This window comes from Schistocerca gregaria, chromosome 5 (genome assembly GCF_023897955.1).
Source record: "Schistocerca gregaria isolate iqSchGreg1 chromosome 5, iqSchGreg1.2, whole genome shotgun sequence".
NCBI classification, from domain to species: Eukaryota; Metazoa; Arthropoda; class Insecta; order Orthoptera; family Acrididae; genus Schistocerca; species Schistocerca gregaria.
Window position 1 is genome coordinate 135,700,402 of NC_064924.1, and position 144,179 is coordinate 135,844,580.

Consider the following 144,179-nt stretch of genomic DNA (forward strand, 5'->3'; position numbering starts at 1 on the left):
CTTTGAATATTAGTTTCGCTCTTTGGTCAGCAAATTAACTATGGATGGCCGAAGTAAAGTGAACATAAAGTGTAGACTGCCTATAGCACTAATTTCAGAAAAAGTGCAATTTCTTGTCACGTAACACAAATATTTGTGTTTTGACGTCTTTTACGAAGTTGTTTGTCTGGAGTGTAGCGTTATACCGTAGTGAAAAGTGGATCATAAACATCAGAGAAGGAGAGATTTTGAAATGTGCTGCTACAGAAAATACTTAATCACGGGTGGGTAGATTGAGTAGTAATCTCATCAGAAGATCAACTTAGGTTAGTTAGGTTTAAGTAGCGCTAAGTCTAGGGGACTGATGACCTCAGACGTTAAGTCCCATAGTTCTTAGAGCCATTAGAACCATTTTGAACATTGAAGATAAAGAAAACAAGCAGAGTGCACTTCTGCGTAAAGAGAGGAAACAACTGTGGTAGAGTAAACATAGACCACAAATTTAAAGATTTTGTAAAAAACACATAGATTTCATGGATGAATCTTGATTATAAGTTAACATGAAATAAACACACAACGATGTTGGGAAAAAGAAAGTCATCTGTATATTACGCTCTTAGGGTCCTATGATGAGTTTGTAACAGCCAGTGTGTTATCGTTACGTACTGTTCCAAAGTACACTCAGTCCTTACCTATGAAATTATTTTCTGGGGTTGGAAGAGCAATACATGTACACATTTAAAAAATGTGGAAAAGACCCAAGAATAGTAAACAGAGCTGTTTAAAACGACTGGGCATCCTTGGAATACCAAATGAGTGCATCTACGAAGCTATTGTATCTGGGAAAATATTCATCTACAGGGATAGTTTGCACATCAAATAAGTGCCTGGCAGAGGGTTCATCGAACCATCTTCACAATAATTCTCTATTATTTCAACTCGATCAGCGCGCGGAAAAACGCGAACATCTATACTTTTTCGTGCGACCTCGTATTTCCCATATTTTATTAACGTGATGGTTTCTTCCTGTGTAGGTCGGCGTCAACAACATATTTTCGCATTCGGAAGACATATTTGAAATTTTGTGAGAACATTGTGCCGAAACGTAGAGCACTTTTGTTTCAATTATGCCCACCCCTAATTCAGTATCCTGTCAATGACACTCTCCCTTTATTTCGCGATAGTAGAAAACTTGCTGCTCTTCTTTGAACTTTCTTGATGTACTCCGTTAATCTTTTATCTGGTAAGGAGTCCACACAGCGTAGCAGTATTCCAAAATAGGACGGACAAGGCTAGTATAGGCAGTCTCTTTAGTAGTTCCGTTATATATTCTAGATGTTCCGCCAATAAAACTCAGTCTTTGGTATGCCTTCCCCACAACGCTTTCTGTATGTTCTATCCAATTTAAGTTGTTCGTATTGCAATTCCTAGGTATTTAGCTATATTTACGGGTTTTGGATATGATTGTTTAGGGGATACCTTTTAGCACTCATGTCGATGACCCCTCACTTTTCGTTATTTAGGGTCAATTGTCAATTTTCACACCATAGAGATATCTTTTTTAAATCGTTTTGCTTTTCGTTTTGATCTTGTGATGACTCTAGTAGACGCTAAACGACAGCGTATCTGCAAATAAGTTAAGACGCTGCTCACATTGTCTCGTAAATGGTTTATATAGTTAAGGAACAGCACAAGGTCTATAACACTTCGCTGGGGAATGCCAGAATACACTTCTGTTTTACTCGATGACTTTTCGTCAGTTACTACTAACTGTGACCTCTCTGAACGGAAATCACGAGTCCAATCGCATAACTGAGAAGATATTCCAGAAGCACGCAATTTTCTGCAAGCAACTTCTGTGATACAGTATCAAAAGCCTTCTGGAAATCCAGAAATATAGAATCAATTTGAAATCCCCCGCCGATAGCACCCAGCACTTCGTGTAAGTAAAGAGCTAGTTGTGTAGCACAAGAATGGTGTTTTCTAAATCTGTGTTGATTGAGTGTCAGTAGGCAGTTCTCTTCGAAGTAATTCATTATGTTCGTACACAATATGTGCTCCAAAATGCTGCAGAAATTGACGTTAATGATACGGGTCTGTAATTTAGTACATAACTCATATTACCTTTCTTGAATATTGGTATGACCTGTGCAACTTTAGCGCCTTTGGGTACGGAACTTTCGTCGAGTAAGCGGTTGTATATGATTGGTAAGTACGGAACTATTGTATCAGCTTACTCTGAAAGGACCCTAATTAGCATACCGTCTAGACTGGAAAACTTGTTTTTATTAAGTGGCTTAAGTTGCTTTACTACTTGGTGCATATCTACTTCTAAGTTACTCATGTTGGCAGTTGCTCATGATTCGAATTCTGGAATATTTACTTCGTCTTCTTTATTGAAGGAATTTCGGAAGGCTGTATTCAGTAATTCTGCTTTGGCAGCTCTGTCGTCGATAGTATTTCCATTACTATCGCAATGAGAAGGCTTGGATTGTATCCTGCCGCTAGCATACTTTACATACAACTAGAATCTAATTGGATTTTCTGCCAGCTTTCGAGACAGCGCTTCCTTGTGGAAACTATTATAAACATCTCGCACAGAAGTCCGCGCTAAGTTCTGAGCTTCTGTAAAAGACCGCCAAATTCTGACATTTTACGTTAGTTTGAATTTGGCATGCTCTTTTCGTTGTTTCTACAACTGTGTTCTGACCCGTTTTGCCGTCGTAGGGTGAATCAGCTTCGCCGTTTGTTCGTTAACTTTGTATAAATCTGTCAACTGGAGTCGATATTATTTCTATTAATTCAAGTCACATCTGGTGTACACTTACACTGTTAATTTGGAAAGAGTTGAGATTATCGCTGAGTTTGGTGTCAGGTGATTTTTTTCTGCTGTTTTGAGTAGGTATCTTTGTATTTCATATTTGGAAGATTCGGGGGCTACAATTTTCAATCTCATTATGACAACCCTGTGTTCACTAATACCTGTATCCGTTTTGACGCACGTTATTAGCACAGGAATATTTGTTGATAACAAACACGAAAAAAAACTGAAAGCAGCGTTTCTATCAGAGAATAAAAGTACATAATAAATTCCTCATAATAATGAAAATGAGTGCTAAAACACATCTGTTTAAAAGGAAGGTAAAACATTATTCAAAATTAATGCATACTACACAGTTAAAAATTACTCAGCCAGAGCAGTAATTCGTCATCAAAGGGAATTTTTATAACACCACGTCACAAAACAATACATGATTACATTGCAAATCTCTTACAAGAGAATCATGTACCAATGTCTCTATTCCTCGGCAGCAACGTTTTGTCATTCTCCTGAGTTCAACATCTCACTCATTTAGGAGGGACGCAGACCCAGTTTTTCAGGTGTACGGAGAAGAGGACATGACTTGCATCTGGTATAGTTGCATGTTTGTGGGCCCAGAGTCAGTTTCCCGAACAGAGTGGTGTTACTTCAAGGAACATAGCACCATGTTCATGAATCAGGAATCATCAGCGTGTATGCACTGATGAAGAGCAAATCTACGATTTATAAAATAAATTACCTGGAGAAAATTATGTGTAAATCAGACAACACTGGACAAGAGAGAGCAGCAATATGTAGGAGTGCAGGAGTTAGAACCTTATATACGAGAGGTTGGAATTTGCGTTATATGGCCATCTTCATTTAGGTCTGCAGAGCTTTATCTAAATCGTTCCAGGGTATGGTTCCTTCATCAACATCACGACCGATCTCCTGTTCTAACCTCATAGAAGAACCAATGGTAAGTCAAAACATTATGACCACCGCGAAATTTGATGCCACATGGAGGTATTGTGGGTAAGAATAGAATGTAAGGGGAGCAGACAGGTACGGGGGTGACACTAGCGAAGATACGGGTTGGAACTAGACATATCCATTGAGATAAGCGACATTAAAAGTCATTATGCAGAGTATGTGAACGAGTATCTCAAAAGCGATGAAGCTCGTCGAAAGTTCACGTGCTGCAGCCCTGAGCGTCTACGAAAAGAGATAGGACAGTGAAACTGCCGCTAAGCGCTAAACGGTTGGACGTCCGAGACGCTTCACAGAACATAGAATTCAGGGGCTTGTCTGCTATGCATCGTAGGAGAGATGGTGATCTGTGGTATCTCTGCAGAAAGTCACTGGTGGTGCATGCACAAGTGTTTCGGAGCACACCGTTCATCGTACATTGCTGAACAAGGAGCTCCATAGCAGACCACCCAGACATCGTCAGTTACAAATGCAGTGGGCACGGGACCATCGAGATTTGAGCTTCGAGTAATGAAAACGTGTCGGGATGAGTCACATTTTAGCTACACTAGTTTGATAATCGTCTTCACAAACGCCGTCATCGAGATGGTTGGTTGGTTTTTGTTGGGGAAGGAGACCAGACGGCGAGGTCATCGATCTCATCGGATTAGGAAAGGACGGGGAAGGAAGTCGGCGGTGCCCTTTGAGAGGAACCATCCCGGCATTTGCCGGGCGCGATTTAGGGAAATCACGGAAAACCTAAATCAGGATGGCCGGACGCGGGGTTGAACCGTCGTCCTTCCGAATGAGAGTCCAGTGTCTAGCCACTGCGCCACCTCGCTCGGTCGTCATCGAGGTGAACGGCGGCTCGAAACGTGTAGCGCGCCACGGGCGCATGCTGGTGGTATGGGAGACACTCTCGTGCGCTTGCATCGGGTCTGTGGTAGTAATCGACGACACGCTGACGGCTGCAAACTACCTGCATACCTTCATGGTTGATGTCATCCCCGACGGTGATGTCATCTTTGAGCAGTGTAACTGTCCACGTCTCGGAGCTAGACCCGTGCTATAGTGGTTTGAGGAACGTTATAGTGAACTCGAGCTGATGCTCGGTGATCAGATTCGCCTTAAATAAATCCTATGGAATCCATTTGAGTCACTATCGGGAGCCATCACCAGGCACGCGAACCAGCGGTCTGTTATTTATGCGAATTATGTGATCTATGAGTAGACAACGAATGCTACATCCTCTAGAAACCTAGCAAGAAACTGTTGGATCCCTGAAACGCATAATGAGTGATGTGTTCGGTTCCATTGAGCGACAAACAATCAATTAAGCAGGTGGTCATATGTTTTGGCTTGTAAGTGTATATATTCTGTATCTATGTATGTTGTACAGATATTTTCACTGAAGAGCCAAAGAAACTGGTTTACATGCCTTATATTGTGTAGGGCCCTTGCGAGCACTCAGAAGTGCCGCAACACGACGCAGCGTGGACTGGACTAGTGTCTGAAGTGGTGCTGGAGGGATTTGACACCATAAATCCGTAGGAGTGCGAGGAGGTGGAGGTCTCTTCTGAACATCACGTTACAGTGCAACCCAGATATCCTCAATAATGTTCATGTCTGGGTAGTTTGGAAACAGCGGAAGTGTTTAAACTCAGAAGAGTGTTCCTGGAGGCACTCTGTAGCAATTCTGGACGGGTGGTGATTCGAAATGGTCCTTCTTGAATTGGCCAAGTCCGGCGGTATGCACTAGGACATGAATGAATGCAGCTGATCAGTCAGGGTGCTTACGTACGTGTCACCTCTCAGAGTCTCATCTACACGTATCAGGGGTCCCATATCACTCCAACTGCCCACGCCCAACACCATTACAGAACCTGCAGCAGCCTGAACAGTACCCTGCACACATACAGAGTCCATGGATTCATGAGGTTATCTCCATAGCCGTACATGTCCTTCAGTTCGATACAATTTGAAACGAGGCTCGTCCGACGAGCCAACATGTTTTTAGTCATCAACAGTGCATTGTCGGTGTTGACTGACCCAGGCGAGGCTTAAAGCTTTGTGTCGTGCAGTCATGAAGGTACACGAGTGTGCGTTCGGATCCGAAAGCGCATATGGCTGCTGTTTCGTTGAATGATTCGCACGCTGACACTTGTTGATGGCCCAGCATTGAAATCTGCAGCAGTTTTCCGAAGTCGTCGTTGGTGCCATTCTTGCAGGAACTTTTTCCAGCCGCAACGATGTCGCAGATTTGATGTTTTATAAAATTCCTGATATTCACGATACACTCGTGAAATGGTCGTACAGGAAAATCCCCACTTCATCGCTATGTCGGAGATGTTGTATCCTATCGCTCGTGCGCCGACTGTAACACCACTGTCAAACTCACTAAAATCTTGATAACCTGCAACTGTAGCAGCAGTAACCGATGTAACAATTGCGCCAGACACTTGTACTATTACATAGGCGTCGCAGAGCACAGCGCCGTATTCTGCCTGTTTACATATCTCTGTATGTGAATACGCATGCCTATACCAGTTTATTTGGTTCTTCGGTGTATTTTCATTGTATTGCAATGACAAATCGCGTAACATTCGAAGATTATCCTATTGTATTCACTATTCTCCCCGAGACACCAGATATAAGAGATGTAAGTTCGACCTCGACATTCCTCAGATTATAAAGTTGGTGCGAGCTTTTGAAAGCTAGAGTTTCTAATAAAATTATCTGTGACTCGAAGACCGAGAGCATTTTAGACAAGCATACAACAGCGAAAATTTTTTGCATATAACATAAATGTTTCTAGAAGCCTACCAACATTATTTTCAAGTTTTTTTTTTTTTCCAGCAGGAGCTATATTTATAGCACTGACCTCCTACTTCCCAAACATAATCTGAAATTTCTAAAGAAAATGTTCCGTCACCTAATCAAAGTATCGCCAGGACTAACGTTATTGTGTAGTGCAGAAACAATCTAAACATTTTCTGAGAAATAGTACAACTTTATGATATTTCCATATTTTCTCTAAGTTGTCCCAGAAAATACTGGGAATGGTGTAAAGGTATTCAACTGGAATCACGGTGAATCGAACTGTTGTTATCGGAGTCGTAGTGCAGCGCATTCCTTCAGCAAAAAACGAATCGAAGTGCGCGTCAGCACAATTTATCGAATAGCTTCAATACGCTTTGTATGGTAAAGAAGAACTGATAACATGGCTTTTATTGGGATTGGCCGCGGTAACTGCGAGGAATTGAGTGGGTAAACGTTGTTAGTGGTTATGTTGTGGAACTGGATAACGATGTGGACTAACCGGAATACACTGGTTGTGACGAAAGCTACCTCAGTGCTAGTGCGAAGATACAGATCCTGTAGAATGCGGTTGTAGTGAACGCATCGTAACTAGTAGTAGTTACCGTCTTATATCGACATTAACTGCTGACATTAGTATGTGGTATCGCTAATACGTTGAGCAAACAACATTTGTACAGGCACCTAGAGAGCATAGATACACTCCTGGAAACTGAAATAAGAACACCATGAATTCATTGTCCCAGGAAGGGGAAACTTTATTGACACATTCCTGGGGTCAGATACATCACATGATCACACTGACAGAACCACAGGCACATAGACACAGGCAACAGAGCATGCACAATGTCGGCACTAGTGCAGTGTATATCCACCTTTCGCAGCAATGCAGGCTGCTATTCTCCCGTGGAGACGATCGTAGAGATGCTGGATGTAGTCCTGTGGAACGGCTTGCCATGCCATTTCCACCTGGCGCCTCAGTTGGACCAGCGTTCGTGCTGGACGTGCAGACCGTGTGAGACGACGCTTCATCCAGTCCCAAACATGCTCAATGGGGGACAGATCCGGAGATCTTGCTGGCCAGGGTAGTTGACTTACACCTTCTAGAGCACGTTGGGTGGCACGGGATACATGCGGACGTGCATTGTCCTGTTGGAACAGCAAGTTCCCTTGCCGGTCTAGGAATGGTAGAACGATGGGTTCGATGATGGTTTGGATGTACCTTGCACTATTCAGTGTCCCCTCGACGATCACCAGAGGTCTACGGCCAGTGTAGGAGATCGCTCCCCACACCATGATGCCGGGCGTTGGCCCTGTGTGCCTCGGTCGTATGCAGTCCTGATTGTGGCGCTCACCTGCACGGCGCCGAGCACGCACACGATCATCATTGGCACCAAGGCAGAAGCGACTCCCATCGCTGAAGACGACACGTCTCCATTCGTCCCTCCATTCACGCCCGTCGCGACACCACTGGAGGCGGGCTGCACGATGTTGGGGCGTGAGCGGATGATGGCCTAACGGTGTGCGGGAACGTAGCCCAGCTTTATGCAGACGGTTGCGAATGGTCCTCGCCGATACCTCAGGAGCAACAGTGTCCCTAATTTGCTGGAAAGTGGCGGTGCGGTGCCATACGGCACTGCGTAGGATCCTACGGTCTTGGCGTGCATCCGTGCGTCGCTGCGGTCCGGTCCCAGGTCGACGGGCACGTGCACCTTCCGCCGACCACTGGCGACAACATCGATGTACTGTGGAGACCTCACGCCCCATGTGTTGAGCAATTCGGCGGTACGTCCATCCGGCCTCCCGCATGCCCACTATACGCCCTCGCTCAAAGTCCGTCAACTGCACATACGGTTCACGTCCACGCTGTCACGGCATGCTACCAGTGTTAAAGACTGCGATGGAGCTCCGTATGCCACGGCAAACTGGCTGACACTGACGGCGGCGGTACACAAATGCTGCGCAGCTAGCGCCTCTCGACGGCCAACACCGCGGTTCCTGGTGCGTCCGCTGTGCCGTGCGTGTGATCATTGCTTGTACAGCCCTCTCGCAGTGTCCGGAGCAAGTATGGTGGGTCTGACACACCGGTGTCAATGTGTTCTTTTTTCCATTTCCAGGAGTGTATTATGCGTAGATCTAACGATTATGGCTCACCTGATATAAAAACTACTGTGGCAGGTGAATCTTGTCACTTGTTTTTGGGACTTTAAAAGTTTATAAGACGTAAGTATTGGTTGGCAGGGAATACTCATGAAGTGTGTGAGGTCAACATAAGTCTTGGACAAGGAGAGATTAGGAAATGTACGGTGAATGGCGTAAAGAAAATCCGTTCTCTTGCTATAATCGAAAAATGATATTGCAGAAATACTGGATATGCCATAATGGGAACAGAAATGTGGCACAACAAATCACGGGAAACAAATGGGAATTTTTAGGATGAAATTCATATGCATGGTTAGTTCAGACAGACATGGGGAACCATGAAGATAACATTAGTAAAAGTTTGCGTATAGGCATATAAAAATACAACCGTCGTAATTACAACGTGAGGTGTGTGTAGTAACACGTTTTTTGCCCAAATACGGAATTTCGTGAGTAAGGCTATCGAGGGAACCACATGGACTTTCTTGTAGCGTCTCTCACTGCGGTGTGTTGAACGTTTCCATTGGAGTGTGCCTGAACTAAATAAACGTTTGATGTACGATGGATATCTCCTTTGAACCTCTTCTACCTTTTCTGTTAATCTAGTTTCGTATGGTTCGCACAACACGACCAGTACTCTAGGATTGGTCTTCTAAGCGGCCTCATTCTGTGGTGACCATCTCAGGGTCCTTTCATCTGCCTTCCCCATTCCTAAACTCGAGAAAGAAGCTTTCTTTAAGCAGGAAACTGAGCGAGAAGAAATACCATGTAAAGACCGCGAAATTACTTCAAACTTTGAGTCACAGCTTGACGCGTGTTCAGGTGGATAAACGCTTTTCTATGTGTTTTCTTCTTTGTGCAACTGCCCAGCAAACACTATTCTCAAGTTTAATCATCGCTGAGACAGACGATTAAACTGGTCACAAACTTTTTTCAGTATTGGACTGCACTCTTGAACCGACGCCACTTTCTTGAGAAAGGGCGCTGATGACAACGCTGTTTACCATTCAACATTTTTAAATCAGTAAATCATGCATAAGCGTGGATGACATAGTGAATCGTTCAACAGCAAGCTGTACAACCGGAAAAGAGGTAGGAGCGATGAATCGCCAACAAAACGAGTGTCAGAAAGTGAACGGTATCTACATCTACATGGATACTCTGCAAATCACATTTAAGAGCCTGGCAGAGGGTTCATCGAACCACCTTCACAATTCTCTATTATTCCAATCTCATATAGCGCGTGGAAAGACTGAATACCTATATCTTTCCGTACGAGCTCTTATTTCCCTTCTTTTATCGGTGTGATCGTTCTTACCTATGTAGGTCGGTGCCAAAAAAATATTTTCGCACTCGCAGGAGAAAGTTGATGACTGGAATTTCGTGAGAAGATTCAGTCGCAACGAAAAACGCCTTTCTTTTAATGATTTCCAGCCCAAATCCTGTATCATTTCTGTGACACCCTCTCCCATATTTCGCGATAATACAAAACGTGCTGCCTTTCTTTGAACTTTTTACATGTACTCCGTCAGTCCTATCTGGTAAGGACCACACATCGCGCAGCAGATTTCTAAAAGGGGACGGACAAGCGTTGTGTAGGTAGTGTCTTTAGTAGGTCTGTTACATTTTCTAAGTGTCCTGCCAATAAAACGCAGCCTTTGGTTAGCCTTCCCCATAACATTTTCTGTGTGTTCTTTCCAATTTAAGTTGTTCGTAATTGTAAGACCTATATATTTAGTTGAATTTATGGCTTTTAGATTAGAATGATTTATCGTGTAACCGAACTTTAACGAGTCCTTTTAGCACTTATGTGGATGACCTTCATTTTTCGTTATTTAGGGTCAACTGCCACTTTTAGCACTATTAATATATTTTTTCTAAATCGTTTTGCAGTTTGTTTTGATCTTATCATGACTTTATTAGTCTATAAACGACAGCTTCGTCTGCAAACAACCGAAGATGGCTGCTCAGATTGTCTCCCAAATAGTTTATATAAATAAGGAACAGCAAAGGGCCAAAAACACTAGCTTGAGGAACGCCTGAAATCACCTCTGTTTTACTCGATGACTTACCGTCAATTACTACAAACTGTGACCTCTCTGACAGGAAATAGCAAATCCAGTTACATAACTGAGACGATATTCCAGAAGCACGCAATTTCACTACGAGTCTCTCTTGAGGTACAGTGCCAAAAGCCGTCCGGAAATCCAGGATTACGGAATCGATCTGAAATCCCTTGTCAATATCACGCAGCACTTCATGTGAATAACGAGCTAGTTGTGTTTCGCAGGAACTATGTTTTCCAATCCCATGTTGACTGTGTGTCAATACACCGTTTTTCTAGAGGTAATTCATAATGTTCAAACACAATATATGTTCTAAAATCCTGCTGCATATCGACGTTAACGACATGGGCCTGTAATTAGTGGTTTATTCCTACTATCTTTCTTGAATATTGGTGTTACCTGTGCTACTTTCCAGTCTTTGGGTACGGATTTTTCGTCGAGCGAACGATTGTATATGATTGTTAAGTATGAAGCGCATCAGCATACTCGGAAAGGAACCTAATTGGTATACAGTCTGGACCAGAAGACTTGCTTTTATTAAGTGATTTGAGTTGTTAACTACTCCGAGGATATATAGTTCTACGTTACTCAAGTTGGCAGCTGTTCTCTATTCGAATTCTGGAATATTTACGTCGTCTTCTTTTGGGAAGGCATTTCGGAAGGCTTTGGCAGCACTTTCTTCGATAGTATCTCCATTGTTATCTCGCAGAGGAGGTACTAAAATGTGATACACTTCCTTCATAAGTAGATGTAAAATCGAGAAATAAAAGCGAAAGTGGAGACATATATCGTATCTCGTGACGTTCCCTTTCGAAATTGTCTTCACCCGATTGCGTCTGAGATATTGCACGCCCTTAGCCATTCGATATTTGCTGAATGTGTCTCCCTTTTTCACGACTTAAGGCATTCAGACCGAGGATATATGACGGAATATGCGACAGAATCTCAGACGTACTGTAGGTCATACGCTAAATACATTCCCGGAAAATGAGAAACGAACACCATGAATCCGTTGCCCAAGCAGGGGGAAATTTTATTGACACATTCTTGAGGACGTATACAACACATATACAGTGCCAAACGCACGAGAGTACAGTCAACACAGCGTGCACAATGTCAGCGCAAGTACCGTGTATACCCTAGTTTTGCACCAATGTAGGCTGCAATTCTCCCATGGAGACGATCGTAGAGGTGCCGAATGTCGTCTTGAGGAACGACCTGCGTGGAATTTCCACCTCGTGCCTCAGTTGGGCCAGAGATCGTGCTGGACGTGCAGACCACTCAGAATGACGTTTCATCCTATCCCAACATGCCCAATTGTGGCCAGATCCGGGGATCATGCTGGACTGGATACTTGATGTACACCTTTGTGAGCATGTTGGGTGCCACGGGATAAATGTGGACGTGCATTGTCCTGTTGGAAAAGCACTTCACCTTGCCGGTCCATGAACTGTAGCATGATGGGTTGGATGATGGCTTGAATGCACCATTCACTGTTCAATGTTCCCTCGATGATTACCAGAGATGTACGGCCAGATTCCGGGGGGACGTTGGACCTTTGTTCCTCTTTCGTATATACCGGGTGATCAAAAAGTCAGTATAAATTTGAAAACTTAATAAACCACGGAATAATGTAGATAGAGAGGTAAAAATTGTCACACATGCTAGGAATGACATGGGGTTTTATTAGAACCGAAAGAAAACGAAGTCCACAAAATGCCCGAGAGATGGCCCTCGACAGCAAAACGTCAGTGACTGCGAATGACAATCATGTATAAAAGGCGCTGTAATGAGAGAGAGAATCAGATGCGCCACCAGTTGCAGCGTGTTCACGCTACTTGAAAAGGCGCTTTTAGAGAAGCTGTATTATCAGAATGGGGAATGTGCTAATTCAACGTTACGATCCAATTGCCATAGGGATTCGAACGGGTAAAGGTCCGTTGACAAATGCAGCTGTGGCGAGAATGATTTCGAAGTTCGAAGCCACGGGTTATTTAGACGACAGACCCCGTAGTGTCCGACCGAGTGCAAAGGGTAATGCTGCTGAGACAGTTCAGGAAGAAATGGAGACTAGCGGGTTCGTCTATGCATGGGGAAGTCAGCGCTCGTGCAGTCGCACGTCGCACCGTCTTTACATACACTACTGTTTGGTTGGCACTTAGGCGTACCCTCCGATGCTATCCGTACAAAATCCATCGGCATTATGAACTGTTACCTGGCGATTTAGTGAAGCGGAGGGCATTTGTGGTGTGGGCGTTTCAAAAGATGGCGGAAGATGACGATTGGTTGAGTAACGTGTTGTGGACCGACGTAGCACATTTCACGCTCGGAGGGTCTGTCAACGCCCACAACCGCAGAATTTGGGCTACCAAAAATCCTAGAACTGTCGTGGAAACTACATTGCACGACGCGAAAGTCACGGTATGGGTTGGATTTACCACATCTACCGTTATCGGGCCTTGTTTTCTTCGTGCAAATGCGTGATTCTGGTTTTGTAACGGCTACGATGACGGGTGAGAAGTACGCCGATATGTTACGGAATCGCATCATCCCCAGCCTGGCTGATAAATATCTGCTGGATCGTACGATGTTTATGCAGGATGGCGCTCGACCCCATATTGCTAGACGCGTGAAAGACCTCTTGAGCTCGTCGTTTGGTGACGATCGTGTGCTCAGCCACCACATTCGTCATGCTTGGCCTCCCAGGTCCCCAGACCTCAGTCCGTGCGATTATTGGCTTTGGGGTATCGTGATCGATCGACATCTCTAGGGATCCGACGTCAATGCCTCACCATAACTCCGGACATGCTTTACAGTGCTGTTGACAACATTATCCCTCGACTACAGTTATTGTTGAGGAATGGCGGTGGACATAATGAGCATTTCCTGTACAGAACATCATCTGGGATTTGTCTTACTTTGTTATGCTTATTATTGCTATTCTGATAAGAGGAAGCGCCATCTGTCGGACATTTTTTTAACTTTTGCAATTTTTTGGTTCTTATAAAACTCCATGTCTTTCCAAGCATGTGTGTCAATTTGTACCTCTCTATCTAGATTATTACGTGATTTATTCAGTTTTCAAATTTACACTGACCTTTTGATCACCGGTATTTTGGCGCTCACCTGCACGACTCTGCACCCGTGTACGACCATCATTGGCATGAAAGCAGAAGCGACTCTCATCACTGAAGGTGATACGTCACCTTTCGTCCTTCCATAAGCCCGCTATCGTGACACCACTGGAGGCGGGCTGAACGATGTTGTGGCGTGAGCGGAAGACGCCCTAACGGCATGCAGGACTGCAGCCCTGCTTGTTGTAGACGGTTGTGAATGGTTCTCGGTGATATCCCTGGAGTAACGGTATCCCTACGTTGTTGTGAGGTGACGCTGGGATTATTTACGGCACTTCGCAGGATGCGACGGTCTCGGGGTGCATCTGTGCGTCGCCGCTGTACAGGTCCAGGCCAACGGGCACGTGCACCTTTTGTTGGCCACTGCCGACAACGTCGACCTCACAATCCACGTGTTCCGCATTTCTGCGGTACGTGCACCCGACCTCCCGCACGCTGTAGCGGCATGCTAACAATGTTGCAGACACAGACGGAGCTCCGTGTGCCACGGCAAACAGGCTGCCACTGGCTCTAGCAGAGAGGAACCTCACGCAGGTAGCAACATTCCACGACTGATAACGCGATTCCTGGCGTGTCCGCAGCGCGTTTGACCATCGCACGCACCACCCCCTCGTAGTACCCAGTGCAAGTATAGCAGGTCTTATTCATTTTCATCAATGTGTTCGTTTTTCATTTTCCAGGAGTGTAAGTGTGTCCCGAAGAATAATGTAAATGCTGAGTGAGTTCCAGCTTCTTCCAAAGATGACGTTAGGAGTTCTCTAACAAAAGTGTCCATGGCACCTTCAAACGCCACCGTATCTTTGGATACAACTAGAGCAAGGACATATTTGAAATACGCATAAAACTGCTTCGTGAGGGGCGTTCAGTCCAACAGATAGTTAAAATACTATGAAATCGTATTTTTTGTTTTCTTTTTGACACCGCCTTTATCCCGTATTGTGCGCAGGATCGGCAGAGGTAAGTACGGATTTGGCATGGTTAATTGTAAGCGGTGGCCGGATGCCCTTCCTGCCGCCACTCCAAACCCCTCCAAGTTTAAATTAGAGTACCCCGGCTGTCCATTGTCAATCGTGTAATAATGTGAATGCGTTTCAAATGTTTGCGAGCCGTGTAACTGAGGCGGGACGTGGGAATCAGCTAGATATTCACCTAGTAGGATGTGGAAAACCGCCTAAAAACCAAATCTAGGCTGGTCGGCACACCCGTCGTTGTCGTTAATCCGCCGGGCGTATTCGATCCGCGGGCGGCGCGCCTACCCGAGTCCAGGAAGCAGCGCGTTAGCGCTCTCGGCTATCCTGGCGGGTCAAAATACTATGAAATCGTATGATGGCATCAAAACAGCAGATTATAAAATGAAACCTTGAGTATTTATTCCTGTTTATTGAACTTACTTACCCTATAATCAAATAAATCACAGTTGTTTCTCCCACGGAGAAACAAATGACAAAATTACATCGATTCGATCTCTACATAAAAGATTGCTTTACCATGTGAGGTGAGAAAGAGAGAACGCGACTCAGTGTACAAGCGGGACTGCTGGACAGATGTACTGAACTACGGACTTGTGTCACTGGTGTCATTTTGTTGTTGAATTACCAGACTTACTGCATCCTTAACTATGATAACGTTTCTGAAAACGGAGCAGTTTCTCTTAGGTTGTCCGTGCAAACTCCCAAGCGTCAAATTTTTGAAATTCAGGATGCATCGTTATCTAGAGTCGGAAATTCAGTATTAGAGTTCGTCATAGGATTACACCACCTCCCACTCTCACCTATATTGCAAGGATGTAATGGAGCGGAAGTTTAATTCAGAGAATCACTATTAATTTAGACGGAAACAGGTAAAACGGGAAATTTAAGAGCCTAACACTGGCATCTCGTCCCGTCCCATATCAGCTGAAATACTGATGGCTGATTTGTTTTACTCGAATAATCAGTAATGATGTTGTAGTCGTCGTCGTCGTCGTCGTTGTTGTTGTTGTTGTTGTCTACAGTCAGTAGATTTGTTTCAGGCAGCTCTCCACGCTAGGGTAGTCAGTGAAATCCTTTCATTTTTTATTACATGTCAACATTTTAATACGTACACAAATAAGCACTGACTGAAAACACAGTTAACATTTAATAACAAATAGGTGCTAGATTCATAAAGCAAGTATTTTTATACTGTATCCAATAGATTACTGTGCAAACTGCATCTTTAAGTTTACTTTGTAAGAAAATTTTCTTTACATATGAACATATAAATATGCGCTGAATGCAGGTACAGCTAACACTTTAGAAGAATTAAGTGCAGGATTCAAGAAAGTTACTTTTGCACTGTCTCCAATAGTTGTATGTTCAACCAGTACATTAACTAAAAAATTCCTTTCCTTGTAGTAAACTGTTCCGACATTAATCACTTTTTTACAGTTTCATAAGATCCGTCTTTTAGAATCTTTAGTATTCCTCACGCCAATGGACTAGTAGACAACGGGCTGGTTAGTTTTCATATCATGAAAATATTGTTGTTGACGGTTATACAGTATTGCTGTTGCATACAAATATAGTATGTTGATACTTGTAATAGTAGAGACAGGAGATATTAAATTTAAAGAAATATTCTACTACTGTTCGCAAAATATTGTATTTTTCTTAATCTTTAGTATGGCAAGTGATATCTATCGTAAGGTAGATGAAAGTAATCTTCTGATGATTCAAATGTCTTGTTCTAGAAACTAAAATTGGCTTCTTGCCGAAATAAACGAATAAATAACAAATAACAATGATATTAACGTAGGACAGATCTGTAAGATTTGCTGGTTTTGCCCTGTTCTTACGATACGTTGTTTTGTACTAAATAGTGATTCACATCTGCAGCATAATTTTCAACATGTTACAATACGTGTCAACTTAATCTCATTGTCCTCTTATCTTCACATGTTCGTATTCCATATATGCACAATTCTCTCCGAGCGTTGTATGACGATGATTGGTAATATAACGACGGGTGTGACCTAAAATCCTAAAGGTGGCATTTTGCTTCCTGAGGGGGTATCGTATTCTTTCTGATCTGGTTAATCTCATGATGTCGACGTTGTATGGAACCGTGCGGTGAATTATTGTCAGTCTACTTGGCAAGTGTGCCGTGATCAGTCCCACTGTACTAGAGGTGAACCTGTGAATTAAAGTTTCCACGTGACTGCATATCGTACAGGAGGATGTGGGGCTCGGGTGGATATTGTGGAGTTTCTCACTGTTTGGAACTTTGTCGTTGATGGTTGGATACCATGTAGAGAGGAAGCATGATGGCAATACAGAGCTCTCTGCGAAACTTGTACACCGTACATCCAATTGAAACTGCTTACTTTATTCGAACATTGGTCTCCCTCCGAAATTTTTACCCTCAACATTTCCCTCCATTACTGAAGTGACGATGGCTTGATAACTGAGAACGTGTCCTACCAACCGGCCCTTGTTTTAGTCAGTCTGTGCCGTAAATTTGTTTCCTCCCCAGTCTGGATCTATCCCTCCTTATTGCTTACTCAATCTATCCACCTTATCTTCAGCATTTTGCTGCAGGAACATATTTTGAGAACTTCAACTCTCTTCTCGACTTAACTGTTTGTCGTCCATCTTTAACTTCAGTGAAAGGGTACACTGCAGAAGAATACTAATAGGAACGACCTTCTCATTATTTATATTTGATGTTAATAAATTCCTGTCTTGCAGAAATGTTTTCCTTCCTATTTTATATCATCTTCTCAACCTTCACCGGCACTAATTATTTTGCTGCCTAAATAACAGTAATCATCTGTTCACTCTAGTGTATTATGTTCTCTTCTACTCTGCGCAGAACAATTAAACGGCAACTTTTTTGAAACGCAGCTATTGTCTTCCATTACGACGCAGAGGTAAAAAATTTGGCTTTAACGTGTGTACAAACTTCATCCCTAACTCTTCAAAAGCGGGGTGCCGTGCGGCGTCATCTCCGGGCTCAGTGACGCTTGAGATAGTATGATGTCCAAACGAGAGAAATAAAGATCAGAACACAGAAGTTCATGTGAGGTGTAAGGCGAGTTAATGATGTCACATGACAACAAACTTCAGCACAACTCTGCCGAATAGCACTACGGACGTTACACACGATAGGAAGGTCCTGATACCCCTCTTACCTAGAAACACGAAGCCCAGCTTTGAAATCACTAAGTTTCCATGTGGGTGGACAAGAAAACTTTCAGACTCAGCGCCAAGGATCGACACGAAAAGACCTTAGAGGATGGCATAAAGGCCTTCAATGAAAACACGTCTTCCCTTGCGGCGTTGTTTCGTGGTCGAAAACGATAGTCCGCAATGTGATGAGCAACGGGACAACGTTCTTCACAACGTTTGACTCCGCTAACACTCCCTAGACAATTGAACTCTTCTCTGAGTACATGAATGGCACCCCTTGAGAGCGTAGCACAACTGCAATTTTTGCTGTAGTGTACAGAGTTGAACCACTATCGACAGTTAATAGTCGTACGTGCTGATGCTGTTTCAGCCCACTTGTTTTTCGCCTTCTTGTTTCGTGACCATGGGGTTGGGGGTGGGAGGACGTCCAACAAATTCGACACTCCCCAGATTTTGTATGCCGCAATCTTAGCGCTAGTTAACTCAAGGGTGCAAAGTAGTTGCGTGCAGAGGGCCTAAGAATCCGTCACAAGCTGTCTATGTACATGCTCGTTTTTCAAGTGTTCAATAAAGGTGCATTGGCGGCACCCAGGTTGTTGCAGTAGTCGTAGATGTTAGAGGGATCCGTCGCCATATTATTCACACATATGTCATTGTCACAGCCCTTTGTGATCACACCACAGGAGGGCTGTGAATGCGTAAACACCGTTTGATTTTTCAGATAACGTTCATATTACTCCAAGTGATTTTTAGCGGTCCCTAACAGAGCAAAAGTTGTGGTTGCACTAGACTCACCATGGGTTCGATCACGTTCATTGCGCTTACAGGCCCATGATGTCCTCCGAAAGGGTTCAATCGTCTGGCGACGGTCAGCAATGTCAAAGGTTATCGAGAACGTAGTGCCGTTTCTCATCACATTGAGGACTGCTGTTTCCAACCGCGATATGTTTAGCAATGAACGCACCAAGAAATGAGAACATGAGAACTACATCTCATTGTTTTAATTTAGTGGATGTTCTTCTTAAAACCTGTTTCCAAATTCAAACTTTTCATTCATATGGTATTTCGACTTCCTTACTGTTACTGACAGAATAAAAAACTTCAGTGTTTTTATATCATCCTGTCTACCTTCACCATCACTAATTATTTTCCTGCCTAAATAATAGTAATCATCTATTAACTCTAGTGTATTATGTTCTCATCTACTCTGCGCAATACAATTAAATGGTAGCGTTTTTGAAACGCAGCTATTGTCTCCCATGTCGATACAGAGGTTATAAATTTGGCTCAGAGGTGTGTACAAACTTGATCTCTACCGGTTCAAAAGCGGGGTATATGTGGCGTCATCTCCGCACTCAGTGACGCATTAGACAGCAAGGTGTCGAAACGCGAGAGGAAATGTTTCCTTCACAGCTTGTTCGGTGTACAGACGTCATAACGTCGAAGATGTGTCACTCATTTTTCAGCTACTGTTTCCCTTTCGTATCCACTCGTATAATTGCGTTGTTGGGCCAGTCCATGTTGTGAACAACTTTTTATTCCTTGTATCTCTGCTACCTTCAGACTTTCAAACAGTGTTGTCCAGTCAACAGTATCAAAGTTTTCTGTAAATCTGCAAATGCTTCAATCGTAGATTTATTTGTCGTAATCCTATCTAAGAGAAACCTTGGGGCGGGATTGCCTCTCGTTTTTCTACCCTTTCTATGAACCCTAACTGATCCTCCCCATGATCGGCTGCTTCCAGTTTTTCCATTCTTCCTTGCATAATCCCTGTCAGTATTTTCTACCCATTACTGATTACATTGGTAGCTTGGAATTTAAATTATTAATTCATCTTGAATTCTGTGAGTATTTCGCTTATCTCATAAGCTCGTATACTACACACCAGGTGGAACAGTTTTGTCAAAGTTGCGTCCACCAATGATCTCAATAATTCTGGGAACGATTACTACTCTGTTGGCCTTGTTTCGACTAACATCTTTCAGAGCTGTCTACTTCTCGTAAGATCTATTCAATGGTATGATGTAGACTCAGTAACTCACATTTTATAAAATACATAAATATGTTCCTTTATTTGACAAGTACCTGAATCCCAATGATTTCGCACTAGTAACGAACTATTGTTACAGTACAGTCTTCAACATACGTTCTGTCACTCAACACTGTTCCCAATATAAATGACAAATATTTTGTTAAAATACATCGCATATGACTATTACAGCAGATTATTATTTATATACGGATGTTAACTTTAGTCACTGTTAATCAGATCTCTGTCTCTCTAATAACTCCTAATGAAAGTGACTTCGCACATATTTCTGGTTAATACTCTCTCATCTCTCTTCATTGACTTTGTTCAGCCTCCGTGTGAATCTTCTGTTTCACACTGAATGCTGTTTGAGGTAAGGCGAAGCTTCTAACTCTATATTGTGATTGCCTCCGTTCGACTCGACTCACTCACTAACTGTATAAATTGATGAACATGAAAAATCGATAATCCAGTACTTTGATGCTGTGGAACATGTTAACTAAAACTGTATCCTTACATGATTTTCTTATAAGTATTCCTTGTACCGAAAAATTCCTTTGCTGAAGATGTAAAACAATACAATTAAGTAATTGCTTTTGTCATGTTGACGCCAAACAACTTTTCTTTGCGGTACAAGTAAGATCTTCCTCCACTTATGAATCACGTAGTAGCGCGTCTGTGTTCAGAAATGATCCCAAAATCTCAAAAAAACTTTACTTTACGTTATTCTCTTTACACAAAAAACACAATTTTCCTTCCAACGAATCCGCATCTTCAATTCCGCATGCCTACTACAGATTTTAAGATTTAAATACAGTTCATATTGCTTATTACTACTAAATACTTAAGCGATGTGACTTGCTACAGCCTACTTTTGTTATCTGATGCCTTTGGATTGTTTCGTTTCATTTTGGGAAGTGCTTTATATTCACAGACGTTTGAATATTACGGAAGTTATGTAGCTCAATCATGAGTATGCCTGCTATGGAACTGCCAGTCCGTGATTAATCAACCAAACAATATGTGTGACAGTCACCTCTAAGATATTGGATATAGACATAATTCATTCATTCTAGAAAATTAGGGGTAGACTGATATACGTTCCTGCGAGAGGCTGAATGAGGGAGCAAATGGACGAGGGTTTATTTGGAGGAATAATCCGCTGAAGCATGGCTGTACCCACGCCCTCTCTCGCTAACTCTCTCAGTCAGTCGATAGATCCACTACATCCATAATCTCTTGTGTAAAAAACGTGATAAGTAACTTATATATCAACATTAAATAGTGGGGCAAGCTTACTATCGATGGGCCGCCTGAAGAAAATATCAAGCAAAGTCCTCGGATATTGTGATAAATATTCTATTTGCAGTGCGAATTGAGACCATTGTTTACATTTGACTGCAGTAGACACAGAACCCTTGAATATTCACCGTTAACGGAGTATTTGAAAAATAAAAATATGTGTTGTCGGTCTTTCCTTCAATGGGTCAGGCAGTTTCCATGGATGGTCTACACTGACGTGACAAAAATCATGGGGCGTCTCCTAGTGTCCTGTCGGACCTCCTTTTGCCCGGCGTAGTGTATCAATTCGATGTGGCATTGACTCAACACGTCTATGAAAATCCCCTGGAGAAATATTGCGCTATGCTGCCTCTACAGCCGCCCATAATTTGGAAAGTGTTGCCAACAGCGGGATTTTGTGCACCAATTGACCTCTAAATTAGGTTCCATAAATATTCGATGGGATTCCTGTCGGGTCATCAGGCTGGCAAATCATTTGTTCAAATTGTCCAGAATGTTCTGTGTCCTGATGACGTGGCTCATTTTCATCCTTAAAAATTACATCGTTGTTTGGGGACATGAAGTACATGAATGGCTGCAAATGGTCTCCAACTAACCGAACATGCCAGTTTCAAGCCAACGATCGGTTCGGTTGGACCAGAGAACCCAATGCATTCCATGTAAACAAAGCCCACATCATTATGGAACCACCACTAGATTCGACAGTGCCTTGTTGACAACTTCCTTCCATGGCCTCGTGGGGTCTGCGGCAAACTCCAACTCTACCATCAGCTCTTACCAACTGAAGTCCTGACTCATGTGACGAGGCTACGGTTTTCCAGTTGTCTAGGGTTCAGCCGATATGTCACCAGCCCAGGAAAGGCACTGCAGGCGATGTCGTACTGTTAGCAAAGAACTCGCGTCCGTCGTCTGCTACCATAACAATTAATGCCAAATTTCACCGCATTGTCGTAACGGTTACGTTAGTCTTACGTCCGCATCGATTTCCGCTGTTATTTCGCGCGTTGTTGCTTGTCAGCTAGCACTGGCAACTCTACACAAACGCCGCTGTTCTCGGACGTTAAGAGAAGGACGTCGGCCACTGTGTGTCCGTGGTGAGAGATAATCCCTGAAATTTGGTATTCTCGGCACACTCGTGACTCTGTGGATCTAGGAATATTGAATTCCCTAACAGTTTCCGATATGGAATCTTCCATGCGTCTAGCTCCAACTAGCACTCGCGTTCAGCGTCTATTAATTTCCATCCTGCGGCCATAATAGCATTGAAAAATTGTTAACATGAATCATCTGAGTAAAAATGACAGCTCAGCTAATATACCACCCATTTATACCTTATGTACCCCATACTACCGCCGTCTGTGTTTGTGTATATCGGTGTACAGTGCAATAACTGTTACTTACTATACACATCTAAATAAGTGTCAGTACATTTCATACACAAAAAGGCACATAACGAAAATCATTACTTAAAATGTTAAATTTTATTCATAGTGGTCTACTTACGCATAAACAATCAAGGCTCATCGCTAAAAAACTTAACAACACATGGTTTCTGTGCACAGCAGTATTGTGAATATGGCAAAATGGTTTGAATTGGTCGTATTTTCGAATGATATTTAACCACTGCTACCATAAATTTGTTTTCAGGTGTACTTGCACGACCAGGAATAAAATGACAGTGATTTCATTAATGTTAAAATAATAAGTTATACAAATCCTGTAAATTGACTACTTCCACATCATTTCGATAAAAGGATCGACCAAATGATTTATGAAACACGTAACTGGTTCAAATGGCTCTGAGCACTATGGGACTTAACAGCTGAGGTCATCAGTCCCCTAGAACCTAGATCTACTTAAACCTAACTAACCTAAGGACAACACACACATCCATGCCCGAGGCAGGATTCGAACCTGCGACCGTAGCGGTCTCGCGGTTCCGCGGTTCCGCACCAGCCGGCAAACATGTAATTAACTAACTTACTATCACTCCGACGTTTCAACCATTAGTACTAGTCAATTACAAGAACATAGTGCAAATCGTAGCTTGTTTCACTGGCGCTTTGTGCCTGCGCGGAACAACTAACTCTAACATCTTAATGACCGCTATTATAGGCCCATTGTCCATATCCACAGAGAAGCAGAGCAAACCCAACTCTGATATGCAAAAGTCTGCTTCATCAGAATCGCATATGAATATGAAACTCAAGCCATAAAAACAAACTTATACAGACACAACAACTACTTATTCAGAAGAGAACCATTATAGCACCTCATTAGTTATGGCCCCAACACTGCCAATTTTTTTTCGACACTAACTACGTCCGAAGTATCTGACGCCCCAATGCAAGTGTTAGTTCTTCTTCAGAGCAAATAATAATTTCCAATACGCATAAAAATCTTTCAGTTCTCCCTTTGTTTGAAAACATCTACGTACGTATTCTGCAAACAACTCTAGAGTGCCAGGTCGAAGGTAGCTTGTAGTGACGCTAATCCATCTTTTTCCTGCTCCACTTGTATACAGAGTGACGAAAATCAATTTCATGTGTCCTTCTGAACGAGAACTGAATTCTTTACTGTCATTACTCGAGGTGTGCGTCGGAGACAGTACTAACGTTCTGCAGTCTGCCGCTAATGTCGTTTCTCTAAGCTTCCACCAACGCGTTTCGCGGAAATGTCGATTTATTCTCTCCAGAGTTTCCCATCTATGCTCACTAAACAACTCCGAAACACATTCGCACTGATGAAATCGACCGCTAACAAATCTAGTACGCGGTTCTCAATTACTTCGGTGTTTTCCTTTAATCAAACCTGTTGCTTATCCCAAACACTCAAGAAGCAGGGCTACTCGAGCTATCGGCTTTTGGAACACAAGCTCTTAATACTCTAAGAAGACCTCTCTAAATAATGCAGTGGTTCATTCGCGTTCATTAATACTGTCCACATGCGCATGTTCTGTTTCATATCGCTTCCTGGTATTACACCCTGGACAGATAATGCACATAATTGAGGTTGGCAGTATACACAATATTTCACGAAATTTTCGCCTGTCCAGGCGCATGAGCTTACCCAAGCTGCAACATAGAAGCGAATACAAACAGTGATCCAGTACTGCCAAATGTTTGATATTCCAGTTGTCGGCGGACTTTACATTGCCATAAAATACTGGAATAAAAACATTGCGTAACCTTACGTTCATTCGTATTTAAAGTAACCTGCCTATCATAGTGCCTAATGAATATCTGCACAAGTCATCCTGAACCCGATCATGGAGCCAATAACGGAACACTTTCCCGTTCGCAAAAGTGTCGCCAGCAAACAGTCTTAGATTCTGGTCAAGATCGCCAATGTGCATGGACAATAGAACTATCATGTCACACTTTCCTGAGGCACTTCACCTTTCATGAACACTCGACGCCTAAGACAATCTTCTAGGTTGTATTACCAAATAACTGCGTCGATCACGTAACACATTCCAGAACAAGTTCAGCATCTCCATCTGCCCGTTCATAAACTCTTCATGCATGGCTCCCCCTGCCACGTATTATTTTCCTTCCAAGACAACTGAATTCTTTAACTTCGACTACCTCGTGATATTCAGTTTTGATGTTAAGTTCTCCACTAAACTCGTTTCTTTTACTCTTCGTAACTTCCGTTTTTCTTTGGATTACTTTCAATCGATATTCTGTACTAATTACATTGTTAATTTCATTCAGCATGCCTTGGAATTCTCTTCACTTTGGTTGAGGATATGCTTGATTTGATTATCGCAGAGAGAGACGAAAAAATAGTCATCTTATCCCACCGTTGGCCGCACACGAAAATGAGTTTACTGGGAGGTTTCGAAACCTGTGGTTCTAGTAAAACGAACAGTTATCCTTATAGAACAATAGGAGACCCTTTACTAACTCCGTATTAGAGAAGGTTTCTTCAGGGCTGTTGAGTCATCAGTCCACTGACTGGTTTGATGCGGCCCCCCACGAATTTCTCTCCTGTGCCAATTACTGTCTTCCTCTACAGTTTTTGCCTGCCTTCCCCCCCCCCCCCCCCCCCCCCCACACACACACAGCTCCCTCTACTACCACGGAAGTCATTCCCCCATAACATAGGTCTTATCATCATGTGCTTTCTCCTTGTTGCGTTTTACTTATATTCCTTCCCTCTCCGATTCTGCGCATAACCCCCTCGTTCCTAACCTTATCAGTCCACTTAAATTTCAACATTCGTTTGTAGCACCACATCTCTTCTGTTCCGGTTTTCGAGCAGGCAATGTTTCACTACCATACAATGCTGAGTCCAAACGTACATTGCAGAAATTTATTCCCCAAATTACAGAAAATCTTTGATACTAACAGACTTCTCCTGGCCAGGAACTCCCTTTTCTCCAGTGCTAGTCCGCTTCTGATGTTCTCCTTGCCCCCTCCGTTATTGGCTATTTTGCTGTCTAGGTACAAGAATTCCTTCACTTCATTTATTTCGTGACCATCAATCGCGATGTTAAGTTTCTCGCTGATCTCATTACTTTCGCCCTTCTCTATTCGCTCTGAATCCATATTCTGTACTCATTGCCGGCCGCTGTTGCAGAGCGCTTTTAGGCGCATCATTCCGGAATCGCGCTGCTGCTACGGTCGCAAGTTCGAATCCTGCTTCGGGCATGTACGTGTGTGATGCCCTTAGGTCAGTTAGGTTTAAGTAGTTCTACGTCTAGGGGACTGATGACCTCAGACGTTAAGTCCCATAGTGCTTAGAGCCATTTCAACCATTTTCTTTTCTCATTAGACTGTTCGTCAAATTTACCAAAGCATTTAAGTCTCGTTCACTTTTACTCAAGATAGCAATGTCCGCAGTGAATCACATCACTGATATCCTTTCTCCTAAAATTTTGATTCGACTCCTGTACCTTCCTTTTATTTCCTTCATTGCCTCTATGTTGCACATACTAAGCGGTAGGGCGAAAGACAATATCCCTGTCTTACAGTCTTTTTAATCCGAGTGCTTTGTTCTTGGTCTTCCACTCTTATTACTTCCTCTTGGCTCTTGTACATATTTTATATTAACCGTGACTCCCTATAGTTTTCCCCTATTCTTCTCACAATTTGGAACATCATGCACCATTTTACATTTTCGAATGATTTTTCCAGGTCGGCAAATCCTATGAACGTGTTTTTATTTTTCCTTAGTCTTGCTTCCATTATCAACCGCAATGTAAAAATTGACTCTCTGGTGTCTTTAACTTTTCTAATGCCAAGCCGGCCAGTGTGGCCGAGAGGTTCTAGGCGCTGCAGTCGGGAACCGCGCGACCGCTACGGTCGCATGTTCGAATCCTGCCTCGGGCATGGATGTGTGTGATGTCCTTAGGTTAGTTAGGTTTAAGTAGTTCTAAGTTCTAGGAGAATGATGACCTCAGATGTTAAGTCCCATAGTTCTCAGAGCCATTTGAACCATTTTCTAATGCCAAACTGATCGTCATTAACACATCCTATTTTTTCCATTCTTCTGTATACTATTCTTGTCATCAACTTGGATTCATGGGATGTAATTGAGTGGATGATATTTTTCCTAAACTCAGATGGTGTGTCGCCAGACTCATACATTCTACACATCAACGTGAATAGTCGTTTTGTTACCTCTTTCTCCAATGTTTTTAGAAATTCTGATGGAATGTTACCTATCCCTTCTGCCTTATTTGATCTTAGGTCCACGGAAGCTCTATTGAATTCTGATTCTAATACTGGATCCCCTATCTCTTCTGAATCGACTACATTTTCTTGTTCTGCCCCATCACAGGGGCCTTCAGTGCACTCTTTCCACATATCCACTCTCTCCTCTGCATTTAACAATGGAATTTCCTTTGAACTCTCAGTGTTACCTCTCTTGCTTTTAATTTCATCGAAGCTGTTTTGACTTTACTATATATTTCCGACAATCACTTCTTTTTCGATTTTTTCTCGATGCTCAAGCAGCCATTTTGTCTTATATTCCCTGCAATTCCTACTCATTTCATTCCTAATCGACTTGTACATGTATATTCAGGGCGTAATGAGCCGAATATTGTGTGTCGCCTGCCTTCCACCCCTTCCAACAGGAAGGTGAGGCTGGTGCGATTTACCCTTGCTACGTAGTGCTACGTGCCTTCTTCTTCCACACTCTCCGTGTGTGAATGTTTCTTAAAGCTCCTGCTGTCAGTCGTAAGTCCTACCATGAGCTGAATCTGTCTCCTACTCCAGTCCAGGGTTGCTGACCTTCTCTTGAAACATGGCTTCGGTATCATTAGCTCGCCATGTTTCTGTTTTGTGTCATGGTCCAATATTCTGTGTGGTGGTTCCTGATCCAGTGACGTAGATTTAGTGAGGATACCAATCTTATCAGCGAATCTTATCATTGATATGTTTCACCATGAAATTGAATCATACGTTTGAACCTTTCTATCATTTCTCTGATTGCTTCTTCCACAAACACGTTGAAGATTAGAGAAGAAATTCTACGTCTCTGTCTTATACCCTTTTTAATCCGAGCACTTCGTTCTTAGTTTCCATTCTTATAGTTTTCCCTTGTACCTTGGTTATAGTGTGTATTATCTGTATTTCCCTATAACTTACTCGTTCTTTATATTCTCGAATGCTTTTTCCTGTTGGACAAATCTTATGTACGAGTCTCGACTTTTTTTAAAGATTTAGTGCCATTATGAATATGGACGTTTGAACTGCCTCTCTGGTGCTCTTACATTTCCAAAAACCATTTAGCATATCCTCAGTATTCGTTTATATCCATCTGTGTATTATTTTCAGCAAAATGGGTGCATAGGCCGTTACGTTGATTGTACGACAGGTCTCACACTCGTTTGCTAGTGCTGCCTTCCAGACTGAAGGTTGGTACTCTCAAGAAAGTCTCGTGGTATGTCTCTAGGCTCATATTTTTCAGTGTCGCTGTATCTACAGCCTCAGACAGCTTCAAACACGTCTGATTGTTCCTCAGTATTTCACTATCCGACTTCTTTGCACATTGCTTTTTTTTCGGACGAATTTCTTAAACTTCAACCTACTCTTAATTATTACTAAATTGTGGGCCATGTCTATATCTGCTCCCGGGTACGCCCTACAATCCAATATACGATTTCGGAATCTCTCTCTACCCAGGATGTAATCCAGATAGAATTTTTCTTTATCTGTAAGAATACCTTATCGCTGCGTGTACTTTCTAGACTAATGAACTGTCTCTAACAAAATTGCATTGTCATTGGCAAACCTCAAGGTTTTTATTTCTTTTCCAAGGAATTTAATTCCTACTACAAATTTTTCTTTTGTTTCCTTTACTGCTTGCTCAACATACAGATTGAATAACGTCGGGGTAGGCTACAGCCCTGTCTCACTCTCTTTTCAACCATTCCTTCCGTTTTGTGCCCCTCGTCTCTTATAACTGCCATCTGATTTCTGTACAAATTGTAGATAGATTTTCGCCCCCTGTCTTTTACCTGTGCCTTCTTTAGAATTTGAAAGATAATGTTTCAGTAAACATTGTCAATAACTTTCTCTAAGTCTAAAAAAGGTTATAAATTTAAGTTTGCCTTTCCTTAACCTATCTTCTATGAGTTATCGTAGGGCCAGTATTGGCTCACGACTTCTTACATTTCCCTGGAGTCCAAACTGATATTCCCCCGACGTCGGCTTCTACGAGTTTTTCCATCCTTCTGTAAAGAATTCGTGTTAGTATTTTACAGCGGTGACTTATTAAACTGATAGTTCGGTAATTTTCGCACCCGTCAGCACCTACCTTCTTTGGAATTGGGATTATTCTTCTTGTCACATGAATGGATGAATATAGAAAACATAAAATAATTATGAATTAGCGAACTCAAGGGAGATGATCAATACGTAGGCTAAGAAAGGGGTGGAGAGATGAAATCAAAAGTAATTACAGACAGCAGAGGCACTGAACGAAGCGACGAAAGAAGCAGATGCTTAGTGGTTTGAGAAAGAATAATAAGAACTGGAAAATTGCACTTTCTAGGGTTAGTTACCGCAAAATGCTTGCAGGTAGCAGTTGCAGCACAGTTTTAGCTTGCGGCCCTGCTGATGAGAGAATACGTGGCAGCTAGCGCTGATGGCCAATTTGTAACTCTGTAAGCGAGCACAGGGTGGCCGTTTGTTCAGCAGACGTCCCTCCCTCCGCGCCTCCCACGCTTCCGCCCCCCCCCCCCCCCCTGCCTCCCTCACAGACAAGCCATAGAGCCCACCCAACTCCTCTACACACACCGGCCGTAACTAATGTTTTTACCAGCCTAGCACGAGTTTCCCTTCTCGCTGCCGCTGGGGCATTCGTACGGACCACTTTCTGTGCGCGGAGCTTTTTGCCGTTCCCTCTCAGCCTCCGTTTAAATTGGAAGTGTGATGAGTGGCTGGTTGTTCCGCTCGAGAGGAGAAAACTGCACCATAACGTGCCGTTTTTTGATGCGCTCTTTCGGGAAAAATGTGGTGAAAACATTATACTTAGTTATGTAGAGGGACCGCTGGGTTGCGAAATATTTCTTTCTTTTTGTGGTGACTAATCGTTCAACATCATTCCTCCAACCCAGGATATCCTTCTGCCTGTATATATTACTAATACTTTTTAGTAGTATACATTAATCCATACAACATGTGTCCCATTTTTATTGCTTACATACACTGATCAGCCAAAACATTATGACCACCTACCTAATAAGTCAACCTATGGCACGCATACCAACGGTATCGAAGCTGTGAGGCCTTGGTAGGTCGCTGGAGGCAGCAAATGTACACGCATAAGTCATCTAACACTCGTAAATACCGGGGAGCGAGGCGATGAACTCTGACGCCAGGTTCAATCACGTCCCAGATGTGTTCGATCTGGTTGAAATCTGGCGAGTTGAGGGCCAGCACATCAATTACAATTTTCCATTGTCTTCATCGAATCACTCCATCACACTCCTGGCCTTGGGACATGGCGCGTTACCTTGTTGAAAAATGCCACAGACGTCTGGAATAATGATCGGATGGACAGGTGCAACCAGCGTAAGACACTCATTGGCCATGATGATGCCTTGCACGAGGTCCACTGGACCCATGAATGCGCTCGTGAATGTTCCCCAGAGTGTAATGGAGCCGCCGCCATCTTGTCTCTGTCCCGCAGTACATGCGTCAAGGAGCTGTTTTCCCGTAAGACGACTGGTTTGCGCCACTCCATCGACATGATGAAGAAGGTATCGGGGTTCGTCAGACCACGAAACGGCCTGCCACTGTGCCAACGTCAGATGGCCACTTGCCCATTTCAGTCGTAGTTGCCAATGTCGTGTTTACATTGGCATATGTGTTGTGGTTGGAAGGAGAGCCAACCGTGTTAGTAAAGGAGGCCGAAATGCACGCGTTTTAGCTCACGCACGCTGGCGGGAGGTCTGGAACATGACAAGGGAATCAGAATTGAGAAAAACGGACGTAGCTGGTGGAATACTTAACTTTAATGCATTAACGGAGAACGTCGCTCTTTATGGTACAATATCAATAGTACGGATACAGGCGCCTTGCTAGGTCGTAGCAAATAACGTAGCTGAAGGCTATGCTAACTATAGTCTCGGCAAATGAGAGCGTAGAAGTCAGTGAACCATCGCTAGCAAAGTCGGCTGTACAACTGGGGCGAGTGCTTCGAAGTCTCTCTAGACCTGCCGTGTGGCGGCGCTCGGTCTGCAATCACTGATAGTGGCGACACGCGGGTCCGACGTATACTACCGGACCGCGGCCGATTTAAAGGCTACCACCAAGCAAGTGTGGTGTCTGGCGGTGACACCACAATATGCACAGGTCGTCGGCTGCGGAGGCCCATCTTAGCAATGTGCGGTGTAGGGTGTGTCCAGATACACTCCGCCCAGCATTTAAGTCTGGTGTTAGTTCTTACACTTGTGACCTCCCTCTTACTAATCGGCCTATCCTGCTTGCTATATAAAATATTACCGTGGATCGCGTGTATGCGATTTTCTCTAATTGGATAAGTCTATCTTTCCCGAAGAAGTGGTACCGGTAAGAAGGAGGAAAATGTACTACCGACACTTCTGATGGTCTACTAAAAATAAAAATTAAAATTAAACCGAACAGGGCTATAATTTGGAAAATGAAAGTTATTTCTTGCATTCAGTCACGGACAACACTGGACAGAAAAGGGATAGCTCTGATCAAGAATCCAAAAGTAACTCTAATGAACGAAAAATAAATAATTAACGGTCGCCAGCCCACTAGGGCAATTTACATCCAAAATCCTGTACAAGATGATGAGATAGAAAAACATGAATTATTAAACACTGACGTGGCAACTGAAGGTTGTTACGTTTTTTGACACTAAATTTAAGTGAGTATGTGGTGATAAAGAAAACGTAGAAGTCACTCTTACGTTACGTTTGACATTAAATTCTGAAAAAGACAACCGAGTAATGATTTGAAAATATGCAATTAAACTGCATGTTAGTACTGAACTTCGTTACCTGAACAATGACTTTCAGTGACCTCAGCATAACGTCATCAAAGAAATTTTGAAAAAAGCAAGCACTTTTTACTTTGCCATACTTGTTTTGAAAATTGGGTTTCACATTTGTGTCTGAACAACTGAGCCTTTTTTACTGACTTGAACAAAATCAAATACTAGAATACATACCAAACCAAACAGCCATGTGCTCCAGGCTGTATGTAAAATAAATAAAACTTCCACAATATTAATTTGTGCATTTCTTTAGATTTGTAATTTTTCCAATGATTGATTCTTAAACTTGTAAATTGAAATTGCTTTACTTTAGTCATATACTGAAGCCTCTGTTGTACAGCAGTTAATTGAAAGTAGACTGAGGCTAAAATTATTAAAAGAGAATCCATTTATTAATAAACTGGCTGTAACTATTCAATTTGATTCTTATGACACTAAGTTAGTATATTAGGAAAAAAGGAAGAAGCATCCTGCTTGGTAACAACGTCTGGGGGCAATGAGGACACAATCGCCCTGAGTTTAACTGCTTATTATTTAAATACATCTTATCAATCAAATCACATTCAGTTGTACTGCTGTGTTAGCAGATAATAGTTTCTACCAATGAACAGTCTTACTTCAGTGCTGTGCATACGACGAAACTCGCAGCGACGACGAATCTATGTTGCTGGAACAGCTACTGTTGTTGAAGATGGTAGCATCTTGTGGAGCCACGGCTAATTACAGGAACGGGCAATCGTAATTAATACTGCCACTTCCGCCCGTCCTCTATCCGTGATACTGCTACTAGCTATCTTGCCGGCGCGCGTGCATGATTCCGCCAAAAGTGGTACTCTCTATTGTGAGAGCGTTAACACCACACTTCCGCACACTGCAAGCGGTGGAACCCATCTCCCGGTCTCTCCGCGCGCTCTGCGCAACAACCCCCGCACGAGCACTGCTATTATCGTTTCTAGTCGATACGAATAACAGTTCCTTTGGCTTTCTCCCAGAGCTTGTACGTTTCACAGTAAAACACAGATAAATGCAATGAAACCTCAACAGACTTCTACCTAAATGTACACATACAATGAAGCAATGTACTTACTTATTAAAAGGAAGCATTTAAATTCCACATATTTACATACAATTTCAAAAAAGTTATATATCGGTAGCAGGTGCCATGCATCCTGCATTTTCGGTGTTGCACACAGTCCGCCGCCTCTCCTGTTTTACCACTCTGCCCTATCTACGATGTCCGACATATATAATGAGTGATGGCTGTCCCACTCCACGACGTCTGGACGTCGTTTCGCCCGGTCTTTGGCACGTGTTGAAGACACTCACCACAGCATTCCTCGAACACATTCATCGAATACCGGACACCTCCTGCAATTTCCGAAATGCTAGTCCAGACCCTTAGGGCCATCAAAAACTGTTCTCGGTCAAACTCAGATAGATCAGGACCTTAAGCTTTCTACATATGGACAACACGCTCAGTGATACTATATGCATTGTGAATGTGTCTGTCCAGCAGTCATTATTCTCCAGGTGACGCTGCCATAACCTGGATGGGTTTATATTTATAGTAGATTGGCGGTCATAATGTTCTGGCTGATCAGTTGATACACAGCTTGTTAGAAGGATTTGTCATTTATGTTTTAAAAGGCAAGTTTTAAAGCTATGGTTGAAGTTGAATAATTCGATTTTTAAACTCGTGAAATGATTTATTGGCTGACCTTGTTGTAACATTTTTAGAAGTGACGAGTATGCCGATGTGACATTTGCAAACAGATATACTTATGGAAGCGCTGCTTGTACAGAATACAGTAGACAATATTGTCACAGAAGAAGCTGAGTAGAACCGTGGGGTAGCGATTATGATAAAAAACTGTTGCACAGAGTGTCGTTAGTTCAAAACTACGCTGGACTGTACAATTTTGATTTCTATATTCGGTTCGAGTACATTCTAGAAGTATCCACAAATTTCAATGAATCATTTTACTGGAATGTTCTGTACCTGTATATACAGGGTGTTACAAAAAGGTACGGCCAAACTCTCAGGAAACATTCCTCACACACAAAAAAGAAAAGATGTTGTGTGGACATGTGTCCGGAAACGCTTACTTTCCATGTTAGAGTTTATTTTATTACCTCTCTTCAAATCACATTAATCATGGAATGGAAACACACAGCAACAGAACGTACCAGCGTGACTTCAAACACTTTGTTACAGGAAATGTGCAAAATGTCCTCCGTTAGCGAGGATACGTGCATCCACCCTCCGTCGCATGGAATTCCTGATGCGCCGATGCAGCCCTGGAGAATGGCGTATTGTATCACAGCCGTCCACAATACGAGCACGAAGAGTCTCTAGATTTGGTACCGGGGTTGCGTAGACAAGAGCTTTCAAATGTCTGAGGTCAGGAGATCGTGGAGGCCATGGAATTGGTCCGCCTCTACCAATCCATCGGTCACCGAATCTGTTGTTGAGAAGCGTACGAACACTTTGACAGAAATGTGCAGGAGCTCCATCGTGCACGAACCACATGTTGTGTCGCACTTGTAAAGGCACATGTTATAGCAGCACAGGTAGAGTATCCCGTATGAAATCATGATAACGTGCTCCATTGAGCGTAGGTGCAAGAACATGGGGCCCAATCAAGACATCACCAACAATGCCTGCCCAAACTTTCACAGAAAATCTGTGTTGATGATGTAATTGCACAACTGCCAGCGGATTCTCGTCAGCCCACATATGATGATTGTGAAAATTTACAATTTCATGACGTTGGAGCACATACTGACGAAACTAAAATGATCTCTAACATGGAAATTAAGCGTTTCCGGACACATGTCCACATAACATCTTTTCTTTATTTGTGCCTGAGGAATGTTTCCTGACAGTTTGGCCGTACCTTTTTGTAACACCCTGTATACTTAACGTGTTCTGGACGGATGCAGTTCTCTCCGCGCACTTGTGTGTGCAAGTGCTGAATAAGCCTTCGAAGAGTAAAGTTAGTGTTCGTCATTCATCTAATTACACATTCGTCTACGTGACAATATTCTAACAGCGCTGTACCACATTCAAGACTAATGACTCGTATTCTCAATAAACTGTGTGAATCTGGTGCAGTTCCCAACAGAAATATCTCACTAGAACGTGCAGATGCACAGAGTGTGGATGAGGTACGGGGAAGTACTCAGTCGGCAGAACGTTGTCCTTCAACAAGCACACAAAGAATTTCTCCACTTATCGGTGTCACACAGCAGGAATATGACGTACATTATGTACCGCCATACGGCGAGAAGTGAAAACACATAATGCACCCAGAAACATTGTCTAACATAATCGTTTTATTCACCTCATTGCTGTTGTCTGGAGAGGCATAATGTTTGATTTGTAAGGTGGTCATGTCAATTGTGTTTCTGTATGTCATCGACGTGCACATAAGAAAGAGGGGAAGTTATATTACTGTTAAACAATTTTTGGTCTTTTTGTGCCCTAGTGCACAGTGGGGTACATTCTTGTTTGAAATGTGGTAGGTGATGGGTGTTGTCATTAGTGCTATGTTGACTTCTGATTGTATTTGTTAGATGAAGAAAGATTTATTGTAAAGGACAGCAAAGATGAATACGATGTATGTATTGAAAGATGAAAAGAGTATGTTACTATTCTTTTGAAGAGAAGAAGTTTGAGGTAAGACTGCAACACTTTGCAGCCAGTTTGTCAGAATCATTATTCTCAGGTAGTTAACTCTGTTCAGTTGCTCATAGCTGAGAATAAGAGCACCCCGATTCCATGAGTCGTGCATTAACATATCAACTGATTAAGCCGTTCATAGGAATCCTCTGTTAACATTGTATACCTTTTTCAATCATTGTTCACTTTGTTAAGTGCAGTCTTGTTCGAACAATGTTATGTGTAAAATCACTCGGAATTTTACTCCCCTTTCTTTTCAACACATACTTAAATCTAAGATCTTGGTCTTGGATTATAATTTCATAGGAATAGTTAGCCCCCATCCAACTGTTTAAAGAATGTTTATCATTACCTATTACCACACTAGACCATATGGTATGTAACAGTTTGAATACTGTTTGGAAATTTTATTTAAAAGTAGAAATATGGCATAGCTGCTGCTCGCTTGCTGTTTGATTTAGCGCTTTCGAGAAATCTGCAACAATGTTGTTAAAATGCGAGGTAAGTGGATATTTTGATCAGGGTCAGATAATTGCTTTACTTCAGTCAGGCATTTAATACAAAGACGGAGTGTACGCAGATCAGTTACAATTAATTCAAAAATGTTTAAGATGTGTGTGAAATCTTATGAGACTTAACTGCTAAGGTCATCAGTCCCTTATCTTACACAATACTTAACCTAAATTATCCCATGCTTGAGGGAGGACTCGAACCTCCGCCGGGACCAGCCGCACAGTCCATGTACATTTAATTCAAATTACGTTCTGTTTAGTCAGAGGTTAGAATATGGTGATTTTATTTTGAACCTCTTACTTCGGCTGGTGTTTGCATGCAAAAAGCAACATTATGGGACTGTGGCTCCGCATTGATGCAATACGCTTTTGTTATGTATTCACCTACACTAGTTTCAGTTTCAAATGTCGCCATCATCAGCAGGTTCTTTGATCCAAAAGCATGCAGAAATAGCATACTTATAAAACATTCGAAAACATTATTACATGTGTACTGTTTTGTTCTAAATATTGTTTCTATGAATAATGTTATAATACCTTATTTACTATATATCACAGCATGATTTTAGAACTGCTGCTGCTCTTTTCCGTCATATTTTTTGCATTTCTGTTGTTGCCGTCTTTTATCGGCATACATCATGTAATGAATGAGTGGCTGTTAGTAAACAAATACAAAAAGCATTAACTTATGTGTCTCACCGCTACAGAACTGGCACTGAGGCGTGTTGTGATACATTTTTGGTGTGTACTAGGTTGTTACGTAGTTTGTCATGCACTCACAATCGATGGATGACTTGCAGCTACTTTTGGCGCAGAGGAATACAACTTTAGCACGTGATTCGTGATCCAAAACATTATACAATCTTGCTGTTCGTGTGTGTCGCGACAAATGTATCGCGTATTGCGAGAGGTTGTGAAAATTGTACCGGGAGCTCTGCCATGTTCTGTTGTTGCGAGAGTAGCTTCAGGATTCTTTTGTGTAATTCTTATCGTCTGATTCTGTGTTAGGCTGTGGGTGATACTTTTTAAGAGTGTCTTTAGGTCCCTTTGATATCTTTGTGTTGGGTCACTGGTTAGCTTGGTAATTTTGTTCTCAGCCAGGATGTTTTCTGCTTTCTCAATGTAATCTGCCTTCGTTACTGAGAATACAGAGTTTCGCTTTGTCCGCATTGATGACGAGTGCATTATGTTGTTTCCGAACATGGTAAACGGAGCACATGAGAGCTCTGAAGAGTGACAGCACACATTCCAAATTCTAATGACCAAAAGTCACAAGCGCTCTAATATCGAAAGTGATCTACACATCCTGAAACACGGCAACAGTTTATACCGAAAACTAACAACAGAAGAAAATTATCACTTACACAGTGCTATAGTGGAAGGAAAACGCATAATAAACAATGATAATGAGCGTATGGCATTGGTGGTCGGGAGATCACTCGCGGGGCGGTTCGGCTGCCGCTCCACAAGTTCTACAACGCCACTACGGCGACTTGTGAGTAAATCAGGATGAAATGATGATAAAAGACACACAACACCCAGTCGTCTCGAGGCAGAGAAAATCCCTGACTCCACCAGGAATCGAATCCGGGACCCCGTGCGGGGGAAGCGATAACGCAAATGAAAACGCAACACACTCTTTACCACTCTAAGACAACAGAATAAGAAAACACACACACACACAATCGCTCCCCATCGCACAGAGACATGAAAAAGGAACACAACTCGTCAGGCCTACAGCTAAAATTGTCATAACCTCTCGAAATATGTGTCACACTTCACGAGGCAAACGCGAACAGCAAGATCGCGTAATGTTTTGGATCACTAACAAGGTGCGAAAGTTGTATTCCTCTGTATCAAAAAGTAGGTGTAAGTCGTCCAATGAACGTGAGTACATAACAAGCGACGTAACAACATAGTACGTATCAAAACTGTGTCCACAACACGCCGCAAAACTCAGTTACGCAGCGGTGAGATACTTAAGTTGACGTTTTTCGTATTTGTTTACTAATAGCCAGTCATACGGTCTAAGATGACATGATGTACATCGAAAAAATATGAACAATAAAAATGCAGAAAAGATGATAGAAACAGCTGCCGAAGTTTCAAAATCATAATGTAACATATCGTAGTAAATAAAGTATTATATAATTATTCATAGAAACAATACGTAAAACAATGCATTACGTATGTAATAATGTTTTATAGTTTTATAAGTATGCTATTTCAGAATGCTTTAGAATTAAAGAACCCACTTATGATGGCGATATTTGTTGCTGAAACTAGTGTAGAGGAATAAATAAATGCATAGAAAAGTGTTTTGCATCAAGGTGAAACAAGAATCCCTTGTTGTTACCATACGAGTTTAAACTGGTAATTTTGGCAGTATGTAGTCATTTTTAGGAGTCGGAAGTAAATTTGGGCTACATTTCATACACAGACACATAATGGGAAACATGCACATGTAATGACCTCCAAACCTCAGAACACGGTACTCTCAACATTCAACGTTGTTGTGACACTGTACTGCTTAACCATGTGAATCATTTCATCTCCGACTTATAACAATGGACCATCAGCTGGATTTGCGTAATTGGAACGAGACGATATTTGGCGAGTACACTGCCCCGACTCAATTCCCACCGCCCACGTGTAGTCTACTTTGAGGAGACGTCCATATTCAACATTTACCAACCGCCCTGGTGAAGGAATGGACCGTCCTGGCACAAAAACTCCCTGCCAATACTGTAGCCAGAGTGGGAGAGCGTTCCAGAGCTTGCATTGCCGTCCGTAATGATCACGATCCGTTTGCAGAATCATTCCTGCCTCCTGTAATGTCTAGAACCATCGTGAATCAAAGGGACCTCAATTGAGATTATTTTCTTTGAATGAAAGTGTCAGATCTGTTCGTCTTATTGCGTCTTTCTTTCAGTTACCTTCTGTTCTACACTGCAGCAGTTCTTTGTATGTATGGTCTGAGTTTCGTCGAGGTGTGTTAATTTGCTGTAATGCATCATGCGAAAGGTAGTTTCGTCTTTAGGTTTGGCACACCGTTATCGTTGAGTTCTGGTCAGGCACAAACATTTTCCTTATGTCATTTCAAGCTGTAGTATGCCCACACGTAACTGCTACCCGTCTCCGGTGACGAGATCGATAACGCATGACTGGGCAGCGTTGTTAGACCAAGCTGGTAGGAAGCTTGATGGTGAAGAGTACGGTGCCATTATTTTGTCCACCGGCAGGGCTGGCGTAAAGCTCTTGATCTCTAGATTTTGTGTCAATGCCCTGGGTAGAAAATCCACATCCCCTCTCATGGAGTGACGGCACGCGGCTCTATTGATGGCGAACCTTCTGTCGGATGGGAACGCCAAACCTAGCAGTTCTCAGTGGTGCTATTACGGAGGAATAGTTTCTGCCAGTACTGTGGATGAATACAGAATGAATTATTATCATCGTAATAAGAGAAAAATATCTGTAAATGAGTCTGTATTCATTCATATTCATTCATTATCATCAATTCATCATTATCATCAAACAACACGAACATAATACCACATTGTACACACTTCGATTATAGTCACCACCTATCATCAAATATGACTGTGTGATGGCTATTTTTTGGTGATGTTATTGGATATGTCAATATTTGGAAATGAAAATTATATATTTGTGGTCAGAGAATCAGTAGTTAGGCGACAGCTTATGTGTCTGCAATAGCAGCTCTGTGGAGTCTTAAAACCTTTGACAGTCAGTAGTGGATAGCTGCGGTGTGCATCAGTGGAGAGTAGGGTGCGGATTTCATTGAGTGCAGTGTGTAATGCATGCAAGGGCTTTTGGAATTATGTAAGTTGCAGTTTTTTTACGAGGAGGAACGATCACTCAGAACAATGACTGGATTGCATGCGGACACAAAAAAGATTTTGAAATGAAGAACAAGGTGTTATTTGATGAGGTAAAGAGTTCATTTTTATTTTTTAGACTTGTATTGTTGGTCAGTCAATTTTTTGATAATTATTCTACTAATTCATGTGCTGACTTAATTTACAATACCATGCAAGTTGTTAGATTAAACGAATTTTAGGTTTAGAGTCAACAGTTTTTTTTTTTTAAAGTTCCTTCACAACAGAAATTTCAGAATTTAAAGATTGAGTCATGTGTTTCATTGGCATTATATGTCAATATTATGAACCCAATGTCCCTGCACGAACTGTAGTTTCGTTTTGGCAGTACTTTTTTTTAGCTGTTGCAGAGTTTTGTTGTCTTGCAGTTTCTGCCAGTACTTCAGTTTGCAGGAGAAATTCATAACACGTGATTGTTTCGTTTCCTTTGCACAATGTAGGTTCTGTCAGTTTATATACTTTACAGGGCCATATGTGAGTGGAGAAATTTTGGTGTGTTATATTCTTATACAGGTCGACATTACAGTTTCTTTATACAGTTACTTTTCTCTTCTTCCTCTTTTTTTCAAACAGTTCCCACTCACCAAGTGTACTGAGCGTGAAATTATTGGTTCGCTTATTTATTTGCTCATGAATGAGATCAGTTTCCACACACACAGGATTCTTTTCAATTTAATGTAAGTGATGTGGCTTTGCGCGGGACTAGCCGAGCGGTCTCAGGCGCTGCAGTCGTGGACTGTGCGGCTGGTCCCGGCGGAGGTTTGAGTCCTCCCTCGGGCATGGGTGTGTCTGTTTGTCCTTAGGATAATTTAGGTTAAGTAGTATGTAAGCTTAGGGACTAATGACCTCCGTAGTTAAGTCCCATAAGATTTCATACACATTTGCACACATTTGATGTGACTTTGAGCTCAGTATCATATTTAGGTTATCATTTCACATATCCAGGGTTGTATTTTCGACAACACATACACTAGTAAAGGCTACTCACTTAGACGACATTACTCTTACATATCCACAAGGAAAGAGGCCATTGTGCGCAGCAGATGAAAATCCTCGGCTGCTGAACCTATCACTTTCGATCTCCCATCTAATCACGCTATACTATTTTACTTCACATACCAATCTGTTGGTGATAAATATTTTTGATTTTTAACTTGTGTTCATATGTTGTCAAAGTGCCAGTTTTGGCTCCCAGTTAGACGTATAACTTTAAATTCCATCATTTCATACTGAAACATGCCGCTTCTAAATAATGGTGGGAAAAGGATTATACAGCTAACGTCTGTCCGTGTACAGTCAGCAACGACGACAGTATTTAAGGCGTTAGACTCCCAGACAGCATGGAGTATGTCATAATACTATTTCTAGTTCAATGTCCTCCAGATCTCCATGGCTACAAAGCAACGGCTACAGGGGCCGAATTCGGATCCCAGCAACGCAAAAACATTTCGTCCCCTCAGTTAAGGTTCAAACAACACGCTATTGCTGAAAAAATTCGATACCTAAAATTTTATTTCTCTTTGTAAACAATACGATGAGTTTCTGGCTTCGAACCCTCGTCAAGCACTAAACATTCTGTCAAATGATGTAGAGTTTCAAGATGCGCACACATCGTTGCTTGTGAATTCAAGTACATTTATCGTTTTTCATGGAGAATAGATGCTGTATACGAGTGCTCATCCAATTCTGAAATGATCTTGTAATTTCACGTTCAAACATGATAACTATTACTAGAAAAAACTCTCTTCGTGTCATTTGAAGTTCAAACAGGAGCACAAGTAGCTGCTCATGTACAAGTTACCAATTTAATCTCACTCTGTGGTAGGCGTCATTCGAATTGCACAGAGATCCATGTACCATCAACATAACAGGGAGATCGCTATGATACGCTGTTGATGTTCCAGTAGAACGATTGACGCTGTCAGTCGCGTTTCTCTTAACTCGTTGGTTCACTAAGGAATTCATCCAAAACCTCTCGGTAAGCTGACGGCGGTTTAGGCGTTAAAGGAAATTCTGAATCCACCTCAGCTGTTTCTTCGCAAGTATTCAATGTATTACACCTTGCACGACAGGCCGTTTTTGGAGTTACAGGCCTTTTTCAAGTCCAGTAGGCGTAAGGTCGAAATTGGCTAATAGTGCGAGGCATAATGAAGTGAATACTTATGAAGAAACAGCGAAGGTGGAATACTTCAAAATGCCCTCTAACAATTATACAGCTGTGCTGTCACAAATGACGAAAATAATAGGTGGTTGTAAAACTTCTTACAGTGCAAGATTTCTTGAGTTATCATAGAGACCAGAAATTGTTCTAAAATTTCTTATTCCCAGAAAAATTTAGTTTTGAGAACCGATTGCTGAATGACTTATAAGATAAAGTTATGGTATTATTTGTCTCACATACTAACGAGGATGCTAACTTTTATGAAAAATAACTTATGGCAATAAACTCTAGTTTATAAGGGTTAAAGACTGTCTCATTATTAATATTTGCAGGTACTTGTAGTATCGTGATATTAATATACATCCGGACTAACTGCATACAGTGCAGTGTTCTCTAGTGGTCTCTTGTGGTCACCATACGTTACAATCAAACGAATGCACCCACAAGAGAGTAGAGGAAGTGCAAGTAATTTGTGAGACCTTCATAGAAAAGATGCGGAACACAGTTAAGGTCCTGACAACACGGAGCTGTTCAGCACTTCGCCAGGTCCGACAAATGGTGGAATCAATTTTAGTATTGCTTATTATATGTGCCGAAATCGATCATTTTAAGTAGATGATGGTTTGCTATAGTGACTGTTACTTCATAAATAAACAATTTAGGTAGTTTCCATACTTTTCAGTAAAACAAGGATTCTAAATACTTTTCATGTGAAAGTTGTTTTTCGTCCGCCTTCTAAGATTTCAGATTTGCTGGGTTCGGTGAAGGATGATCTGTTGCTGCGGAAGGCGGGAATTTACAAAATACCGTGCCAATGTGGTATGGCCTATATAGGACAGACAACACGTACTGTGGAAGAGCGTTGTACAGAACATCTACGTTGCACCCGTCTACTGCAACCCAGTAAATCTGTAGTTGCGGAACATTGTATTTCTAACGGACATTCAATGGAGTACGACAAAACTTCGATTTTGGCCACAGCAACAACTTTTTGGGACTCCATTATTAAAGAATCCGTTGAAATACGCAGTGCTGAAAATTTATTGAACCGGGACAGTGGTTACCAACTGAATAATGCATGGAATCCCGTCATCACAGAAATTATCTCGAGACGAAGACGCCAGAAGACATCGATACCTGCGGCCAGCGACAATACCGACGGCACCTGAGTTTCGCAGTTCCACCAGCGAGGGCGCTGTTGCTGGGCGGTGTGGTCCTTCTGTCTCCGTTACTGCAACGCATGCGCGGCAGTACTATCAGCGCACTATATAAGACGGAACGGAGAACGTCTTCGTCAGTCCTCGTTCGGCTCACCTGAAGATGGCTGGCAGTTGTCCAGCCGAAATATCGTGCGAAGAAGTTTACGACGACGGGCTGCAAGCCCGAAATCTATTTGAACAATTGATTCGCCGGGAAAATTTCAAATTTTACAACGTCAAATTTGGTGACCTGGTATTGGACGAAGTGAAGAAAGTCTGCTACACTGCAGTAAAATAATGCATGAAGAACTAAGCAAGTACTATAACTTACGTGAAGTAGGCTAGAACAGGAAAAGGCAGCACTTCGTACTAAAATAAATCTAGCAGGCTCAGATACAGCCCATAATTTTAAGAAGGAAGTTTTGAGAATGAACACCTGTAATACAGCTTTGTAAGGACATGAATAAGGACTGCGGGAGCAGAAAAAATCTGAAGGTATAAAATGCAACGTTACAAATGGATGCTCAAATGGTAACGAAACTAGGTTCTTTGCGGAATCGCCAAAGAAGGAGATTTGTGTAAAACATTGCCAAGAGGAAGGACTATGATAAAAGATCTCCTCAATTATTTGCTGAATGTGTTCCGATCTCTACCTTCCTCTATAGTTTTTACCGTGTACAGCAACCAGTACTACCATAGAAGCCATTCCCTGACGTCGTAACAGATGTCATATCAGGCCGTCCATTCTTCTTGTCAGTGTCGTCCACATATTCCCCTCCTCTCCGGTTCTGCACAGAACCTCCTCATTCCTTACCTTATCATTACATCTAATTTTCAAAATTCGTCTGCAGCAGCACATCTCAAATGGCTCGATTCTCTTCTGTACCGGTCTCCCCACAGTACATGTTTCACTACCACACAAAGCTGTACCCGAAACATACATTCTCAGAAATTTCTTCTCATGATTAAGACCTACCTGTGTTACTAATAGTCTCCTCTCGATGGGGAGTGCCATTTTGCCGGTGCTAGTCCGCATTGGTTATTTTGCTGCCTAGGCAGCAGAATTCCTTAACTTCATCTACTTCGTGGCCATCAACCCCGATGTTAAGTTTCTCGCTGTTCTCGTTTCTGACACTTATCATTACCTTCACCTCCCGTCGATTTACCCTCCGTCTGTATTCTATACTCATTAGGCTGTTCATTCCATTTAGCAGATCATGTAATTCATCCTCACTTTCACTCAGGACAGCAATTTCATCAGCGAATCTTATCACTAATATCCTTTCACCATCGTTTTTAATTCCACTCCTGACACTTTCTTTTATTTCCATTGTTGTTCCTTCGATGTGCAGATTGAATAGTAGGGGCGAATGACAACATCCCTATCTTACACCGTTTTTAGTCCGAGCACTTCGTTCTTGGTCGGTCAGTCTTAGTATTCCTTCTTGGTTCTTGTACCTATTATATACACTCCTGGAAATTGAAATAAGAACACCGTGAATTCATTGTCCCAGGAAGGGGAAACTTTATTGACACATTCCTGGGGTCAGATACATCACATGATCACACTGACAGAACCACAGGCACATAGACACAGGCAACAGAGCATGCACAATGTCGGCACTAGTACAGTGCATATCCACCTTTCACAGCAATGCAGGCTGCTATTCTCCCATGGAGACGATCGTAGAGATGCTGGATGTAGTCCTGTGGAACGGCTTGCCATGCCATTTCCACCTGGCGCCTCAGTTGGAGCAGCGTTCGTGCTGGACGTGCAGACCGCGTGAGACGACGCTTCATCCAGTCGTCTGGAGTGTTAGTATCTTTCGTTCGGATCAATCTTTAAAACCGGATAAATGAGTCCGCCATTAAGAGAACTCAGCGGATGGTCGCCCGGTCGGGGCTTAGTTCTTGCATCTGAGTCTGCGCGCTAGGCCGCCAGTCTGCTCGAGTTTGCTCAGGCAATGGTCATTGGCGGTTGGATCGATCGGTTGGTCGGTCGCGCTCTGAGACACAAGATGACTTGTCCGCCTTGAGCGTCGCCGCATGTGAGGTCGCCACAAGAGTCCAGTGGGCCGCACCGTATAGCGAAGGGTAGTGGCTTCGCGGCCGACACGAGAGCAACAGGAGTCAACCCACGACAGCTGTCTGGCCGGTGCGACCTGCGACGCCGTGGTGTAGCTAGTTCTCCGAGCGCTCCTGGGCCCCTTCAGTTATCATCCTGTGGAGCTTTGCTGAGTCCTTTCCTGGTGTTCGAATGTCGTTTTGCCAGTGGGCGTGTTTCCTCTGCATGGTTGGGTCCGAGCCAGTATTTCCGCCGTCTTGTGTCTGGAAGTGAGTGGGAGACGCACCAGCAAGGCAGTCGCGACGGAGCAGCGGGCAGTCGGTCGGTTGGTGCGCACCAGGAAAGACGGGAGATTGGCACGCCTTCCTGCGATCGTTGAAGCGGCTGGCAGCGGACGGTTCGGGAGAGGGATTTGGGGGTGCTGCGCCAGGTCTTCTCTAGAAATCGCAGTTATCGGAAGTTAAGTGATTGGTGATATGTTGTGTGATTTACTCGTGTTAAATTTTACTTGTTTTCTTGGTCAGTCTCTCGTCCCCAGCTTGCTCGTCTGTCTCTCGTCCGCATTTGTTATGCAGTTAGTGTCTGTCTGTCGTTCGGAACTGCCTCTGTCATGTATGTCGGATTCGGTGTGTTAACGAATTTATTGCTTGGAGTGTAAAGGCCTAATTCCTGAAATATGCTTTTACCTTGCCTATCATCTCGAGAGGCGGTGTATGTGTAGAGCAAGTTAACTCGTTTGGCCAACCTTGTATAATGTTATATAAGATTGCATTTCATGGGTATTTATTTAAATGGTCATTTTAGTACATAACGTTGACACCCTTCCACCGTAAAACTTATCTTAGAAGTTAAAATCATGTTGCTCCTTCGGTTGCAAGTTAATCTTTTAATTTTACTGTTTTGTACCATTTCCATCTCTCCTACAGGATACATAGTTTGTGTGCTTGTGTGAATTGTTAAAACTTTTAGTTTAAAGTAATCTGGTGTGTTGCATATATGAACCAGTGTAGTCTTTCTGAGGTTGCTGTGAGCGCTCGTGACTACAGCCGTCTCAAAAGGGAGCGGCAAGGTTCGCAGCCCGACAGCTGTTCACTCAAAAAATATGTTTCTGTCTGCCTCTGAATAAATAATTCTTTCTATTTAGGGGGTGCTTTCTGCTTATAATTTTAAATCTGTTTCTTTAAAAAAAAGTTTTTAGGAATAAAATTCTGATTTCTTAAAAACAATTTGATTATGATGTCATCAGCTACTCCCTGGCAACTGCTTCCACGCTCACATAGTGTGATTAAATGTGTTAATGTTCTTGATGAATCGTTAGTAAATAAAATAATTTTTTTAGAATGTTCTTTGAGAAGAAAACCACGTTTTAATCCTGAACTATGCTGAAGGTGGCAGGGGTAAAATACAGGGAGCGAAAGGCTATTTACAATTTGTACAGAAACCAGATGGCAGTCATAAGAGTCGAGGGGCATGAAAGGGAAGCAGTGGTTGGGAAAGGAGTGAGACAGGGTTGTAGCCTCTCCCCGATGTTATTCAATCTGTATATTGAGCAAGCAGTAAAGGAAACAAAAGAAAAATTTGGAGTAGGTATTAAAATTCATGGAGAAGAAATAAAAACTTTGAGGTTCGCCGATGACATTTTAATTCTGTCAGAGACGGCAAAGGACTTGGAAGAGCAGTTGAACGGAATTGACAGTGTCTTGAAAGAAGGATATAAGCTGAACATCAACAAAAGCAAAACGAGGATAATGGAATGTAGTCAAATTAAGTCGGGTGATGCTGAGGGAATTAGATTAGGAAATGAAACACTTAAAGTAGTAAAGGAGTTTTGCTATTTAGGAAGTAAAATAACTGATGATGGTCGAAGTAGAGAGGATATAAAATGTAGACTGGCAATGGCAAGGAAAGCGTTTCTGAAGAAGAGAAATTTGTTAACATCGAATATAGATTTATGTATCAGGAAGTCGTTTATGAAAGTATTTGTTTGGAGTGTAGCCATGTTATGGAAGTGAAACATGGACGATAACTAGTTTAGACAAGAAGAGAATAGAAGCTTTCGAAATGTAGTGCTACAGAAGAATGCTGAAGATTAGATGGTTAGATCACGTAACTAATGGGGAGGTATTGAATAGGATTGGGGAGAAGAGAAGTTTGTGGCACAACTTGACTAGAAGAAGGGATCGGTTGGTAGGACATGTTTTGAGGCATCAAGGGATCACAAATTTAGCATTGGAGGGCAGCGTGGAGGGTAAAAATCGTAGAGGGAGACCAAGAGATGAATACACTAAGCAGATTCCGAAGGATGTAGGTTGCAGTAGGTACTGGGAGATGAAGCAGATTGCACAGGATAGAGTAGCATGGAGAGCTGCATCAAACCAGTCTCAGGACTGAAGACAACAACAACAACATGTTTCGTATAATGACGTAATTTTGTAGGTACATTCAGTGGAATTGTGGACACTATCTGCAAAATGTGTCGTGAATACACATAATAGTATAGAAGTAATAAATTAAAACGTCTTGCCTGGTGCGGAAAAGGACGTTCATTTTCTTTTTGCCTAATTTGCAGGGCGACCATTATTGAACTACATGAAAAACCAAACGTAAATGACGTACAAACTACGGCGTGCACACACTTTATTCAGCATGTAAACGTCACTACAGATATCCGGATTTAGGTTCTGGCATCTTCGACATGCGTACCATCATTGGCAATGATGTGGCCCAGACTCCTAGCAAAATATTCTGCATGGCCCGGTGAAGTGTCGGAACATAGATGCTATCCATGACCTCCTGAATCGCAGTTTTCAGCTCCAATGGTTCTGCCGTTACTGCTGCACACCTTGTCTTTAACATAGCCACACAAAAAGGAGTCGCATACGTTCATATCCGGAGAATATGGCGGCCAATCTAGGCCCATGTCAGCGGCGTCTCGGTACCCAAGAGCCCCCAAATTGCCGCTTCAGAATATCAAACGCTCTCCTCTTTGTATGGGGTCCAGCTCCGTCTTTCATGAATCGTCTCTTTTCGAAATCAGGGTCAGTTTGAATAATGGGCATGGAATCAGCTTGCAGAACCTTCACGTACCGTTCAGTAGTTACCGTGTCATCAAGGAATATCGCACGCATTATCCGGTGACGGAATTGCACACTACACAGCCACCCGTTAAGGTGGCCAGTTGCCTGTACACCTGCATTTAAGTGGCGCTATGAGCTCCTCAGTCTAGGCAGTGTGTTGTCCGTCTGGGTCAGTCTCTCGTCCCCAGCATTGACGAAATCATCCAATTGAATTTGGGCTTCGTCGCCAAACAAACCATACAAGTGCGCATACTAATTATAATCATACGCCGCGGCCAACCGTGCAGTTGCAAGATCCTAAAGCAAACCGCTTAGAAGCTATGAGGATTTTAATTCATACAGTTCAATAATTCTCACCCTGGAATTGTTTTTATACGTCAAGATCCGATCACATATGAAGCCGGGTAAGAGATGGCTTAAGTTTTGTTTGTAAACACATCTTCGTCGCTACGCTATTACGTATCGTCTGCGAACTCAAATAACGAGCTTTTTATCTGGAACCCAAGTTGGGATAGACCTCTGTGTCAGCTGTGTAAAGTTTCTAATAGCTCGCGTCACAAAGTTTCCGGACACGTTAACTGACTCTTAGAAAATTGCGGAGCAGACACTTTCTTCCAAAGCACGTATGACCGCTACCCTCTGCGTGCTGAATGTTGTAAAGTTCACGGAAGATTTTGTGCCCGCCGCAGTTTCCACTAATACGATTACGGCAGAATAAAAACTCTGTGAGAATTTCTTTTGATTTCAGAATCACGACTAGAAGATCGTTAGTTTGATAGCCACTTGACAATAGCCACGTCGACCTTCGCATTACGTTGTAACTCAACCTCATTTCTATCATCATAATTATTACTTGTGGTAAAACTTTCATTCTAAGTATCCACTGATGTGATTTGGTGTGTTCAGATAGTGGCCACGCGCTGTGCTCAAGAAATTATTGTGTCAACCCCTTCCTTCTGAGAATGAAACACCTATCGAGTAGAAACCTTTCGACAAATTGTTGTAATGCTATATTATGAGTGGTATAGTTTCTGTACTGTATGCTTGTCCACACATAGACGTTACTGACAAATGTGTCTAAAGAAGCATGCACGTTAAACGTAAAGTTTAAATGGAGATACTTAACCACATATTGATTTTTCTAGTTTCCTTATCAGATTTGTTCTGAATTAATTTTTTTTTTCAGATTAAATTTATCTCACACTTGCTATCTAGTACTGGCCAACCACCTTGTAAAAGAAGTCGTAATCTCACTGCACAGCAGCATCATTTATTTCAACTGAAGATGTGGACAGTTTTATTTAACATACTGTTGCAGAACAGAGCAGATCTTCCGATTCAGGTTCATGAGCAGTAGTTTGTTTTGAATGTTGTAGGGAGAGGGAACATGCATTCAGCTATACAAAAGTTCGAATGTAGGAGCAGTAATCGGTATAGGTAAGGACTAACTCATTAAGACTGACAAAGAATTTTGCATTCCACCTTCCACCTTACTGGCGTTCCACCTCATTTTACGACTAGGTTTCAAGTCCACCGCAGCTGTCGTCATGGAATTATGCAGGGTGTCTTATTAGCTGACACTCTATGTTTATTTTGCCCAATAACAACCAACGGAAATGCATCCTGGAACTGTGCGCTCTCCGGACACGCAGCCAGATAAACACACACCCAGCCAGGCGCCAGTGCCGGCCCGTCTGCACAGACTGCGGACCCCCTCAACCATGACCGCGTCCTCCACCCCACCCCCATCGCCCTCCCCCTCCTGCGTCGCCAGTCACCACCATAATGCGAACAAAACAAAGCTGCAAAGCTGGGGACAGACACACAATACTGCGTGATCAGCGCTACGCGGTGTGAAAAGTCTCGTTAATCTGTATGTAGACTTTAATTGTCAGTTCACCACCCACCCTACAGCGTCGTGATGAACGAATTTAAGCTCGTGCTGTGCAAAAATTAGCAGTGCGTGTAATAAATTGACAGTATTAAACGTGACTGTGGCAAAATGAACAAACAATTATTACTGATTTTGTTGCTTGTGGATCCCCTGCCACTGTGCATTTTCGAAATGACATTTGGATTGCAGAACTGGCTGAATTTATCACCATTGTTTGTTTTACTGCAGCCTCGGAAGCCAGTTCCCTTGACTCACTGGCATATTTGTACTACACAACGTGAAAAATGAAGGTGATATTTTTATTGCGATTTTGAGAAAGAATGACTATGTAGAAGAATAATAAAATAGATAGAAATTGTTATAGCGACATAACAAGACGGTTAGGCGTTGGCCCATACTCGTAAAAAGATGAAATTAAACTTAACTATTTTGCCGTATTACTCTTAGACACACATACAGCATAACAACTACGTTTAACATTATCCATTTAATAATACTGGCCAACCCGTAAGTGTAGCTATCACAAATGTTTGTTGGAAAAGTGTTTTAGTTATATGATTGCCCCTCTGGGTATTCTCATATTCTGTATATGTATGAATTAAAAAATTGTCGCTTTGTAATTTGCACACACCTATGTGTTGACACAACTTAGTCCTAGAATCTGAAAATGGTCTAATAGTCGATACTGCAGCAGTACAAACAAAGGTTACAAATTCAGACAATTGTGGAACCATGTTACCATTCAGAAAAGTTTCAGAATTAATAATTATGAGTTAATGGTAAAATTCATTCAGCAATTAACGGTAATCAGTCTGTTGCCCATTGGAGCTTTGGCCCCTTTACATAAAATAAGTTACGTGGTTGTTTGAAAGTGTAAATTGTTCACATTCTCCTTTCATTAAGTTAATGTTTTACCATTTCCTACGCTGACGTTGTGCGCAGTTGACTAAGAAGACTTCACTGTAGTTGTAGAACAAGGAAAGAACCTTACACAACTGTAAATACATTCGACACCCAATAAAGAATGTACTTGCAGTTCAGTAACACATGACACATTTCAAATGTCTGGAAAAGTAAAATTTAATTTATGAATGTGGGAAAATAAGGGATCGTAACGTAACTTAAAGGATAGAATAAAGCTGACAGCCAGCTTAAGACCACGATAGTTTGAAACAAATTTTTGTATCCGACTGAAGTGCTTTCAATTTTTATTAACATGATGTTTTTCAGTTCATGTGAACCGCCTCAGACATGACTGTATTGGTTAGAAGACCAACCCGTTCAATTTACCTGCAGTAATTATTACGCAAATTCACGGGATGAAATAGAGGTCTGGTAGCACTGACGTCTTTCAAAATGGTACGAATGGCTCTAAGCACTATGGGACTTCAAATCTTAGGTCATCATTGCCCTACACTTAGAACTACTTAAACCTAACTAACCTAAGGACATCACACACATCCATTCGAACCTGCGACCGTAGCAGCTGCGTGGTTCCGGACTGAAACGCCTAGAACCGCTCGACCACAGCGGCCGGCTGACGTCGTTCACAAAGGCCTCAAACCAAATGCTAGCAGGTGTGAATACTGTACTTGGAAAATTCGTGGTTAAAACAAGTGGCTTGTAAGAGGTGGGATCGTTATTAAAATCGTCACACAAATGTACGCTAAACAGCCAGAACATTATGACCACCGACATATTATCGATATACATCCTTTCAGGCTGTAGCAGCGTCACTAGGCGAGGCTTTATTGCCAGTGAGACACACGCACGGAGCACGTAGGGTGAATGAGGGTGCTGTCCGTGTGTAGTGGAACGCTTGCGATCTATCTGCGTTTGGCCGAGGGCTGGTAATGATAGCCCGGAGACACGGAACGAGCGCTTCGGAAACTGCACGACTTGTCCGGTGTTCGAGGAGTGCTGTGGTGAGTGTTTTCAACATATGTCGAAACCAAGGTGAAACCACGTCCAGACGTCATGGGGTCGGGCGGCTAAAACTCGTTACAGATGTTGGTAGACGTAGATGAGTTGTAGACACTTGTGAGAAGCGACACTTGTGAGAAACTGGAATGTGGAGACACTGGTGAGAAATTCGGGATGCTGAGGGATCGGCACAGGGTGAGTCGCAAATGCTGCGCTACTACCTGCTCGGCCACTACCTGCTTCCGCTTGGTGTGACTGAGCGCTCGGCTTGCGCCGGCCCGGGCAGCTGCCGAGGGACGTCCACACTCCTCCAGTGCAGCCAGGCTACATTATTTCACAATTGTTTTGGGGCAAGGGAGAGTGGCCTTAGTCAAATTAGAAATCGCAGCTGATTTTGCCCCCACGATGTCATTTCAACCATTAGTTGCAGCACAATTATGCGTAAGACCATTTCATTGGAATTTTTGTTCTGTTGAATCTTAAATAGGGCATAATTTTCGCTCAATCTCATATTTAACGATGGATTTTACAGAAACTATAGAAACCGAAAATGATTTCCATCTTTCAAGCCCTCACCGAAAATTTGATATGATACGAGTGACAACCTTTTACCATATATTAAGAGGAGCAAACTAAAGAATTTAGTTCTTGGTAGAAAAATTTTTCTTTTATTAATTCGGTATTTCGAAATAAACCTGAATTTTCACGCACCACGCGGGGAAGTGTACTGAGGTCTAATGTGAATCCTACTAGCAGTTAGCGTTAGCAGTTCCGTATATCCCTTGGCATGTCTTCATTATCCAGCCATTGTTCAACAAAATAGTCGTAAGACTCCTGCAGTTTTTCATTATATAGCGTGCTCTCCTGAATGCACAGCCGCCAATCATCTAACATGTCCAGGAAAATTTGAGCCAAAGCGGAAAACAAATTTCTTCGTGTTCCTTCTAGGCAGCAACAAGGCCGCAGTTCTGCAGTTGCCTCCACAAGCACTGATTGAAATAGCAGTTGCAGCCATTAATCTTTACCTCAGGAAACAATTGTGTTACTTTGTTCAAATGGCTCTGAGCACTATGGGACTTAACTTCTGAGGTCATCAGCCCCTAGAACTTAGAACTACTTAAACCTAAGTAACCTAAGGACATCACAAACATCCATGCCCGAGGCAGGATTGGAACCTGCGACCGTAGCGGTCGCGCGGTTCCAGACTGTAGCGCCTAGAACCGCTCAGCCACCCCGTTGGCTCAAATGTGTTACTGATTGGATGACTGCAGCTTCAAAATCCATCACCATAGCTATAGGATTCCATCCAGGTTGCTCTTAACAGCTGTGAAAAAGCGATCGTACGTTTCTCTTTCTTTATTGGGTAGCAAAGCGTACACAGTTGGAACTGTGTTTGTTTCCTCCTCAGAACTAGTAATATCGGCATGAACAATAAATAACTGACCAAACTGTTTGCTGGACCTTTGGAACGTTCCATTGACAAAGAAGGAATTGCAGTCTGTTAAACAGGATTATCCCCTTTCCCTGTCGAACACCAATATTCTATCATTTAGTACTCTGTCGTCATCTGTCAGTAAAAATTTGCTCCCACCGTTCATTAGCAAAGAGTGTTCTTGCAGAAATATTTCTGCAGCATCGATAGTATCTTGTGTAGATCCCATGCTTTTTTGCATGATGCGTTGCAGCGATAGTTTTGCACTCCTGTGTAACGGCAGTGATGTGACGATGTACGGAATTGAACTGCGGTTTGGTATCCCTGTAGACCGTCAGCTACCTGTTCAGCCAGGTCTGCTCACAAATGTCGCTCCTCAGAACTGTCGCACCTCACAAGTTTCCCAAACCCTATGTACATTGGGGAGCCTGATAAAACAGAAAAGGCGGCGAAATGTGACGAGCAGGCCGCTGCAGCAAAGCGGTTGTAGGTGCTTCAGCCCGGAACCACGCGGCTGGTACGGTCGCAGGTTCGAATCCTGCCCTAACATGGAAGTGTGTTTTGGTCTTAGGTTAATTAGGTTTAAGTACTTCTAAGTCTAGGAGACTGATGACCTCAGATGTTAAGTCCCATAGCGCTTAGAGCCATTGGAATCATTTGCACTGTGACGAAACTAACAGCAGACTTTAAAGCTGGGCAGATTACAAATGTGTCTGAGCAGACAGTGCAGCGGACACTGCTAAAGATGGATCTCTGTTGCCGATGAGTTATGCATGTAATAATGTTAATGCCAGGCCACTGGCAACTACGACTGAAATGGGCACGTAGCATCACAACTGGACGTTGGCGCAGTGACAGAGCGTTGAATGGGCTGGTTAATCCCAATACCTTCTTCATCATGTCGACGCGAGGGCGCGAATCCGTCGTCTTGCAGGAGAGCAGCTCCTTGACGCCTGTACTGCGGGACGGACACAAGCTGGTGGCGGCTCCATTGTACTCTGGTGCGCATCCATGCATCCAGTGGAACTCGTGTAATGCCCTGTAATGGCCAGGGAGTATCGTACAATTGTTGCGGACCACGTACACACCTTCATGACGATAACTTTTTCCCGATGTCAGAAAGTGGTTCGGGGAACACAGTGGCGAGTTCCAATTGATGTGCTGCTCCCTACCCCCCCCCCCCCCCCCCCTTGCCTCCCTAATTCGCGAGATCTGAACCCGATAGAACACACCTGGGATGTGACTGAATGTGATGTCAGAGCTGACAACGCCCCCTCGCCGTAATTTACTTGTGTGTGCAGATGTGGTGCCGACCTGACAAAGACTCATAGACTCATTGCTTCCATGCCACCAAGCGTAATAGCAATTGTTCATGGACATATCGGCTATTAGGTATGCGGTCGTAATGTTCTTGCTCATCAGTTTAGATTTCACGTGGCAGACGGCGTCCGTCTCCACGTCCGTGTCACTGCAGCAGGTGTTTCTCGGTCGCAGTGTGCTGCCTCTCGTGATTGCTGACCTGGTGTTGCGGCCCGCGTCGATCTTCCGTCTGTGCTACCTGCCGCCGTGCCCAGAGGGTTGGTTTCACGCACGGCACACATGTTGCCGCTCTCCCACCACAAATTCTCTCTCTTGTGGCCTTGAGCAACAATCATCATCTGAGTAGCTCTTAATAAGTGTTAAAACGGACATTGTGTTAGAATTCAGTCTGCTCACACAAATTGAGGTAGAGATCTTGTTTTCTGTGAATGGAAAAACTGGTAGATGCAGACCTCGGGGAGGATCAATTTGGATTCCGTCGAAATGTTGGTACACGTGAGGCAATACTGACCTTACGACTTATCTTAGAAGAAAGATTAAGACAAGGCAAACCTACGTTTCTAGCATTTGTAGACTTAGAGAAAGCTTTTGACAATGTTGACTGGAAACTCTTTTTCAAATTCTAAAGGTGGCAGGGGTAAAATACAGGGAGCGAAAGGCTATTTATAATTTGTACAGAAACCAGATGGCAATCATAAGAGTCGAGGGGCATGAAAGGGAAGCAGTGGTTGGGAAAGGAGTGAGACAGGGTTGTAGCCTCTCCCCGATGTTATTCAATCTGTATATTAAGCAAGCAGTAAAGGAAACAAAAGAAAAATTTGGAGTAGGTATTAAAATTCATGGAGACGAAGTAAAAACTTTGAGGTTCGCCGATGACATTGTAATTCTGTCAGAGACGGCAAAGGACTTGGAAGAGCAGTAGAACGGAATGGACAGTGTCTTGAAAGGAGGATATAAGATGAACATTAACAAAAGCAAAACGAGGATAATGGAATGTAGTCAAATTAAATCGGGTGATGCTGAGGGAATTAGATTAGGAAATGAGACCCTTAAAGTAGTAATGGAGTTTTGCTATTTAGGAAGTAAAATAACTGATGATGGTCGAAGTAGAGAGGATATAAAATGTAGACTGGCAATGGCAAGGAAAGCGTTTCTGAAGAAGAGAAATTTGTTAACATCGAATATAGATTTATGTATCAGGAAGTCGTTTCTGAAAGTATTTGTTTGGAGTGTAGCCATGTATGGAAGTGAAACATGGACGATAACTAGTTTGGACAAGAAGAGAATAGAAGCTTTCGAAATGTGGTGCTACAGAAGAATACTGAAGATAAGGTGGATAGATCACGTTACTAATGAGGAGGTATTGAATAGGATTGGGGAGAAGAGAAGTTTGAGGCACAACTTGACTAGAAGAAGGGATCGGTTGGTAGGACATGTTTTGAGGCATCAAGGGATCACAAATTTAGCATTGGAGGGCAGCGTGGAGGGTAATAATCGTAGAGGGAGACCGAGAGATGAGTACACTAAGCAGATTCAGAAGGATGTAGGTTGCAGTAGGTACTGGGAGATGAAGCAGCTTGCACAGGATAGAGTAGCATGGAGAGCTGCATCAATCCAGTCTCAGGACTGAAGACAACAACAACAACAACATTAATAAATCATCCCTTTTGAGATCTATGTAAGATATCGAAGTTGTTATCAGTTTAAGTCAGTGTGCTGTGAAGTTCTCATATCTACTCCAAATGCTGTTTTGTTTTGCCAATATGTTTGCTCTGCTCATTCGGGTTTCGAACTGCTGTACCATGTACCACATGTATTCTTTACGACATTCACTGCCCTTAATCCTCTACGCTTCTGGATCCTGAAACTTATTCCTGCTACTGCAGACTCTATGGTGGAAACGCAATTTTAGCATGCTATTTTTTTTTTTTTTTTTGGAAAACAGACTGTTACATTTTCTTTGTGAAACATCTCTGGATTTTCCATTGTAGTTCATTGCAACAACTTTTATTTTTGTTATTCATGGATGTATTGTCACTCCCACTTACTTGTTTTTGTCATTTTCTTTATCTCATAAATTTTAATGACACACCTAACTTTGTACCCATCTGCAACAGCAACTTGGTTAAAAATTTCCAACTCTTTCTCGATTCATGCTGGCGGAGCGCCAATCTTAATAACCCGTGCACCATTGCATCTAAGTAAGCCCACTTGTCGAGTGTGGCACGTGAACTCATTGAAAGCTTCTCCCTTACACGTAGGTTTCCTAAAGATAGAAAATTCATAAGTTCCATCTTTTTTTGTTAGTTTTTTAATGAAAGAAGTCTTTAAAACAAGCGGCTGCGTAATTTTTCCAAAGACATTATACCAATTTTTGGAAACTATCATTTCAAGCAGAGATGTCCAAGATTTCGGCTTGCAGGCCCAAGTGCCAAAGTGCTCAGCCGCCCTTCACATTTCCGCAACATCCACGCCTCGCTGTCTGAGCGCGAGGATGGGGAAAAGGGGAAAAACAACCAACATATCTCATTTAAATGGCACTACAGTCGCACTGCCTCAGACCTAGTTTCATATTTCACGTTTCTCATCAACATAGACTACAAAGAAAAGAAGTTACAGGTATTAATTAATTCTTTTTGGCGCACTGAAGACACAATATAATTTTTATCTGGTGTAAACTGTCGGCGTATGGACAGATGCACACGATTTTAAGGCGTTTCGCAATGAAGGTGCCACATAATAATGACATATTTAGTTTCATAATCGAGAAAAGGTCTTTCGCGCAAATATGTCGATCGAAATATTGCAGCACTTTTGCAACCCCATTGCAGAGACTTGGAAAGTCAACCAAAGAAAAGCAATGTAGACATCCTGGACAGTTTTAACGCAAGAAGATTTGTAATTAGGAATGGAATTATCTTGCAAGTCATTCAGTTACATCTGCAGATGCTTAGGGACGGTTTCAAACGAAAACGACAAACGGTCTCCAAAACAGCTCGAAAGCAAATGTAAGACTGACAATATCGCCAAAACCTTTATAAAAATTCCATTGTGATATTTTCAAGGCCACAATGAATTCTTCAAACCTCTCGCTTTCTTTAATGCCAGTCATCTAAAGGAACTGGATTGCCTTTATGAGATTTTCTTGTCAAATACGTGTCCATTATATAAGGAAGAAATTAAATTTCAGTTTTTTAGTGTGCGCAGTATGCAGTCAAGTGCAAAATGAGATGTCTGCATCCATTCTGGATTTATAATGTTCGTTCCTGCCCTCCTCCTTCCTTCATAAATTTTACAATAGCGAGATCTAAATCGAAATAGCGTTCGAGGAATCTCCTTGACTTAACGAACGTTCTTTGCAGTAATAGGAAAACTCCATACTCTTCGTTCATTTGCACTGAAAACAGTTGCAACTGAAAATGGAATAATGGGTGCGACTACAGATATGTTACTATTCGTACCATCAACTTCCTCTAGTGCTCCATGCCTGTAAATTTAGTACAAAGTCCTTCTTGATGTACAGAACAATAAGTCACGTCTGCCGATAGTTGTAATTTTTTCTCTATCATTGTCATCAAAAAGTACTATAATGTAGTTACGTAGCAAATAAGCAGTACCCGTCGCTTATGCGCATTCAGAATTCTCATCCCTCTCTTGTCATTCCCATTCATTTTAAAGGATCCAGACTAAAGACCGCTAGACTGACTTTTTCGTGCTGCGAGGCACTGGACCTGTGATCCTCCTTCATACCACGAATAAATAGCAAAGGGTAAACCACCACGATTATGCCGAACTCAGGAAGTTGTGCTGAAGGCAAAATGTCGCACCGCAGTGCTAAATGAAAAGGGCTTGGAGATCTAATGTTTAAACTCATAAGAGTATTGCTGGAGCCACTCTGTCACTATTCTGCACGTGAGTGATGTTGCATTGTCCTGCTGGAATTGCCCGTCTGTCGAAATGCACAATGGACATGAATGGATGCAGGTGATCAGACAGGATGCTTATGTATGTGTCACCTATGTCGTACCTAGACGTATCAGGGGGCCCATATAACTCTACTGCACACGCTCCACACTATTACAGATCCTCCACCAGCTTCAACAGTCCCCTACGGACAAGCAGGATCCATTCATTCATGACGTTGTTTCCATACCCGTACACTTCCACCCGCTCGATACCTTTTGAACGAGGAAACATGTTTCCAGTCATCAACCGTCCAATGTCGGTGTAACAGGCCCAGGCGAAGCGTACTGTTTTGTGTCGTGCAGTCATCAAGGGTACATGAGTGGGCCTTCGGCTTCGAAAGCCCATATCGATGATGTTTCGTTGAATAGTTCGCATTCTGACACTTGTTGATGGCCCAGCACTGAGATCTGCAGCAATTTGCGGAAGGTCTGCACTTCTGTCCCGTTGAACGATTCCGTTCAGTCGACTTTGGTCCCGTTCTTACAGGATCTCTTTCCGGCAGCAGCGATGTCTGAGATTTGATGTTTTAGCAGATTCCTGATATTCAGGGTACACTCGCGACATGGCCGTGCGGGAGATGCTGTGTCCCATCCTTTGTGCACCTACTGTAACACCACGTTCAAACTCACTCGAACCTTGACAACGTGCCATTGTAGCAGCAGTAGCTGATCTAACATCTGCACCAGATACTTGTTGTCTTATATAGGCGTTCCCGACCGCAGAGTCGTTTTCTGCCTCTTTACATATCTCTGTACTAGAATACGCTTTCCTATACCAGTTTCTCTGACGGTTCAGTGTATGTCTTGATGTTGATGACGTCTGCAGTCCTGCTGTTTCCTCTTCCAACTTGTTTAAACCGCGATTTATGCACCACATTTGGTTCTTCCCGTTATGATGAATGTAACTCCTTCATACAGCAGGTGGTCACGACCGCGTCAACAGCTTTTTGTAGCACTACGATCGGTGTCTGATGAAGTGTCAGCATGTGACGGCGCCGAAACTGCCCTTGCTCTCGGAAAGAGCAGTGCAGTCTCCAGGAAACGGCGTCTTCGTCTTAACACCGTGCTGTAAGTTGTGACGTCACTGGTGCTCACTACTTTGCCAGATAAAGCACGACGCCCACGAGAAATAAAGGCCGTGGCGCGAATGTCACAGCACGTGATACTGCAGGTCTTACGAGAGCCTGCAATCGTCTCCGACCGGGAGCAAGTAACTACTTCAGGCAAGTTTAATAATTTTTGACTGAGTTTTTAAATGCACTCAACTCTCGCTAACATACGACAAACTTAAGACCTTTAATGGGTAACGTTTCAATTACAGTTGAATAAGAATAGGTAGCTTTCAGAGATGAAATAGTGAGGATAGCAGAGGGTCAAGTAGGTACAAGGACGAGGGCTAGTGGAAATCCTTCAGTAACACATGAGATACTGAATTTAACTGACGAAAGGAGAAAATTTAAAAATACTGTAAATGAAGCAGGCGAAAAGTAATACAAGGTTCGAATCCTGCCATACTTCCGTGGACTATCAGAACATCGATGTATATTTTCCTTAGAAACAAATATCGTGAGTGATCTGCTCATACGTGGGTGCTTCAAGGAATAAGTTTCACATTGTTGCGACAGGCAGAGTAACATTTACTGAATGATGCATTACATTTCAAAGTAACACAGATACATGACACTATTTTTCAACATATTCACCACGTCTCTATTGAGTACGGTCGGAACATAATACCTGTAGCTCCTTTCGTAGGGCGATATAAATCGGCTCTTTACCTTGCAGAGCCATTCGAGAACCGCTGTACGAACGTGCTTATGTTGGAAAATCTTTCCTCCGTATACGTTCTTTCATTTTGCCGGAAAGACGGAAATCGCAGGAAGAAAAATGATCTTCCCTACCTGATCTTCCTATCACTCATCTGTGCAGACTTGGCCAAATTTTTGTCACTGGACGCAACATCGCATTTGGTCGCCTTACCTTTATATTTGGCAGATATACCTCCACAATCGCACCGTTAATCTGTGTGCAATTTAGACTTACCAGAGTAGCATTTATCTACGTTCTTCAACTTTCGAGCATGATTCTAAGTACGGACAATTTCTTTCGGACATTATGAGGCCTTATCCGTACCGCAGCAGAACTGTTGTCTACAGGAAACGTGGAACACGTACTCTATTCTGACAATGCTCCACCGATGCTGTGTCATGGTCTTAACGAGGGACCTCATGCGTCGGTTACTCTCTGAAGTGTCTACTTATATACTGGAAGCCATTTTCGATATGTTTACTCTGTACAAGTACAATAAGATTGTCAGGATAGTCTTAACTGATTTGCACTTAAGCAACAAGCAGCGTTTGACGCATGTACAGTTTGTAACCTTGCGAGATCATTTTATTATACCTACGAGGGCGGATCAAATATAAATGGCATTTTATTTTTTATTTAAATTCATTTATTGAAAAACTCAAGGCAATTATATTTCATTTTTTCTACAAAGCCTCCTGCTTTGTAAATGCGTTCGGCCTAGCGTATGTGTAGTTCTTTGATGCCCTCATCGTGTCACCAGCCAGTTGCGCACGACGTCTTCCACACTCTCGTCATCTTCAAATCGTCGCTGTCCTAGAGCTTCATTAAGCGGTGCGAATAAATGGAAATCGCAGGGCGATACGTCTGCAGGGCGATACGTCTGCGCTGTAAGGAGGAAGATCAAGTGTAGTCCAGTGCATTTACTGTAGCTTGGAGGCAGATCTGTAGTATGGGGTCGCGCATTGTCGTGGAGAAAAATGACCTGTTGAATCGATTGGTCTCGTCTTTTGCGGCCATATGTAACAGTTCGCAGTAGTAAGAAGCATTGATTGTGCGACGCTGATGCAAAAATTCAGTCAGCAAACTGTCTCGCTCATCTAAAAAAAAAAAACGGTTGAAAGAACCTTGCCAGCTGACAGTCGAGTCTTGGCTTTCACTGGTGCTGCCTCCCCTTTTCTCCGCACTCCTTACTGGCTTGTTTGTATTCTGGAGTGTAGTGGTGAACCCATGTTTCGTCGCAGGTGACGATCCGACTAAAAAATGCATCAACTTCTTCCGCAAACATTGCTGTAAGCCTGTGGCATACCTCCGATACTCTCAACTTCAGATTTTCGGTCAAAACTTTAGGGACCCATCTGGAACACACTTTACAGAATTGTAGGTCGTTTATGATGATTGCTTGACAGCTCTCATAACTGATTCCGACTTTTTGTGCAATTTCTGACACTCTCGCCCGTCGATCGACGTCAATAATGTCTTTAACCGCACGAATCTTTTTGTCTGTAATGATGGTCCGAGGACGGCAATCGTGTTTCTGATTTTCCACACGTTCTTGTCCTTCCTTGAACTTTTTATGCCAGGTAGACTCACGCGTCGGTGATAATGTCTTATCACCGAACTGTGCAGTCAATATCTGGCAAATTTCCGCCGCTGTAACTCTTTCACGAAAAAGAAATTTGATAATCATGCGTTGCGCAATGTAAGGGCGCACCTGTTGCTCGGACATCGTGAGCGTTATTGACGAAACGGCGGGGAATGTCTAACAGCACACTCTCCTGCCATCTAACAGTCCCACCTAGGCACGTCTGAAACGCCTGTCCTACCAACTGTTGATGTTCAGCAACTAAAATTCCGCTTATATGTGATCTCCCGTCGTAGTTTTGTAATCCTAAGCGTGGTATTTCTGCCGAATGATAATTAATACGCATTTCAAACCGCTTTGGTGAACGGAAAATTTGAAACAATTCCTTGGACTTTGCGCCAGGCTGGTACTCGAATTAGTGACTTTTTCCAGTCGCGAGAAAACGGGCAGTGAGTTTTTCTTCGATACGACAGTTGGTAGAGCACTTGCCCGGAAGAAGGAAGGCTCCTAGGTTCAAATCGCGGTCCAGCACACGGTTTTAATCTGCCAGGAAATTTGCAGTTGGCGCACACTCTACTGTACAGCGAAAATTCTTTCTGAAATTCCTTGCACATCGCAAATGTGGCTGGAGGTGAACAAGTGTTGGGAGACCAGTCCAAGAAATGGACAGCGCACTGGCCACGGAATGTAGCTTAAGCATGAAAAGGGTGAAGACGAAGGTGGTGATGAGCAGAAAATGGTCTAAAGAAAAATGGCCTGAAAATTTCTCATGGACCTTAAAATAGGCAAGCCAGCGTACATAATCCGCCCTAGGTCTAATAAGGGACGCCTCTCTTACTGTGTACAGAATATTCTTGGGCTACTTTTATTTTTCCTACCCATCAGAAATGATAATGATGGCTTGCTTCACATCTGAATTGAGAACGTCATGGTACTGGTGGGAGGGTAAGAATTATTTTATCTAGGAAGCTAGATTACGTAGAACGGCAAAAGCATGGAAATTATCAGAAGTAGACTGGAACGAACGAAAGAAGCTCTCTTCAATAAAAGAGACTCCTAGCACAAGACATCGATATGCGCGTGTGAGATAACTGCCTGAAATGCGTACGTCTGGAGGACAGTAAGCTTTGACAGCGAAACGAAAGGTCTAAAGTAAGGAAACGAAGCATCCGAAACTCTATGCTATTGTAGAGTGTAAAAAATGAAGTGGTCTGAAAAAGTAGTAAATGAAGGTGTACTAAAATGAGCAGGTGATGAAACGAGACGGCTTCTTCATCTACATCTGCAATTACACAAGACACCGCACAGGGTTCAACGGATTGAACTTCGTATTAAAATTACCGATTTTCTTTGAATTTTTTGTTGCTACAAAATTCGCATGTAGAGTGACGCAAAAAATATCTCTCCCTTTACCTGTACACCCGTTCTAATTTCTCTTATCTTGTTGACATCTTCCGTACCCGAAATGTACATTGGTGGCAAAATAGCTACTGCAAAGTCATTTTCGAATAGCTGTTCTCAGAACCAGCTCCACAGGGCTTCGTGAAACTACGTCACCTTTATTCCAATGATTACCATTTAGGTTCTCCAGGTATTTAACTTAAATCCCATGAGGGTTATACTGTGCTAGTAAATACTTAACAGCAGTAGTTATGACTGCTTGATAAGGACTGCAAACATTAGGACACTATTACAGAACTGGTATCAGTGGGGTCTCGTACACGACTTTCTTTCCCAGAACAATTCCACCAAATCTGTTTTCGACTTCCTTCACGATACTGATTTCACGTGATCGTCCCATTTCATGTCGCTCCTTATTATTACACCTAACCACTTACACTATCTGATCAGAAGTGTTCGGATGTCTGCCAGTGGACATCAACATGGGGTATGGCCACCATTTGCCTTTACGACGCCCTGAACTCTACTAGGGCTACTTTCAGTGGGGTGCCTGGATGTCTGTGGACGACTGGCAACACATTTCTTCTGAATAACTGAAAACAGTGAAGGTAATGATGACCCTTAGGTCAGGATCGAAGTCGATATCCTCATTCCAAGGATGTTTAGTTGGGTTCAGACGGCACTATGAACTGACCGACCCAATGAAGGAATGATAGTCGTCGAACGATTCTCTCACAGATTCTGCTTCACGACTTGGTGGACTGTGATGCTGATTCAGGCAACCACCTCCTCCGAACTGGCCCTCTACTGGTAGCAGTACGCAATGCTGTAAAATGTGTTCATGTCCTTCCACATATACCGTTTTATTCAGCGCAATAACCAAGATAAAGGGCAATGTCTTTGAGGGCAATATTACAGAAATGGAAGACAGTGTATATGAATATGAAATAGGAGATATGATACTGCTTGAACAGTTTGACAGAGCACTGAAAGACCTAAGTCGAAACAAATCCCCGAGAGTAGACAATATTTAATTTGAACTACTGATAGCCTTGGGAGAACCAGGCCTAACAAAGCTCTACCATCTGGTGAGGAAGATGTATGAGACAGATTTCAAGAAAAATATAATAATTCCAATCCCAAAGAAAGCAGGTGTTGACAGATGTGATCATTACCGAATTTTCGATCTAATAAGCCACTGCTGCAAAATAGTAACACGATCGTTACTTACGAATGGAAAAACTGGTAGAATCCGACCTCGGAAAAGATCACTTTGGATTCCGTAGAAATGTTGAAACACATGAGGCAACACTGACCCTACGAATTATCTTAGACAATAGATTAAGGAGAGGCAAACCTAATTTCTAGCAAATTCTAAAGGTGGCAGGGGTAAAATACAGGGAGCGAAAGGTTATTTACAATTTGTAGAGAAACCAGATAGCAGTTATAAGAGTCGAGGTGCATAAAAGGGAAGCAGTAGTTAGGAAGGGAGTGAGACAGGGTTGTAGTCTCTCCCCGATGTTATTCAATCTGTATATTCAGCAAGCAGTAAAGGAAAAAAACGAAAAATTCGGAGCTGGAATTAAAATCCATGGAAGAGAAATAAAAACTTTGGGGTTCGCCGATGACAGTGAAATTCTGTCAGAGACAGCAAAGGACCTAGAAGAGCAGTTGAGCGGAATGGACAGTGTCTTGAAAGGAGGATATAAGGTGAACATCAACAAAAGCAAAACGAGGATAATGGAATGTAGTCGAAATAGTTCGGGTGATGCTGAGGGAATTAGATTAGGAAATGAGACGCTTAAAGTAGTAGATGAGTTTTGCTGTTTGTGGAGCAAATCTTCGAAGTAGAGAGGATATAAAATGTAGACTGGCAATGGCAAGGAAACCGTTTCTGAAGAAGAGAAATTTGTTAACATCGGGAATAGATTCAAGTATCAGTAAGTCGTTTCAAAAGGTATTTGTATGGAGTGTAGTCAAGTATGGAAGTGAAACGTGGACGATAAATAGTTTAGACAAGAAGAGAATAGAAGCTTTCGAAATGTGGAGCTACAAAATAATGCTGAATATAAGATGGGTAGATCATATAACTAATGACGAAGTGTTGAATAGAATTGGAGAGAAGGAAAATTTGTGGCACAACTTGACTAGAAGATGGGATCGGTTGGTAAGGCATATTCTGAGGCATCAAGGGATCACCAGTTTAGTATTTGTGGGCAGCGTGGAGGGTACAAATCGTAGAGGAAGACCAAGAGATGAATACACTAAACAGATTCAGAAGAATGTAGGTTGCAGTAGGTACTGGGAGATGAAGAAGCTTGCACAGAATAGAGTAGCATGGAGAGCTGCTTCAACCAGTCCCTGGACTGAAGACCCAAAAAACAACAACAACAACAACAACAGACAAGAACAACATTCCATAAAGGAAAAACAACGTCTTCCGTACTTTGCTGTTGGCATTAAATACAGTGGCAGGTACTCTTCCCTAATCATTCTCAAAAACAAACCGTTCCATCGTATCTGCACAAGTTATAGCGCGATTGATCACGACAAATCATCCGTTTTCAGTCATCCACTGTGAAGTGACGTCATTCTCTTCACACCCTCAAGTGTCGCTTGGAAATTAACTACCAAATTTTCTACCTTATGTCAAGCTGCTCGACCATTCTACAAGATTCCTTTTAATTCCTTACTTTCAGTCATTGTGCCACCTGGACTACTGGTCTCAGTTTGTAACTCACGAGCGATTCTTTCCGCTGAAGGTTTTCGGTGTTTTACAACCACTCTCACCAATGCTCCACCGCCCCTTTCCATCAGTACCTACAGACTGCGTGGACTTGGTTTATCTGCGGTTGTTCCTTTCCGTTTCCAGTTGACAATCAGCAGGAGACTTGCGCTCTGCCAAAACTATGGTTCGCTAGTTTAGATACACTACATTATTAAGATAGCAAATTGTAGGATTACCGGTGGTGCTGATAGCATTGGCAGGGAAAGAAACATACACAATTGTGTAGGTGGAAAAGTGGGACCCAACGACTTTTTTTTGCGTGGTTGTGTGTTTCGCACAAAATTAGAACGTAAATCATTCAGTATAAATCCACTGCTTATTTCATATCCTTTCAGTATATAAATTGCATTTTGTAGGTAATAGAAGTTATTGAAATAAATGGTTGTAGCTCCATCATAAGTTACACTGAAAAGTCGTTCTCAGTGCAATTTATGACGGAGCTACAACCATTTATTTCAATTATAAGACAAGTTGCGGACCTGTTTTTCACCTGCACCTTCCTGCATATTCATATTAACAGTTAGTTGATCGACTAACTTCTGCGCATTTATGTAAGCAAGGCAATTTATTTTTCTGAAAGTATAGTTTACAAGCACAAACATAAAAAATGTGTATTATTATTGTTTTATGCTCAATAGAACGTTCTTCGTCATGATCAAAAGCGAGAGTTTTCTGTATTAATTATAAATGAGAAAGAATTTGTGAATAAAAGAAACGTATTTTATATAAGTTCGACAAAGTATTGAAGCGATGTTTGTTATGAGTTTTTTCTTATTTTGTCTATGCTTACTCAGTTGCTGGATGGTTTTCCGCTTCAGGATTTTAAAGGAAACTAGTCAGACACCGATCACATAGGTAAGAAAAGTTATCGTTATTAGGTAACGCCCAACAGATATGCATCGAAGCCAACGTATACGTAACTCGGGTACGCCCTTAACTGACCAAAGCTACTAGGAAAACTAACGTAGTCTACGTTTACTTACAACAGTCTATAGTAGCCTTCAGTAGTTTTTCAGCGCTACGAACAGTCGACCAGGGCAGATTTAGAAGGTTCGAAAAGTCTGTGATGGATTTGTGATTATGATGTTTGGTTTGTGGGACCCTCAACTGCGCGGTTATCGGCGCCCGTACAAATTCCCAACCTTTGCTCACTCCAATCTCGCCACTTTCATGAATGATGATGAAATGATGAGGACAACACAAACACCCAGTCATCTCGGGGCAGGTAAGAATCCTGACTCTCCCGGGAATCGAACCCGCGACCCGTGCTCGGGAAGCGAGAACGCGAGCGTGAGACCACGAGCTGAAGACAGTAATGGATTTGTTTATAAAATGACTCCCAGTGACTGGGCCACGTTAGAAGCTTCTGAGATCGTCAAATAATCGTATAGGACTGCTGATGCCCTCTGATAAAATCCTTGGGTATATTCAAAAGTTATATGACGTTATAGTATGACTTTCTTTTTCTGAAGTACTTCCCGTCCAGTACATCACTGTTAGTCAAACACTCCTAGAGCCAATCACGTATTTGTACAGAGCCGAACTCCTTCGGTTAAGAAAACGGAATATACCTCTTTATCTGCATATATTTTTTTTCAAGATTTTGTGACTGCTTGGTGATAATTTCGAGAAGTTTTCTCTCTCCAGGAACGTTAATATGTTCGAACTTAGAACATGCTCCACAGTGTAGCAACCGACGAATGACACCAATGTTTCTGTAATTATTTTTGAAAATGGGAGTGGGCTATGCACTTGTCATGCGGACGTATTTGCTGCACAAGCGCATCTTCTTCTAACAGTGAGCACGAAAATCAGCTACTCCGCGGCGAGTTTACTGCAGTATCTAACTGTGATTGCGTAAAGGTCTGGAACATCGTTCCCTTTGTGTAAGTCTGTTTCTCAATACCGAGTGCGTTAATGCTGCTCTTTGACGAGTCGGCGCTGCGGACAAATATTCAAACAGTTGTATTCTCTTTCGTGAATACATTTTTAAATGGGGAGTTTAATATTCCTGCCCACTGTCTGCTGTTTTCAATTTCGACACCAGACACATCTACGAGATATTGAATGGAAGTTTTTGAGCCGTTTACTGACTTTACGTATGACCAAACGTTCCTTCAATTTACTGAATATTTTCGTCAGGATCTGATTCAATACATGACTGTAGATTTCATGCAAGGCGTTTCTTATTTCTCAACTATCTGCCAGTAACTTTGCTCAATCTGTATTCCTGTAATGCCGTTTGCAGCGAGGGTGTTGTAACCTGTGCTTTCGAAACATTCAACGATTTGTAACCAAGGTGAGTCATTGAAATACACTCCTGGAAATTGAAATCAGAATTCATTGTCCCAGGAAGGGGAAACTTTATTGACACGTTCCTGGGGTCAGATACATCACATGATCACACTGACAGAACCACAGGCACATAGACACAGGCAACAGAGCATGCACAATGTCGGCACTAGTACAGTGTATATCCACCTTTCGCAGCAATGCAGGCTGCTATGCTCCCATGGAGACGATCATAGAGATGCAGGATGTAGTCCTGTGGAACGGCTTGCCATGCCATTTCCACCTGGCGCCTCAGTTGGACCAGCGTTCGTGCTGGACGTGCAGACCGCGTGAGACGACGCTTCATCCAGTCCCAAACATGCTCAATGGGGGACAGATCCGGAGATCTTGCTGGCCAGGGTAGTTGACTTACACCTTCTAGAGCACGTTGGGTGGCACGGGATACAAGCGAACGTGCATTGTCCTGTTGGAACAGCAAGTTCACTTGCCGGTCTAGGAATGGTAGAACGATGGGTTCGATGACGGTTTGGATGTACCGTGCACTATTCAGTGTCCCCTCGACGATCACCAGAGGTGTACGGCCAGTGTAGGAGATCGCTCCCCACACCATGATGCCGGGTGTTGGCCCTGTGTGCCTCGGTCGTATGCAGTCCTGATTGTGGCGCTCACCTGCACGGCGCCAAACACGCATACGACCATCATTGGCACCAAGGCAGGAGCGACTCTCATCGCTGAAGACGACACGTCTCCATTCGTCCCTCCATTCACGCCTGTCGCGACACCACTAGAGGCGGGCTGCACGATGTTGGGGCGTGAGCGGAAGACAGCGTAACGGTGTGCGGGACCGTAGCCCAGCTTCATAGAGACGGTGGCGAATGGTCCTCGCCGATACCCCAGGAGCAACAGTGTCCCTAATTTGCTGGGAAGTGGCGGTGCGGTCCCCTACGGCACTGCGTAGGATCCTACGGTCTTGGCGTGCATCCGTGCGTCGCTGCGGTCCGGTCCCAGGTCGACGGGCACGTGCACCTTCCGCCGACCACTGGCGACAACATCGATGTACTGTGGAGTCCTCACGCGCCACGTGTTGAGCAATTCGGCGGTACGTCCACCCGGCCTCCAGCATGCCCACTATACGCCCTCGCTCAAAGTCCGTCAACTGCACATACGGTTCACGTCCACGCTGTCGCGGCATGCTACCAGTGTTAAAGACTGCGATGGAGCTCCGTATGCCACGGCAAACTGTCTGACACTGACGGCGGCGGTGCACAAATGCTGCGCAGCTAGCGCCATTCGACAGCCAACACCGCGGTTCCTGGTGTGTCCGCTGTGCCGTGCGTGTGATCATTGTTTGTACAGCCCTCTCGCAGTGTCCGGAGCAAGTATGGTGGGTCTGACACACCGGTGTCAATGTGTTCTTTTTTCCATTTCCAGGAGTGTATGTTGTTACATTACTTGTAATGCACTTGCACACCAACTTTAAGAGAAATTGTTCTGTTTTTGCCCAATCTAGACTAAATTTTCTCCTTTCGTCTTTTAAATAAGGTATTCATCACTCTACCAGTTCGACCGAACACAACATTCTCCTAGCTTTCTCGGTAGTTTTTGTAGTTGCTAGTTCTACTCTTATTTGTGACTTACTGAAATATATTGGGTTGTCACTACGTCTAGCGTCTCACGTCCGCGTGAGAGTCGTCGGAGTAGTTGCTCGAGGTAGTTTTCAGACGGAATTTCCAGTATTTTCTTACAAGACTGTTGATACTTGCAGCCGATAACAAACACGTACAGGTTACAATTATTGAACTATATGCAATAAAATCGTCATAACTTCTGAACGGTTTGGGTTAGGATGTTCAAACTGCACGGCCGACCGCGGTAGCGTCATGGAAATTACTATTAGCATGCATGGTTTGGCTTAGCGACGAAGTCCAATTTCATTTGGACGGGCAGGTCAATAAGCAAAATTGGCGCATTTGCGGGACTGAGAATCCGTATTTCGCGATGTAGAAGTCTCTTCGCCATCAACGGGTGACCGTGTGGTGTGCAGTGTCCAGCCACCGAGTAATCGGTGCGATATTCCTTGATGGCACGGTGACAACCAAACGCTGTGTGGAGGTTATGGGAGATGATTTCATCCCCAGTATACAAAGTGAGCCTGATTTCTATAAGATGTGGTGCATGCGAGACGGAGCTCAACCTCATCGAAGTAGGAGAGAGTATGATGTCCTGCAGGAGCACTTTAGGGACTGTATTTGGCACTGGCTTACTCAGAGGCCACTGGCATGGGCCTCGATTGGCTTCCATATTTTCCTGATCTGAATACATGCGACTCTCTTTTGTAGGGCTTTATTATAGACACGGTGTACAACAATAACCCCATTTCTGACCTGGAAACAGCCATTCAGGATGCCATCGACAACATCGATATTCCGAAGCATATACGGGTCATGCAGAATTTCGCTATTAGTGTGCACCACATCATCGCCAATAATGGGAGGCATATCGATCATGTCATGACTTAAGTCCGAATAACTTTTACAAGTTGAATAAAGTGTGTGCACACCCTTTTTTGTAACTAATTTTCGTTTCTTTCCATATAGTCACCCTGTATCTTTCCCATTTGATATTGGACGGAATAAAGTCAGCAGCTATCAATATTCTATGCTCGGGGTACTTTCGTGATAGGCTAACGTTTAATGAAGCTGCTTGTTTTTAGCAATACCCCGTTATTAACCCACCCTCTGACGCTCCTATGCGGCGCCACTTACATTGGCGACCCAAAACACTATTACCATCTGGTTAACAGGTTGTTGGTCCGTCTCAGTGCGCAATACTGCGGCAACTCAGCTTGCCATGGATTCAACTAGTTCTTTATAGTCTTCTGGTGGATATATGACAACAGATGTACATGGAGAGGTCACGCTACTGGACTCCACAAGTCTTTGTCTTCTGGGTGTAAGGGCTAACAGATGTACACGGATAGGTCACACTACTGTTCTAAATGAAGTTCCAGTGTATTAAGTATATGCTGGCAACAATCAGAGCAAAACGCCTCGGACCTTTGGAGGTGACGGAGTCCCACCTCTAACTGACAAACCAGGAACTCCTGAGATACGACTTGGGGAGCTATTAATATCAATGGGGGCTACTCTGGGAAGACGGTAGAGCTGGCAGAGGCTGCAAGTAAGATGGGGCTGGACGTTTTAGCTGTTAGTGACATTCGGATAAGGGGTGAGAAAGAAGAGGATGTGGGAGAATACAAGGTCTACCTGTCAGGAGTCAAATCAGGAATAGCGCAATGGGGTGTGGGGCTTTACATCAGGAAAGAAATGGAACCCAGCGTAGTTGCAATAAGGTATGTAAACGAACAATTGATGTGGATAGATTTGACAGTGTCTAGCAAGAAAATAAGATTGTATCAGTATATTCGCATTGTGAAGGGACAGATCAAGATAAGATGGATAGTTTTTATGAGGCACTCAGTGATGTAGTTGTTAGAGTAAAGGACAAGGGCAGTGTTCTGCTCATGGGTGATTTTAACGCCAGGATTGGAAATCGAACAGATGGGTATGAAAAGGTTATGGGTAAATTTGGAGAGGATATGGAGGCCAACAGCAACGGGAAGCATCTCTTGGATTTCTATGCCAGTATGGGCTTAGTAATCACAAACACCCTTTTTTAAACATAAGAACATTCACCGGTATACTTGGGAAGGCAGGGGAACCAGATCTGTCATTGACTATATAATAACAGATCAGGAATTCAGAAAGGCTGTGAGGGACACACGTGTATTCAGGGGGATTCTTTGATGACACTGATCATTATTTAATCTGCAGTGAAATTGGGATTGTGAGGCCGAAAGTGCAGGTGGTCAGGTCCATATGTAGGAGGATAAGAGTGGAGAAACTTCAGGATAAGGAAATCGGCCACAAGTACATAACAGCGATCTCAGAAAGGTACCAGTTAGTTGAAATTAGTCAATTACAGTCATTGGAAAAGGAATGGACAAGGTACAGGGACACAGTACTAAAAGTGGCTAAAGGATGTCTTGGAACAGTAGTGTGTAAAAGTAGGATGAAGCAAACAGCTTGGTGGAATGATACAGTCAAGGCAGTCTGTAAAAGGAAAAAGAAGGCCTATCAAAAATGGCTACATACTAGAACTTAGGTAGACAGAGAGAGTTATGTTGAAGAAAGAAACAAAGCCAAACAAATAATTGCAGCATCCAAGAAGAAATCTTGGGAAAGTTGGAGACTATGGGTCAAGCTGTTGGAAAACCAGTCTGGAGTGTAATTAGCAGTCTTCGAAAGGGAGGTAAGAAGGAAATGACAAGTATTTTGGACAGGTCAGGAAAACTGCTGGTGAATCCTGTGGATGCCTTCGGCAGATGGAGGGAATATTTTGAAGAGTTGCTCAATGTTTCAGATTTCGAGGTAGAATGGGATAGGAATGATGATGGAATTAGGATCACCATTGAGGAAGAGGAGAAAATGGTCAATAGATTGCAGTGCATTAAAGAAGCTGGAGTGGATGAAATTATTTCGGAACTCATCAAATACCGTATAATCTCATGTCTTAAATGGCTACACAGGATAATTGAAATGGTCTGGGAGTCGGGACAGGTTCCATCAGACTGGACAAAAGCAGTAATCACACCAATCTTTAAACATGGAAACAGAAAAAATTGTAACAACTACAGAGGTATCTCTTTAATCGGCGTTGTAGGTAAACTTTTCTCAGGTATTGTTGAAAGGAAAGTGCGAGTATTAGTTGAGGACCAATTGGATGAAAATCAGTGTGGGTTTAGGCCTCTTAGAGGTTGTCAGGACCAGATCTTTAGCTTACGGCAAATAATGGAGAAGTGTTATGAGTGGAACAGGGAATTGTATCTATGCTTTATAGATTTAGAAAAGGCATATGACCGGGTTCTTAGGAGGACGTTATTGTCAGTTCTACGAGATTATGGAATAGGAGGAAACTTTTGCAAGCAATTAAAGGTCTTTACATGGATAGTCAGGCAGCAGTTAGAGTTGACGGTAAATTGAGTTCATGGTTCAGAGTAGTTTCAGGGGTAACACAAGGCTGCAACCTGTCTCTACTGTTGTTCATATTATTTATGGATCATATGTTGAAAGCAATAGACTGGCTGGGTGAGATTAAGACATGTGAACACAAAATAAGCAGTCTTGCATATGTGGATGACTTAGTTGTGATGGCAGATTCGATTGAAAGTTTGCAAAGTAATATTTCAGAGCTTGGTCAGAAATGTAAGGACTATGCTATGAAAACTGTCATCTCCAAAACGAAAGTAAAGTCAGTGGGAAAGAAATATAAACGGATTGAGTGCCAAATAGGAGGAACAAAGTTAGAACTGGTGGACGGTTTCAATTACTTAGGATGCATATTCTCACAGGATGGCAACATAGTGAAAGAACTGGAAGCGAAGTGTAGCAAAGGTAATGCAGTGGGCGCTCAGCTACGATCTACTCTCTTCTGCAAGAAGGAAGTCAGTACCAAGACTAAGTTATATCTGCACCGTTCAATCTTTCGACCAACTTTGTTGTATGGGAGTGAAAGCTGGGTGGATTCCGGTTACCTTATCAACAAGGTTGAGGTTACGGATATGAAAGTAGCTAGGATGATTGCAGGTACTAGTAGATGGGAACAATGGCAGGAGGGTGTCCACAATGAGGAAATCAAAGAAAAACTGGGAATGAACTCTAAAGATGTAGGAGTCAGGGCGAACAGGCTTAGGTGGTGGGGTCATGCTACACGCATGGGAGAAGCAAGGTTACCCAAGAGACTCATGGGTTCAGCAGTGAGGGTAGGAGGAGTCGGGGCAGAGCAAGGAGAAGGTACCTGGATTCGGTTAAGAATGATTTTGAAGTAACAGGTTTAACATCAGAAGAGGCACCAATGTTAGCACTGAATAGGGGATCGTGGAGGAATTTTATAAGGGGGCTATACTCCAGACTGAACGCTGAAAGGCATAATCAGTATTAAATGATGTTGATGATGATGATGATGATGATGATGATGATGATGATGGTGAATTAAGAATGTGGAGTTGGCAGTAGATAGCGTTCAAGACGTTTTCCATCTGAGTAAAATAAGGTGACTGTGGCGTCCACGACATCAAAGTGATTTCAAAACCGTATAGCTCAAACCACTTCAGCACGATTCTTGCCTTCTGACACGGACAAATATCATGCTGACACCGCTCTTCTGGGAATACATGAAGCATGAAGGGATGTGAGTTGTCGGTAGCAATATTTCGCAGTCCACAGCCGTCACGGTGCCTTCAATTTGATTTCTTGGAGGAGTACTTTGGGGACTGAATTCTGGCTCTGGGTTACCCAGAGGCCACTGGCATGGGCCTCGATAGGCCGCCGTAGTACATCCCATGGAATCTCAAGTGAATCATCCGATCAGCCGACAATTTTAAGTGGTTTCAGGGTCCACTATCGACTATCCTTTCACCACAGCAAGCGTAACTGAAGTCGTCGGATCATCATCAGAACAACACGTAGGATCGTACCCTCCTGACTACCTGTTTCAACAATATGGCCAAAACGTTATGTTCTGAAATACTTAGCTACGTGCCAGCCGGAGTGGCCGTGCGGTTCTGGCGCTACAGTCTGGAACCGAGCAACCACTACGGTCGCAGGTTCGAATCCTGCCTCGGGCATGGATGTGTGTGATGTCCTTAGGCTAGTTAGGTTTAATTAGTTCTAAGTTCTAGGCGACTAATGACCTCAGAAGTTAAGTCGCATAGTGCTCAGAGCCATTTTGAACTTAGCTACGACAGTACTATACCCTGTCCCTATTTCGACTACGAATCACCGCCTACCCGCCCTTTACACAGTAGACAAGCTTCCAACCTGCACTATCTCTGATGAGAAGCGGACTACCTCACCTTGTCACACACTCGCAGTCTTACCGTACTGCAACCATTTTCCATTGACGATCCATTGACTCAGATAGAAAACCAACTTCACCGTTTACAGTATGCTCGTTCCTAGGAGGGTCGGACTACGAGGGTACATTGGAAAGTTGGCAGTATCACTGCCTGTTAGCACTAGCGCAACAAAGTTCTTGCGTAACAGTTGGTCATCCTATAGTAATTGAACACGTGACATCTCATTGCTGTGGGTGGCGATCTGTGATGTGGACGTCTCTCTGTTGGCCCGTGTCGTGATTTATGAAGATTAAAAATTTCTAGATTTCAACAGTGGTTAAATACATGAAAACAAAAGACATTCATTCCGATTTTCAGAACTTGATCAAGTACGCAGCTTCCTCATATTAAACTCTTGCCAACTGGACAAATGCGTTAAAGCTATTTTCGGGACAACTTGGATGAAGTTCAGAATGCAGAATTCCGAAGGATGCTTGACCCTTTTTTCAAAACAACCAAGATCTTTCGCGCCTGTTGTGATAACAGATGAACTTCGCGTCCACTACTACACACTAATCAAAGTAATAGAGCCATGTTGATTCACCACCACTAAAGGAAGTGTAGGCAGTTCGGTCCGCCGGAAAAGTCATTGCGTCTTTTTTCAAATGGTTCAGATGTCTCTGAGCACTGTGGAACTCATCATCTGAGGTTATCAGTCCCCTAGAACTTAGTACTTAAACCAAACTAAACTAAAGATATCACACACATCTATGCCCGAGGCAGGATTCGAACCTGCGACCTTAGCCGCGTCCTTTTTCTGGTTTGCGAAAGGGATTTTACCGATAGAGAAGCTTCCTGAAGATAAATCGCCTGAAAATATTACTCTAACATTCTGGGCCAACTACAGCAGAAGATATGAAAAGAAACGGTAAGTTTGACAAGGAAGGAGGTCGTCTTTAATCGAGGAAACGCGCTCCCAGGCACAAGTTGCGTTACCATAACAAAAATACGGGAGTTAAGAATTGTTTCCACGAGGGCCTTATTCGCCTGATTTGGTTCCATCAAGCTTCCATTTCTTCCCCTGGCTAAAGATTTATCTTGGTCGACGGAGGTTCTCTTCATGCAGAGAACTTGGAGTGTAAGTTGACGTGTGTTTTCCCGACCTGGAGGAACCTAATTTTCGAGATGTGATCAGGGCATTAGAACATCGCTGGTGCTATTGCATTAGTATACATGGAGGCTAGTATACATCGAAAAATAAAAATAAGCTACACTGAGGTACGTCGTTTCTTCCTATTATAGTCCGAGAACTTTTTAAACTACCATCATATTGAAAGTGTTGTTAATAGAAATTCTCTGTTTAAAGTAGACTGAACTGCATGTGACTGCTTTAGTCTTTAATAAAACTTGCATCTGACTGCATATTTAACTGAACTGAACTTTGACTGCATATAAATATTGTTGGAAAATTAATACTCAAAATACACATGTGACTGCATGAAATTTTAGTGGTAAAAATAAATAAAAGTCACCAACCTGCATCTGACTGCGTCTGTGGACTTAGCTCGTGCACTCTTTCCCGTTTAGCCGATAATGAAACATATATTCAACTCAGCCGTAGTGCAATGGCATATAATTGTCATTCTGGATAACTTTACTCCTTTTGGCCCTGTTTGTTACTTAATAAAAGTTCTGTCCTGATCTGAATAATTTGCCAACTGCGCAATGGCATATATACTATTTTCCTCTGATAAATTAAATTATTAGCTTTACTCATGGGAACTTTACTTTAATGTGCCTTTCGGTTCACTGCAAGCACACGATGCGGATCACGACATAAGGTGTGAGATGCAACTATAATTTTATCTAAAAATATTTATTGTTCAAACTTTTAAGGCACATGTGAAAAACTGAAAAAACTTCGATAGCATGGACTTACGAGAAAGTTTCACAAAACGCTTATTGCATCAACAATGGGATTAATATCTCGCTTTTAGACATTACTTAACCAAAGAAAACCTATTTTATTAACTATTCTTTCTAGTTTCCCCAGGTATGTGCCGAGTTTCGCTCAATATATAGCTTTTTATGTGCGTAGCGCCAATTCTTACTTTGATGCTGTCACGACCCGGCTGCCTCCTGCAGGCATCTAGCTCCGACTCGAAACACGTCTGCTGTCTCTGCGCATCTCCTCGCCACTACTCAAACTTTTACCGCGTGCACCTAGCTCTGTTAGCTGTCAAAGATCTTACTACTCGAAGATGTATTACTCGTCCAACCTTGCGGTTGGGAACTATCGACATTTTTCACTAGCTCTATCCTGATCGAATCTCAGAACATACCTTTTAATGTAAGAAGTTGTCACTTAACAAAGATGCTTCCGTCAGTGAACTTCCACAATCTCGCACGACATCGTCGTTCGAATGTTTCCTCATTGGTCTCTGCTCCTCTTGCATCCTTTCCTTACAGCGTCATATGCTACAAACACAGCAGGCGGCATTTAAATTCGCGTTGGGCAGTGATCACATGTTCTTCACTCATCAGGGTATACCGTGTTGGTGTACGACGTGCAAGTGACCAAACCTGAAGCTGAGGAAAAAGTGAAATGAGGGTGACGCTCACATTTTGCGTTGCTTCGTATTCCAACACCAGAAGAAACTGACGTGTGGGACTCAGTTAGTATTGGGGACGCCTATCTGGAGTTTTCCTGCTCACAGCCTTTGGTCTATCTGGTACTTGGAAATTAATGACGCGGTTGCTATAAATATCTGGTTCGCCCCTGCGTCACAGCGACCGGAGATCACCCTGTGTGGGAGCTGGTAGTAGGTCTGCGGTCGTACAGCTCATAGAAAATAGAACACCTGCACTGCGGGCGCTCTTACCTAATTGGAAACGTATACACGGAAATTGTAATTAATGGCTAAAAGGAAATCCAGTTTATTCTGCACCACATGCTGTATATTTCAGACTCTCTACACATCCATGTATTGTCGGCGAGGCACTGCACAGCGCAGGGTTGCGAGTAATTCGTACCAATACTCGTGCTCCAGTTGTAGCGCCCCATCACAGGTATCCAAAAACTTTTTTATAATACTTTGCCATCATTGATTCTAATATTTCATGGGGTAATCTTTGTAGGTATTACCATAATTTCCATATGTTTTTGATATCCTGTCGAAGCATATACATTTATCTATAAATTAATTCGCTGTGGGCTTGGTTTATTGTATTACTAGTAGAGTATCTTCAGAGCAATTGCTTTGGAAAACACACTGGCGGATTAAAAGGAATTTGGTGGAATATTGCCCCCTTTTACGAGGCGACGGTATCTCATCTACAACGTCATGGTTGTTCGCCTCTTCTGCGTATAATTAACGACTTGAATACCATAGAAGTAGTATAACATCCGCAGTGCCATTTTTTTTGTATAATATGAGAATGTGCTTCTGTCTAACTATAGTTTGATTGGAAATCATTAATATTGACATCTCGTGGAAATCGGGTTTTCTGCCGGATATCAGCGTCTTTCAAACACGACATTTCGACGTCATTACTTGACGTCTTCATTCTTCTGTAGCACCACATTTCGAAAGCTTCTATTCTCTTCTTATCCAAACTATTTATAGTCCACGTTTCACTTCCATACATGGCTACACTCTAAACAGATACTTTAAGAAACGACTTCCTGGCACATCTATACTCGATGTTAACAAATTTTTCTTCAGAAACGCATTCCTTGCCATTGCCAGTCTACATTTTATATCCTCTCTACTTCGAAATTCATCATCAGTTACTTTGCTCCCCAAATGGCAAAACTCCTTTAGTACTTTAAGTGTCTCATTCCCTAATCTAATTCCCTCAGCATCACCCGAGTTAACTCGACTACGTTCCATTATCCTCGGTTTGCTTTTGTTGATTTTCATCTTATATCTTCCTTTCAAGAAACTGACCATTCCGTTCAACTGCCCTACCAAGTCCTTTGCTGTCCCTGATATAATTACAGTGTCATTGGCGAACCTTCAATTTTTTATTTCTTCCGAATTTTTCTTTGGTTTCCTTTAGTGCTTGCTCAATATACAGATTGAATAACATCAGGGATAGGCTACAACCCTGTCTCACTCCCTTCCCAGCCACTACTTCCCGCTCATGTCCCTCGACTCTTATAACTGCCATCTGGTTTCTGTGCAAATTGTAAGTAAGCCTTTCGCTCCCTGTATTTTACCCCTGCCACGTTCAGAATTTGAACTTCTAACGCACAGTTATTATACCAGCTGGTCTGCTGGCAGCGCTTTGGAACTCATGAACTATTCTTTGAACTAATTTTATACGTACATCCTCCGAAATGCTCGACAATTCCTGTCCGTCAGTGCGTGAGGTCTCTGTGGTCTTGGTTTAGCTGTGACTGTTCCTTCACGTTTACACTGTGTGCAAAACAGCAGGCTTGAGCGGGTGCAAAAGAGATGAAATGCCTGTGATGTATTTGTTACTTAGATCATATCCAGTGACTACTCAACGTTCAAAGTCACTGAAATCTCCTGTCCGACTCTTCCTGCTGTTACTGCTTCTTTACACACAACAACATACTCCTCGCCTCCTTTTATAGTGGCCGTTCCGCCTCTTGTTTCGTCTAGTGGTCACTTCAGCATTACATACATGTGTATGGGCACTTTTTATTAGATGGTGTACATTCCCCGAGCATCACCGTTACAGTACTGTGTGGGCCATACGCATCGGCCTGTTATGTCCCGAGCAGCACGTTTCTTAACATGTTCGATGTCTTTTATAGTGCCTATTCGCTACGAATGCTGCAGAAAAACTAGACAAATGGTCGCACACATCTCTTGCATCCAATTTCCGTTATAGCCACACTGCACTTTTGCAGAACTATTCCAACCAATATATATCTTCTTTTCATCCTAATACGAGGGGCGTTTGAAAAGTCCGTGCAAAAATAAAAACTACTTACGTGTTTGGGGTAAACCTTCTTTATTTTTCGGCATAGTCTCCTTTTAGACTTATAATGGTATAAATGGCTCTGAGCACTATGGGATTTAACTTCTGAGGTCATCAGTCCCCTAGAACTCAGAACTACTTAAACCTAACTAACCTAAGGACATCACACACATCCATGCCCGAGGCAGGATTCGAACCTGCGACCGTAGCGGTCCCGCGGTTCCAGAATGAACCACTCGGCCACCCCGGCCGGCTTTAGAATTATACACCTCGTCCAACGCTGTTCTAATTTGTTGATCAGTTTCGAATAATTGGAATTGTCCAAGTCTGCAGAATATCTATTAGTTACTGCAATTACCTCCTCGTTTGAATAAAATCTTTGTCCCACCAGCCCTTTTTCAAATTGAGGAACAAATTGTAGTCAGATGGAGCCAAGTCTGGAAAATAGGGGAAATGTGAGACGAGTTGGAATCCTGTTTCCATTAATTTTGCGACCACAACTGCTGAGGTGTGGGCTAGTGCATTGTCGTGATGGAAAAGGACTTTTTTGAGATCCAATCGCCGGTGATTTTTTTTTTGCAGCTCCGTTTTCAAACGGTCCAATAACGATGAATAATATACACCGGTAATAGTTTTCCCTATTCCAGATAGTCGATGAGGATTATCCCTTGCGAATCCCAAAAGACATTCGCCATGACCTTTCCGGCCGAAGGAATGGTCTTCGCCTTTTTGGTGCAGATTCTCCCTTGGTAACTCACTGTTTAGGTTGTTGTTTGGTCTAAGGAGTATAGTAATGTATCGATGTCTCATCTACAGTGACGAATCGATGCTTTAAGTCCTGCGGATTCTTCCTGGACAGCTGTAAACCATCCTTGCAACACTTCACACGATTCCGTTCTTGGTCAAGCGTGAGCAATCGCAGAACCCATCCTGCGGACAGCTTTCTCATGTCCAAATGTTAATTCCAAATATTATGTAGCCGTTCATTAGAGATGTCCACAGCACTAGCAATCTCACGCACCTTAACTCTGGTGTCATCCATCATCATATCATTGATTTTATCAATGATTTCTGGAGTCGTAACCTCTGCAGGGCGTCCAGAACGTTCACATCACTTGTGCCCATATGGACACTCCGAAAATTTTGAAACCACTTGTAAACTGTTCTAGCCGAAGGTGCAGAGTCACCGTAATGCTTATCAAGCTTCTCTTTAGTCTCCTGATGCGTTTTGTCTTTCATAAAGTAATGTTTAATCAGCACACGCAATTCTTTTTCGGCCGTTTTTTGACAGTCGACTTCCTTGATTCACCCGAATGCCAAACAGAAAGAAATAGACCAATATGGCTGAAATCCTTCCCAAAGATGCTACTAACTAGACATGACATCGATACGCGCCCGTGGTGCCACATCACGTACTTTGCATGGAATTTTCAGACGCCGCTCGTACATATTTTTCGCGTTCGTCCCAGTTCATATTGCTTGATAGTATCGCCGCTAAATATGTTTGCGGCATTATGTGCTGTATATGTTCCCCTCTCATGTCGTAATCTGACACTAAGGGTGCCTTCCGTTCGTTCCACCTATTACATTTACCCACATTTGAATAACATATGTCATTCGTTACCACCGAACTGCGGAGTAACACATCAAACATCTCTTTCTCATCTTGCAACAAAATGTGGTGCCTTTCCTGTGTCCTAATTCATCGTTGAATTACTTGATTACTCATTAAATTAATTTTCATCGTCCGGAATGACCTCTCTACTGAATCATCACTTCATAATCTGAAAACCACTACTGATGTAACTGCCGCCAAACGACGTACATTTTGGAGAAAGTCTTGATGTTACCGCTCTCAAAAACTGGTCAGTGGTTAATAATGGCGACCAAGTCATTGCGACTAATAAAATAGATTAGAAATTCTACTCTTGCCTGAAAAATGTATGGTTTGGACAAAAGACCTGCAGGAGTTATTCAGAGATGTCGCCATTAGTTTTCCAGCTGGTGGCCTGCCTGTGTATTGGCGCTCCCAGAGTGACGTACAAAAGGTCGGCCGATTTGTGAATTACGCCGGAGTGGCACGTCAGAATAAAAGCTGCGCACCAATATTCTTCGCGAACTTCCGAGGAAAGAGCTACGTGACTGAACTAAATGTTCTATCCTTTCTGTGCACATTGTGTTATCGAACTCAATAGAATATAAAAAGCCCAAGTGCTCTGCTTACTAATGGAATACAGCGGTCTAGAGGAAATATGTTGAAATTCACAAGACGGAAGCCGTTAATACTTTATAGAAAGGAATGGTAGCGTGCCGAGTTACTGAATAATGGTAAAACTGTGCATTCACTAAACTGTTCCCGGTAATTTCACGAATGTAAATACACTCCTGGAAATTGAAATAAGAACACCGTGAATTCATTGTCCCAGGAAGGGGAAACTTTATTGACACATTTCTGGGGTCGGATACATCACATGATCACACTGACAGAACCACAGGCACATAGACACAGGCAACACAGCATGCACAATGTCAGCACTAGTACAGTGTATATCCACCTTTCGCAGCAATGCAGGCTGCTATTCTCCCATGGAGACGATCGTAGAGATGCTGGATGTAGTCCTGTGGAACGGCTTGCCATGCCATTTCCACCTGGCGTCTCAGTTGGACCAGCGTTCGTGCTGGACGTGCAGATCGCGTGAGACGACGCTTCATCCAGTCCCAAACATGCTCAATTGGGGACAGATCCGGAGGTCTTGCTGGCCAGGGTAGTTGACTTACACCTTCTAGAACACGTTGGGTGGCACGGGATACATGCGGACGTGCATTGTCCTGTTGGAACAGCAAGTTCCCTTGCCGGTCTAGGAATGGTAGAACGATGGGTTCGATGACGGTTTGGATGTACCATGCACTATTCAGTGTCCCCTCGACGATCACCAGAGGTGTACGGCCAGTGTAGGAGATCTCTCCCCACACCATGATGCCGGGTGTTGGCCCTGTGTGCCTCGGTTGTATTCAGTCCTGATTGTGGCACTCACCTGCACGGCGCCAAACACGCATACGACCATCATTGGCACCAAGGCAGAAGCGACTCTCATCGCTCAAGACGACACGTCTCCATTCGTCCCTCCATTCACGCCTGTCGCGACACCACTAGAGGCGGGCTGCACGATGTTGGGGCGTGAGCGGAAGACGGCCTAACGGTGTGCGGGACCGTAGCCCAGCTTCATGGAGACGGTTGCGAATGGTCCTCGCCGATACCCCAGGAGCAACAGTGTCCCTAATTTGCTGGGAAGTAGCGGTGCGGTCCCCTTCGGCACTGCACTGCGTGCATCCGTGCGTCGCTGCGGTCCGGTCCCAGGTCGACGGACACGTGCACCTTCCGCCGACCACTGGCGACAACATCGATGTACTGTGGAGATCTCACGCCACACGTGTTGAGCAATTCGGCGGTACATCCACCCGGCCTCCAGCATGCCCACTATACGCCCTCGCTCAAAGTCCGTCAACTGCACATACGGTTCACGTCCACGATGTCGCGGTATGCTACCAGTGTTAAAGACTGCGATGGAGCTCCGTAAGCCACGGCAAACTGGCTGACACTGACGGCGGCGGTGCACAAATGCTGCGCAGCTAGCGCCATTCGACGGCCAACACCGCGGTTCCTGGTGTGTCCGCTGTGCCGTGCGTGTGATCATTGCTTGTACAGCCCTCTCGCAGTTTCCGGAGCAAGTATGGTGGGTCTGACACACCGGTGTCAATGTGTTCTTTTTTCCATTTCCAGGAGTGTATTAATTATGTTTATGAATCATTTTTACACCCATTCAGGTAATAATTTGCCTAGATATTCGTTTATACCCTCAATATACTTGTATGTGAGTATACGAAGAGCGAGGAAAAAATCTTAATCAAACAGTATACATGATCTTTCAGACATTAGTGATAAAAAATGAATGATAAGAAAATCAATAACGAGGAGAGATACCTATGAAATTTACACTAAATGCCGTTTTAGTCATTCGAGTATGGATTTAAAATATACTCGTTTTTGACGACTCATCCAATAAGTCGTAGGAACAATATCTGTCTGGAACATCACATACTTAAAAATATTCTGAAAATTCCTACCACCATTTAAGAATTTATCAGATCAAAAGACTCCAGTGGACGGCTGACACAATATACTGAAGCAGTTAACTGAGTTCTCAGCACACGAAACGCAGCAGATTAGTCTTAATGAGGATTCCTCACATATGAAGTAGCTTCGGGTAAGTTCTGTGGGAGTGTTAAGCAGCAGTTGCTGTTCCGTAATAGTTAGCCTGCAAGTCAAAATTCATTGTAAAATAAACTGTGGTTAAATAAATATTTACTAACTATAAAGACGTAGGTTTCCAAGGAAAGTGCCAATTTGAATAAAATGTTTTTGTGTGTTAGGTCTCGTCAATATTGTAAGGTGTCAGGCAAATCCAACAGCTTCCACGAAAATCCTAACATGATAAGGAAATCCAGTAGTATGTCGCATAGCTCCGAATAAATCTTGACATTAAATTAACCAAAGTTATACGTAACGAGTGAGCAAATGGAATACCACAGACTAACACAAGAATGCCTAAATGCATGTCATACCTTCCCACCGTGAGACACACGCAGTTCCGAGGGGAGAAACGAGAACAGAAGCCGAGAGCAGTACCGTGTTAAGCTGGAAGGCCCTACGATAACGGACGGACACCCATGTCGCCAGATAACCGCTAGCACCACCGCCAGCCCATGTTAAAAGCTAGAGCCTTCCAGAAGAACAGTATAGATCTCACGATAACACAAAAAGGGCCACTCCAGTCGTAAGCTTTAGCGTGAGACTTTTTCGCGTCTCTGTTACGTCAGGACCACCCCCCAAACCATGTTAAAAGATAGAGCAATTCCAGAAGAACAGTATAGATCTTACGATAACACTAAAAGGATCACACCAGCTGCAGGTTTTAGCGTGTGACTTTTTCGCGTCTCTGTTACGTTGCAAACTTTAAAAACATTGCCCCACCACGAAAAGTATAACGTTTCTCATTGTATAGAAAGAATTTTTGTAAGGGGAGCTTAAGGTTAACATTGAGACCCTGATTGGTCAGATGAAAACACAGCCAGATAGTTTTTTTTTTTTAAACCAACTTCGGTAAATTGTAGTAAAGAGAAGTTAGGAGAGAGTTTCTCCGAGACGGCGAGATGAGCGGAGCTGTGCTGCCCGCCGCCCCACTGACGAACACCGACAAGCTAATGAACGCACGCGATGTCGCATAACAGCGCATAAAGCTTCACTCAGAACTGCAGAAGTCTCATCTGTTACATCCCCTTGTAGCGTAATACTAGTGTCGATTATCCATTAAAGCTCATGGTGTTCACATTTGCCACTTGAAGTAAAAATCTGAAACGCGATGATTTTTCTGTTATATAGTTATTGAGAAGCCACACCAGCCACTGTAATTTACGACAAGTTAGATAAGTAATGAAAAATAATTGAGGGTAACTGTAGACTATCTTGATAGTTTTCTCTCATGTGAAACTTAATTTAATCCTAGATTACAGATGTGATGTGGCATAGGTCATCCTTCGATCCATTGTAGAACTAGGAAAGTCACTCAGGGAATATTCGTTCACATTTTTGTTGAACGCAGTTCGTTTTTATCTTTGTAAACAATGTTTTGTGAGTAGAATAAAATATCCAATGGTAAACTTAACAGCTTTTTCGACGTTATTTTACCAGCTAACTAAACATAGGAAAGCCTTGAACCCCTTCCACTAAATTTAGTTAGTATTAAGATTCTTTTACAGGGAGTGCAGTGGAGCTCACGGTGAAATCATTAAGTATTTGGTTATATCATCGCTAGTCTCACTGAACTCTTCTGAGCTCTACCTGTCATGTGTGGTCTGGCGTCTCCTTACCAGCAACAGGTCCCAGGTTCAAACTAGTCAATTCCCTAAAAAACACACTCAGAGCGTCGTTGCGCGAAAGTGGTAGGGAGACACAATATAGAGCAAACAGACACCACGCAGAATGTTAGAATATGAAACTCTAGAATGACTATAGAACCGACGTTTCGATCACCTTAGAGGCGGACCTCTTCAGAGTTCAGGGTAATGTCTTCACTATTCAGTGGCGGAAAAGAATCCCAACAGGAAAAAATAATTAATGTAGAGTAATGAAATTTTCGGAATACATTTGCCTAGGTAACTAATGTAAGTGATTAACGTTGCAAGACCGCAGTTTAATGCAAGCGCGAGATAGGGCATTGTAAATGCGAAATGCTGGTACATTAACAACCAATCCAACCACTTGAATTTGTTATGCAATCATGCAAACGTACATGAATTGTGTCGAACAGGTGCAGGATGTTAATTTGTGGTATAGAGTTCCATGCTTGTTACACTTCGTCCGTCAATAGAGGGGCGTTTAATTCTGTTTGAGAGTGACACTGGAGTTGACATCCAACGATGTCCTATATGTGCGAGATTTGAGACAAAGCTGGTGATAGAGCAGGCCGAGACGATGTCGGCACTCTATAGAGGATGTTGGGTTACTTCACCGGTATGTGGTGTAGCGTTATCTGGTTGAAAACAACCTCCTGCATGCTGTTCATGAATGCCAGCACAATAGGTCGTATCACCAAACTGACGAACAAATTTGAAGTCAGGGTGCATGGGATAATCATGAGAGCACTCTTGATGACACCAGAACCCCTGGCGTAGGTCTAGTGTCTAGCCTGCAGACACGTTGATTGCAGGCATTCACCAGGACTCCTCCTAATTAACACAAAACCATCACTGGCAGCGAGGCAGAAGGAGATGTAATCGGAGAAGACGAGGTCTCGCTTGACATCTCTAAGTCACAACCGGTGATGGTTTGGAGTCAGTGGAATGAAGGCAATAGAAGATCTGGCTCGGAACTTCCCTTGAAGTTACCGATTTGTAACATTTCGTTGCGTCACTGTGGTGCTACCTGCTGATCGAATTGCTGCAGCAGACCCAGTACGACGCACCGGAACCATACATCGACCATGGTGGTCTTAGCTCTCAGTAGTGTCACGTGGCTGTCCAGAGACCGGTCATATTGCGACCGTCCGTTCCAGCGACCACTGCTGTTAGGAACCATGTGCAGAGGCAACATCTTGGTCATGTGTTTCTGCAACATCGAGGAAGGAACGTCCAGCTTCTTGTAGCTCCATTACACGACGTCATACGAACTCAGTGACTTGTTGGTAATGGCGCCTTCGTAGTCTTAAAGGCATTCTTGACTACCATCTCACTACCTTCTATCTCAAAGGTAACTAACGCCCATGACCGTTACAGAGCGTATTTAAAGTAAACTTGATTTGCATTGTAATAGTGGCGCTGCTTGCCCCAGTCTCATGCGACTGGGCGAGATTTGAATAGACGTCATCTTTCAGCTGTAGGACTACTCCTACGCGTATATAGTGTCTAATTTTGGTTTGCAGGTGACAATCGACGTCATATTCTGGTATATCATTGTACCGTTGGAGGCACAGATGCCTCTGAAGACTGGCCGCCAGTTGTGCTGCTGTTTGTAATTAAACCCTCCAAAAGCACGGAGGATCACTACTAGTAGCTGAAGATCATGCTGCCAGCGATCCCTGTCCAGCCTACTGCGTTTGTTCCCCATCTAGCAGTTCAACATGACTTAAGTTCATAAGCAGCCTAAACAAGCGGACGCAAGAGAACTACCGTGTGTCGTCAGACTTTCGCTTTAGGGAAACGCATCCCTTCAGTACAAGCTGGCGACTCGTTGTGGCCTGCCAGAATATCTCATACTATAGGCTACAGCACAGAAATAAAAGGACTGGGAGTGTTGTTTAAATAGAGGACTGCGTAATGCTGAAATGGCAAAAGGGAAGGAGGTAGATGGGTAAGCACTATGAGAAACGACAGATAAGGCCAGGAGGGTGAGGGGAACATGGGATATCCTCCTTGCCATAACCCTCGTTACTCATAGTCCTTACCCATGTAGCTCCTTCCCTGTTCCCATTCCAGCACTACACAGCCCTCTATTACACCAACCCTCACAGTCCTTTTACTTCTCTGCTTTCCTGCTATCCCCAGACCCTCCCTATCCCAACGTCCTTCTAACCTCCCGACTGCACCCAGCTGCCCTACCCTCTCTCCACCTCGTCTCTGTATGCTCCCGCAGAAGAGCTATCTCTCTCCCCCCCCCCCCCCCAGCCTCTTCCTTACCCCCGGCATGGTGCCTCTCCCATCATGCACTACTGCTCATAGTCTGGCTTCAGCTACCAGAGGTTGTGGTCATGTGTGCATGAGTTGCATTTGTGTCTGTGTGTGTGTCTGTTGTCTTTTTTTTTTTTTTTTTTTTGACAAAGGCTTTGTTGGTGAAAAGCTTATTGTTGTGCCTATCTTCGACTCAACATCTACGCTACATGGTGAGTAGCAACTATCCTTTTCATAATATTGTTCAATTTACCTAATATGTATCACAGTTGCAGATACAGCAGATTCATATGAACTTAAAACAGTTGTTCAAAATGGGGTCTCCTAGCGTTAGTGGCATTGTGGCACAAGGTTCGGTTTTACCAATTTTCAATATCACAGTTGTTGTTTCAGCAATGTCACAAGCAGCGAGAATTCTTGTCAGGAGATTCTATTCAGTCACGACATCTTCTCGTACACAATACATTCCACATGAATCCACAAGAAGAACCAAGTGCTTTGAAATCAGGTGAATGTGCTGGCCACGAAACGGGACCTCCGCTGTTTGTCAGCAGTGAATGTCTGATCTAGGTGTCCACGAAACTTTAGACAAAAGAATGGAGTCACCATTATGTTGGAGCAACGTTGTTGGATAACAAGTTGGATGTGTTCCAGAAACCTGTGTGGTACACCTGCGCATTTAGGCGAGGATGAAGGAGGAATTCACCTAGTGCGCAGTCACTGACTGTGCTTATCTACACGTTGACAGAATCTGTGTTGAGTGTTCATAACAGTAGCGTGAGGATTCCCGTCGGCCCAATCATGACTATTTGGGCTATGTAGAATTCCGTTTGTGGCGATAAAAGCTTTATCTGTCAAAGCGTGCACTTTTATGGATGGTAGGGTTGTAGCTGCATTTGACGTAATACTTGCAACACAGTACTTCGCGAACATTAAAAAAAAAAAAAAACCTAAGTTCAAAGGGCTCCAAGCATTATGGGACTTAACATCTGAGGTCATCAGTCTCCTAGACCGAGAACTACTTAAATCTAACTTAAGGACATAACACACATCTATGCCCGAGGCAGGATTCGAACCTGCGACTGTAGCAGCAGCGCGGTTCCGGACTGAAGCGCCTAGAACCACTCGGTCACAGCAGCCGGACGAAACATTCATTACACATGCATCTGATTAGTGCTGATGGCAGAAACTCATCCACTAGATCATGCACTGCATCCTCCAAGACGGGAGACCGTGTAGTTTGTCGTCCCCTTGCACCATTATACTGTGGTATCAATTGCCCTGTTTCACGTAATTGTAAGAAGTGTCTTGAAGACATGGGGTGATCCCGATATCATCTACGCGGGTTTTTCGCGCTGTACAACCGTTTCGCTCGACTGCTGCTTCCATTTGCTTACCCATACACGAAAATCATGTCTGCACGTTTCGTCACTACGTACAACTCCATATGGTTAGGACTGATCGACTTTAGTATTTGAATATGTTGAGGTTGCACACTAGGACATCTTATGTAATTACAGAGGACGCGCGCCTGCATTGGATTAGCTGGGTTCTTGTTCCAATATCTGCACCTAAGTGCTCGTCGGGATTGCATATCCAGTAATGTTAAGCCGCCGCCACACGGACTGTGCAGTCGAAAGTTCAGCGTTGGGCGTACCGAGTTTCTGATATCATAGCGTGGAAAAAGCACTTTCGGAGTGTTTCCGAAGGTATAGACCAACACATATCATGTCAGATATTTGAACGTGAGACCAATAAGGCAGAAGAACGGCGCCTACGTCACACGCACCCCATGTTTCTTCAGTACAGAGACGTCATGTTGACTTCCAGTTGAAGGCTATATGCATATATGCTGCTTCTAAGCGCTAGTAAATTGAGGATCGCTCGAAAACCTGTCGTTGATTTACTATTTGGTGTAATGAAATGATGGGAAACGTCTTATTGGTGCTGAAATAATTGCGTATTATGGAAGTCTGCCGTTTCAAGGCAACGCCAGATTGAGGGTCCATCATAACTCATTGTACCTCGTACAATGTGTTATAAGTAAATGTCAGTTAATAACATATGTACGATTAATGCTTTCGGAAGATGGTAAGAAACAAAGCATGGGTGTAATTGTTTCACATTCTGTGCAGTGTAATGAGTACGGACACAGAATTGTGATCTAACAGGTGATATGTTACATGTTTTGCATTTTACTGCACCCGAAAATATTTTTAGTGGCCTTCCTGTTTTATAACGCGTTCCCTTATTTTATTATTACTTTAATAGAAGCACATTCTATAATAAACGATGTTATGTAAACGTAAGTGCTCTCTTTCTGAGGAGTAGTTTGGCTTTGTCTACAATATAATTTGTATTACTTCCAGTAAGATATTTTGCACTTTTTTGTTTCAAATTTCGTATTTCACATGCTGTGACGATTCTGTTCGTTAATAGAACCCGTCATTAAGTGAGAATGACCTCACGGGTTTAGTAAAATGTGAAAATGATGAAAAGATTTATGTTACAAGGATATCTATGTTTTTGTTTATGTCGTACTAACGACACAACAACATGGCTACAACATGGACAAGGGAGAAAATGCACATTTTAATAGAGCTGATGTAGTAAGTATACTTAGGTCAATGTAGGAAAAGACACCTTGAATACCAACACGAATGCCGGAGTGGACGGTCGTGTGTGCGTGAGATTTACTTGCTTGTGAGTGTGTAAATGGTGTGTCTGTGACTATCACTGATACAGGCTGTGGCCGTAAGGGTTATGTAGCTCTCTTAATTGCTCCTGCCTGCAACTTGGCTTGTCTTCATTACGGTAAGTAGCAATTTTTACATTGTTGATATTTCTACATTGGGTTTCCATTGCTTAAATTTACTTCCGTCCATTTCTTATGCAGTGTGATTTGCGAGCCAGATACAATAGGCAACTTCCGGTGGAGCGTACTGCGATCGTATACACTGCGTTTAGGCACACTACCGTGTGCGCAGATCGCATCGTTTCTGATCGTTCAGTAGCACGTTGAACTCGGCACGCTCAAAGTTTACGCTCGAAAACACGGTCCGTGGGCTAACGGCTTCAGCGACAACAGCAACGCTACTTGGATTCCATTTTCAGAGCTTTTAGAACTACTTTCGCTTATCACCTCCAACTCGGTCGTTTCTGAACCAAGCTCTCGAACCACAAACTGACATTTTTAGCCCTCCTCATCATCGAAAAAAGTTTGTAACATCATCATATCACACCGTATAGTCTTTAATGGTGAGTCATGAGTTGCCTCAAGTTTCTAAGCTTAATCGTGGCTTACTGTGTTAAGTCTTTAACGTAATACTACAATCAAGCTCCAAAGAAACTGGCAAAGGCACACATATTCAAATACAGAGATATATTGACAGGCAGACAACAAGTATCTGTCGCAGTTGTTATATCGGCTACTGCTGCTACAATGGCAGGTTCAGGTTATCAAGGTTTAAGTGAGTTCGAACGTAGTATTGATGGCGCAGGAGCGATGAGACACAGCATCTCAGGGGTAGCGATGAAGTGGGGATCATCTCGCAGTTCACGAGTGTGCAGTGAATATCAGAAAGCCGGTAAAACATCAATCTCCGACAACGCCACGGCCGGAAAAATGATCCTGCAAGCACGGGACCAACAACGACTAAAGAGAATTGACCAACGTGACAAAAGTGTAACCCTTCTGCATACTTCTGCAGATTTCAGAGCAGGGCCATCAATAAGCGTCACCGTGCGATCGTTCAACGAAACATCATCGATATGGGGTTTCGGAGCTAAAGGCCCATTCGTGCACTCTTCATCACAGCACTACACAAAGCTTTACGCCTCGCCTGGGCCCGTCAACACCGACATTGGACTGTTGATGAAAGGAAACGTGTTGCCTGGTCGGACGAGTCTCGTTTCAAATTGTATCGAGTGGATGGACGTGTAATGATATGGAGAGAAATTCATGAATCCATGGCCTCTACATACCTCGGCAGTTGGGGAGATATGGGAGCCCTGATACATCTTGAAGTGGCTCTTCGAGAGGAGTATATTTAATATTTATTTATTTGTTTATATTTTTCTCATTTTTTCGGTGCCTTTAAAATGACGCATGAGTGTGTGGTCCAATATGCAAACACTGTTGAATGATTATTACTTCAAATTCATCATTAAAAGAGATTAAAATATACACTTCGGTTTTGGACTTCTGAGTTATTTAACTATTTCAGAAAATTATTGCTAAATTCTTTTTACTTTTACATAACTGACAACTGAGCAGTAAAATCCTCAAACGTAATGGTCTGATTTACTTCCAAGAGTATTACTTGCAAATGAAAATATACCAGTAGTATAATTAGTCGCGGCGTATTTGTACTTTAAGAGCATGGACTCAAATACTGAAATTGTTGTGAACCCACACGACACTCTAAGAATAATCGTCCTAAAACCATATCCAGGCTGCGGTAGTCGAATCCTGGCTCTTGGAATAAACTGGAAAGTAAAATCTGAAAACTAATTTTTCTCTCTGCTGTCAGGAAAAAAAAATTGTTAAATGTTAAAGTGGCCGATCTCTGCGCTTCATAAGTCGACGCGGAACGGCGTCCGTTGAATCAGCGGCCGCTAAAATTGTGGAGCTGTAAACGTCCTAAGAAAAATTAATTCAGTGCAGTGAAGATGGCAGAGGGCCCACTGTACATTTAAAAGCTCACATATAAACTTTAGCGCACTATATTAACAAGGTTAACAGCACACATGTTTACATTATTTTCGTGGTAAAATATGTGTGCTTCCTATTAATAGGAACAAGCGAAGAGAGAGTAAGAGAAAAACAATGTAGGAGCGTTATTCTCCGTTGTTAATAGCATATAAGTTATTATATTTAAGGAGTTAACTCCTTGATACTAAGATTAAATTTAATATTTCCTATAAAACAGGAAAATTTTATGCCGCCTATACTCTCGGTGAAACACATAAGGTTCGTTTCCATTTATTTCGTTATGAGATAAAGTTTTCGTTCCAAGTTTTTTGTTTTGTTTTGTTTTAAATGTATTCACGGCACAATTGTCGCTGGGACGGAGCAGTGTAGATACGAGTGTGGCAGGTGACACGTACTTAAGCACCCTGTCTGATCACCTGCATCCATTCATCACCATTGTGCATTCCGACGGAGTTCGCCAATTCCAGCAGGACAATGCGTCCAGAATTGCTAGAGAGTGGCTCCAGGAACACTGGTTCAAATGGCTCTGAGCACTATGGGACTTAACTTCTGAGGTCATAAGTCCCCTAGAACTTAGAACTACTTAAACCTAACTAACCTTAGGACATCACACACTTGCATGCCCGAGGCAGGATTCGAACCTGCGACCGTAGCGGTCGCGGTGTTCCACACTGTAGCGCCTAGAACCTATCGGCCACACCGGCCGGCACCAGGAACACTCTTCTGAGTTTAAACACTTCCGCTGGCTTCCACGCCCCCCAGACATGAGCATTATTGATGATATCTGGGATGCCTTGCAACGTGCTATTCAGAATATATATCCTCACCCTCGTACTCTTACGGATCTATGACAACCCTGTAGGATTCATGGTGTCAGCTCAGTCCAGCACCATTTCTGACATTGTTGGAGTCCATGCCACGTCGTGTTGTGGCACTGCTGCGTGCTCGATGAGGGCGTACACGATATTAGACAGGTTTACCAGCTTCTTTGGCTCTTCAGTGTGTACCACTGAGTGGGTGGATTCCGACAGCGTTTAAAATTTTCAAATTGGGCCAAAAATTGTGTTAAATACTGAAAAACATAATTTTGTTGCCCCTGGAAGCTGTTAGATAGGCAATCCTCGATTAGGACAGCGTGAAAATCTTTGCCGTTTGAAAATTAAATATGTAAAAAAGTTATAAATAATGCCTCATATGATCGGAGTGTTTTGATGATATTTCAGTAATTTTCATACTCATCTGTTTACGCTTGTCGACGTCAGCCAAATATCTCAGGAGATGTTAGACCCGTAGTGCTTATGCTCACTGGGTGAATGCCGCCTTACGTTTGTTTGCACGGTGTTAATCAAGCAGTGTTGCAACGACCATTGTCACAGAGAGCTGCTGCTATTGTCTCAGTATGAAGGGCGTATTATGGTCAGTGCACAGGAAACCCAGAGCGGACTATAATTAACATCCTATCATTGCGAGTATGAAAATGGCATCTGTTACCCACTTTTACATTTTAATAGGGAGTAGCAGCTTTAAATTGTAGGATGCAAATGAAGGCATTGTATGGGAAATATCCACGAGCCTGCAATGCAGTCTGCTGTAGGCAAAAGCAATAAGCTTCTAGCATTGTAAGTTACAACACTGCTCAGATAATACAAAGCAAATATTGGATTTGTGTAGGACTAGTAACAACTGTGGTGCCATAACTGTCAATTGGAACTTTCAATCGTCCTGGATTAATTTTTTTTCATTGCAGTAGAAGGCTTATCAGATTCAAATAATGTTTCAAAGACTATATTTTCTCTTCTGTATCAGTACTCAACACGACTGCTGCGACATTTTACTCCTGTAGCTGTCAACCCTTAACTTAGCGTGATTTCAAAAGAGAATACAGACAATATAGAGCATTAACACTGAGTGATGAAGCATAACAAAGACGAACAGTGTCGTATTGCGTACACTCTCATACTTCGAGAAGTTAACAGCAAGCTAAGCTAGAACTCTTTTTACTATTCTACTGTAAAAATATGGTCTAATGATCATTTCGAGTACTTTAGAAAAGCACAACCTCAACCTGAATGTCACCTCTGATGGAACATTTAAACCATTTGCATTGATTTCCTTGAAATGTGCGTAAGAAGTTACAACACCAATCGCCGAATGAAGTCCCAATTAAGTTTGGGTTCCCGAATAGAAAATCAGCTCTAGTGGAACGTTGTAATGGCCCCTTACAGCTGCCCACATGAGTGGTTTTCCATCAGTTTTAAATTTGTCAAGCAGAACGTATATTACATTCAGTTTTCTTAACGACTGTTTCTTCAGCTGCTGTAGCTGTCTCATGTATTACCAATGATATGACCACTATTCGCTCTGTTAAAAACCTGCGATTCGCAGACATGACAACTCTTCGGTAAATTAACGATTTGATGACTGGTGTTACCTAACGTTCAATGTTTTATGGAAAAGGCATCTATTCCGAAGAATAATGCCAACAGAGAGATTACAAGCAAAGATTCTAACCTAGACGCGATTGCACTGATAACTACCACCTGTACAAAGATCGGAAAGAAATTTAGTAAGTCATTCAATAATTCAGGGTAGTTAGCATTATTGTGGCCAAGATAGACACGAAGCCCACGCCTACTACAGTAGTACAAGTTTACATGCCAACTAGCTCTGCAGATGATGAAGAAATGGAAGAAAAGTATGATGAGATAAAAGAAATTATTCAGGTAGAGAAGGGAGACGAAAATTTAATAGTCATGGGTGACTGAAATTCGACAGTAGGAAAAGGGAGAGAAGGAAACATAGTAGGTGAATATGGATTGGGGCTAAGATATGAGAGAGGAAGCCGTCTGGTAAAATTTTGCAGAGAGCATAACTTAATCATAGCTAACACTCGGTTCAAGAATCATAAAAGAAGGTTGTATCCGTGGAAGAATCCTGGAGATACTGACAAGTTTCAGATAGATTATATAATGGTAAGACAGAGATTTAGGAACCAGGTTTTAAATTGTAGGACATTTCCAGGGGCAGATGTGGACTCTGACCACAATGTATTGGTTATGAACTGTAGATTAAAACTGAAGAAATTGCAAAAAGGTGGGAATTTAAGGAGATAGGACCTGGATAAACTGACTAAACCACAGGTTGTACAGAGTTTCAGGGAGAGCATAAGAGAACAATTAACAGGAATGTGGGAAAGAAATACAGTAGAAGACGAATGGGTAACTCTGAGGGATGAAGGAGTGAAGGCAGCAGAGAATCAAGCAGGTAAACAGACAAGGGCTAGTAAAAATCCTTGGGTAACAGAAGAAATATTTAATTTAATTGATGAAAGGAGAAAATATAAAAATGCAGTAAATGAAGCAGCCAAAAAGGAATACAAACGTCTCAAAAATGAGATTGACAGGAAGTGCAAAATGGCTAAGCAGGCATGGCTAGGGGACACATGTAAGGATGTAGTGCTTATCTCACTAGGGGTAAGATAGATACAGCCTACAGGAAAATTAAAGAGACCTTTGGAGATAAGAGAACCTCTTGTATGAATATCAAGAGCTCAGATGGAAACCCAGTTCTAAGCAAAGAGGGGAAAGCAGAAAGCTGGAAGGAGTATATAGAGGGTCTATACAAGGGCGATGTCCTTGAGGACAATAATATGGAAATGGAAGAGGATGTAGATGAAGATGAAATGGGAGATACGATACTGTGTGAAGAGTTTGACAGAGCACTGAAAGACCTGAGTCGAAACAAGGCCCCGGGAGTAGACAACATCCCATTAGAAGTACTGACTGCCTTGGGAGAGCCAGTCCTGACAAAACTCTACCATCTGGTGAGTAAGATGTACGAGACAGGCGAAATACCCTCAGTCACAGCTGCAAAATACTAACGAGAATTATTTACAGACGAATGGAAAAACTGGTAGAAGCCGACTTCGGTGAAGATCAGTAGAAATGTTGGAACACGTGAGGCAATACTGACCTTACGACTTATCTTAGAAGGAAAATTAAGGAAAGGCGAACCTACGTTTCTAGCATTTGTAGACATAGAGAAGGCTTTTGACAATGTTGACTGGAATACTCTCTTTCAAATTCTGTAGGTGGCAGGGCTAAAATGCAAGGAGCGAAAGGCTATTTGCAATTTGTACAAAAACCAGATGGCAGTTATAAGGGTCGAGGGGCATGAAAGGGAAGCAGTGGTTGGGAAGGGAGTGAGACTTGGTTGTAGCCTCTCCCCGATTTTATTCAATCTGTATATTGAGCAAGCAGTGAAGGAAACAATATAAATATTTGGAGTAGGTATTAAAATCCAGGGAGAAGAAATAAAAACTTTGAGGTTTGCCGACGACATTGTAATTCTATCAGAGGAAGCAACGGACTTGGAAGAGCAGTTGAACGGAATAGACAGTGTCTTGAAAGGAGGATATAAGAGGAACATCAACAAAAGCAAAAAGAAGATAATGGAATGTAGTCGAATTAAGTCGGGTGCTGCTGAGGGAATTAGACTAGGAAACGAGACACTTAAAGTAGTAGATGAGTTTTACTATCTGGGCGGCACTATCTGATGATGGCCGAAGTAGAAAGCATATAAACCCTGTACAGGAGGGGCAAGAAAATCTATAACGAAGAAGGGAAATTTGTTAACATTGAATATAGACTTAAGTGTTAAGAAGTCTTTACTGAAAGCAATTTTGTGGAGTGTACCTGTGTATGGAAGTGAAACATGGATGAGAAACGGTTTAGGCAAGAAGAGAAATGTGGGGCTAGAGAAGTATGCTAAAGATTAGATGGGTAGATTACGTAACTAATGAAGAGGTACTGAACAGAATTGGAAAGTCAAGAAATTTAGATGTGGTGAAGAGAAGTGAGATATCAAGACATTTGTCGCACAACTTGACTAAAAGAAGAGGTTGATAGGACACATTCTGAGACATCAGTGTTCACCAATTCATTACTGAAGGGAAGAGAGTGTTTGTGTGTGTGTGTGTGTTTGTGTGTGCGGTAAGCAGATTCAGAAGGATGTGGATTGAAGTAGTTAATACGGAGATGAAAAGGCTCGCACAGGATAGTGTAGCATGTAGAGCTGCATCAGACCGGTCCTCAGACTGCAGATCACAACGGTAACAATAACAGTTAAACCGAAACTCAAATTCCATAAATAACGACAAATGTGTAGTTAGGCAGCAGTGGAACAAAATGCGAATATGATAAATGAACTGGAAATCCACGAATAATAGAGTGCATTTATACAGGGTGTTTCAAAACTGACCGTTATATTTGAAACGGCAATAAAAACTAAACGAGCAGCGATAGAAATACACCGTTTGTTGCAATATGCTTGGGACAACAGTACATTTTCAGGCGGACAAACTTTCGATATTACAGTAGTTACAATTTTCAACAACAGATGCCGCTGCAAGTGATGTGAAAGATATAGAAGACAACGCAGTCTGTGGGTGCGCCATTCTGTACTTCGTCTTTCTGCTGTAAGCGTGTGCTGTTCACAACGTGCAAGTGTGCTGTGGACAACATGGTTTATGCCTTAGAACAAAGGATTTTTCTGGTGTTGGAATTCCACCGCCTAGAACACAGTGTTGTTGCAACAAGACGAAGTTTTCAACGGAGGTTTAATGTAACCAAAGGACCGAAAAGCAATACAATAAAGGATCTGTTTGAAAAATTTCAACGGATTGGGAACGCGTCAGATGAACGTGCTGGAAAGTGAGTGCGACCGCGTACGGCAACCACAGAGGGCAATGCGCAGCTAGTGCAGCAGGTGATCCAACAGCGGCCTCGGGTTTCCGTTCGCCATGTTGCAGCTGCGGTCCAAATGACGCCAACGTCCACGTATCGTCTCATGCGCCAGAGTTTACACCTCTATCCATACAAAATTCAAACGCGGCAACCCCTCAGCGCCGCTACCATTGCTGCATGAGAGACATTCGCTAACGATATAGTGCACAAGATTGATGACGGCGATATGCATGTAGGCAGGATTTGGTTTACTGACGAAGCTTATTTTTACCTGGACGGCTTCGTCAATAAACAGAACTGGCGCATATGGGGAACCGAAAAGCCCTATGTTGCAGTCCCATCGTCCCTGCATCCTCAAAAAGTACTGGTCTGGGCCGCCATTTCTTCCAAAGTAATCATTGGCCCATTTTTCAGATCCGAAACGATTACTGCATCACGATATCTGGACATTCTTCGTGATTCTGTGGCGGTACAAACTGCCTTAGACGACAATGCGAACACCTCGTGGTTTATGCAAGATGGTGCCTGGCCACATCGCACGGCCGACGTCTTTAATTTCCTGAATGAATATTTCGATGATCGTGTGATTGATTTGGCTATCCGAAACATACAGGAGGCGGCGTGGATTGGTCTCCCTATTCGCCAGACATGAACCCCTGTGACTTCTTTCTGTGGGGACACTTGAAAGACCTGGTGTACCACCAGAATCCAGAAACAATTGAGCAGCTGAAGCAGTACGTCTCATCTGCATGTGAAGCCATTCCGCCAGACACGTTGTCAAAGGTTTCTGGTAATTTCATTCAGAGATTACGCCATATTATTGCTACGCATGGTGGATATGTGGAAAATATCGTACTATAGTGTTTCCCAGACTGCAGCGCCATCTGTTGTTGACAATTGTAACTACTGTAATGTCGAAAGTTTGTCTGCCTGAAAATGTACTGTTGTCCCAAGCATATTGCAACAAACGGTGTATTTCTATCGCTGCTCGTTTAGTTTGTATTGCCGTTTCAAATATACCGGTCATTTTTGAAACACCCTGTATTAAATAGTAGTATGCGAATTCTTTGTAGTTAATAAAATCTAATACTGGTTACATGTCAGTAACACAAAATGTGAGACGTACCAAGAGATACCACTCACTGTAATGCTCCCTGTCGTTGGGTTTTGTGAATCATACACTCACGATTGATCACTGTTTCATAATAAATATTGCTTCAGAAAAGGCAGTCTCTCTCTCTCTCTCTCTCTCTCTCTCTCTCTCTCTCCATTTCTCTCTCTGCGCTCGCTCGCGTCCAGCGATATTATTGCCGTTCTTTAAAAGTAATTAGTGATTAATCTCAATCTCAAAAGCTTATAAAGGTTTTTCAGAGTGCTGAGGAATAAGTGTCAAGAAAATATAGACACATGCGGCGTTTCAGAGTTAATTAGCATTGAAATTAACTAATCATGTTGTTGCTCACGAAAAAACCAAGTTGACCGCCAGGGACAGTGACGCCAGAGATGTTCTTCCTTTGGTTCCCTAGAACCAAACAAGAAGGCGATACAAAAATTGGACATGGGACGGTGACAAGATTCGAACCCAAGGTAAGACTGAGCAGTGTCGAGCTCTATCAGCTACACTACGATAACAACTGATGCTAATAGTACCTGGAGAGCCACTTGAATTTGCGCACGCAACGAACAGCTTGGTTAACTCATATGCTAACTGATTCGAAAAAGAAGGAATGTTGCGATTCTTTTTTCAGCACAACCTAGCCTGTAACATCTTTACAAGCTTTTCAGACTGTTTCTGACCGCTTTGTGTGTCTGTTGTTGTTATTGTGTAATGGACTCATCTGTGTAGCTAGCTGTGGCAAGCACTAAATTTAATATTGCCGTATGTTGAGTGATGAAGCCAGTTAGTGTACACCACGGCATGCTACATGATTTTGGTATCAACGTTCATAAATTAAACTACGATAAGGAACTGTCAATACGCCCATATGGCTATTAAGCACCGACAAGCAAGATTAACGAAAATTCATGGAAGCCCTATGCCCCAGGCTATGACGTCATTCATTATTTACAAATTCATTCACATTTATTAAACAAATTTCATTAAAAAACAGCAATAGCAAAACACAAATAATATTTTATAAACGAGCAGTTCTTAGAAGAATGAAGTAAAATGATAGCAGGCTAACAAAGCGGGCTTAAATTACAGAGCCGATATTTAATACGATCATTTAGGAGACCTGACAAATTTAAAGCAAGATTTATGAAGGTAAAGTGTAACAACGACTAGCAAAAATGTAGTAACTGGTAAAAAATGTTTAAACAAATTGAAATCTCCATGCTAACAGAATGGTTTTAAATTACCTTCCAAAACTTTACGTTGTACTTTAAGAGAACTGACAAATTCAAGCCATATAAGGGTTAGCATATGGCCCGGCAGACAAGAGAAAATTTGATACAGAAAGGGCATGGCACCAAAAGGGTCAAAGCCAAAAGATAAAAATACGGAAACCCTGAATACAACAGAGGTACCTACACGCGAATTAACATAAATGGTTGAAAAACTGACTTAAATAACCAACACACGTTCGAAAAAGATAGAGAGTAATGCAGTAGTGCTTGCGTATTAACGAATGGGAAAATCTGAGAACTCGATTTTTTTCTTGTAACAGATGGTACGTATGATCAAAGCGAGCTTCATAATCATAGAAAATTCAAGATTAGATGTCGGACTACTTCAATAAAATAATTACTCGCATGGGAAGAAACAATAACACATGCATTCACACCAGGGAAGGAAACATTCTAACGCGAATTAAGCATCTCGAGGAGATCACTCTTCCACATATCAAGTTCCAGTGGAAAAACGCAAACCCCTGAATTAGTAAGGAAATCGTTAAACTCCTACCAGTCCCTACTCTATATCATTTTGCAAATGAAAATGTTTAACTGCTTCAGTTAGGTCGAAGACTTACACAGCCTCATCACGATTCTAAGTTATCAAGCTCACACTTAACCGATAATGATCGCAGATGAAATCATCTTTACTTTGATTGGTAATTAGTTTCGGCTAACAATACAGCTCGTATTTACGTCAACTACTTAGTTTTACTAACATTTCAATCTTTTTCTTCAAATTGTTACTAGAACATGTAGAGTTAATGCAAAATATATAGTCAGCTGCTAAAACCTCCTAACGGTCTTCTACTCAAGAAACATGTCAGAATCTACAGCTGTCCGTCTCGATTTCACGATCGTATCGGCCGCACATAGGTATTCTATGTATAAGCCGAACGTTTCGTTTCTTGTAGATTGTAACGGGAGTCAGCTGCCAAAATATTCACATGTACCACATCACATTAATATTATATGATGATTTCTGCTACGAAATAATGTAAGTACTAACTGTGTCAGTTAGTAAAATGTAACGTGATTACGCCTTTGGGAAGACTATATCTTTTACATTTTGTTACTTTAGCGGGTAGTTCCTAACGCAAGATTGTTTTACTTTCTATGCCTCTTCTTTGTATTAACATATGTTTTCAGTTTCATGAGCATCCTTCAATTAGGCCTACACTGGTCAGGAACGATGAAAAGCTGTTACAATTATGTCGTATACTTGAGCGTCATTTTTAGAAAAATTTTAAAGGTGTGTGAAGGCATAGGGCACCAACAGTAACCAAAAACATTTTACAGTGTGTGTTCTGAAATAAATTCGTTTATATAATCTTGAATCCTACTACAGCATTATATGCAGTTCTGTAAGCTGTTGCATGTTGCTAACAAGAGAACATTTTGTCATGTCTTACATCTAAAGATGGCTAGATTGTTAGCCGAAACTAGTAACCCATCCAGATAAAGACTACATCACGATCGATCTTGGCTCCATGGGTTTTCAATCCTTAACAAAACATAGCCTTAGGTTGGAGTCAAGAAACTACCCAAGATTTTAAAAGTTTTACCATACACGTCTCGTCATCAGCTAAAACAGAGGGCAGATAAGGTAGAAACTCAAGTTTGTGACTCAGGCCCATGACCGGACTGACAGCCGGACTCGTTTAGACCACCCTCTTAACCACTTCAGGTTATAAGTTCCATTGACCTGGGCTCAAAAGGTAAACTCGATAGCCCGGCCTTCGAGCCATTCTATGGTACAGCAAACAGATCCGACGTTGTACCAGACCTGCTAGACTCATAGAATGTGGGTAAGTGTATAGGATCCAACTGCTTTCGATTAATAAAATGTAAGTACAAATATAAGATCCAACTGCTTTCGTTTTGTCAAAAATCTTATAAGTAATTACAACACTTGTGTAAAAATGTCAAAAAATTTATTAATGACGAATAATGTAACTAAATAACATTTATCTCAAACTCCTGAACGTGTTCACTATTCACATAATTAGCACTTTTACGAAAAGTAAATAATTTTCATGGGCGTGGTAACCTTCGAAACATACGGGTGCATGTAATGGAACTTTGCGTCTCTTGCACTCTCACATTGTTTCACGACGTTTTATGCTTTTCGTGCAAACTTTACAGAGTTGTGATGGCCTTTATTTTGATCATGTTGTGTCAACACATTTAGGAAAATCGCCCCAAATTTTCATATGCAGTTTCTCTTGTAAACCTCTGTATTATACTCGTCTTCCATAGTCTGTTTGTTAGTGGAGCAAAGACGCTACGAGCCCAAATAATTTATTCAAAGTGGCGGTAGTCCTCCCATTTTTCCCATGACGTAACCACCCCCTCCACCACTCCCCCGTCCTCATTTCACTGCTACAACGACACCTGCCCCCTCCACCCACTTACCCACTTATGAATTGTCAGGAAAATATGCCGACTGTACTGAGCTGTAGAAGAGGAAGGATGTAGGATACTTATTTGGTGGGGCATTTATTCTTGGTGGTGTTATCCTGCTGGTGGATTGTCCTCCACACCCCGCCGCCACCAGAACCCAATTTCCACCGACTCCACCACCACATTTTCCGATCGTATATGTGTACGTTCGCCTCGAAGTATCAAGACCGGCTGCCCTAATCTACAATACCACCAGCAGAAGGAACACAAAACTATCCTACAAACACCCTCTACTTTCCGCTTCCCACCCTTTTCGCCCGATTTCGAATTACAGCTGTTCGTCTAGAAGCACTGCCAGAGAGAATAATACACTCCTGGAAATGGAAAAAAGAACACATTGACACCGGTGTGTCAGATCCACCATACGTGCTCCGGACACTGCGAGAGGGCTGTACAAGCAATGATCACACGCACGGCACAGCGAACACACCAGGAATCGCGGTGCTGGCCGCCGTCAGTGTCAGCCAGTTCGCCGTGGTATACGGAGCTCCATCGCAGTCTTTAACACTGGTAGCATGCCGCGACAGCGTGGACGTGAACCGTATGTGCAGTTGACGGACTTTGAGCGTGGGCGTAAAGTGGGCATGCGGGAGGCCGGGTGGACGTACCGCCGAGTTGCTCAACACGTGGGGCGTGAGGTCTCCACAGTACATCGATGTTGTCGCCAGTGGTCGGCGGAACGTGCACGTGCCCGTCGACCTGGGACCGGACCGCAGCGACGCATGGATGCACGCCAAGACCGTAGGATCCTACCCAGTGCCGTAGGGGACCGCACCGCCACTTCCCAGCAAATTAGGGACACTGTTGCTCCTGGAGTATCGGCGAGGACCATTGGCAACCGTCTCCATGAAGCTGGGCTACGGTCCCTCACACCGTTAGGCCGTCTTCCGCTCACGCCCCAACATCGTGCAGCCCGCCTGCAGTGGTGTCGCGACAGGCGTGAATGGAGGGACGAATGGAGACGTGTCGTCTTCAGCGATGAGAGTCGCTTCTGCCTTGGTGCCAATAATGGTCTTATGCGTGTTTGGCGCCGTGCAGGTGAGTGCCACAATCAGGACTGCATACGACCGAGGCACACAGGGCCAACACCCGGCATCATGGTGTGGGGAGCGACCTCCTACACTGGCCGTACACCTGTGGTGATCGTCGATGGGACACTGAATAGTGCACAGTACATCCAAATCGTCATCGAACCCATCGTTCTACCATTCCTAGACCGGCAAGGAAACTTGCTGTTCCAACAGGACAATGCACGTCCGCATGTATCCCGTGCCACCCAACGTGCTCTAGAAGGTGTAAGCCAACTACCATGGCCAGCAAGACCTCCGGATCTGTCCCCCATTGAGCATGTTTGGGACTGGATGAAGCGTCGTCTCACGCGGTCTGCACGTCCAGCACGAACGCTGGTCCAACTGAGGCGCCAGGTGGAAATGGCATGGCAAGCTGTTCCACAGGACTACATCCAGCATCTCTACGATCGTCTCCATGGGAGAATAGCAGCCTGCATTGCTGCAAAAGGTGGATATACACTGTACTAGTGCCGAAATTGTGCATGCTCTGTTGCCTGTGTCTATTTGCCTGTGGTTCTGTCAGTGTGATCATGTGATGTATCTGACCACAGGAATGTGTTAATAAAGTGTCCCCTTCCTGGGACAATGAATTCACGGTGTTCTTATTTCAATTTTCAGGATTGTATTTCAGTCCTTTTTTTTGTCATCAGTCTACCGACTGGTTTGATGCAGCCCGCCACGAATTCCTTTCCTGTGCTAACCTCTTCATCTCAGAGTAGCACTTGCAACCTACGTCCTCTATTACTTGGTTGACGTATTCCAATGTATGTCTTCCTCTACAGTTTTTGCCCTCTACAGTTTCTTCTAGTACCATGGAAGTCATTCCCTCATGTCTTAGAAGATGTCCTATCATCCTGTCCCTTCTTCTTATCAGTGTTATCCACATATTCCTTTCCTTTCCTCTCCGATTCTGCGTAGAACCTCCTCATTCCTTACCTTATCAGTCCACCTCATTTTCAACATTCGTCTGTAGCACCACATCTCAAATGCTTCGATTCTCTTCTGTTCCGGTTTTCCCACAGTCAATGTTTCACTACCATAGAATGCTGTACTCCAGACGTACATCCTCAGAAATTTCTTCCTCAAATTAAGGCCGGTATTTGATATTAGTAGACTTCTCTTGGCCAGAAATGCCTTTTTTGCCATAGCGAGTCAGCTTTTGATGTCCTCCTTGCTCCGTCCGTCATTGGTTATTTTACTGCCTAGGTAGCAGAATTCCTTAACTTCATTGACTTCGTGACCATCAATCCTGATGTTAAGTTTCTCGCTGTTCTCATTTCTACTACTTCTCATTACCTTCGTCTTTCTCCGATTTACTCTCAAACCATACTGTGTACTCATTAGACTGTTCATTCCGTTCAGCAGATCATTTAATTCTTCTTCACTTTCAGTCAGGATAGCAATGTCATCAGCGAATCGTATCATTGATATCCTTTCACGTTGTACTTTAATTCCACTCCTGAACCTTTCTTTTATTTCCATCATAGCTTCCTCGATGTACAGATTGAAGAGTAGGGGCGAAAGGCTACAGCCTTGCCTTACACCCTTTTTAATACGAGCACTTCGTTCTTGATCGTCCACTCTTATTATTCCCTCTTGGTTGTTGTACATATTGTGTCTGACCAGTCTCTCCCTATAGCATACCCCTACTTTTTTCAGTATCTGGAAGAGCTTGCACCATTTTATATTGTCGAACGTTTTTTCCAGGTCGACAAATCCTATGAACGTGTCTTGATTTTTCTTTAGCCTTGCTTCCTTCATTTGCCGTAACGTCAGAATTGCCTCTCTCGTGCCTTTACTTTTCCTAAAGCCAAACTGATCGTCACCTAGCGCATTGTCAATTTTCTTTTCCATTCTTCTGTATATTATTTTTGTAAGCAGCTTCGATGCATGAGCTGTTAAGCTGATTGTGCGATAATTCTCGCACTTGTCAGCTCTTGCCGTCTTCGGAATTGTTTGGATGATGCTTTTTCTGAAAGTCTTCTGGTATGTCGCCAGACTCATATATTCTACACACCAACGTGAATAGTCGTTTTGTTGCCACTTCCCCTAATGATTTTAGAAATTCTGATGGAATGTTATCTATCCCTTCTGCCTTATTTGACCTAAGTCCTCCAAAGCTCTTTTAAATTCCGATTCTAATACTGGATCCCCTATCTCTTCTAAATCGACTCCTGTTTCTTCTTCTATCACATCAGACAAATCTTCACCTTCATAGAGGCTTTCAATGTATTGTTTCCACCTATCTGCTCTCTCCTCTGCATTTAACAGTGGAATTCCCGTTTCACTCTTAATGTTACCACCGTTGCTTTTAATGTCACCAAAGGTTGTTTTGACTTTTCTGTATGCTGAGTCTGTCCTTCCGACAGTCATATCTTTTTCGATGTCTTCACATTTTGCCTGTAGCCATTTCGTCTTAGCTTCCCTGTACTTCCTATTTATTTCATTCCTCACCGACTTGTATTTCTGTATTTCTGATTTTCCCGGAACATGTTTGTACTTCCTCCTTTCATCAATCAACTGAAGTATTTCTTCTGTTACCCATGGTTTCTTCGCAGCTACCTTCTTTGTACCTATGTTTCCCTTCCCAACTTCTGTGATGGTCCTTTTTAGAGATGTCCATTCCTCTTCAACTGTACTGCTTACTGCGCTATTCCTTATTGCTGTATTTATAGAGTTAGAGAACTTCAAACGGATAGAGGTTCAGGGCACTCTCTTGTCCTAGGGGTGGGGAATTGCCCCTAAAGGCGGAAGAATCAGCAATGATCAACGACATGAGGATGCAGAAGGCAATGGAAACCACTGCATTAAAGACATGTAACGTGTATCCACAGGGCATGTGGCCTGTAGTTGAAGAAGTGTCATGATGATCTCTCCATTGGAAAAAGATTCCGGAATAGTCCCCCATTCGGATCTCCGGGAGGGGACTGCCAAGGGGGAGGGTACCATGAGAAAAGGATTGAATAAACAACGAAAGGATAACGTTCTACGAGTCGGGGCGTGGAATGTCAGAAGCCTGAACGTGGTAGGGAAACTAGAAAATCTGAAAAGGGAAATGCAAAGGCTCAGTCTAGATATAGTAGGGGTCAGTGAAGTGAAGTGGAAGGAAGACAAGGATTTCTGGTCAGATGAGTATCGGGTAATATCAACAGCAGCAGAAAATGGTATAAAAGGTGTAGGATTCGTTATGAATAGGAAGGTAGGGCAGAGGGTGTGTTACTGTGAACAGTTCAGTGACCGGAGTGTTCTAATCAGAATCGACAGCAGACCAACACCGACAACGATAGTTCAGGTATACATGCCGACGTGGCAAGCTGAAGATGAACAGATTTCAGTCCTACAGATACTGATGGGGAATCACTTTCTTGAACCGTTCACTAGTGTTAGTTTACTTTCGATGCATGAGTCAGGGATGTTAAGGCACTTACTTTATACAATCTTCACTTTTTGAAGCACAGTTCTACAGTTGGACACCTGCATCTCTGTCTAAGTACAGATTAGAAAATCTCGACAGTTAAATATCTAGAAGTTCATGACATATTTCGAAACCCATAACAGACTGCAAAAACAACAAAGGCACACAGCAGATCAGATATCTACAATTTTCTCCTAGAATTCGGAGCACTGTCTTACAAACGACAAAGATGGGTGCAATTATCAGTGAATTGTTTGTCCTACAACTCCTTCTTTGGATGCTCTAAAGCCACAATGGTGGGTGGAGAGTGACATCATCCCACCTATCTGAAACAGAGGAAGTTGGCCTGTCATGGACTCGTCTCTAAACACTCGAACAATGAAGACATCACGTGACTCTCAGACGTCATCGAACTTTCCGTAGATACCTCGCTCCTGTCTTGTTCGAACCAGTCAGTAGCGGCCCATAAATCCCACACGAAGGAAGTCTTGTAACTCTTATACGTCATGCAGTTTCTTGTGAATGGAGCATCCTGATTGTTTCTTAGTAAATATATCCTCTGAAATGCTGGTGGTGTTGTGGGAGCACAGTCCGCTATTTTCTACAGACGGACAAGTTCTGCGGAAAACTATTCTTTTATAGATCTAAAAATATAGATCAGTCATAACGAAATGACAGTTAAGCCCACAGGATTAGTCTACAGATCACGAAATACGTAAACTATCGCCAAAGGCAGGTCAATTATACTACTCTTTTACTGTCAAGGAAAGCTTGGATTTCTCGGCGTGAAAGCGAGTTCTCACCATGCTAAATCACCACAAACGCTTGTACCACCATACCATATCGCATCAATAAACAAAATTTGTATCCTGCACGATACAGAATAATAACTTCTTCACCTTGTGTGTAGACACTCACACATACACCGCAAAGACACAAAGATAAAAACAAAACAAAGAAAAGCAGAAGCAGCACTAGGCATCACCCGCGTAGTTGGTCGGTCACCCACCACGGGGCTCTAGACAACTGCTCCCGCACGCACTGGTCTTATGTGCAATAGTGGTGTCCTTTGCTGACAGCTCCAAATTAGTTCAGAGAGGCTGAGCTGGTTTCTATGGCACAAAGGCGTCCACTAACGTTACTGCTCCCGTCCATGCGTGCTTCCTTCCGTGGTTTCTTCAACGAGCTGCGACTAACTGCAGGACCTGGGATTACAAGAATGTTCACTATCTGAGCTCTGTCGATGAGAAATGCTTCCCAATCGAAGTTTAATTTACAGGTATCGACACCAACATATTCTGAAATACGAGCATTTATACACCAAAAGACGACGTTTGTGACATTTTCATGATGAAATAAGGAGAATACTCACAACACATGCGATTACAAAGGCTACCAAACACAAACTGAGTATTAGAGAGGGTGACACATTAAGGTCAACTGCTCACACGGAACCTACCTGACCAGTTCGGGAGGCTGAGTGTTGGCTGACACCTTAAGCCGGAAATGTCCATTCGTTCCATCGATCGGCTACTTCAGCCAAGCGCAGTCGTCCTAGAGAAACGCCCATATATGCATAATCAATGTAATTACAATTAAGTATTAAAAACACAGTACCGATCTGGTGACATTCGACAATGAAAGAAGAATCGGAAAAACCTCCTTACGACGACTGTGGCTCTGGAAATACCAATTTCCCACGTTTCTCTATATCCTTAGTATTCCTGGACATAATTTTCTGTATTAAACGTTTAATACACCTATTGCTGGGCATCTGTTGAAATCACAAGACTCCACATAAAAATCGGAGAACCTACACTCCTGGAAATTGAAATAAGAACACCGTGAATTCATTGTCCCAGGAAGGGGAAACTTTATTGACACATTCCTGGGGTCAGATACATCACATGATCACACTGACAGAACCACAGGCACATAGACACACGCAACAGAGCATGCACAATGTCGGCACTAGTACAGTGTATATCCACCTTTCGCACCAATGCAGGCTGCTATTCTCCCATGGAGACGATCGTAGGGATGCTGGTTGTAGTCCTGTGGAACGGCTTGCCATGCCATTTCCATCTGGCGCCTCAGTTGGACCAGCGTTCGTGCTGGACGTGCAGACCGCGTGAGACGACGCTTCATCCAGTCCCAAACATGCTCAATGGGGGACAGATCCGGAGATCTTGCTGGCCAGGGTAGTTGACTTACACCTTCTAGAGCACGTTGGGTGGCACGGGATACATGCGGACGTGCATTGTCCTGTTGGAACAGCAAGTTCCCTTGCCGGTCTAGGAATGGTAGGACGATGGGTTCGATGACGGTTTGGATGTACCGTGCACTATTCAGTGTCCCCTCGACGATCACCAGAGGTGTACGGCCAGTGTAGGAGATCGCTCCCCACACCATAATGCCGGGTGTTGGCCCTGTGTGCCTCAGTCGTATGCAGTCCTGATTGTGGCGCTCACCTGCACGGCGCCAAACACGCATACGACCATCATTGGCACCAAGGCAGAAGCGACTCTCATCGCTGAAGACGACACGTCTCCATTCGTCCCTCCATTCACGCCTGTCGCGACACCACTGCAGGCGGGCTGCACGATGTTGGGGCGTGAGCGGAAGACGGCCTAACGGTGTGAGGGACCGTAGCCCAGCTTCATGGAGACGGTTGCGAATGGTCCTCGCCGATACTCCAGGAGCAACAGTGTCCCTAATTTGCTGGGAAGTGGCGGTGCGGTCCCCTACGGCACTGCGTAGGATCCTACGGTCTTGGCGTGCATCCGTACGTCGCTGCGGTCCGGTCCCAGGTCGACGGGCACGTGCACCTTCCGCCGACCACTGGCGACAACATCGATGTACTGTGGAGACCTCACGCCCCACGTGTTGAGCAATTCGGCGGTACGTCCACCCGGCCTCCCGCATGCTCACTTTACGCCTTCGCTCAAAGTCCGTCAACTGCACATACGGTTCACGTCCACGCTGTCGCGGCATGCTACCAGTGTTAAAGACTGCGATGGAGCTCCGTATGCCACGGCAAACTGGCTGACACTGACGGCGGCGGTGCACAAAGGCTGCGCAGCTAGCGCCATTCGACGGCCAACACCGCGGTTCCTGGTGTGTCCGCTGTGCCGTGCGTGTGATCATTGCTTGTACAGCCCTCTCGCAGTGTCCGGAGCAAGTATGGTGGGTCTGACACACCGGTGTCAATGTGTTCTTTTTTCCATTTCCAGGAGTGTATAAGTCTCTTACGACAGGACGTTATCTGTTCGCTTCCAACCCACATCACTTTGTTTGCAAACATCAGGTCACTAACCATACTTTATACTTCAACATGTACAAATAGTCTAATTATCATTTATATGAATATAGCGTCCAAGAAAAAAAATCGTATGTCTACACTCACACCGGCTAGGTATCTCAATTCTAGGAAATTATTTGACATTTAGGTCTTCTGGCCCATCAGCTTGGGAACTTAACCACAGTACTGCTCATTTTTCATCCCCCATGCGCTATTCGATAGCGAACCATCATGATATGTATTCCGTCTATGATTGAGTATATCCACTTGGGTAGTACGTATATGCGTAGTGATATTTATTTATTTAGAAGCAAACACAGTACTTACTCGGTTATACAAGTATTTTATATCGACAGCCAATTAACAAACAAGTGTAAGAACGACAAAATCATTGTCAGTGTTTCCTCCAGCACCAGCAGTCGTCTTACTAATTCATACACTTCGATCCGAACTGCAGCACCACACTCTCTAGGTGAAATACCGACGAGATTCTCCCCTGCTACACCGTGACTTGTGGTGTCACCGCCAGACACCGCACTTGCTAGGTGGTAGCTTTTAAAGCGGCCGCGGTCCGTTAGTATACGTCGGACCCGCGTGTCGCCACTATCAGTGATTGCAGACCGAGCGCCGCCACACGGCAGGGTCTTGTCCAGAGAGACTCCCTAGCACTCGCCCCAGTTGTACAGCCGACGTTGCTAGCGATGGTTCACCGTCTACACACGCTCTCATTTACAGAGATGATAGTTTAGCATAGCCTTCAGCTACGTTATTTGCTACGACCTAGCAATGCGCCATATTCAGTTACTATAATTACTTCAAGAATGTATTCTGAACAGATAATATTGTGAATCATGTACCGTCAAGAGCGACGTTCATCATTAATGGATTAAAGTCAAGTATCAAAATAATTACATCCGCTTTCTGAATTTTCTTCCTTGTCATGTTCCAGAGCTCACGTCAGTATAGTTCTTCCCTCCTCACGCTAGCCTGCTTGAGCTAAAACGCGTGCATTTCGGCCTCCACTCGTATCACGGTGTTGGCTCTTCTGGTAACACAAAAGATCGCACCTCCTCTTAAAAATCTATGCAACAGAATTTCAGCCTGACATATTCTTCTTCAGCTCATAGACTTGTCAGTTCTTAGGGCTTAGGTTGCTTTCCTTAAGATTCTAGCGAATTAATCAGAACGTGAAAGATGCCTTCTACTTCAGCTTGCTCCCGATGCTTACTGCTAGTCCTATTAACGTACAATAGATTTAGTTACGTCAATAACCTACTTCACAGAAGGTCTTCCCACCTACTTGTAGACAGCTCCATCACTATCGTAAAACAAATACACTACACACAACTGTACAGTAAATGATGGAGACTACATCACAGCAGTATTATCTGTCATCCTTCTGTCCAAATCTCATACGGTGGTCGATTGAAACATTGTCAGCGCACTTCCATACAAACATTTATTCACCCCTATGTTTCCAGAAGTACATCGTCTTTCACAGAGATTTTTTCTCCGTCGCATATTCCAGTGGAGTATGCCAACCTATACAATCCAAGCAGCATCCATTCGATGCTTTTGCTTCACGGATCAGTGACGTAACACGTACAGATGTGGGCTCACAGGATTGGTAGTTTCTAGCTGTCGAATCGATGTTACTCTCGAGCAGTGTCCTTTCTTTAACCTCTAGAGGGTCTATACGCGTTAATGTCTTGACAGCAGCTTAAAATGACGTGAAAGCTGTAGTGGAAATTGAGGATGTATAGTGAGATACGAAGGTGAGGCTTGTTTGAATAGACTGGAGGAAGCTGTATCTCCAACTGATGTACAATATATATCGAGGGGCAGCTGACGGCTAAAAATGACACATTCTGTCTCTGCATTCACGTCTTAGACAGCACCAGTCTTACTGTAGAAATTACTCACAGCGCTTGCATTGCAGGACGAAATTCTAAAGCAACAAAGTGCCGCTTACACCCATGGTATGCAGGAAATGGTATGCGCTGCCTTGGAGCGAGAGTAGATCTGTGGTGTTGTTTTTCTTAAGGTATTGGGGGCGTTTAGATAGAGCAGTTCTGTTCGTGATTTCGGTCACTAATAATTCTAGGGTCAATGAAAGCTCATTGCAAGACCGTATACGTACTACAGCAGGTGTGGCAATAAATGTGGAATTCAAAGCATACAAAGTAAGACTTCCTGGCAGATTAAAACTGTGTGACGGACCGAGACTCGAACTTGGGATCCGAGTTCGAGTCTCGGTCGGGCACACAGTTTCAATCTGCCAGGAAGTTTCATATCAGCGCACACTCCGTCGCAGAGTGAAAATTTCAAAAAAATGGTTCAAATGGCTATGAGCACTATGGCACTTAACTTCTTAGGTCATCAGTCCCCTAGAACATAGAACTACTTAAACCTAACTAACCTAAAGACATCACACACAATCCCACGGTTCCGGACTGCACCGCCTAGAACCGCACCGCCACCGCGGCCGGCTGAAAATCTCATTCTGCATACAAAATAAGTAATTCGTGAAATACTGTTGGGCGGTTTCCAACCGTCAGTGAGTGCTATTTATGCACAGTGATCCTGTGTGTTGTTCTCCCTCCAACCATTAACAAATGTGCCATTAAAACTACGGTACTCCTTGCCATGTACATGCATATACTGTATATCTCCTTCTGATTTTGAAATGTAATTTTCTTAGCAAGCAAAAAATTGTATTCCAGATGTGGAATGAGATGTGTGTAACTTAATTTTCAAACCTCTGTCAGGGCTGTTTAAAGACACTGATACTATGTTTGGTACTCCCGCTATTAACAAATGGTTCATTGAAACTAATGTCTTACATGTCACATAGACATATAGACTCAATTCTAATTTCGAAATGTAGTTTGTATACGAAGAAAAAAATTCGCTACGGTGCATTTCAATCACTTGCGGGTAACAAAGGTCTCAAACGACTGTCAGGGCTATAAACATACAGTGACGCTGTGTAATGTACTCCCTTCCATAATCAGTAAATGTTTCATTAAAACTGCAGTCTTCTGCACCATATCATACAGATTTTTGAAATGTAGTTCTATTTCGCTAGCATTTACACAGACTCGAACATCCATTTCCATAGCTTAAAATCAGAGCAGAAAAGCCATATTACATTTAGGGGAGGGGTCTTCCTACCACATACCTCCAGAAGCGGGAAGAATCTCTGATACAGTCACTGCCTGGAAGGTAGATTGCCGATGCGGTGGTGAGTAGTTGTTTTAAATTCTAAGAAAATAATCATACGCTACGGGAAATAAGCATATGCTATAGGAAAAGAACTGGTAGCTGCTGCTATATTCCAGACAACTTCTCCACCAGAATAGCAGTTTCAATGCCAGCCATTTCCAGCCTATATGGTTTGATCGCGAGTCTTTAGATGCTTTCCTGCTACCAGATTTCAGATGATGAGGAATTTGACAGTTCACTTTTTACTTCGCCAGAGAGACTTATCACTTTTTCTATCGTCCTATTCACTTGCGACATTCAAACCACTTAGACGAAGCATGCTCTTTCTAACCTACATCAACCCCTATACGGCTAGCCCTGAAATGTCTGGGATATTTTCTGGTTTTGCTTCTCACAGTTTCTTCCAAAATAACATTCTAAGAAATTAAACGTAAGCTCTAGGGAGAAGAATTCTAACAACAGGCAGCTACCACGACGTTCCAAACATCTGTTCCATTAGAACAGGAATTTTGAATCGCAGCCATGCCCAACTTATATGGTTTAATCAAGGGCCTTGTTGTATTTGCCTAGTGTTCCTACCGCCATTATTGTCATCCCCACGTAGGAGACATGGTATCTCAGCCCAGACAGAAATTAACTTGAGACATTTACCACGTGGATACCTGCTAAACTTACTCGGCCATGGTGTGGGACTGGAATGGAAGTGTGATCGATATTACTGGTATCATGTACGTTTCACCATGCACTGTACAGCTGCGTGCAGTGTATTCGTTTAAGATGTGGGATGTTCGTAGATAGCGTAGTTGTGTACAAGCAGGAGGGGAAGACCTCTGGTGGAGTTCGTTATTGACCTGAATGTAACTAAATCTGTTGCACATTAGTTGTTGTTGTTGTGGTCTTCAGTCCTGAGACTGGTTTGATGCAGCTCTCCATGCTACTCTATCCTGTGCAAGCTTCTTCATCTCCCAGTACTTGCTGCAGACCTACATCCTTCTGAATCTGCTTACTGTATTCATCTCTTGGTCTCCCTCTACGATTTTTACCCTCCACGCTGCACTCCAATTCTAAATTTGTGATCCCTTGATGCCTCAAAACATGTCCTACCAACCGGTCCCTTCTTTTTGTCAAGTTGTGCCACAAACTCCTCTTCTCCCCAGTTCTATTCAATACCTCCTCATTAGTTATGTGATCTACCCATCTAATCTTCAGCGTTGTTCTGTAGCATGACATTTCGAAAACTTCTATTCTCTTCTTGTCCAAACTATTTATCGTCCATGTTTCACTTCCATACATGGCTACACTCCATACAAATACTTTCAGAAATGACTTTCTGACACATAAATCTATACTCGATGTTAACAGATTTCTCTTCTTCAGAAACGCTTTCCTTGCCATTGCCAGTCTACATTTTATATCCTCTCTACTTCGACCATCATAAGTTATTTTACTCCCTAAATAGCAAAACTCCTTTACTACTTTAAGTGTCTCATTTCCTAATCTAATTCTCTCAGCATCACCCGATTTAATTTGACTACATTCCATTATCCTCGTTTTGCTTTTGTTGATGTTCATCTTATATCCTCTTTTTAAGACACTGTCCACTCCGTTCAACTGCTCTTCCAAGTCCTTTGCTGTCTCTGACAGAATTACAATGTCATCGGCGAACCTCAAAGTTTTTATTTCTTCTCCTTGAATTTTAATATCTACTCCAAATTTTTCTTTTGTTTCCTTTACTGCTTGTTCAATATACAGATTGAATAACATCAGGGAGAGGCTACAACCCTGTCTCACTCCCTTCCCAACCACGGCTTCCGTTTCATGTCCCTCGAATCTTATAACTGCCATCTGGTTCCCGTACAAATTGTAAATAGCCTTACGCTCCCTGTATTTTACCCCTGCCACCTTTAGAATTTGAAAGAGAGTATTCCAGTCAACATTAGTAGGACTAGAATAACCGTACACCGTCATAGGAAGATGTAACAGTCGTAAAATGCCTAGCAGCAATCATCTGGAGAATGCTAGAACCTTAAGGAAAGCAATCCAAGCAGTAAGAACTGGCATCTGTGAGGTAAAGCACAAGAATATGTAAGGCTCAAATGATTTGCATAAATTTTTAAGAAAAGGGGGTGGGGTGGGATGGGTGTGATCCGGCCACAACGATGTGAGGGTGTAGGAGGGGAGTAACCATAAATCCCATCGGTATATTACGTAGAGACTGCGGTACTACAATTCAGTTCGAAGTGTAAGAACTAGTAAGAGGCCTGCTGTTGTTGGAGGAAACACTGACACTGATTTTGTCCGGCCTGTTGTTTGATAATGGGTTCTCGATGAAGAATAGTTGAATAAGCGTGTAAATAGGGGTTTGCTTCTAAATACTTAGCACTACTCACATGTGTAGTACTCATGTGGATATACTTGGATCTAGAGGGAATACTGTATCATGCTCGGTTCACTATCGAACAGCGACTGGGGCTAAAGTATGAGCAATGCTGTGGTTAACTCTCGAATCTCTCTCTAGTGGTATGGTAGCTTCGAATTATGCTTGGAGGTGTCATAATGTTACTCCAAAGTAATTGATTCAATGGACAGTCTGACATCATTACACTATCATGTTTCCAGTAATCATAGAAATACGATAAAGGAGATTAGGACTGGTACAGGGACATATTTATAGCCAATCATTCGATGTCGATGAATTTTAGATGTATGAGGTTGTCTTTGAGTAGTCATGCAGTAAATGTATAACAGTAAGGCTCCATTTGTAATTTAAAATCTGTATCTGGCGTAGCAACCATAAAGGGGATTAGGGTGTATTGCGAAGCATACAGTCATTTATTTTTACTCGATCATTACGTATATGACTGGAAAGGGAACAAAGAAATCAATAATAGTACATCGTGCAGTGGTTTGAATACGTACTCTCCTCTCTACAGCAGGGGCGTGACACCGATAAGTATAACGATCTGCAGAGGATTCAGTATCTGTGGGCGTTGCAGCTTAATGTAGATAAATCTATCTATTCAGTCTAAAATAGCTGAACAGAAATGCTAGGCTCATATTGTATCATCGACTACAAGTCACTATGAATATTACCATTCGTAAAATGATATTTGGACCCTAGATCCGTATGGTGGTGAATTTCTCCCTGAACGTTAGCATGCTATTTTTAGCCGTTATAATTCTGTCCACAAAACCAGTAAAGGTTTTGTAACAAATGGCACAATTCGTCGCAAAGTAATGGGATTTCGAGAGAATTAACAGGACTCTGTGATTTCGATAAGGGTATCAGTTGTTCCGTCTCACGTGCAAGAACTTACGTAACAAAAATGAAAGACGCGAGTGCTCTTTAATTGTAATTACGCCATTTTTTCCACCACAAATATGCGATAACAACAATGTGGCGGGAAGATTTTGCTACTGGGAAGCTATGGTAGACCGCGCGAAAGGACACCCAGCTGGTGTGCATGGGGACATACCATAATTTTTCGGGCGCTATACAAATATATAGGGTAATGACGCTACTTATCGCTAATGTTATGCTGTTGGAACGTAAAATTACATGGTTAGTGTTCAGACTATCACAAGTGTGTTGGTTCAAATGGCTCTGAGCGCTATGGGACTCAACATCTTAGGTCATAAGTCCCCTAGAACTTTGAACTACTTAAACCAAACTAACCTAAGGACATCACACACACCCATGCCCGAGGCAGGATTCAAACCTGCGACCGTAGCAGCCCCGCGGTTCCGGACTGCAAAAGCAGAACCGCACGACCACCGCGGCTGGCACAAGTGTGTTGGAAGTGATCATATTATTATTCCTGTAAAACATTATCTATCTCTATCCATAAGCGTAGCATAGATTTGGCCGGCCGGGGTGGCCGAGCGAATCTAGGCGCTTCAGTCTGGAACCGCGCGACCACTACGGTCGCAGGTTCGAATGCTGCCTCGGGCATGGATGTGTGTGATGTCCTTAGGTTAGTTAGGTTTAAGTAGTTCTACGTTCTAGGGGACTGATGACCTCAGAAGTTAAGTCCCATAGTGCTGAGAGCCATTTGAACTATTTGAGGATAGATATGATGTGTGGTACTGTATTAGGATTTCAACGCATTGACGAGTATATCCGACCATACGTGGTGACAGTTCATTTTGTAAAAGCCTGCACAATATACCACTGCGAGGATTCAACTGAACCTGCTGTTGTGAACAGACAGGGCGACCATAAGGCTGCAACATCACTGATATGCAGAATGTCCTCTCATCGGGTACCCTAAGCAGTTCCTCACATGTTGTTTTGCGTACTTTCGAGTGCATATAGGTGATATCTTTCCAACCCTTTATTCCGCAGGAGCGCTGTTGATTATCACATAGTGCCGGACGTCTGAGCTTTAAAACGTTTATGCGGAAATTTGAGAAGATTCAATATGGCGAGTGTTTTTGCGCTAGGCGATTATTCCCCAGAGAACAGCCGAATTACTGGTATGATATTTCGCCAAACCACATGAAAATACATGAAATACAGCTGGAATCTGGTGACATTCGACGATGAGAGGAGCGTCGGAAATACATCCTCATGTTGACAGCTGTTCTGGAACTTTCAGCTTCCCACGTAAATCTATATCCCCCTTATGAAAGGTACTCGATGTTTTCAGCATAAAAGTGTCACAAGTATCTTCATTTTGAGTGTAAAATCGAATGTTTGGGCTGGTGTTGATTTTGAGATCTGTAAATGAATTTGCGATTGACATAGATCAGACAGTAAATAATCTTGTAGTCCAAGAGCCTGGAGATGGTTGTACATCTTCAGAAATCACAGCAGGAAGCAGGCCCAGTGGACGGAAACAGTACTACTAGTGGGTATCTTTGTGCAGGAAGAGCCAGCCCATCCTTTGTACGCCAGTTTGGAGTGTCACCGGTGTCTGGGAAAGGCACCCTAATCGATCGTACCCCAATCGTCTAGGGCCACTTGCCTCGTGACCGTTTGCCGTGGTGGGTGAGCTACCACCCTTGTGGGAGATGTCTAGCGCTGTTTCTGTTTTTTTCTTTTTTTTTTGTCTATGTGTGTCGTGAAGTCTGTCTATATGCAGGATGAAGAAGTGCTTATTTTATATGATGCAGGATAAGAATCTTGCTTATTCCTGCAATATGGTATGGTGGTACAAGCGTTTGTGGTGATAAATCGTAATTGGAAATCGATTTCAAGTCAAAAAATTCTAGCAGTCTCCAACAGTAAACCAGCAACGTAATTGACTAAGTGTCTTTGGCGATAGTTTCCGTATTTTTTAATTGCAGACTACTTCTGCATTGTTCGACTGTCAGTGCAATATGATTGCTGTACGTTTTTCGATCTGTACAAAATAGTTTTCCGATGAATTTCTCAGAATTTATCCATCTGTAGAAAGTAGGGAACAGTGCTCCCGTACCTGCAGTAGCATTTTGGAGGGTACATTCAGAACCAATCAGGATGCTCCATTAACAGGAAGTTCCATGACGTATGAAAGCCACAAGACATCCTTTGTGGGAGCGTAGGAGCCTCTGCAGACTGGTTCCAACAAGACAGGGGCAAGGTAGCTACGGGAAGTTCCATGACGTGTGAGAGTCACGTGATGTCTTCTTAGTTGGAGTGTTCTGAGACAAGTCCCGGCAGGCTATATTCCTCTGTTTCAGCCAGGTGGGATGCTGCCACTCTCCAGCCACTATTGTGGCTTCGGGGCATCTCCAGAGCAGCAGCTGCAGGACATCGAAATTTCACTGTAAATTCCAGTCATTATTCTCGTCTCTATGATGGTGCTTCGAATTCTTGGAAACTCTTTTAGATATTCGATATTTTTTGTGCCTGTGTCATTTTCGCAATCTGTTATGGATTTCGGAATATGTCATGAACTTCTTGAAATTTAACTGTTCTAATTTTCCCACCCATGATTAGACACTAATATGTGTTTCTCATCGTAGAACTGTGCTTAGAAAGTGAGGAAAAAAATAAAATAATTGCCTTAATATCTCTGACTCCAGCTGCGAAAATAAACTAAGCCCAAACAGCGTTTCATAAAAATGATGAACACCTCAGTAGCTGTAGGACATTGAAATTTTATTCTCTCTGGCAGCGCCTCCAGACATGCAGTTGGAAAGTCGAGGAATGGGAGGGGCTGGGGGGGGGGGGGGCAGAAAGAAGTGGAAAGCGGGTGCAGGTGATGGTGGTCTGTGTAGGACACTTCACCAGCATGATAACAGCACCAGGAATATATTTAAAACCAACATAAATGAATAAATACCTTACATGCTCCCTCTCTTGCAGTTCAGCACATATTGAGTCTTTTCCTGCCAAAACACAAGTGGATGAGTGTGTAGAGGTTGGTGGTAGAGGAGTCGGGTGGGAGTGGGGGAGCTAGGTTAGTGGAGGCAGCCCAGGTGAGCTGCTTCTCAACAAAATTTCCCTTTATTTCCAAGGGTCGAAGGGGTGGGTGACGTCATGGGAGAGCAGGAGGGACCGCCATAATTATAAATATATTATTTGGTCTCGTACGTCTTTGCTCAACTACTCTGGTTTTGATTTATTGTTTGTAACTATTTCTCTATTTCAATCATATAATTAGTGTAACTCTGTTTTTCCCATTATTTGTTTTGTTGCACATAGTTTAGAAATTGAAAAGAGCAGTATCGAATAGATTTAAAAAATGTTTCGATATCATTTCGTATATTTTCTCATGATTGGAGCGCATGGTAATACCTGGTCTTGCCGATCAATTCCAGTAATTCCCTTGTTGTACCCAATTGCACAACTTGGTTTCCAAGTATGATTGGATCTGCGTGTAACATTTCTATTGCTTCTTTTCTCTTTCCATTTCATAGCGAGTATTCGACTGCAGCTCCTAATTCTGTATTGCCGCTTCTCTGATTTTAATTTACAGACATCTTTTGGCATATTGTATGTACGCACTGTTACAATGACATTTGTTTCATGATTGTGGAATAGTATTATAAATAAATTTGGTGAAGAGTACCAATTATGTAGCTATAAAGCGTGTATTCTGTGTAACATCAGCTGAGATAGGTCTTCGACAAAACGCTTGGAACCCTATCATAATTTATCTTAACGTAGCCTTTACTTATTTTAAAGTTACAGCGAAAACCTAAATTTCACTCTCATACTTCACAAAATTTAATACCGAATGGTGCCCTTTTTTAATGGAATAAATTGTTTGCAAGATATGCCTCCCTTATATATCATAGGCGATTCTTCGACAGTAATGTCTTGTTTCACTGTATTCTTCTCTTTAAATGTTTCATTTAGGTACTTCCATATAGACATTATTTTATTCAGTTTTCCTCTAACGGCAACAAGATAATTATTTGCAAAGTGCAAACATCATGTAGTTTGCTGATATCTCTTCAGTGGCATTGTTTATCTAAATATTGACGTACCTATAACAACGCTCTTCGATCAGTTCGGTTGGGTACTGGGTTTTCGACCTGCGCTCTTATTATGGTCGATGCAGAATACCTTTGAATTTCGTTACAAACTGAGTCTTATCGATTCTTCGTATTCTATTTGGACTCGTTCGTATTTGTTTTGCGCACAGATTGTTGTCGATTGCAAATTCTACTAGAATATGTTATCAGATACGAAATTAAATGTATGTCATTGTCTTTTATTTGCTCCTACCTTATTTAACGTTACGTCTTTCACACGGGGAGTGATACTGTAGTTCCAGATTTTCTGGACTATTTTGTATTTTTTATTTCTTTCCAAATCCAGAGTTTGATAGTTGATCTTCGCCAGCGGTATCATCCTCAACAACTAATCGCCTGCATTGTTATCGTATAGGTTATATATGATGTCACTGTTGGTAACACAGATATTAGCGTTACGCCCAGTGTTCTCATAGCAAAATTTACGTTTTGAAAACATTTTGTGAGGATATGTCTCTAATATTAAGAACATACAGTGTGTTTCAACGTGCGAATGTAACCAAGAATAACATGTAACTGCGTATGATACAAGGAGATAATAAGAATATATCACGACCCTGGCTTGTTCTGTGTATGAAGCGACAGATCACAAATCGCGGCAGTCGACCCGCAGGCCGGGCCCATGATGTTTGCATTTGGCCCGAACATAGTACCATGGGTCGGTTCGTCAATGTCACATCTGGTCCAGACGCCGGACCACGAATCTCACACGTGGTTCTAGGTTAAGGGGTTACCCCTGTGAACGTTCTACAGAGATTGTTCACACAGCTGGCTGAATAAATGTCTGACCGCCCTGAAAAGACTGGAATGAGTAAAAATCCCGTCTCCTACCAGAGAATGGACAAGCGACCTCCAGAACCCATTTCTCTACCCACTAGACCACCACTAACTACCCATAATAGAGGAGACGTACACACATCTGTTTTTGCCTCTGACCACTCATCGTAATAAAAAACTGACTCAGTTAAATGGTGACATATGGTAACGTCGTAGCATCGTGGTCATAAGGGTTGGTCCTGTCGCTGTAGTATGAATCCATACGTTAGGGAACAGCGCCCTATGCGAAGACAAGTCAACATTACTTCACTGGTATGAGACACACTACAGCTGGATAACTGGCTTCACTGACTCGATATTCAACTACTGGAACATAATAACTAGTATTATTTTTGTAAATAATTCTTGGTTTAATTTATTCCATCTACTTAATTCTACACACTTCTTGATTTTATCCTCAGATCATTATCTCTTCGCCAGTTACGAACTCTACGGCCACTCCAGTAATGTAACAAGTAGGCTCGACTTCAGCCACGTAGTAAAGGTGAGTGTTTTGCCTGCAGGCTGGCTGGCACAGCGGTGCTGGGGGCCCACCTCTGAGGGTCGCCGGTCGACGCCCAGCGTGACCCAGCTCTCCCTCTACCTGTGTGCGCTGCTCGCCCTCGCTGGAGATCTTCCCAAGACAGGTGAGCTCAAACCGCAGCACCGCTTTCACACAGCCGCACCGTAGCGCTTGAAGTTATTGGTGTTTCATTTGTAAATATTGGGTGACAAAAAAGTCAGTAAAAATTTGAAAAGTGAATAAATCACGTGATAATGTAGATACAGAGATACAAATTGACACACGTGCTTGGAATGACATGTTCTTTACAGGAAATGCTCAATATGTTCACCATCAACAATAGCTGTAGTCGAGGAATAATGTTGTGAACAACACTGTAAAGCATTTCCGGAGTTGTGGTGAGGCATTGGCGTCGGATGTTGTCTTTCAGCATCCCTAGAGATGTCGGTCGATCACGATACACTTGCGTCTTCAGGTAACCCCAAAGACAATAATCGCACGAACTGGGGACATGGGAGGCCGAGCATGACGAAAGTGGCGGCTGAGCACACGATCAACACCAAACGACGCGCGCAAGAGATCTTTCACGCATCTAGCAATATGGAGTGTTTCTTTTCGTTCTAATAAAAACGCACATCATTCCAAGCGTGTGTGTCAATTTTTACCTCTCTATCTATATTATTACGTGGTTTATTAAGTTATCAAGTTTGTACTGACTTTTTGATCACCCAGTACTATGAAATAGTGAGATAACTACGCTCTCTATCGACACACTCTGCCTGAAGATTTGTCCAACTGGGGCAAAACAATAGGCACAGTTTATTCATAGCTTTCACCGGGACACATAGACCGCTAGGTTCAATATATCTCACCACTCTCGTCGTGTATGTTCTTAGATGGGTCTTATATACTACTGATCGAAAGTATGCGGATACCTAATAGTGGACAATAACTAGGGAGTGTACATTCTCCACCTTTATGACAGCTCCAGCTGTGCTGGGGACAATTTCAATAAATGGCAGCCCGTTCTTAAGAGCTGAAGGAAGCAAAATTATTTATTTATTTGTTCTTCGCACTAAAACCTATCATATGGAAAGCTAACACTGGCCATGCAACGGCCTTGCCGCAGTGGATACACCGGTTCCCGTCAAACCACCGAAGTTAGGCGCTGTCGCCGTGGCCGGCACTTGGATGGGTGACCATGCAGGTCGCCATGCCATTTATCGGGGTGCAGTCAACCTCGTGATGCCAATTGAGGAGCTACTCGGCCGAATAGTGGCGGCACTAGTCGAGAGTGGTGTGCAGACCACACGCCCTCCCCCCCCCCCCCCCCATCCCCTCCTATCCGCGCTACACGTGGTAACCGAGCCGTCTTGTGCGTATTGTCATGGTTCACGCGGCTTCCCCCGTCGGGAGATCGAGTCCTCCTTCGGGGGCATGGCTGTATGTGCTCTCCTTAGCATAAGTTAGTTTCAGTTACATTATGCAGAGGGACTGATGACCTCAGCAGTTTGGTGCCATAAGATCTTACCACAAATATACAAACTTTCCTCCTATCTGTATCCTCAGCTGATGATGACAAGGCGGTCGGATGATCCCGATGGACCACTTGCGGCCTGAAGACGGAGTGCTTAACATTGGCCATGCAGTCACATTTTTGTGGACTGTAATATACAGGGCTATTCTAAATGATGGACCCATTTTCAAAACTTCGTATTTATTCAAGTACAAATCCACAATGAACAAGCTTTATACCAATGAAAACACGAAGTTTCGTAGTTTTTTTCATAATGCTTGACATAAATTTAATAAATTTAATTATTTGTAATTAATTAGTTTTTAATAATTATTTGTTAATTTGAAATGTGATAAATGTTATACATGTTCAATGTGGGCACCGTTGCCTGCACAGGAAATCGACCTGGTAGCCAAACTCGTCCCACACACGTGAAAGCGTATCTGCTGTTACTGAGTGCACGGCAGCAGTGATCCGGTTCCGCAGATCGTTCAGAGTGGTCGGTAGAGGCGGGGCGTTAACACCTTCCTTCACATAACCCCGTAAGAAATAGTCGCTGAGTGTGAGATCAGGAGGTCTCGGTGGCCAGAAGTGCAGAGCCACGTTCTCAAGTCCCCTGCCACCGATCCAGCATTGAGGAAAGGCTTCGTACATCAAGGTGCCAATGAGGTGGAAAATGAAGTTCGGGGAATCTTCCATAACTTGAAGGAACAACCATTGTTCAAACAAGTCCAGGTACAGTTAATTCCGCAAAGAAAATGGTCAGTAAACCTTTGCACAGGATACGGCACAGAATACGTCGATTTTCGATGAGTCTCTTTTGTGTTGTAATGGTGAATGTGAAGTTTCCAAACCCCATATGTGAACATTGTGTCTATTGGATTTTCCACTAAGGTGGAACGTCGCTTTATCTGTGTTAGCACATAGCCACAAAATTCGGGACTCTTCTCTTTGTCCTTGGTGTTGAGAGCCTGCACTACTTTGTAATCGGTAGGCTTCTACTGAAAACGCTGTCTCACAACTTTCCATACGGTTGGTTGGGATTTTCCAAGATGTCGGCTGGCTCTGTTTGTAGACTTCCTGGGACTGCGCACAAAACTTTCTCTAATTCGTCGGACGTTAACCTCTAACACACGTGGTCGGCCTATGCTTTTTCCTTTGCGCACACTCCCAGGCTGTTGCCTAAACCAATGGCTATTGCTGTTGTGAGCTAGTGGTTGAATACCGAATTTTGAACGAAATGCCCGCGGCTCACATTTCACGAACTCAAGAACGCAGACAACCTTGTGCTCCACAGTCGTCATCTCACTCACATCTGACAGTGAAACGGAATGACGGTCCTATTGCCGCGCGACCTCTACCGACCGTTTCTAAAACCATCACCACCCGCCTGCAAAAACCTTTGGAAGTTCCTGTTTCCACTGGTTTAAATTGTGTTCACTTTGGATTCGTACTTGAATTCATACGAATTTTTCAAAATCTGTCCAACATTTAGAGTAATCCTATTATATATATATTGTTGTATCCAGTCCAGAGATTGGTTTGATGCAGCTCTGCATGCAACTCTATAGCGTGCAAGGTTCTTCATCTCCGAGTAACTACTGCTACATACATACATCTGAATCTGCTTTTTGTATTCATGTCGTGGTCTCCCTGTATAACTTTTACCCTCAGATTCCCTCCAGTGCTAAACTTGTGATCCCTTGATGCTTCAGAACGTGTCCCATCAACCGATCCTTTCTTTTAGGCAGGCTGTGCCACATATTGCTCTTCTTCCCAAATCTGTTCAGTACCTCCTAATTAATTATGTGATCTAACCATCTAATCTTCAGCATTCTTCTGTAGCACCACATTTCGAAAGCTTCTATTCACATCTTGTCTAAACTATTTATCGTCCATGTTACGCTTCTATACAAGGCTACACTCCATACAAACTCTTTCAGAAAAGAATTTTCTGACACTTAAATCTATGCTCCATGTTAACAAATTTCTCTTCTTCAGGAACGCTTTCCTTGTCATTGCCAGTCTACATTTTATATCCCGTCTATTTCGGCCATCATCAGTCATTTTGTTCCCCAAACAGCAAAACTCACCTACTACTGTAAGTGTCTCATTTCCTTATCTAATTCCTTCAGCATCACCCAATTTGATTCGACTACATTCCATTATCCTCTTTTTGCTTTTGTTGCTGTTCATCTTATGTCCTCCTTTCAAGACACTGTCCATTCCTGTCAACTGTTCTTCCAGGTTCTTTGCTGACCGAATTACAATGTAATCGGCAAACCTCAAAGATTTTATTTATTCTCCATGTACCTAAATTTCCACTCAACACTTTTCTTTTGTTTCCTTAGTGCTTGCTTAATATACACATAGAATTACAGCGGGGATAGGCTAGAACCCTGTCTCACCCCCCAACCACTGCTTCCCTTTTATGCCCCTCGACTCTCAATTGCCGTGTGGTTCCTGTAAAATTGTAAATAGCCTTTCGCTCCCTGTATTTGACCCCTGCCACCTTCCAATTTGAAAGAGAGTATTCTGGTCAACATTGTCTCGACCATTCGACCATATTCAGTATGTAGAACTAAGTTGCAACATCACATTGGTGTGTAAAATTTGTACACCGACAATGTTTTTAAGTCATACATATACAGGTTATGAGAATACTCACAGGGGCTATCATATAAACAAAACGCTTTTCCAATGATCAGTTGTGATAGCTACGTAAGATAACACTTACACATTGGCCAGTACTATTAAATGGATGATGTTAAACGTAGTTGTTGTGCTGTATGTATGTCTCAGAGTAATACGGCAAATTATTTACATTTACTGTCATCTTTTTAGGAGTGTGAATCGATGCCTAAAGGTATTGTTATGTCGCTAGTAAGGTCATCCGAAGACCAGTATCAGTTGCAAAGCGATTTAGAAAAGATTGCTGTATGGTGTGTCAGGTGGGGGTTGACGCTAAATAACGAAATGTGTGAGATGATCCACATGAGTTCCAAAAGAAATCCATTGGAATTCGATTACTCGATAAATAGTACAATTCTCAAGGCTGTCAATTCAACTAAGTACCTGGGTGTTAAAATTACGAACAACTTCAGTTGGAAGGACCACATAGATAATATTGTCGGGAAGGCGAGCCAAAGGTTGCGTTTCATTGGCAGGACACTTAGAAGATGCAACAAGTCCACTAAAGAGACAGCTTACACTACACTCGTTCGTCCTCTGTTAGAATATTGCTGCGCGGTGTGGGATCCTTATCAGGTGGGATTGACGGAGGACATCGAAAGGGTGCAAAAAAGGGCAGCTCGTTTTGTATTATCACGTTATAGGGGAGAGAGTGTGGCAGATATGATACACGAGTTGGGATGGAAGTCATTACAGCATAGACGTTTTTCGTCGCGGCGAGACCTTTTTACGAAATTTCAGTCACCAACTTTCTCTTCCGAATGCGAAAATATTTTGTTGAGCCCAACCTACATAGGTAGGAATGATCATCAAAATAAAATAAGAGAAATCAGAGCTCGAACAGAAAGGTTTAGGTGTTCGTTTTTCCCGCTCGCTGTTCGGGAGTGGAATAGTAGAGAGATAGTATGATTGTAGTTCGATGAACCCTCTGCCAAGCACTTAAATGTGAATTGCAGAGCAGTCATGTAGATGTAGATGTAGATGATTGTTCCTCTGAATTATCATACTTTCTCAAAATCTATATATAAAACTCTCCTTAATTTTTCAAGCTGTGTAATCCGCATAAGCACGTGTGACATGGAACTAGCTTCTGAAACTGCCATTAAGCAAACAATGGTGAGAAATTCAGCCAGTTATGTAATCATAATGTCATTTCGAAAATGCACGGTGGCAGAGGTTGCACAACGAACAGAATCAGAAATAAATGTTTGTTCAGTTTGCCATAATTACGTTTAATGCTTGCAAATTATTACACGCATTGCTAATTTTTCCAGAGCACGACCTGAAATTAGTTCATCACGACGCTGAAAGGTGGGTGGTGAGCTGACAAAGTCTGCATACAGTTTAACGAGACTTTTCACACGCTGATCACGCAGTATTGTGTGTCTGTCCCTAGCTTTGTTTTGTTCGCATTATGGTGGTAACTGGCGACGCAGGAGGGGGAGCGTGATGTTGTGGAGGACGCGGTGATGGTTTAGGGGGTCCGCAGTCTGTACAGACTGGCCCGCCTGGCGTGTATATGTGTGTGTGTTTAGTTGGCTGCATGTCTGGATAGCGCACAGTTCCAGGATGCATCTTCGTTGGTTGGAATTTCTCTTCTCCCCAATTCTGTTCAGTACCTTCTCGTTAGTTATGTGATCTAACCATCTAATCCTCAGCATTCTCCTGTAGCACCACATTTCAAAAGCTTCTATTCCCTTCTTGTCTAAACTATTTATAGTCGATATTTCACTTCCTTACATGGCTACACTCCATACGAATACACTGAGAAACGACTTCCTGACACTTTATACTCAATGTTAACAAATTTCTCTTCTTCAGGAAAGCTTCCCTTGCCATAGCCAGTCTAGATTTCATATGCTATCTACTTTGGCCATTATCAGTTATTTTGATCCCCAAATATCAAAACGCACCTACTACTTTAAGTGTTTAATTTCCTAATCTAATTTCTTTATCATCATCTGATTTAATTCGGTTACATCCCATGATCCTACTTTGTTGATGTCATCTTATATCAACCTTTCACGCCAATATCCATTCCGTTCAATTGTTCTTTCAATTCCTTTGCTGTCTCTGACAGAATTACAATGTCATGCTAACGTAAAAATTTTATTTCTATTCCACTGATTATAATTCATACTCTAGATTTTTTCTTTTGTTTCTTTAGTGCTCTCTCAATATACAGATTGAATATCATGGGGGACAGGCTACAACCCTGTCTTACTCCCTTCTCAACCACTGCTTACATTTCATGCCCCACGACTCTTATGATTTCCATCTGGTTTAGGTACAAATTGTAAATAGCCTCTCACTCCCCGTTGTTTACCCCTGACACCTTATTTGTTTCTGGTACATATCAATCGTAGTAGCAGATAATAATGGTAGCAGTTCTACACTCCTGGAAATTGAAATAAGAACACCGTGAATTCATTGTCCCAGGAGGGGGAAACTTTATTGACACATTCCTGGGATCAGATACATCACATGATCACACTGACAGCACCACAGGCACATAGACACAGGCAACAGAGCATGCACAATGTCGGCACTAGTACAGTGTAAATCCACCTTTCGCAGCAATGCAAGCTGCTATTCTCCCATGGAGACGATCGTAGAGATGCTGGATGTAGTCGTGTGGAACGGCTTGCTATGCCATTTCCACCTGGCGCCTCAGTTGGACCAGCGTTCGTGCTGGACTTGCAGACCGCGTCAGACGACGCTTCATCCAGTCCCAAACATGCTCAATGGGGGAGAGATCCGGAGATCTTGCTGGCCAGGGTAGTTGTCTTACACCTTGTAGAGCACGTTGGGTGGCACGGGATACATGCGGACGTGCATTGTCCGGTTGGAACAGCAAGTTCCCTTGCCGGTCTAGGAATGGTAGAACGATGGGTTCGATGACGGCTTGGATGTACCGTGCACTATTCAGTGTCCCCTCGACGATCACCAGAGGTGTACGGCTAGTGTAGGAGATCGCTCCCCACTCCATGATGCCGGGTGTTGGCCCTGTGTGCCTCGGTCGTATGCAGTCCTGATTGTGGCGCTCACCTGCACGGCGCCAAACACACATACGACCATCATTGGCACCAAGGCACAAGCGACTCTCATCGCTGAAGACGACACGTCTCCATTCGTCCCTCCATTCACGCCTGTCGCGATACCACTGGAGGCGGGCTGCACGATGTTGGGACGTGAGCGGAAAACGGCCTAACGGTGTGCGGGACCGTAACCCAGCTTCATGGAGACGGTTGCGAATGGTCCTCGCCGATACCCCAGGAGCAACAGTGTCCCTAATTTGCTGGGAAGTGGCGGTGCGGTTCCCTACGGCACTGCGCAGGATCCTACGGTCTTGGCGTGCATCCGTGCGTCGCTGCAGTCCGGTCCCAGGTCGACGGGCACGTGCACCTTCCGCCGACCACTGGCGACAACATCGATGTACTGTGGAGACCTCACGCCCCACTTGTTGAGCAATTCGGCGGTACGTCCACCCGGCCTCCCGCATGCCCACTATACACCCTCGCTCAAAGTCCGTCAACTGCACTTACGGTTCACGTCCACGCTGTCACGGCATGCTACCAGTGTTAAAGACTGCGATGGAGCTCCGTATGCCACGGCAAACTGGCTGACACTGACGGCGGCGGTGCAGAAATGCTGCGCAGCTAGTGCCATTCGACGGCCAACACCGCGGTTCCTGGTGTGTCCGCTGTGCCGTGCGTGTGACCATTGCTTGTACAGCCCTCTCACAGTGTCCGGAGCAAGTATGGTGGGTCTGACACACCGTTCTCGATGTGTTCTTTTTTCCATTTCCAGGAGTGTATTTTGTAGAATTCCCATTTTTTAAAATAAACTCCAATTTAAAAAAAATACCTTATCCATTAACCCAGCTATTAATACTACCTCAGTGCCACAGATAGTCTTCTGTTCATGGTCATTTGTCAGGGTGCATATAAACTATTCATATTTGTTTTTGCTGCCGGATCCACCGTCACAGCGCGTCCATCAACAGTCATTATCTGCTGGATGACTTAGGCTTGGTGCAGAACGTCAGCAGCGTTTCCGCTTTGCAAGCAAATACACGTTTCACTTCTACCAACGCAATGTATATTTTTCAAAAACCATTTCATTAAGAGGTCGCCGACGTCAACTGTCTTGGCTCCACCTGCAGAGTGCCTCCTATAGCCGGGATGGCGGCATGCTGTTGTGCGGATGAGTGCCTTGTGAAGTCTTCCTTGGCTTTCGTGGATACCGCAGCTGCAATATCGTCAGAGGTGCGCCAGTTTGACTCTTTCCTCAGTGCTCCTTTTGGGACCGGCGTCCTTAATGCCTTACGACCGTTACCCGCTGTACCTTCGCAGAGTGGGCAGTTCCATAGTGCCTGCTCTGGAAAGCCCAAACTGCGGCAGGAGCAGGTATCAGTAGTCTGCCTTTTGATTTTGTCCAGTACAAAACATACGAGCCATGACCAGTCACGTGATGAATCAGTCCATTCGACGGCTGCTGAAATTCCATTTTTAGAGTCTTACTGATGTCAAGGTGAAATTCGTCTTTCTTCCGCTGCCTGAACAGTACCGTTCATCTTGCTATTGTTGCAATACGCATTGTTGCATTACCTTTGTCGTACTTTTTTTTTTGGTGAGGGTGCGGGGGAAATTGAAAACCCATGAAGCGAAGGTCGCACACGAAAACTTCATTATTTGGAATGATAACAGGTTTCGGCTAACAATCTAGTTACTTCATAGAATGATGGCTTTCACGGCAGGTGTTGTCATCACTTAACACTTCCGGGCGTCAACAACCGTCTGGGTGAACATAAAAGGAACTGCCACCTCGGACATATTGATAAATCGGCTGTAGCGGAACATGTGTTCCAGGAACGTGATCATAAAATATAGTGAGACGACCGTCATAGCAAAGACGTCGCATTATTATGCGCGAATGTACAGAGAGGCCATTGAGACTGCCAAACGCTGCAATAATTTTAATAGAAAAGATGAAGGCATTAAGCAGGATAAGATATGGATGTCAACATTGCAGCAACAACGTGATACTAGGTTAATTTCAGTCGAGAAAGTTGGCAATATCAGAGATCATAGCTCAGGCGACGTCACGTGATCAACAGCGGCACCCTCTGGATGGCTTATATATACGGCGCTCACTCGCGCTCTCGTTGCAGTTCGCCGATTGTCCTCGGAGAATGCCTTCCGCAGTCGGAGGCGAAACGTCAGACGCGAGTTCTATGTATGGACCATGGCAACTCAGCCCGGAAGTGTTAAGTGATAATCTAATTACTTGCTGCAAAACGATGTTTAACTGTAACGGCATAACGCCTTTGTTTTACGACCATCGTTCAGTTACACTGGTCACGAACAATGAAAAGCTGTTTTTAATTATATCATGTACGGATGTTGTCATTTTAAGAAACATTTTAACTCTGTGTGAAGCCTTAATGGAACCAAAACTAATGAAGACTGCTTTATGTTCTGAAAATGGCTATTTTCTTAGCTAGTAATTAGTTCAAATAAAGAAGATTTCGTGTGTGGTCTTGACTTCATGACTAATATAAATAAAAAAAATAGAAACCGATCACGTATCTCCTGACTGACAACATCAACAAACATCGACAAACTTTGAGTTCTAACTATCCTTCATACTTCCATTTCAGTCTTTCTTCAACTAATAAAGTAATCCCCTTTTCCTAATTTTCATGTCCAGTGGACATATTCTTAGAGTTGGAGCATCATTCGGGGTAGTGCAGTAGGCACTCTTTGTAGCACCCTTGGTTGAACTCCTCTGACTAATCAAGCTGGCTTCACGAGCTGCAATCAATGAGCCCAAACCCTCACGCCATATCCAACGACTAATGCTACTATGGATTGGTGGCATGCGCTGATTGTTTTCAAGGAAATTCGAAATCTCCAGTTTGCGGTAGTTACAGTTTTGTTCATCTGCCTGACTGCTTTACATGGTATGCAAAGTTAAAGCTTTCGTACATGAGTATCCCCAGATAACTCGTTACTACGCATCTTTACACTGCTTGTAAATATTATATCGCTTAATTTTATGTTTGGATTTCTTGCTAGTTCCCTTGTAGCAAGAGATATGCGGTTCTATAAGGTTCTAGTACAATCCGACACTTCTACACCATCCCCCAAACTCATGGACCGCTACGTTATATTTTTCTTCCATAGTTCTGGAGTCATCACTTACAACCAACAGCATCCCATCAGCAAATGCTACCAGTGAGCTTGCGTTACCACAATCTTACGTCGTCTGTAATAGAGGTTAGAATCCTGTGTACCAAAACTCTGGACCAGACACTGATCCCTGCAGATAAACTTTTGTCATAGTCTTCGTTATTTCGTTTCCTGCTCATATAAAGTTTTATGTCTACGGCAGGTGTAGATTATCAGGCAGCTGTACGGTGCCTGTGAACAGACCAGCTCCCTAAGACGGCCAAAGAAAGTTCGTGAAAATAGATAATCGAAAGCACCAGAACCATCGATCATCATCGACGGAACACAAACAAAATCAGTATCTTTCGCTATCTAGATCGACTTATTATGTTTTCAGTTGCCTCTTCTGAACCAATGCTGGCGAGGGCTCATCCCTTGTAACAGTTTGTGAACTTACAGTCTTTTTCAAATGTTTTTGCAAGAACGGTCAGAAGACAGAGTCTGTAGGATTTTGGTATCATAGCTTCCTTGTCTTCTTCTTTACTGATATCAGCTTACACAGTGGTGGGACCGTTACTTGCAAGTGACAATCGTTGTACATTTCACACAGGTAGATACCTGTTTGGTGACGTAAGACTTGCATTAATTCGGCAGGCTTCCCATCCAGTCCTGGAGATATGTTTCTTTTCCCGTCTCAGAACTATTTACCTAAGTTCTCCTTTACGCTGGAGTAAACAGGAGTGTTGTTTCTATAGGTTTCCCAAAACATGCTTTATAATCTACGCTGATCTTCTCTATGGTCTTCTTGTTCATTAGTGGTGTCGGGTGTTGGACTCTGGGGTCTGGAGCAAAGTCGACTACCTAATTCATCCCAAACTTGTTCCGTTGTTTTCAGGTAGATACTCTGGGCAGGCCAGTCCATTTAGAGAATGTTATCATCCAAAAACCACTGCCTCACAGACGCTGGGTTCTGACAAGAGGCAATAATAACCTCCGAACTATTCCTCTTCTGTGAGATCACAGTGCCGCAAGGTCTGTTCATATCATTCTGCACATAGCATTTTCTCAAGCGCAATAAGGCGACCATAGCTAACCGCGAGAAAAGCCCCCATTCAACCCCAAAAAACAGAACCTCCTCCATACTTCACTGTTCACATCAAATACGATGCCAGGTAATGTTCACGAAGCCTTCGACAAATCCAAACACTTCCGTAATATCTACAGGGATCATCATGATTCATCACTCCGAAATCACTCGTTTCCAGTCATTCACTATCCAGGGTCGTCGCTGTTTACACCGGCTCAAGCGTTGTTTAGCAATGACTACTTAAATACATTACTTATGAGGAGTTGCTCAGTTGTTGCAACTCTTCATTTTAACCCCTTACTCATAGTCACTGTGCTCGCTCGGCTTCTGGTAGCACTCTGGAACTCATGAGAAATTTCCTCTGCTGGTTTGTGCCTTATTTCCATCCACCCTCCACTATGCTCGACGGTTACTGTTGATCAGTACATGAAGAATGCCTGGTCTCGGTTTTGCTTCGGCTGGTCCTTCAACTTTCCTCTTCACATGCACGTCACTAACAGTCGACAAGCCGGCCGGAGTGGCAGCGCGGTTCTAGGCACTACAGTCTGGAACCGAGCGACCGCTACGGTCGCAGGTTCGAACCCTACCTCGGGCATTGATGTGTGTGATGTCCTTAGGTTAGTTAGGTTTAATTAGTTGTAAGTTCTAGGCGACTAATGACCTCAGAAGTTAAGTCGCATAGTGCTCACAGCCAACATTCGACTTGGGCAACTTTGGAAGGGTCACTGACGGATTTTTTTAGTCATGTGGTATCCAGTCACCGCTCTATTATCGACATGACTGAGCCTTTGTAGCCGATCCAATCTTCTGTTACTGCTTCTCTGCTGGCAACAAAAGAATCCTCTCCTTCTTTCCTTTTATACTGGCGGGTCCGCCTCTCATGGCATATAGTGGTCAATTCCTTACAACATAGGGGTATCCGGATATTTTTCATGAGAAAGTGCGTAGTACTGCTGAAAATTTATCATATTCCGAAAATTACTGCCCCCCCCCCCCCCCGCCAACCACACCCCGCTAATTTCTTTCCATTTCATGTGAAAGAGAAAATTGTGGAAGATTTCAGCTCAGTTGGGATATATTTTATTTTTATTTTATTTATTTATTTATTTATTTAACCTGGCAAGATTAGGGCCATCAGGCCCTCTCTTACATCTAACCAGGCATTCTACTTATTTTACAGTCATATGTTTCAGTAGGCATGTTAAACTACATCTAATACAAAAAGTGAGATAAACAATTAGAAAGGTACACCTCGAAAAATACATTATTGAAGAGAAAGATTTTAGGTAGGAGTGCTGGCAGCAGGGAGTATGATGGAGACTCATGGTGAAGGGAGGAGAAGAATAGAGAGACATGATGAAACATAATTAAGGAAAATATAAAGGAAAAGGAGACTGCGTGGCTAATAGAGATAGATAAAGAGGAAGGCATCTCAGCAGCAAGATACGAGACGCTAGCTTTGCTATTTGACAGATGAGAGGATTGGCCTTGCACATTAATTTTGTGGAGAATTTTATGCGGATGATAGTAGGAAATGCTTCAACTTCTTCTTAAAAGCCACAGGAGATTGAATTTTCCTCAAGGTAAGGGGCAGTTTGTTCCAGAGGCGGACAGCGGAAACTGAGAAGGAGTTGGCAAAAGTTTTTGTTTTGTGAGTGGGCACAGTTACGATACCAGATAAGAGTGACCTCGTGTTTCGATTATGATGGCATGACAGGTTTTTAATCTCTGAAGCTAGGTACTGGGGTGCTTGCGCGATGAGGAGTCGGTGAAGTAGACATAGAGTGTGGTAGTCACGCAGTTTGTCCGGCCGCAGCCACCCTAGCTCGGAGTATGAAGCACTAACATGATCATATCGGCGAATGTTGCAGGTGTAACGCACACAGGCATTCATGGTTAGCTCTAGCCGTCTTTTGTTTTCACTACTCATGCCTTGTTGAATCACATCACAATAGTGGAGGTTCGGTAGAACGAGTGCTTGCACGAGCTGACGTTTCAAGTCCTGTGGGAATATGTTCCGAAACAACGGTATGGGAAATTAAAATGTTGAAGTCTACAAAAAAGAGAACCATGAACTTCGCTAAATACTAGGTCTGCGTGACAGCTTGAGTCATTATTTAATGCTAGCAGGTTGAATACTATGGTCCTCAAGACTGAATGCCTTCTCCTGTCAAAGACCACATTAGCTAGGTGACGTTACGAGTCAGTGATTCCAAGCCTTGTAGAGAGACAGCAGAACGACCCGATCTGTTAAGTTTGATGAAACAGCTCGCATCATCCTGCTAGTCTTTCATTTCCAAGGGAAGGTAGTGCTGGTAGCAAGTACAGTCAGTGTGTTCACGGTATAAAATTTTGGCGTGTTAGTCGTATGAAGGCGTATCTCGAAGGGGAAACTTGATAAGAAGTCTACAGCACAGAAAGTGAATGATGAATGTAATACATTGTGCACTGGCATCTTCAGAAAGCTAACACCAGCGGACACAAGTACACTTGCGACGTCCAACCACCCGAAAACAAAGAAAATTAGCAGGCCCGTGACAGACGCTACACAGACTAAGTAACACCCTACTCAGCACAGAAATGAGTTACGAACAGCGCAACTAGTAGACAAAAACAATGATTACAGATCCAGTATAGAACAAAGACTCAATCACAAAATCGAAACACAACTAGGGAAAAATGGAAGCCAGCAGAGAACACAAACAACACAATGCAGACTCTACAGCATACACAGAAAAACAAAGCAGGAACACTTATGACATGACTAACACAAAGAAATGGTACATTTTAACACAGAAACACAAATAAACACATGCACTAGCACATTGATCACAAAAAAAGAAACACACTCCAATCAACAGACAAACCATATAAGTACCAACGAGTAGGTATACACCAGTTAAAGTGTCAACAGCATGAATCAGTATATCTGAGAATGAGAGGCAGGAATTTTGAAACTAGGTTTCAAGAATATGTAAAAAGCTGGAAGCATAAAAATATCTTTGTCAAACACGTCATGAAATATAGGCATGAACCATCGAACATGGAACAGAACATGACAATTAGTAGGGTGACCAATTACAACAAAAGCTCTTCACACTACTGGACAATTTCATATACAAAGACCCCTTGGAATGAAAATGAAAGTAACTAATGAGTAAATCAATATAAGCGATAACTCACTGACCATGTTAGCCATTAAAACAGTAACAACCAGGGATGTAAAACATAACCACACTGAATAATAACTTTATCTCTCTCTCTTTCACACACACAAACACACAAACACACACACACACACACACACACACACACACACACACACACACACACACACAACACACGTGCAACAAATTAACAATTATAAAACCACGTATACACAGCCCACCACAAACAATAGTAGAAGCAGAAATATACGGTGACAGTTGGCAACACTACACGCTGTAAATATGCCGTTCAGTAAGCATTGATTGTAAAGTTTAGAAATAACGCCGAGAATCGGTCATCTGGAGTATGTAGACCAAGCAACGTGCCTCCAGATCGACACACAAGCATTAACAACACTAAACAGCATAGGTAACACCAAAAGATAATTTAAGCTCACGGAAATTGTGACACTAAATTTGTTTCTTGCCTGAAAAACAAGAGATTACCAAGAGAACACGCAATATAGTAACATACTTGTCTTCTTATAATATTTAAAATTCTCGTGTCACAGTGTTAATTGCCATACGCCTCCGAAACGGCTCTATCAATTCTGGTGAAATTTTACTTGTATATTCGGTAGGTCTGAGAATCAGTCGTGATCTGTTTTTCATACCCTAAGTGATGAGGGTGGTCCACGCCAAAAATTTCTTATCTTTTGGACAGAATTTTTTTATATTTTTCTATGATGTGGCTCTAAACATTCATGGTGGTGTCTGTTTATTCTATATCGTGTCTCCCTACCACTTTCGCGCAACGACACTCTGAGCGTGTTTTTTAGGGAATTGACTAGTTTGAACCTGGGACCTGTTGCTGGTAAGGAGACGCCAGACCACACATGACATGTAGAATTCAGAAGAGTTCAGTGAGACTAGCGATGATATAACCAAGTACTTAATGATCTCAGCGTCAGCTCTACTGCACTCCCTGTAAAAGAATCTTAATACTAACTAAATTTAGTGGAAAGGGTTCAAGGCTTTCCTATTTTTAGTTGGCTGGTAAAATAACGTCGAATAAGCAGTTAAGTTTACCATTGGAAATTATATTCTACTCACAAAACATCGTTTATAAATTGCACTATTGATAAAAGGAAATGTTTTAATACAGGATGGAAAAAACCAACTGCGTTCAACAAAAATATGAACGAATATTCCCTAAAAGGGTTTCCAAGTTCTACAATCGATCGAAGGATGACCTATGCCATATCACATCTACACTCCTGGAAATAGAAAAAAGAACACATTGACACCGGTGTGTCAGACCCACCATACTTGCTCCGGACACTGCGAGAGGGCTGTACAAGCAATGATCACACGCACGGCACAGCGGACACACCAGGAACCGCGGTGTTGGCCGTCGAATGGCGCTAGCTGCGCAGCATTTGTGCACTGCCACCGTCAGTGTCAGACAGTTTGCCGTGGCATACGGAGCTCCATCGCAGTCTTTAACACTGGTAACATGCCGCGACAGCGTGGACGTGAACCGTATGTGCAGTTGACGGACTTTGAGCGAGGGCGTATAGTGGGCATGCGGGAGACCGGGTGGACGTACCGCCGAATTGCTCAACACGTGGGGCGTGAGGTCTCCACAGTACATCGATGTTGTCGCCAGTGGTCGGCGGAAGGTGCACGTGCCCGTCGACCTGGGACCGGACCGCAGCGACACACGGATGTACGCCAAGACCGTAGGATCCTACGCAGTGCCGTAGGGGACCGCACCGCCACTTCCCAGCAAATTAGGGACACTGTTGCTCCTGGGGTATCGGCGAGGACCATTCTCAACCGTCTCCATGAAGCTGGGCTACGGTCCCGCACACCGTTAGGCCGTCTTCCGCTCACGCCCCAACATCGTGCAGCCCGCCTCCAGTGGTGTCGCGACAGGCGTGAATGGAGGGACGAATGGAGACTTGTCGTCTTCAGCGATGAGAGTCGCTTCTGCCCTGGTGCCAATGATGGTCGTATGCGTGTTTGGTGCCGTGCAGGTGAGCGCCACAATCAGGACTGCATACGACCGAGGTACACAGGGCCAACATCCGGCATCATGTTGTGGGGAGCGATCTCCTACACTGGCCGTACACCTCTGGTGATCGTCGAGGGGACACTGAATAGTGCACGGTACATCCAAACCGTCATCGAACCCATCGTTCTACCATTCCTAGACCGGCAAGGGAACTTGCTGTTCCAACAGGACAATGGACGTCCGCATGTATCCCGTGCCACCCAACGTGCTCTAGAAGGTGTAAGTCAACTACACTGGCCAGTAGGATCTCCGGATCTGTCCCCCATTGAGCATGTTTGGGACTGGATGAAGCATCGTCTCACGCGGTCTTCACGTCCAGCACGAACGCTGGTCCAACTGAGGCGCCAGGTGGAAATGACATGGCAAGCCGTTCCACAGGACTACATCCAGCATCTCTACGATCGTCTGCATGGGAGAATAGCAGCCTGCATTGCTGCGAAAGGTGGATATACACTGTACTAGTGCCGACATTGTGCATGCTCTGTTGCGTGTGTCTATGTGCCTGTGGTTCTGTCAGTGTGATCATGTGATGTATCTGACCCCAGGAATGTGTCAATAAAGCTTCCCCTTCCTGGGACAATGAATTCACGGTGTTCTTATTTCAATTTCCAGGAGTGTATAATCTAGGTTAAATTTAAGTTTCACAAAAGAGAAAACTATCAAAATGGTTTACAGTGACCCTCAATTATCTTTAATTACTTATTTAACTTGTCGAAAATGACAGTGGCTGATCTGGCTTCTCAATAACTATATAAAAGAAAAATCATCGCGTTTCAGATCTTTTCTTCAAGTGACAAATGTGAACACCATGAGTTTTAATTAACGATCGACACTAGTATTACGCAAAAAGGGGGTGTAACAGATGAGACTTCTGCCGTTCTGAGTGAAGCCTTATGCGCTCAAAAATGCAGCATCGCGTGCGTTCATTACCTTGTCGGTGTTTAAGCAGCGTCAGGGCGGCAGCGGCCGGCGCAGCAGCCATCCAGCTCGCCGTCTCGGAACTAACTCTCCTCTAACTTCTCCTTACTACAATTTACCGAAGTTAGTTTAAAAAAACTATCTGGCTATGTTTTCATCTGACCAATCAGGGTCGCAATGTTAACCTTAAGCTCCGCCTACAAAAATTCTGGCTATCCAATGAGAAACGTTATACTTTTCGTGGTTGGGCAATGTTTTTTAAAGTTTGCAACGTAACAGAGATGCTAAAAAGTCTCACGCTAAAACCTGCAGCTGGTGTGGTCCCTTTAGCGTTATCGTGAGATCTATACTGTTCTTCTGGAGGGCTCTATCTTTTAACATGGGCTGGGGGATGATCCTTGACGTACCTGAGACGCGAAAAAGTCTCATGATAAAACTTGCGGGTGGTAGTGGCCCTTTTAGTGTTAGCTGGAGACGTGGGTGTCCGTCCCTTATCGTAGGGCCTTCTAGCTTAACACGGTTCTGCTCTCAGCTTCTGTCCTCGTTTCTCCCCTCGGAACTGCGTCGGTCTCACGGTGGGAAGGTACGACATGCATTTAGGCATTCTTGTGTTAGTCTGTGGTATTCCATTTGCTCACTCGTTACTCGTATTACTTTGGTTAATTTAATGTCACGATTTATTCCGAGCTATGTGACGTACTACTGGATTTGCTTATCATGTCAGGGTGTTCATGGAAGGTGTTTGATTTGCCTGACACCTTACATGGCGTTAAAAATACACACAACCCTAAATTTTCCTCTTCTACCACCAACCCCCATTTTTAATAGCGATTTTAGTAATTTACTAATTTTCAACTCCACTCGACAACTGATCAATTATCACTTGATCAGTTATCCCCGCCAAGTGTCTACCGGTGATAATCTTTCACTATTCGATTTATAGGTAATTGAAGAAAACGTGCCAAAAACAACGACTCGAATATCCTTATTTGAATCAACGTAACTCGACCGAAAGTTTAACTAGGTATCACGTGTCATTCACCAAACCGACATTTAGGCCTAGCGCACACGCATCGATTTTTATCACACAGGGACACATATCGTACGATCAAATTCTTTTAGCGGGACAAAGAAGTTCCTATGCTGTCCTTTGTTCCTCTAAAAGACTTTAATTGTACAATATTTTTACGTACGATAAAAATCGATGAGTATACTCTTCGCCTTATTCATTATGCTGGCGAACACGTTTTGACACGAAACTGTCGCTATGTTTGTATGATCATGGACGAGCCGTGTATCGGCTGCAATTGTTAAATCCGCGTGATCTACCGTAGAAACGATAGAACTAATTGTAGCCGTTGTACAAGCAAATCAAAGAATAAATACATTATTGCTATACTGTTTTTCATCATTGAGCTATTCAATTTGTTGTATTTATGTGTGTTTTGCACAGTGAACAATGCCAAAAAAAAAGCAAAGGGTCTTCTTTGGGCCGTTAAACAAGTAAAGCTGCAGGCATGCGAAATACAAGAGCCCAAAGGAGAGAAGAACAAATCCAACAAGGTAACACCAATGCGCGTGTGAACATGGCGCAATTGCGTCAATCAGAATCAGAAGATGCCCGAGTTGAACGGAATGAATGAAGATTAGAACAAAGAAAAGCACCTCGTTTCATAGTTAACCGACGCAGAGCAACTGAACAACAACGCCAACAGGCACATCGATCATTTACATCTGATACATAAATGGGTCTAGCGTTCGAGTATGAGCCCGATATTCAATATTATGCTCATAAAAAAGTGGTAATTGGTGCTATGGACAAGGAATGCCCGCATTGTACTGCTCTTACATTTAAAAATGAGCCAACGGAAATTTGTTGGGCGTCAGGAAAGTTGCAGCTACCGGCAATAGATATACCACCTGAACCATTGAACGGTTTACTTACCGGCACGGATCCAGATTCTAACCTGTTCCTGAAGTCAATTCGAACATTCAGTTCATGTTTCCAAATGACATGGTTCGGAGCAACAGAAATAGTTAAGAATAATGCTGTAAATGGTCAACAATTCAATTCAGCATTCAAAATCAAAGGCCAAATGTATCACAATGTGGCTTCATTCCTGCCAATCCCAAACGAACCACATAAATTTTTTCAAATCTACTTTATGGGCTGTGAGAATGCACGCTTGGATGCACAATGTGCCTACAATAACTTCAATTCACTTTTTGCCAGGCGCATCGTCTGCGAGCTGGACGCTCTATTGAATGGTCACACGAATTGTTGAAATTATTCAGATCACACATGCACAAATTTCAAAACGATAATCACTCTATTGTCAGCAGTCCTGATATAACACATTCTTAGATACAATGGACCTGTTGCTGACGACGTCGCTGGAATCATGGTTGGCGATCTTACAGCTACACGAAAAATCGTGATTCATAGAAGAAATAATAATCTCCAGTTATGAACTGATACACACCGTTCATATGACGGTC